Source organism: Oryza sativa, chromosome 6 (genome assembly GCF_034140825.1).
Source record: "Oryza sativa Japonica Group chromosome 6, ASM3414082v1".
NCBI lineage: Eukaryota > Viridiplantae > Streptophyta > Magnoliopsida > Poales > Poaceae > Oryza > Oryza sativa.
Window position 1 is genome coordinate 16,530,390 of NC_089040.1, and position 111,909 is coordinate 16,642,298.

At 42.3% G+C, this 111,909-nt stretch overlaps 8 protein-coding genes, 1 long non-coding RNA gene, 1 other non-coding gene and 2 pseudogenes across 14 annotated transcripts; 6 read left to right on the forward strand and 6 right to left on the reverse strand.

Annotated features, from left to right (window-relative positions):
- The first annotated feature begins 5,006 nt into the window (after positions 1-5,006).
- Positions 5,007-5,113, forward strand: LOC112939471 (small nucleolar RNA R71). The gene has a single exon (XR_003243183.1). It is a non-coding gene; the product is annotated as a small nucleolar RNA R71 (small nucleolar RNA).
- An 8,029-nt stretch (positions 5,114-13,142) lies between these two features.
- LOC112939303 (uncharacterized) lies at positions 13,143-20,990 on the forward strand. The gene is made up of 5 exons (XM_066311725.1): positions 13,143-13,151; positions 14,381-14,691; positions 14,954-15,156; positions 15,462-15,542; positions 20,538-20,990. The coding sequence occupies exons 1-5, from the start codon at positions 13,143-13,145 to the stop codon at positions 20,846-20,848; spliced, it is 915 nt and encodes a 304-aa protein (XP_066167822.1). The 3' UTR covers positions 20,849-20,990.
- A 14,689-nt stretch (positions 20,991-35,679) lies between these two features.
- LOC4341018 (peptide methionine sulfoxide reductase B1, chloroplastic-like) lies at positions 35,680-38,531 on the reverse strand. The gene is made up of 5 exons (NM_001423988.1): positions 38,154-38,531; positions 37,151-37,259; positions 36,998-37,063; positions 36,659-36,856; positions 35,680-35,951 (listed from the first exon to the last, which is right to left on the reverse strand). The coding sequence occupies exons 1-5, from the start codon at positions 38,392-38,394 to the stop codon at positions 35,921-35,923; spliced, it is 645 nt and encodes a 214-aa protein (NP_001410917.1). The 5' UTR covers positions 38,395-38,531; the 3' UTR covers positions 35,680-35,920.
- Positions 38,532-41,889: 3,358 nt separating this feature from the next.
- LOC4341019 (phenylcoumaran benzylic ether reductase Pyrc5) lies at positions 41,890-44,584 on the forward strand. Its single transcript, XM_015785644.3, has 5 exons — positions 41,890-42,199; positions 43,044-43,178; positions 43,567-43,804; positions 43,955-44,158; positions 44,248-44,584. The coding sequence occupies exons 1-5, from the start codon at positions 42,005-42,007 to the stop codon at positions 44,412-44,414; spliced, it is 939 nt and encodes a 312-aa protein (XP_015641130.1). The 5' UTR covers positions 41,890-42,004; the 3' UTR covers positions 44,415-44,584.
- A 6,298-nt stretch (positions 44,585-50,882) lies between these two features.
- Positions 50,883-54,737, forward strand: LOC4341020 (pentatricopeptide repeat-containing protein At2g03880, mitochondrial). Of its 2 annotated transcripts, none has more exons than XM_015785603.3 (2): positions 50,883-53,484; positions 54,509-54,737. In XM_015785603.3, the coding sequence occupies exon 1, from the start codon at positions 51,071-51,073 to the stop codon at positions 52,997-52,999; it is 1,929 nt and encodes a 642-aa protein (XP_015641089.1). In that variant the 5' UTR covers positions 50,883-51,070; the 3' UTR covers positions 53,000-53,484; positions 54,509-54,737. The 2 variants fall into 2 exon arrangements, with proteins under 2 accessions (XP_015641089.1, XP_066167490.1); XM_066311393.1 differs by lacking the exon at positions 54,509-54,737 and adding an exon at positions 53,635-53,866.
- An 812-nt stretch (positions 54,738-55,549) lies between these two features.
- Positions 55,550-61,954, forward strand: LOC4341021 (toMV susceptible protein tm-1(GCR26)). The gene is made up of 9 exons (XM_015788774.3): positions 55,550-55,746; positions 57,520-58,170; positions 58,283-58,489; positions 59,001-59,216; positions 59,295-59,517; positions 60,354-60,601; positions 60,687-60,865; positions 61,105-61,358; positions 61,539-61,954. Exons 1-9 carry the CDS (start codon positions 55,645-55,647, stop codon positions 61,688-61,690), a joined length of 2,232 nt encoding a protein of 743 aa, XP_015644260.1. The 5' UTR covers positions 55,550-55,644; the 3' UTR covers positions 61,691-61,954.
- A 6,895-nt stretch (positions 61,955-68,849) lies between these two features.
- Positions 68,850-70,741, reverse strand: LOC112939292 (uncharacterized). Its single transcript, XR_003242886.2, has 2 exons — positions 70,636-70,741; positions 68,850-70,560 (listed from the first exon to the last, which is right to left on the reverse strand). It is a non-coding gene; the product is annotated as an uncharacterized lncRNA (long non-coding RNA).
- Positions 70,742-72,259: 1,518 nt separating this feature from the next.
- On the reverse strand, positions 72,260-76,399 carry LOC9271791 (uncharacterized; annotated as a pseudogene).
- Positions 76,400-78,289: 1,890 nt separating this feature from the next.
- LOC4341022 (uncharacterized) lies at positions 78,290-82,832 on the reverse strand. Of its 3 annotated transcripts, none has more exons than XM_015788709.3 (5): positions 82,429-82,832; positions 80,479-80,506; positions 80,337-80,395; positions 80,230-80,257; positions 78,290-79,538 (listed from the first exon to the last, which is right to left on the reverse strand). In XM_015788709.3, exons 1-5 carry the CDS (start codon positions 82,807-82,809, stop codon positions 78,505-78,507), a joined length of 1,530 nt encoding a protein of 509 aa, XP_015644195.2. In that variant the 5' UTR covers positions 82,810-82,832; the 3' UTR covers positions 78,290-78,504. The 3 variants fall into 3 exon arrangements, with proteins under 3 accessions (XP_015644195.2, XP_015644194.2, XP_066167491.1); XM_015788708.3 differs by having other exon boundaries at positions 78,290-79,541; XM_066311394.1 differs by having other exon boundaries at positions 80,194-80,257.
- Positions 82,833-86,497: 3,665 nt separating this feature from the next.
- Positions 86,498-92,682, reverse strand: LOC136356999 (uncharacterized; annotated as a pseudogene).
- Positions 92,683-94,047: 1,365 nt separating this feature from the next.
- LOC4341023 (peroxidase 5) lies at positions 94,048-95,633 on the forward strand. The gene is made up of 2 exons (XM_015787224.3): positions 94,048-94,419; positions 94,531-95,633. Exons 1-2 carry the CDS (start codon positions 94,144-94,146, stop codon positions 95,434-95,436), a joined length of 1,182 nt encoding a protein of 393 aa, XP_015642710.1. The 5' UTR covers positions 94,048-94,143; the 3' UTR covers positions 95,437-95,633.
- A 2,940-nt stretch (positions 95,634-98,573) lies between these two features.
- LOC4341024 (protein POOR HOMOLOGOUS SYNAPSIS 1) lies at positions 98,574-103,048 on the reverse strand. Of its 2 annotated transcripts, XM_015786828.3 has the most exons (10): positions 102,684-103,048; positions 100,902-101,018; positions 100,727-100,792; positions 100,074-100,177; positions 99,737-99,993; positions 99,585-99,634; positions 99,477-99,504; positions 99,319-99,392; positions 99,189-99,216; positions 98,574-98,934 (listed from the first exon to the last, which is right to left on the reverse strand). In XM_015786828.3, exons 1-10 carry the CDS (start codon positions 102,963-102,965, stop codon positions 98,876-98,878), a joined length of 1,065 nt encoding a protein of 354 aa, XP_015642314.1. In that variant the 5' UTR covers positions 102,966-103,048; the 3' UTR covers positions 98,574-98,875. The 2 variants fall into 2 exon arrangements, with proteins under 2 accessions (XP_015642314.1, XP_066168020.1); XM_066311923.1 differs by lacking the exon at positions 99,477-99,504 and having other exon boundaries at positions 99,319-99,404; positions 99,579-99,634.
- Between the last annotated feature and the right edge of the window lie 8,861 nt (positions 103,049-111,909).

Here is a 111,909-nt window from a genome sequence, read left to right on the forward strand (position 1 = left end):
TCTAAGTGTATCAGCATGATTTCATCACCAAATGTTGCCTTGTTGATTCCTACTCTAAGGTTTTGATATGTGGAGCTCAGTAGGGATCAAACATGGCATACTTGCATTCACATTTATCACTAAGTCAAAAACTTAGACTAAAGCAGATAACTAAACATACTCAAGATCAAGATCGTGCATAATGTGTGTGTGGTATATAGTGGAAACGGTATATGAGGAAAAATAAAAATAAACAAAATGCTTCTCCTTTGTGCTTTACTTTCTTCTCCCAGAAATCCTTCTTTTATTAATTAGGAGAGGGCATGGCTACATTTTTTTTCAACATCATGTCATGCTTGATGGAGCATAACTTTATTATTTATTTTTTTTTATAACCATGCATTTCCCTCCTCTCTTTTTTTTCAAAAGGATTTTTCTTTTTAGGAGAAGAAAGCACATGGAAGCATGGAGAATTTATTTTGGTGGAAATATGGAATGGAACAAAATATTGCTTAGCTCCCAGTGTAGGAGTTTAGCATGTGCATATATGTGGGTGTATGATCTTGATCATAGAGCATGAGAAGTATCTACACAAGTCACAAGAGTTTGACAAAGTTCAATGGAATGGCAAGCAACCAAAATGTATATGGTGTAATCATGATAGCACATTTTTGGCTCTGGTAGGAATTTATATCAAATGAGGAACTTTCAATTTATCATTTTAAAAAACAAAACATCCGGAGTTCAAGTCAAACTAGTATCAGGATCATAGCTACTCATATTTACTATCTCATATCTCGCAACAACCTAGACTTAGATCAGCAAGTGTAGCCCATTTACCTCAGGTTCCCAGATAATTGTTGGCTACTTATATTCAATCTTTGAGAGAGTACTTACCAAGAACCCATATATCAGAGATATAAAACAGAGCAACTATTCATCATTTCAACAAAGAGAACTAGCTTGTCTTACCTAGCATGACTCAAACCTATCCTATCTTTTTGGTATTTTCTATTTTGCAAATTTTTATTTTGTTTTCAAGTTTTATAAGATGCAATTGGAAAGCAAATATGCAATTGGAAAGGAAAATATGCAATGTGATACAAGTTACCTCAGTGGGGGGAGCGATGTCTCCCCCCAAGCTTGGCTTTCGCTCAGGGTCCTTGATAAGGATTGAACCCCTGAAAGCGAAAGTACGCCTGAAGGTCATCATGCTGTTGCTGCATCATGTTGTTGATGTTGGTGAACTGAGCATCAGCAGATTGTTGCCATTCTTGCGTTTGAGCTATGTGTTCCGTGAGGTTGTATTGGATCTCCCCCGTCTGCACATCAAGGGTGTCCATTCTCCTAGTGATTTCACCCAAGTCCTAACGAGAGGAACTCGAGCGCCATTCACTTGGAGATGGAGGCACACCACTTGATCTGGAAGGTTGATTGTCTCCCCAGTGGATGTCATGAGGCGCATGCCACCGGTCCTCACTGGCGCTTGCCCAAGTTGAGAGTCCATGCTATAGCGTAGAGCTTGGGTCCATCCGGGTGCATCCCCAGTTGGTGCCCAACCTGCCTCATAAATCTACATGGGTATCGAGGATGATGAACTTCCTTGTTCGTTCCTTGTCATGTTGCGCGTCTCCATGTATGTTCCACCTGCACGAGATTCTTCTATGGTTTGCAGGAGAATGGTTAGTTCATGGCAGTTGTACAAATGATACCCTGCATTTGGCAACGGGATTTCATTTGTACAACCGGGGAAAAAGTATATCAAAGATCCATATGCTACATGTTTCAAAATATGCCCTTGCACTAGATAGGCCTCATCAATACGCGGACGAGTGGCTGAGATAAAAACAATTTGGTCGCTAACAACCCCTAGCCCTTTTGCTATCCGAGTAATCATAGAAGTGCACTCAACAGGAGTAGAGAACTTTATACTTTCTAACCATTGCCTTATCATACATTTCGCAGGAGAAATTTTGATCTTTCTAACCATGGCAAACATGATAATTAATTCATCTCCCCTAATGGGTCTCAGATCACTTCTAGGAAACAAAGTCATAGCAATCCATTTGTGCATGAGCCTAAGTGTAGGATTATGGATATCATTTGTTCTAGGTTTCTTGCAAATTGGAGCACCAAAAATATCTTCCCAAAACCTATTTTTCTCGAACCCAGAAATTCCTTTCTGGAGATCGATTTTACAGGAATCGTGAAAACCAAGAAGTGTACTCAAGCCTTTCCATGTGAGCGTGAACTCCTTACGGAAAAAGCGAAAAAAAATATCATCTTCTATTTCTTTCAAAGTGCATAGAAATTGCAAAGTAAGCAAACGAGAACCGGGTTCATCTACCACAGCAAATCTCTACCAACCAATAGCTTTCCAAATAGAACGAAATTCAACATCCATACCTATCTTTTTCAGCAACTCCGGTGAGTATTCTCGCGTGTGAGCATACTCCCGGTCGCTTCGCATGTAGTAGGCTTGTCTCTCCCGATCACTGACAAGGTCGAGGTCAGTGTCACTCAGGAGTTGTCGCGGAGCGTCGGCGTCTTCCATCGAAACATCCGCTGATGAACGAGTGCTAGACTCGCCATGATGACTTGATGGAGAGCCTGACCCCTTGAACAGACGAGACAGTCGCCTCCTCATACTGCACAATGGAGCAAGAACAGGCTAACTCGGCGGGGGTTAGAAATGACAAGAGTTTCACCCATCGGTTAGTTTCACCAAAGCAGCTTGTATATATGCAACTAAATGATTTGAACTTGAGGAAAACTATCAAAGCATGAATGAACTTGAGAGCAAACTTTGGAGAGGGAATGAAAATGTGTTGAAATGGGATGGAATTCCCTCTCTCGGCCGGCTGGCTTCTATAGGGTACCCACAACGGTCAGAAATGACATGTGGGACCCACTAGCCGTTACCCTGCCAAAAATGGAAGGAAACCGTTGCCTGGCCGGTTCGGCCGAACCCCTGGTAGGCCCAACCGACCCCACTTTCGTTGAAAATTTTATTTTGGTTTCCTCCGAAAAATTCATTTGAAGAATTTCCTCCAAATTCAAAAACCCTAAATGCAATTTTGAAATTCAAATATGTGGTGATGCAAAAATTCAAATGTTGAAAACAAATATGCGGATACATACCAATTTACCTGTTGGCGAAGGTCGCGTCATTTAAAGTCCAATGTGCAAGACCATACCTCCTTTCGATTTAGCTCACGGATTTTCCACCCATCTCCGGAGGTGATGGAGCGGGCGTCTTTGGCTTTTCCCTCCACACCTTATTTGATTTTGGTGCGGTAGACGGCTTCTTCTGAGCCGGTTGCTCTAACTTCTTGGCCGGTATAGGTGATTTTACCGGCATCCTCCAATAACGGTTCCTGTTCATTGTTGTTTCCTTTTCCAGGAAGTTCTGCATGAACTTTACCAGGCTATCCGTCTTGGGTGGCTCCAATTCGACCACTTGAATATTCTGCGGGTTCGGTCCGTACTTGATTCTGACCATGGAGCATTGTTCCGTCCTTGGTTGAAACTCAAACTCTTCCTCCTTCCCGTTGATATGGAAACGGATACTCCCCGTTCCCACGTCAATGTTGGCTCCTGCGGTGCTAAGGAATGGACGCCCCAAGATGAGCGGCGTCTTCTTCCCCGTGTCCATGTCCAGCACCACAAAATCAACCGGGATGAAGAAATCCTGTATTTTGTCTGGCAAATCCTCCGTTATCCCTGCCGGGTAACGGACGGACTGACGAGTCAGCCAGTTGGAGGCATATCGGTGTTGGTGCCAACACCGTGAAGTTGAGCTTGTCAAAGATGTCTTTGGGCATGACGCTGACGCTGGCTCCAAGGTCGCACAAGGCCTGGTCGATTTGTTGTGCCCCGATCGAGCAGGTGATCGTGGGACACCCCGGATCTTTCTTCTTCTCCGGGAGCTTGTGGAGTATGATGTTGCTGCAATGTTCCGTCAGCTTGGCCACCTCCGTTGTTGGGAGTGGTCTCTTGTTGTTGAGTATGTCCTTGAGATAACGGGCATATGTTGGCACTTGCATAGCGTCCAACAACGGCACGTTGATGTGGATCTTTTGGATAACTTCAACAAAACGAGCGAACTGCTCGTCCACTGACGGTTTCCTACTCCGCTGAGGGAATGGCAGCAATCGTGTGTCGCAGTACTCCTACGGCACGGTCTTCTCTGGCTGAATCTCCTTGTTAGCCGAGTCAGTAGATGACTTTTCTTTTGACATCCCATTAGTTCCTGCAGGGTTAGGATACTACGGATCACGAGTGGACTTACCTCCCCTCGTTGTGATCGCCTTAACATTTTCAATGGAGGAGTCGGGTTGCCCCGGAATCCTCCTAGATTCATTTGCAGGGACTAAAGATGCCAACTGAGCTAACTGGGTTTCTATCATCTTATTAAAGCTCAGCTGGTTTTGAAATGCGGAAGCAAAGCCATCTAGATTCACATTTATGTTTTCTAAGATCTTATCATTGGCAGCAAGCTTTTTGCTTAGCGCATCAGTGGTTTTAGCTTGCGCAAAATCAAGATTCTAGGTTGGTTAGAGGAGTTATCGTTATTATTTCCTCCTTGATCATACGGGCGTGGTTGGTTCCACTCCTGACCTCCTTGTGGACGATACCAGTTGTTCTTGCCCATGTACATCACCTCCTCACAGGTTTCCGGGCATTCATTCCCAGAATGACCCGTGCCGCCGCAGACCTCACACGTGACGTGAGATTCCAAGGCCTTAACGGTGCCTTGTGGCCGTTTCTCGTGGTCGTCCAAGCGTTTCATGAGGAGATCCAGCTTGGCAGCAAGTAACTCCGTCTCCTTGACGGTGTGCATGCCTCGCTAACGAGTCTGGAGTCGTTCCTCGCTCCAACCCATATTGGAGACCATCTTCTCTATGAGTTGAACGGCTCCTTGAACCGTTTTAGAGAAGAACGCTCCTCTAGTTGCCGTGTCCAAGTGATCGCGGGACATCGGGGTGAGCCCATTGTAAAAGTTGTGCAGGATCAGCCAGTCGTCCATCCCATGATGAGGACAGGCGGCCACGTACTCCTGTAGTCGTTCCCATGCTTTAGGAATGGACTCATCCCTTGTCTGCTGGAAACTAGAAATTCGTCCACGAAGGGCATTGGTTCTGCCCATCGGGAAGAACTTTGAGAGGAATGCCGTAGAGCATTTATCCCAATTGTTGATAGCAGTACGGTTGGCATAGAACCACTACTTCGCTCTCCCGAGGAGGGAGAACGGAAACAGCCACAGCCTGACGGCGTCGGGACTGACACCCTTGATGGTGTATGTGCTACATATCTCCAGGAATTGCTGCAGATGAGCGTTGGCATCCTCATTAGGCTTGCCACAGAACGGGCTGTTGATCCTGAGGCTTTACAAGACAAGGGCTGTTGATCCTGATCCTAGGCGTCAGAGGGTGAACTATTTGAAGAATCTGCCCAAGTGTGGAAAGGATAGAATGATGAGTCCTGACACAATGCCTGCTGACTCTCAGGATGACAGATTCAGGACCTTGGTACAGGTTGATTGGTATAATTCTGTGATCATGGGAAGATCTCATCCAGTGGTAGAGATGAAGTGGCTAGACTGGCAGTACATGTTCTCGAAGAACAACTTAGTTTTCAATGAGGTGCGCAAGGTGTGTGAGTGCAAGCACGTGGCAGATCTGTTGGCCTTGCAGTATTCCTAGAATGAGGAAGTGATTGGTCAGCTCTACTCCACCGCTTTCTTTGGCACCACCAAGAAGGGCCATGATTTTGTGAAGTGGACCATTCAGGTGCAGCAGTATAGGGTCTCTATGGCACAGTTTGCTACAGCTTTGGGGTTAGATGATGATGACCTGAATCGTCCACATATCTTTGTAGAGGATGCTTTGTCACCGACCAGCACTACTTTCTTCTATGAGAAGGATGCTCCCAAGGATTGTTTGGGGACTACTCGTGGGTTGCGTCCATACTATAGAGTGTTGTATTCTATCTTCAGGTGGCCTTTGCTCCCCAAAGTGGGAGATGCTACAGCCCTTCCAGGTAGGCATGCGCTCCTCCTCAGTCGTATGCGCTACAACAAGCCAGATTTCAGCATCATGAAGCTTATCTGGAGTGAGATCTATGAGACAGTGTGTGAGCCAAAGAGGGGCTGCATCTATGCTCCTTATATCATGAAGATGATTAAGGCAAAGACTGGGATTTGTTATTTCAAGGACAACCAACACAAGCCTTTCCGTCCTCATGCTCCCACTACTTCAGCTACTCCTTCTACCAGGGCAACTCGTGCTTCTACCTCAGCTGCTCCTTCTTCCTCTGCTGCACCACAGTGTTCTGAGTCTTCTTCTCCCATAAAGAAGGCTCTCCGGGCTATCTTTTGTATGTGTGCTAAGACCGCTAAGAAGGTGAAGAAGATAGAGAGGCGTCAGAAGGAAGATTGGATTGCAGTAGGCAAGGATGTCTCTGATATTTTTGATGATGAGGAGTTTGTTGATCCTTTTGCTGCTTATGAGACTGCTCGAGACATTGCTAGTGGTGAGGGTCCCTCTGGCATTTCTCATTCCTTCAATGAGGAGTCCTCCCACTCCGAGGAGAGCAGTGATGATGAGGAGTCTGATGCACCTACTGAGAATGTACCTACAGATCCAGATGAGGCAGTGGACGCCGCCGGGCAAGACATCGACTCTCCTCACTCCGGCGACACCGAGATCATTCCTTCTGATGGCGATGATGATGAGGCTTGATCCTCTTCTTCCCTTGTGATTTTGTCTCTTTTTGGTGCCTTTATGCCAAAGGGGGAGAAAATTGCAATCGAAGGGGGTCAAAATTTTGTTTTCGCTGCTTGCTGCCTGCTCTGTCTATTTATCCGGAAGTTTCGGATCCTCTTATCCGGAAGTTCCGAACTTGGCAGCTCCCTCGCTATATATTCCTGTTAGCTTGTCCAGAAGTTCCGGGTATTTTATCCGGAGGTTCCAGACCTGGCAGTCCTTTGGCCTCTACTCGTTTGGACTTATGGACATGTAGTAATTCTCTAATTGTATGGATGTAATGACTGTTAGATGCTCTTAGCTGCTCTTTATATATGCTGCACTTCATTTATGCTATGAATGTCTTATTTGTTGATTGTGATGTGACGTTGATTTTATCCTTTTGAATGCTCACCATGTCGTATCTTTTGCATATTATATCTATTCTTACTGCTTATTTGCATCCCACGAATGAGTAGAGATGAAGGAAACTCTCTTCGTTTTCTCCCTTATATATATGCATATGAGCATCACTCATATCTTCTATATGCATACATTAAGGGGGAGTTTCATTCACCTCTAACCATTCAAAACAAAATTTATTTCAATCTTTTGTAAGCTTTAACCATGTTGTCATCAATCACCAAAAAGGGGGAGATTGAAAGTGCATTAATCCCCCTAGTGGGTTTTGGTGATTAATGACAAATGTGGTTAAGGGACTAATGAGTTTATTGAGCTACTTTCAGGTGCATTAGTCCAAGGCGTGGAAGATGGATGCTTGGAGACCCCCCCCCCCAAAAGTATAGAATCAAAGCGGACCGGAACTCGAGAAGTGCATTGGATAGTTTATTTAATTGCAATTGAGTTTTAGGAAAAACCGTACTATTAAGAGGGGTTCCAGGTGGTGCTCTGAGATATGTCAAGTGCTCTTAGTGTGAACCAAGTGTCAAAGTTTCCCTATGAGTTATTTTTGCAAATACTCCATCTGTCCAAAAATGCAAGTCCAGAACTTCCTATCTTCCAGGTCCGGAAGTTCCGGTCTGATGAAAGAAATTTTCCTAAGTGTTATCCGGAAGTTCCTGTCTTCCAGGTCCGGAACTTCCTGTCTAGTTTCCAGTTCAAAATTGTGAGTAACGGCTAGATGACGTCACCTAGCCGTTATACATATACAGCTCGTTTCCAGCTCGTTCTTTGGCCATTCCACTTTCACTTTTCAAACCTAGAACTGTTGCTAGCCTCTCCCAAGTGTTTCTTGCCTTCTCCACTCAATCTAAAGCCTAATTCTTGTGAGAAAGAGAGATTAAGAGGGAGAGAAGAAGATTTGGAGAGGTGTGAAGACTAGGATCTTGGGTGAGCACTTGGAATATCTCATGGGCTGTCATCTCGGTGCTTGTTACTCTTGGAGATGATCTCCTAGACGGTTAGGTGTCGCCCGCAAGAATCCATTGCATATTGTGGATGTCCCGGGTAAGTTTGTGAAGGATCTCCTCTCCTCCGAAAGGGAACGAGATAAGTTAATGAAGTTCTTGTGCTGAGATTCTAGAGGTTTTCCAAGAAGAGCAACCTACACTTGTGGTGGATTTCTAGAAGTAGGTTGAGTTGGATCTTGGTGGTCACTCAATTCTAGAAATTTGCCTAGGAGTGTTTAGGGTTGAAGGCTGTGGATTTCCTCTGAGGTTTTTGCACAAGTGAGGCAAGGGGTTAATCGAGACCCAGCTCTTTGGAACTCCTCAATGGAGAGTAGGATCGCAAGATCCGAACTTCGGAAAAAAATCGCTCTTGTCTCTTTCTGTGATGTTTCTTTGATCTATCCTCTGCTTAGAATACCTGCGCACCATCTTGTGAAGATTGGCTTAGTCTCCTGTTTCGAAATTTCAATTTCTTCTTTCATCTGTTATCCGAAAGTTCCTGTCCTAAGAACACCGGAAGTTCCAGGCCTGGCAGGCCGGAAGTTCCGGAGTTCCTTACCAGGAAGTTCCAGGTCTGTTTGAATTTTACCGCTGCGATTTGTCTTTAAGTTTTTAGGGACAGCCTATTCACCCCACCCCCCCCTCTAGGCTTAATCAGCGCGTTCACTTAGCACTTGTTTCACCAAAGTACTTACATCACATGCATATGTGGAAGGTGATGTAGCAGTCATGGTTTGTCTCCCGTCCAACTTTATCTCATGTCCATAAGAAATGTAACCTGCCATTGTTAGTAGAAAACAGAGAACAACAGAATAGTATTATCCCTATTAACTACAGAACATGGATTGTAGTGGAGGCTAGCAAGTGGAAACACCTTACCAAGATCTTACAAGTGTCTTACCAGCAATGCTAAAGACGGTACAACCGGTGGCTGGTTCATGTCACCTTGAAGGACGTGATGTGGTGATTGCAAGGATCAAAGTGGTGCGAACCAGAAGTATATATGTGGAGCTTGGGAGACACAATATATAGTAGCATAGGAACACAATTGTGCTAATCAGAAAATTCAGAGTTGAATAATAGTTCAAAGTACTAGTCAATGCGCTGGCCTAGCCTAGACTCAATTCTAGCTCAAGCAAGCACCCGACAACACTAAGGACTAGATATAAATCAATGCACAACTTTGCACTCTCAAAACATACTCAAAAGATGATTGATTTTTTTTGTGCGGTTTTTTTAAGCATCTTTCTGCATTTTTTTTATATTTTTAGGCGCGGCTTTTTTTCTTTGCACCTTTCTGGCTTTTTTTTCAGCAGGAACCTTTCAATGACCTCAACGAGGGACTCAAATGTAAATAAAAATATTATAGGGAGTCAAATGCAAAGTGCAAAACTAAAATTGGATCACCTCAAAAATGGAATGCTCACATCATGTAGGTTCCGTTTTTACAAAAATATCTCAAATCTACAACCACCAAAATACCTAACAATGTGGTGACCGAGGAGAAGGCTGTTGGGATTTCTTAGCGACACTACTGGAAATATAATTCCCAGCAATAGCACTAGAAATAACCCTGGTATATTATGGTCACAGATGTGATCCGCAAGTGCACAGATATACCATTGTAGCATTTCACCTGGGAGTATTCCAAGGTATCGTATTTATTTTATCCCAAGGGAAGATATGATAAGAGAGTACTATGCTAATAGTTTATATATTACTTATATACATCAAGGTCTATGCAGGGGTAAGTTAAGCTTAAGGGTAGAGTGACACACAGCTAAGGATTTAGCTAATTCCTACATCTCCTAATCATGGCTAAGTGGAAAAGTATAGAAATATTCTATTCATGTACTTCTAGTATACAAGTACCTAGTCTATCCTAATTAGTATACTCTACTGTGGCATAACCCCTTTAACAATGCAGCACAGCTGAGCTGAGACTCGGTTGTGCCCTCCCGATGCATCGGAAAGTTACCCCGGGTTGCCGAGTTTTTTACGACAACCTGTCATAACCATCCAATCGAAGAAGGATACGGAGGAGTATCCAACCCTCGGAAATTGTATGTAGGAATATAAACTGTGGGGAAGACTCCCGTACTGAGCTGTCACCATCAGTGGCCCGCTGCTCTTCCGGCGAATATACTCCCAAATAATGATAAGTCTTAGCCTAAACCCCATGCTTAAGCTACTACTTATTACTCTGCTGTCATGCCTAGAATTTCTGGGCGTGACATCTGCAGCCTTGCAATTGGTGCAGAGCATCTATGTCCCAGAACCATAGCCCTCAGCTTAGCCTAGGCTGACGTATGGCCCGGTAAACAGACATTATACCAGCATCAATGCAAATCCCAGAAGGTTTAACCAACGAGATTATACTAAATATAAATAAGACTAAGCATAGCACTCATATTCTATAATTGGATAAAGTACTAAACTTGTATAAAAAGAAGAACATTATATTACTGAAAAGGAAGTCTTACAAAAGAGAAAAGGAAAAGCTAAGAACTATACCGAACTCTCCGAAGCTTCCGCGGACTCCGAACTATTCTATTCCTATTCCACTAGCACTATACTAATTCTAACTTCGGAGAAATGGAGCTTCAATCCTTGCTTGTGTGTGTTGTGAAGTGAGCATGAGAGCTCCTTAAATAGGCAGGTATGACAGTTGTAGAGCATGGAAAGTGTTGGAAATGCCCTGCAACCGCCATCAGGAGTTCATTCGGAGCGTCCACGCCAAACCCTAGCCTGAACGGCTGTGATCTGGCCCAAACGGCCCAATTCTTGGCAGGCCGACTCCTCATTTGCTCCTCATTCCAAAACATGGAATTTTGGGCTTAATTGATCATGTCTTTTCTGAGTTCTTAGCGCATCTATCCATAAGTCTGATCCTCGACAGCATCTGATTGATCGTTCATCTATTTTCTGTCGATTCTCCTCCATTTATATGTGCTTCTCCTGTATACATGTTAGTAGCATAGTATATAGTGGAAGTAGATATTTTATTTGGAATTTATGCATTGTAAGCATAGCCAGTCTTCATTAATTGGGTAATATTGACAGTCGAAACAGGTCGATAACGACCGTCAACAAAGGCACGGAAGAAACCCATGAGGTAGAGGTGGGGGTCAGCCGTGACAAGGAGCTGGAGTCGGACTACTGTGGAAGATTGGAAAATATGTGGAGATTTTATTCCGTTTGACGACACAGATCAGATAACCCCCTGTAGAAAACAAACTGATATGCCAATATGTTTCTCTCCTCAACGTGCACACAAAAAGCACGACACAGAATAGACATGGCAACAGACAGCAACACAGAAACCCTAGTAATCTAGCAACTCCAAAACCGCTCAAAGAAAACTCCAAACCACAAAAACGGAAACCTGATGATGAGTAGATTCGATTTTTCAAGGTCCCGACAACAACCGACGAGATGCAAAACTGGACCCAAACTGATGGACGTGACTAACCCAAAGCGATGTACAAATGCAGTACTCACAACTAAAAATTAAATCTAAAACTAAACCAGCACTCAACACGAAGATGCAATCTAAAATTCAACAACGCAAAAACTAATAGAACAATGCAATGGATCAAATTGTCTTGGTAAAGAATAAATATTTTTGCATAGCAATTTTTTGGTTAAGGGAAGATAAATTATCTAACGGCAATCTGGCGCTTTGATACCGACTGATGAGGATGTTAGGTCTCGATCTTCCGATTGTTACTGATAAACAGTCGATTTGGGCAGAGTCGCGACACACTCGATCCGGCTTCTGAACAAACACGCTACTGAGCCCCGTAATCGCAGAACCACGTCTCCTCTGGTTATCAACCGTACCGAAACTCAGTTGACCTCGCCGAGAAGGTTAATCCCTGCATGCGAATCGAAAAACACAAGAAAGAACAAGATATATTGCAACCAAATTGCACATGAATGATTAAGCACTCGAATTTGGGGTTCCACAAACCGATCTAGCGGCGAAACTGTTATTGATAGATTAATTTAAGCAAAACCCAACTCTAAACGATGACGGCTACTGAATATATATGATTAGGGAAGTCCTAGGGTTGCCCTAGGGCGCACACCCCCTTGGGCTAAGCCCACGACACAATTACAAGGCCCAAAACCCAAATCAGATTCGGACTGGATGAGATACGTGGCTTGTTTTGCAGATTCCTGGCAGCTCGGTAGGAATTTTGACGTGCGACGAAAACCATCTGAAAGTAGACTACATAATCTTTCCAATAAGTACTTATGGGCCCCAAAATTCCTTCTATATCAGCGGCTAGGTCCGTTTGAAGTTGGTGCTGTCAGGAGGCCTGAATCCGAATCCAAAACATATAGAACTTCATCTCATCTCTTGTCTTCTATGGACTTGGTGAGGTAGAAGTAGACTTGGAGAAGGTAATGGTTTGGTCCCCAATCAACTTTTTTCATCATCCATGCATTCGTTACGCTCGGTCTCTTTTCCTTTGCCCAAGCAAGTACCTCTGCAAAAAAAAAACTCACGAAACTCATTGTGTAGCAAAGTTTGTTCAAATATATAACATGTAAATCTAATATAGAACATATGCACCTTTGGTTGATTAATACATAAGGTAGTCATGGTTATATCCGAGCTAGTTGTGTCTTCATTACGTTGGTTCCAAAGAGGAGACAAATGAATAGTGTTGACAAAAATTAGCGACACGAGAGCGAGTGGTTACCCTCTTTCTAATGTCACCAAGTATGTTGTCGACGGGATGATCTCTTTGGACGGTGTGATGTATCCTTGGATGGTGCACTGGGAGGACCTAACCCTGATTAAGATGCTCTACAGTGCCCTCGGCATCAATCCCATTCACTTGTGCCGTAGGCACGCCTTGACTATCATCAGTCCGGAACTTCCGGGCTGATGGTTTCGAAACTTCTTGGCATGGAGAGGCCCGGATGTTCCGGTCCTCAGTCCCCGGAACTTCCGGGTCTGCTGACAGTGGACTTGATGTAGGGCTATTGGGTGTCGATGACGGAGGTTGATCCCTATCTTCTTGGTCATCCTGTGTCTCGACTGGTCGTATATCTCCAATAGCCTTAGTACCAATTGCTTTGCTAGGATCCGCATCATCTACAACATGTACAACAACATGCTCTCGTTGGGAGCCATTAGATTCATCAAATGTCACATACGTAGTAACTTCAACAATACTGGAGGTTTTGTTGAAGACACGATAGGCATGTGTATTTGATTCATAGCCAAGTAAGAATCTCTTATCCACCTTAGGTGAGAACTTAGATGAACGAGGCCTCTTACTCAAGATGAAGCACTTACTCCCAAAAACACGAAAATATGAACATTTGGCTTCTTACCACTCAAGAGCTCATATGAAGTTTTGTCACATCCTGATTTTCATCTTAGGATTTATAAATTATTTAAGAAATTATTATTAGAATTTATATTAAATGTTCATTAATTTACAACTGAAGTTAAATGTGGGAAATCAAATTTCCTAAATATAAAGCATGGTTGGATTTAATTTTTATTAAATTCTCCATGATTAATTATACTCTCTGAAATTTTTTCGGATTTTTCGGAGCTCAATTCTTAATTTTAATCATACAAAGAACATTTCAGTAATTATTCACATATTAAATTAATCATTAAATGGTCTTCTTATAATTTTATTAAATACTTATAGTGTTCAAGTACTTTCAGGATTTTTCTTGAAATTATTTGAGCAATATAAGTATTTTTAACAATTCAAGGATCATTTCAGTGATTAATTTAATTGGAAAAGTAATTAAAATCCCCTTTTCATTTTCGGGCTGAAACTGGAAAAGTCTATCCGTCATCCTCAGCCCGTCCTTCCTCTTTGCCTGTCTCTGCTTCCTGTCTCCTTCTTTCTCGAAGAAGTCTATTACTTATCCCTCTCTTCTTTTCTTTTCAGACCAGTGAAAAGTCTACTTTTCCTCCCTGTCGCTGTTGTTCATCTTCAACCTCAGGACAGCCGAACTGAGACCGAGTTGGCTCGGTTTTTCTCCTCCGAATCCGGCCTTATCTCTCGTGTATTCCGAAAATTAGTTGAGGGGATTTGTTTCCCTTATCCTCCTCTATCTCTTCCCCCAAAAATCCAGTTTTATCCCTTTGAATTCGACGCGAATTTGGATTCGTTTGCGAGTTTATCTCTCCACCAAACCCTAGGTTTTCCCGGCGCGATTCCTTGCGTTCCAAGCCCGATCTCTCTCTCCCATGGCTATAAATAGAGTCCCCTCCCTCTCCTCTTTCGTTTGCCACCCTCGCCCGAGCTCGCCGTCGGCCGTAGCGCCCTAGCCGCGTCTGCTCTAGCGCCGCCGTCGCCGCCGAGTTTCCAGCCGCGCCACGCCGCCTTTGCAGCCGCCTTCTCCAGTCGCTGTCGCCACCATCAGGTTCACGAGGAGGAGCCGCACACCGTCCACCACTCGGCCGAAGCCGAAGCCCGCTGGAGCGCCGCCGACGCCGTCAAGCCGAGCTCACCACCGCCTCGATCTCGTTGCCGGCCGTTTTTCATTGTCGTCCTTCGTCGTGCCGCCCCTCAGTGAGTTTCCCACGTCGTGTTCTTTCTTCTGGTGCCTTCGGTTTGGCCGCCTAAACCCTCCATCGCCGGCAGTGGTGTGGTCCAGTACCATGCCCGGTAGTGATGTCGTCATGACATCATTAATCCTTTTTTGTTTAAGGCTAAAATCAGATTTATCTTGTAAAATTCATAACTAATTTATTTGAAGTTGGAATTAAGTGGTTCAAGTCTCTAAATTCATCTAAAATCATGATTTACATGTTTGTTTACATTTATGTACTAGCCGCGCCACGCCGCCTTTGCAGCCGCCTTCTCCAGTCGCTGTCGCCACCATCGGGTTCACGAGGAGGAGCCGCACACCGTCCACCACTCGGCCGAAGCCGAAGCCCGCTGGAGCGCCGCCGACGCCGTCAAGCCGAGCTCACCACCGCCTCGATCTCGTTGCCGGCCGTTTTTCATCGTCGTCCTTCGTCGTGCCGCCCCTCAGTGAGTTTCCCACGTCGTGTTCTTTCTTCTGGTGCCCTCGGTTTGGCCGCCTAAACCCTCCATCGCCGGCAGTGGTGTGGTCCAGTACCATGCCCGGTAGTGATGTCGTCATGACATCATTAATCCTTTTTTGTTTAAGGCTAAAATCAGATTTATCTTGTAAAATTCATAACTAATTCATTTGAAGTTGGAATTAAGTGGTTCAAGTCTCTAAATTCATCTAAAATCATGATTTACATGTTTGTTTACATTTATGTACTATTTATTTGGTTTTTATTAGTCTTTTTCTTCATTTTGCGTGTTAGCTTGTCGTTTTCGTCGTTGCGAAGGTTCGCGAGTGCGTCGGAAGAGATTCAGAAGACTAATTGAAGACCGATTATTGCAAGGCAAGTCACACAGATCCCAAACACAATCCTTTAAGCATGTTGATCCTATATTTAAATTATCTATTTATTTCAACTGTGCATTTATTTTCGAATGTCACCGGGTGGTGTGAACCTATTCCTTTGTTATGGCCAATTTGCATTGAATACCCTATTCCACGATACCTTGGGTAATGAATTGATTAGCTTAAACCTTATATATTGGTTTGGTTCAGCTAAATGCTATATATATAATTGCTTAGCCATGAACATTAGATCGTTAATGGGATGACTCATACTACATTATTATTTATGATTATATTTAATGGTAGCTCACGATAGTCAATCGTGATTGGTTAATTAATTATTTGCCAATTAAAATTTGACAATGGTGGGTTGTGAGCACATGGTTTTGAAGGTCGTGCTCATGACAATTAAGGACCGGTTCGCGGGCTACTGTTGTGAGACATTAACCGTACCAACCACAAGCCAGCGTGGGCAACGGCTTTACCTTTTGTATAGCATGGTTCATTACGGGGTGCCAGACTAAGAAGTGGCGAGAAGTCCGTGGGGGTCAATGGGGAGTCCATGCCTCTGGTTATATTTATAGAGGGGTTGATTATGATCCAAGAATGGTGCACTGTGGTGAGTTGTGTTGTGTAGAGGGTATTGTCACAGCCTCTATTCGGGTACTTTCCAGCATCGCGACGCATGGTAGACATGATGTTGAGGCTGTGTCTTGTGGGTATAGTGGTACACATCTGGCTAGAGTAAAACTATTCGAATAGCCGTACCCGCGGTCATGGGCGGGTTGAGCAATGTTTTTCGTGATTAGTCTCACACCTCTCACAATAATTATTGATGCTATAACTGGTAATAATTTGCTTAGCTCCTGGTTTGGAATTAGATCTGTACAACCGGGTATGGTTGTTCAGAATGGTTGGGCCTGAGCAGCATGGGCGTGTTGTTCAGTGTTGATTAAAATTAATGATTAAATTACTCTATTGTTTTACTACTCTTAAATGTTTGCTAAATGCTGCTTTTGCAAATGAGCCTATATTATGCCATCCTTTGGTATCCTTGTGCACTTGCATATTTGCTGTGTAGCTTGCGGAGTATTCCATGTACTCACCTTGCAATAATCAATCAACCTCAGTTAAAGAAAAATGATCCAGAAGGAGAAGACGTTTGGCTTATACCTCAGTTAAGCTGCCTGTGGGAGTGGAGCTAAAGCCATCGCTAGATCGTTTTTTCGCTGTTGTTTTCTTTTCTTTTGTAAGTATGTAACATTATTATTAAAATGGATTTATATATTAAATTGTTTGTTTGTGTACCTCGGCTGATTCCTGGACGAGGATTTTATGCACAAATAAGTTCGGAAATTACTAGTGAATTTCTGGGCGTGACAAGTTTTCTTTAGAAGCTTGTGGAGGTAGAGGCGGTTGATGGCATGGCATGCGGTGCTCACGGCCTCCGCCCAAAAGATATCTGAAGTCTTGTAGTCATCAAGCATTGTCCTTGCGGCTTCAATGAGGGTTTGGTTCTTCCTCTCAATAATGCCATTTTGAGGAGGATCATATGGCGCGGAGAACTCGTGCTTGATACCCTCTTCATCAAGAAATTCCTCCACTTGAATGTTCTTGAATTCTCCACCATTGTCGCTTTGCACCCTCTTGATTGTGAGATAATAGAGGTTTTGAGGTTGCTCTACGAAACGCTTGAAGACATCTTGTGCTTCACTCTTGTCATGGAGAAAATACACCCAAGTGAAGCAGGAAAAGTCATCAACAACGACAAAGCCATACTTATTACCTCCAATACTTATGTAGGCCACGGGTCCAAATAGATCTATATGAAGAAGCTCAAGTAGGCATGTTGTAGTCATGATGTTCTTGATTGGATGCAGACTCCCAACTTGCTTCCCAGCTTTGAATGCACTACACACACGATCTTTCTCAAATGTAACATTAGTGAGCGCGAGGATGTGTTCCCCATTTAGAAGAGTTGACAAATTCCGCACTCCAACATGGGCTAGTCTACGATGCCATAGCCAACCTATGGAGGATTTAGCAATCAAACAAGCTTCCGGATTCACTCTATCCACATTGAAATCGACAAGATAGAGATCACCCTTCAACTTTCCCTTCAATGCAACGGAAGAGTCATCTCTCCTAATCCTTGTCGGTAAACAAGTAATTGTAACCCAACTTACACAATTGTGACACGGATAATAAATTATAGCTTAATGAATTGACAAGGTGAACATTAGAGAGAGATTGATTGTTGGAGGTGGCAATTTTACCTAGACCCACCTTTCCTTTACCATCATCTCCAAAAACAATATTCTCACGAGTTCCTCCCTCCTCGTCAAGACTTGTAAACATACTCCTCTTTCCAGTCATATGATTAGTGCAACCAATGTCCACAACCCAACTCGAACCACCGGAGAAGTATGCCTACAAAAGAGAAATAAAGCTTGGGATTTAGGTACCCAAACTTGGCGAAGTTTGGGTCCTTTAATGTTAGTCACAATTGCCTTGGGCACCCACACACAAGCTCGATACTCTTCATTTTAATCACCATTAAAACAAGCGACCACTTTGCCCTCAAGATTCTTTTTTTTTTTTGAGAATTACACAGTACAACGCAGACACTCATAATGCACGCGCACTCACCCCTATGAACACACGCACGCAAACCCTACCCCTATGAGCATCTTCGAAGACTGGGCCGGCGAATTCTGGAGAGATTGACGAAGTCACCACAGGCGCCTCGATGTCGACGGGTACGTCGCCTACCACTGAAAGCACAACGCCGTTAAATCCTGGAAAATTCGCTCCCATGGGGAGTCGAACCCAGGACATCAGGTGCTACTGAGGCTCTTGTAACCACTAGGCTACAGGCCCTTTCGCGGCCCTCAAGATTCTTGATGATTACATATGATACATAGTACAGACCAGCTGGCCGGAGCTTCCTAGCTTTTTGCCCGGAACCTCCTGTCAGCCTCTTTGTCTTGCCAGAGGTCCGGAACTTCCGGTCCAAATGATCGGAACTTCCGGACCGGGACCTCTGTCCTGCCAGGAAGTTCTGGACATTTTGTCCGGAAGCTCCGAGTCTCTGACCAACAAAGGGTAGAGTCACCTCACTTGCTTGTGAAGCCTTTCCTTCTCTTACAAACATCAAGAAAATCTTCCCATTCACCACAACACGTTTGGACACAGGACTTTCATCAGAAAAACCAAGCTCATGTCCATCTTTGTTTGGATTTGTAGCGATGGTCTTGTAGAGAGCGTCTTTGGAGTGGTATGTCGAGGTCCGGAACTTTCGGTCCAAATGGTCGGAACTTCCGAACTGGGACCTCTGTCCTGCCCCACCTGTCAGCGAATAGAAGCGCGCGCGAGCGGGCGGTGGCTCGGCTGCGGGCCGACTTGGGCCGGGGAGGAGAGAGAGAGGGTTTTGGGCCGACTTTCGGCCCAAAGCCAAAAGGAGGATTTTTAAAACTTTTTTCAATTTCAATTATTCATGAAATGCAATTCCAATTATTAAAAACACTTCCTTGGCTCAAGTAAATCGAAGAAAAATCTAGGAACTATAGAATCAAGTAAAGTATTTAATAAAATTTTATATTGGAATTTATTATTTAAAATTAGATCTTCTCTTCTAGGCTTTTAAAATTAGTTCTAATAATTCCAATTAAACAACAATTTATATATTTAGGGATTTTTAGGGTGTGACACCCAACCTCCAGCCAGCGCCGCCGCCTCCCGCAACCGCCGTCCCGCTCGCTTCCGCACCTCCCGGGCCACGTCGCTCACGTCGCCGCATTCCCCCGTGTTCCCCGCGCCCACTCTCTCTCTCTCCCACCCGCGCTTGCGCTCCAGACGGCTCGAATCCTACCTCTCTCTCCTCCCCACCTAACCCCACTCCGCAGGCGAAATCGCGGCCATCCCAGCCACGATCGACCCTTGCAAACCTATATAAAGCACCCACGTTCCCTCCTCTCTGTTTTTCGCTTTGCAATCACTCGCTCCCGTGCTCTCCTCCGCTCTAGTGCCGCCGCCCACCTCTCTGCTGTCTCCGCCGCTGCTCCGGTCGCCGCTAGCCGCCGCGCCGAGCCACGCCGTCGTGTTCGCCGTCGAGCGGGCCACCTCGTCCACCCCTCCTCCGTCAGATTCCGCCGCCGGAACCCACTCCGCACCGTGCACCGGTGAGCACCACCATGGCCGCCATCTTCGGCCGGTGTTCCCGCCCTCGGTGATCTCTTTTCCCCTCTAACTTCTCCCATTGTGTTCCTTAGGTCGTCCCGGACCCCGTCCGCCGCTCGTCGACTCCCCTCCGTCGATCCTCGTCGCCGTTCACCGTCGGCTCCCCCCTGGCCGGTCGGACCTCTTCGGTGAGGACACACCCCCTCCTTCTTCCCCCCTCTCTTTTCCTCCGGTAGAGTCGCCGCCTAGTCGTCGCATCGCGCCGCCGTCGCTCACCGTGCGCCGCCGCTCACCGTCGGTCGCCGCTGTTTGCCGCCGCCGCCCCGCGGTAGCGCCGCCGTGCGCCATGGCGTCGGGCCGGCTTGAGCCGCCCGTGCGCGCCGGCCACACGCTCCCGCCACCGTCCAATCTACCCTCGGGTAGATCGGGGCCGCCCGCTTGGCCGCCCGCGTGGCCGCCTTGTCGGCGCCATGTCAGCGCCTTGTGGTGCGCCGCCTCCTCCCCGGTCCGTGGACCCGGTCCACCGCAGACCGCCACCCCGAGTCTATGACATGTGGGGCTCGTATGTCGGCGCCGCCCCCCTCTCTCTCTAGGATTTTATTTATTGCATAATAAATCACTTAAGGCTTTTCTGTTTATAGTAAAATAACAGTGAATCTTCTAAAATTCAAAGAAAATTCATCCGAGCTCCGTTTAAGCCCATTCAAATCTTAGTAAATCAAGAAAAATGCATAGAATCCATTAAGAATGGTTTCGTTCTCTGTTTCAGTAGTCTTATAGTCTGTTTGTATTGTTTGCTTTGTATGTCGCTTAGATTCCGGCTCTCTCGACGCTCTGGTGTACTTTGAAATAGTCGCCGAGGTTCCTCCAGCAGCAGAGCAAGGCAAGTCATGCTTGTCACTTGAACATGTTGATTCTATATTGCAAATGCTCTATTGTTTTCCCTTAAATACTGCATTGTTTTATAATGTTACCATGGGGTGGTTACAGACTGTTTCAGCCATCCTATTTGTACCATGCTCCTTTGTTAGCTTGGGATATAACACGACTAGATTTTGGACTAGGGATTGCTTAGACATGCTTAGTTCAACTAGCACACAATGGGGGAATCACATTAATGCATAGACTTCAGGTTCTAGTGGTGATGTTGGATTAGTGCCACCGTCTTGGTGTTGGTCAATTAAAATATATTAAATGATGGGCTGTGGGTGCATGGTTTTGATGGTCGCGCCCATGGCACTTAAGGACCGGTTCGCGGGATGCCTTGGAAGAACTTATCGTACTTACCACAAGCCAACGTGGGCAATGGCTGGGCTTGTAGTGTAGCTTTCCTCTAGCTGACGCATCCAGGCAAGGGTGGGCGTGATGGAGTTTGGATGGGCCCTGCGACGGCCTATGCGGCTTCCGGATTCACCTAGGCACGAGAGGGGACTGCCCGCTGCCTTGCAAGGAGTAGGGGTGAAACCTGAGGTGTGGTGTGCTTGGTTAGAGGGGGGTTATGCGAAGGGTCCTGTCACGGCCTCTCTCCCGTATGTCGTGGTGGCATGTCGGCGCACGGAAATGTGTCATGGGGCTATGTCTTGTGGGTACAGTTGTACACCTCTGATCAGAGTAAAACTATTCGAATAGCCGTGCCCGCGGTTATGGGCGGTCAACCAGATTCACCGTGATTAGTCTCACCCTAGCTTAGTTGAATGGAATTGATTAGTTCAAGTGGATGGTTGGGCCTGTTGCAACGTGGTGTAGCGTTCAACAGTGGATGGTTAATATTGATTAATTACTTATTACTACAACTGTTTTACTGCTTTCAACTACTGTTTATAAATGCTCGCTTTATGCAAATGAACCGCTCTAGCTATCCTTTGGTTATATCCTGCATCATACCCCCTGTTCCGGTATGACTTGCTGAGTACAGTGGGTAGTACTCAGTCTTGCTCTATTTTCCCCAAAACCCCAGAGTTTGAGTATGCATCAGATGGTGGCTTTTGCGAGGAGTAGGCTTCGTCCGTGCCGTCGAGGATGCCTGTGGAGTGGTGTTCCCGTTGCAGTCCAAGTCAATGCTTAGCTTCAGTTATCTTTTTTTTTCCGCTGCATTTATGTAAGACTTTTATAATGTTTGTAAGACATGGATTTGTATGTCAACTTTGTCGTTTGTGTACCCCGGCCGGTCCTGGACGGGGGTTTTAATGCACATTCTGCTTGGAATTCTATTCGGGAATTTCTGGGCGTGACACAAGATCATCTCCTAGGGAGCGATTTGGTCATTCACCAAGACGGCTGGGATCGCCTACCTATAATCATCCTCAAGCCATGTCATGGGGATCTTATCCAATGCCGCCATCGGGTTATCTTTTTCCTTACTACATGCCGTGGGGGGCAGCACCGCCAATGTTCAATCATATGCCTCCAATGCAATTTAATCAAGGATGGGGAGGACCAAGGAGGCCAACACGTGAGTGTTTGTCTTCACCAAACAATGGCCGGTTTTATGCTAAAAATCGGGTCAATGAAGGAAGGAGGGAAGGAAAGCGCATCAAGGTGGAGACTAGGACTTCGGAGGTGATTACTATCAAAGTGGGGTCTCATGATGAGCCAATACCCTCTAGAGATGAAGTTGGAGAGTCTTCAAGCAACAAATCCGAAGCCAGGACTAGCTCGTCGCAGTCGGCCGGTCTGACCAACCCTCCTGGCCGGTCTGACCGCGGCCCTACGGCCGGTCTGACCAGGCCAACAGGCCGGTCTGACCACCGGTCTCAGGCCGGTCGGACCGGGGCCTCCGTCCGGTCTGACCGTTGGTCTCCGTCCAGTCTAACCGGGCTCCAGTGCCGGTTTGATAGTTGATTTGCAAAGGGTAGCTCGGGGGCTTCGTCGTCTTCAAATAAAATCAACAGGGGACATTATTTACCTCCTGGAATAGAGCCAAAACAAAGATGGATGCCTAAGGATTAGACGGCTACCCAAAAGAGGAGGTTGCAATGTCTGCGGGCCCAAGAATTAAAAGAGAAAGGGGCTGAAGAACGGAGAGATAGGAGATTCAATGAGTTGCGACCGCCACCTACAAAGATGTGGAGGCGTAAGTCCATAGAAGTTGAAGAATCGGTTGTTGTGCAAAGGGAAAAGGAAGAACAATCGGTTGCTAAAGATGAAACATCTCCAAAAGAAGACATGGATATCAACATGGTATGTATGTTGCCTATGGAGCTTTGTGCTATGGATGAAGCCGAGGTTGCTCAACTTTCATTAGGTCCTAAAGATGCGGTTTTTGAAAAGCCCGATCAATCAAACCGTCATATGAAGCCTCTTTATCTCAAAGGTCATATTGATGGGAAGCCAGTCTCTAGGATGTTGGTGGATGGAGGTGCCACCGTGAATTTGATGTCATACTCGTTGTTCAAGAACTTGGGGCGTGGAGATGATGAGTTGAAGAAGACTAACATGATTCTTAATGGCTTCAATGGTGAACCAACGGAAGCGAAGGGTATCTTTTCGGTGGAGCTTACCATGGGAAACAAGACGTTGCCAACCGCTTTCTTCATCGTCAATGTGCAAGGTAATTATAATGTTATTTTGGGTCGTTGTTGGATCCATGCCAATTGTTGTGTGCCTTCTACCTTGCATCAATGTTTAATTCAATGGGACGGCAATGATATTGAAATTGTTTAAGCGGATACATCGGCCGAGGTTGCAATGGCCGATGCAACATTTGAGTGGCGTCATGGGAATATTCAGTGCTTATCGGGGATGGATCTTTCTAGTTATGATTTCATTAGTATTTCCAATGGAAAATTTGTACCTATCTCTGTAAAGCCGGCTAGCTTAGCACGGCTAGGCCATATCACTTTGTACAATGAGTAAAGAAGCTAATTTGGAGTGGTCGCAAAAGAGGGTGCAAGAATATCGGTCTACAAAGAACGATATTGGTGAAACTATTGAAGATTTTGATGAAGTAGAAAAGCTTGGTCAAGGGTTGTCACGCCCGGAAATTCACTAGTAATTTCCGAACTAATTTGTGCATTAAATCCTCGTCCAGGAATCAGCCGAGGTACACAAACTGACAATTTAATATACATATTCATCAATATAATAACGTTACATACTTACAAAAGAAAAGGAAACTGCAGCGGAATTACGGTCTAGCGAAGCACCGGCTCCACTCCCACAGGCAGCTCAACTGGGGTATAAGCCAAACGTCTTCTCCTTCGCAACTTGTCTTCAACTGAGGTTTGATTGATTATTGCAAGGTGAGCATATGATATATTCAGCAAGCCACACAGCAAATATACAAGTGCACAAGGATATCAAAGAATGGTATAATATAGGGCTCATTTGCAAAAGCAGCATTTAGCAAACAATTGAGGATTGTAAAACTGTAAAGCAATTAATCATCAATATTAATCAACACTGAACAGCACACCCATGCTGCACAGGCCCAACCATCCTGAATAACCATACCCAGCTGCACAGATCTATCTCCAAACTAGAAATATACCATTCCAAACCAGGAGCTAAATTAATTACCATCAATTACCACATTATTATTAATGAGTAGTGTGGGACTAATCACGAAAGACATTGTTCGACCCGCCTATGACCGCGGGCACGGCTATTCGAATAGTTTTACTCTGGCCAAAGGTGTACCACTGTACCCACAAGACACAACCCACCAGCATGTTACCGTGCCCGGCCAGACATGTCACCATGTTGAGTGATTGTGACAAGACCCCTCGCATGACTCAACCCAAAGCAGTGCACCGTTCCTGGATCGTAGTCACCCCCTCAAAAACCAAAGGCATGGACTCCCCAGCGACCCCCGTGGGCTTATCTCCGCCACTTCTCAGTCTGGTGCTCCGCAATGAGCCTTGTTATGCAAACTGTCCAGCCGTTGCCCATTCTGGCTTGTGGTTGGCACGGTTAATGTTTCACAACCGAAACTCGTGAACCAGTCCTTAATTGTCATGAGCACTACCATCAAAACCATGTGCTCACAACCCACCATTATCAAGTTTTAGTTGGCACATTAATTAATAAACCAATCACGATTGACCATCGTGAGCTATCATTAAATATCCATAATTAAGTAATAGTGAAACATTAGTTATCCCAATTGTGTGCTAATGTTTCTAAGCATGGCTAAGCAATTATGTCTAACCTCTAGCTGAACCAATATATAAAGCTCAACTAGTCAAATTATAATAACCCAAGGTATCAAGGAATAGAGTAATCAATGCAAACTGGCTCTAACAAAGGAATAAGTTCACACCACCCGGTGACATTCGAAAATAAATGCACAATTGAAATAAATAGAGAATTTAAATATAGGATCAACATGTTCAAAGGAATTGTGTTTGGGATCTGTGTGACTTGCCTTGTAATAACGGGTCTTCAATTAATCTTCTTAAACACTTCCAGCACACTCGCGAACCTTCGAAACGACGGAAACGACAAGCTAACACGCAAAACGAGGAAAAAGACTAATAAAAACCAAATAAACAGTACATAAAAGTAAACAAACATGTAGATCATGATTTTAGATGAATTTAGAGACTTAAACGGCCTCATTCCGATTTCATATGAATTAATTATGATTTTTACAAGATGTAATTCCAATTAAACCTATTAAAGAAAAGACTATTCCAAATTAATTAAACCAATTACAGATGATTTATAACTGAGATAAAAGATTAAAGCAACCTCCGAAAAAGATTAGATCATATTTGGTAGATGATATATATTAAAAAGGAATAATATGCCATTGAAAAGAGGAGGGGATTTATATCGATTTTGGGCGGCTGAGATTAATCTCGACTGAGTCGACCAAGATCGGATGGCTTGAATTGATCTGGCAAGCGAGCCTTACAAGATACCAACTCAACGAGTCAATTCGAAACCAGCGAACGAAACCGGCGGCTCTGAACGGCTCTAAACTAAAGGACGACTCCACACGGACGAACGAACGAAGCACGGGGAACACCTCGTTCGAACGAACGAGCGAACGACTCAACAAAGGTTGCGGCTAAACCGGTGGGCTAAACACGATTCACGGTAAAGCCCCGGTACGGCAAACGATAGGCCGGTAGGAACCTAGGGTTGCACCTACGGCTAGACAACTCGACTACTGAGCAACGGGCTAAAGCGGCGGCTAGGTTTAAGTGGCACACAGCTGCGACACGGCGGCACTAAGGCGACTTGGCTCGGCTAGGTGGCGGCTCGGCGGAGGCACGCGGCTAGGGTTAGGATGACGGCACAGCGATGACTACTCGACGACAAAAACGAGAGATTAAAAACTAAACCGAGGGAACACGGATAGAAGTTTCACCGAACCAAAGCGATCGGAGAGGAAGGGTCGACGATGACGGTCCGGCGGCAACACACAAAGACGACGACGATGCTAGACAAACAACGGATTAGATTGAATTTGATCTAGGGTTTAGGTAGACGTGGCAATGATAAGACATCCAAGCGAGATCACCGGATAACGGACAGGGGAACGACGATCACCGGCGAACTACGGAGCGACGATAAAAGGGAGGATACCGGGAGAAAGAGCGCAAGGCGACGGTCCTTACCAACACTTATGCAACGACAGACCGCGACGGAAGATGGCCAGCGACAAGCTTCGAAAGGCGACGAGGTACTGTCCACGGCGGCGACGACTTTCCGGCGATGAGTGGCAACAACGGAAGGGTGGCTGGGCTTCACTTCGCAGCTGCGAACCCAATGGAGTCAACGGCGACCGAAAGCGGCGGCTAAGGCGGGTGCTTGCTGCGGCTGGAGGCACAGCGACGACGGCGGCGCTCCGGTTCACGATGACGGGCTACCTTCGGTGGGATTTGGCGCAAAAGAACCAATGGCCGGGGTAGAGCTCGACTTTGCGGAGCCGAGGGAGGCGACGGCGCAGGTCGGGGACGACCGAGGAGACGGCGCGACGTGGCTGGAGCGGCGGCCGGCATAGGAGAGAGAAAGCGAGCTCGGGGAGGGGCGGCTAGGGCACTTCGAAGGACGGGACTTGAGGGGATAGGTAGAGGACGACGAGGGGGTCCTTTATATAGGCACGCGAGCTCGGGTCCGGGCCCAAATCGACGGGAAAAAACTCGGGAAAGTCTAGGGTTCTCGCCGGAGTAAGGAAAGATTGAACCGCGAAATTGGAAAGGATTTCCATAGAAACTTTTGGGGATTTCTTGGGAAAATTGTAGAGGAGATTGAGAGGATTCCATTCTCGCAACTAATTTGGAAAGAGGAGCAACGAGGAGGTTGGATTTGGGAAGGAGATCGGCGCGGCTGCACAGGCTCGGCTCTGTCTCGAGGTGTCTGGAGGAGGAAGATGATACTGTAGCGACAGGAAATTAGACTTTTGGCTGGGCTATTACACAACCCGACAGAAGGAGAGAGAAGGGGAGGGAATGGGCTGAATTCGGCCCAATACTAGGAAGGATGATTTTATTGCTTTTCCAAATAAATTAACCAATGAGATGATCTTTCAATTGTTAAAAATACTTCCAATGCTCAAATAATTCCAATAAAAATATTGAACATACTTGGACACTCAAAGTATTTAATATAATAATATCCAAATAATTTAATGATTAATTTATTATTTAAATAATTACTGAAATGTTCTTTGTATTATTAAAATTAATAATTGAGCTCTGAAAAATTCGAGAACATTCCAGAGAGTATAATTAATCATGGAGAATTTAATAAAAATTAAATCCAACCATGCTTTAAATTTAGGAAATTTTATTTCCCACATTTAACTTCACTTGTAAATTAATGAACATTTAATATAAATTCTATTAATAATTTATTAAATAATTTATAAATCCTAAAATGAAAATCAGGCTGTGACAAGGGTTTACATCGGCCGATCCATTGGAGGAAGTAGACATAGGTGATGGAACTAAGCCAAAGGCAACTTTTGTAAACAAAAATATTAAAGCCGATTATAAGATTAAAATAATCGAGCTACTTAAGGAGTATGTTGATTGCTTTGCATGGGAGTATCATGAGATGTCGGGTCTTAGCCGTGATCTTGTTGAGCATTGGCTTCCAATCAAACCGGGTTTTAGGCCTTATAAACAACCACCTCGTCGTTTCAATCCTTTGTTATATGACCGGGTCAAGGAGGAAATTGATCGGTTATTGAAAGCGGGGTTTATTAGGCCATATCATTATACGGAGTGGATATCTAGTATAGTCCCAGTGGAGAAGAAGGGGAGTGGTAAGATTAGAGTTTGCATAGATTTTAGAGATTTAAATAAAGCTACTTCAAAAGTTGAATATCCTATGCCTATAGCCGACATGATGATTAATGATGCCTCGAGTCATAAGGTGATTAGCTTCTTGGATGGTGTTAACAGTGAAATTTGGTAAGCCCGGAGTAGTCATCGGCTTAGAGTCAGCATCGGCTTCGAAGTCCTGAGATTAGCCGATGAGAGTTGTCAAATCGTCAGTTGTCGGATTCTTGCTATATTCGGTTAAGGAAATTGATCTACTAAAGGAAGCTTATCCAAAAGAGACCGAGTTCAAAGAGAATGCGGCATGGCAAGTTATCTATTAATTAGGAATAGTTTGTTAGTTTCCTTTTATCTTTAGGAAAGTGTGTTATCTTTTCCTTTTATCTTTAGGAAGGTTTCTTTCTTGTCCGACAAGGACTTGTATCAACCCATGGGTATAATTATGTACACCCGGGGTCTATGTAATCTATCTTCACGATCAATACAATTCGGCGCATCGCCACCTTTTACCTTTTCTACTTTATTTTTATCGTCCGGCGGGACTTGGCACCTGACGCGGGGCTGCATCGGTGTTTGATCTCCGGCTAAGGGGTAAGTCCAATGTTCCGCCGGCCCGGGCAATTGTATCGTTTACGTCGGAGTCGTTCAAGGCTACATCAGTACATTCGACCTCTTGGATTGCTCTGGTTTGGATGATATATTTGCCTACCTATTTATCATATGTCTCTATTAATCTAGTCTTAGCATATCAATTTAGCTCTATCGGCTGCTTCTCGTTTTAGGGTTTCTGCCGGTATCGGCTAAATCGTGTTGCTAGATTAGATTAGCTTAGACATCTACCACCCTGAAAACTCAATCAACAGCTTGATTGTCTAGATATTATGTTTCTTTTCATACTTAGTGCTGCATCAGTTAAGTTTGATCTACTAAGTCGTGCTTAGAACCATAATCTCTAGCCTGCTTCTTGATTGCCAATAAGGGTTTCATCGGGGTTTCAGTCGGTGAGTTATCTGGACGTTGCATCGGCTCATAAGGATTGCATATACATATAAGTTGGATTTAGCCGATGACAACAAAGGTTTCACTGTTTAATCTAATATTGTGGATTTCATGACATCGGACCTCCAGCCAATGTGTGCTGTAACCTTCGGATAGATGCTTAATTATCATATCATTAGCCGATTGGTTTATACTGGATTATATTGTTATTTTATTACATCATCATCAGCCAATTGCCTTTATATCATCATCTACATTGGACATATAGCCGATTGCTTAAACCATATTGCTATCGGCTGGTATCGGCATCGGCTATTATCGGCTATCGGCTGGAACTAGTCCATCGGCTTGTCAGCCGATCGACTGTTTAATCTACTATTTGCATATCTTGTCAGTTGCAGGATCAAACTGATTGGCACGCCTACATCTCATCAAGATTTGGACCTGCACAGGAGCTAAGCAGATCTCCCAGGCCGATGTGTTCAATTTTTTCGTCAACAGATGGTAATGCCGGCTACAATCAAATCTTTATGGCAGAGGAGGATATGTACAAGACGGCTTTTAGGTGCCCAGGATTTGTTTGTTTATTTGAGTGGGTGGTTATGACTTTCGGATTGAAGAACGCCGGTGCAACATATCAAAGGGCAATGAATTTGATCTTCCATGATTTGCTAGGTATTATCTTAGAAATCTATATTGATAATATTGTTGTCAAATCGGATGACATAGAGGGACATATAGCCAATTTGAGGTTAGCTTTTGAGAGGATGCGTCCGTATGTATTGAAGATGAACCCACTCAAGTGTGCTTTTGGTGTATCGGCGGCGAAGTTTTTAGGATTCATAGTGCATGAGAGAGGAGTTGAGATTGATCCTAAGAAGATAGAAAAGATTCGTGATTTCAAAGCACCGACATGCAAGAAAGAAGTTCAAAAGTTGCTAGGTAAGGTGAATTATTTGAGCAGATTTATATCTAACCTAGTGGGTAAAATCGATGCTTTTGTCCCTATAATTCGTTTGAAAAGAGAAGCCGATTTTACTTGGGGGGCAAAACAACAAGAGGCGTTTGAAGGATTGAAGAAGTATTTATCTACTCCACCCTTGATGCGAGCGCCTAAAGCCGGAATGCCGTTTCGGTTATATATTGCCGCCGAAGACAAAGTCATTGGTGCCGTTTTGACGCAAGAGAAAGATGGCAAGGAATATATCATTACATATTTGAGCCGCCATCTTTCGGATGCCGAAACGAGGTATGTCTTTATAGAGAGACTTTGTTTATGTCTATACTATCCTTGTACCAAATTGCGGCATTATTTGTTATCTAGTGCATGCATAGTTGCTTGTCAAGCCGATGTTATTAAACACATTGTTGCAAAGGCCAATTTTAAGTGGGAGAATTGGCAAGTAGGCATATGCTTTGATTGAATATGATTTGGCTTATGAACCATTGAAATCTATGAAAGGCCAAATTGTAGTTGATTTTATAGTAGACCATCATGTAGATATTGCTTATGAGGAAGAGGTTTGCTTGATTGAAGTTATACCATGGAAGATTTATTTTGATGGTTCTTCTTGTAAAGAAGGTCAAGGTATAGGTGTAGTTTTGTTTTCATCTAGTGGCATGTGTTATGAGGCATCGGTTCGTTTGGAATATTATTGTACAAATAATCAAGCCGAATACAATGCTTTATTATTCGGCTTACAAGTGATGGAGATGATTGGAGCTAAACACGTGGAAGCATTTGGTGATTCGGAATTGGTGGTGCAACAAGTTATCGGAGCTTACAAATGTTTGGACGGGTCACTAAATACGTATCTTGATCAATGCTTGAATATTATTGCTAATTTTGATAATTTTGCTATTAGACAAATGACTTAGCACAACAAGCATCTGGCTATAATGTTAAGAGGGGAGTATTTCTGATATTAGAACAGCCAGTGCTTGATTTTAAACCTTTGAGTGAAATTAGCAAAATCGTAGACCAGGGGTGGTCGGACCGACGTTGCACGGCCAGTCTGACCGGTGACTAGGGGCGGTCTGACTGGCCGTATACCGTCGGTCTGACCGGCCACCCCGAGCGGTCTGACTGGCCTTGCATGGCCGGTCTGACCGGTTTTGGGCAGAGAGCTGGGGGGCACGTTATAATTGATTCAAAGGCCAAATTAATTGTAAATTCGGACATTTGTGTCCAGGAGACAGAAGAAGATTGGAGAATTCCTTTGATTAGATATTTGAAAGATCCTACGCTTAAGGTTGATTGAAAGATTCGGCGGCAAGCGTTCAAATGTACATTGCTTGATGGGGATTTATATCGCCGAAACATAGATGAAGTGTTATTGAAGTGCTTAGATGATGATCAATCTAAAGTTGCTATGGGAAAGGTACATGAAGGAATTTGTGGAACTCATCAATCGGCCCATAAGATGAATTGGTTGCTTAGGAGAGAAGGGTTCTATTGGCCGAGGATGATCGAAGATTGTTTCAAATATTATAGAAGATGTGAAGCTTGTCAACGGCTTGGCAATGTTCAATTGGCGCCTGCCGCCATACTGAATCCTATCATCAAACCATGGCCGTTCCGAGGTTGGGCTTTGAATTTCATTGGTCAAATTTATCCTTCGTCATCAAAGGGGCATAGGTTCATGCTAGTTGCTACGGATTACTTCACCAAGTGGGCCGAAGCCGTGCCGCTCAAGAATATGACTCATACGGAGGTAATTGACTTTATTTTGAAGCATATTGTCCATAGATTCGGTATCCCGCAAACATTGACTACGAATCAAGGAGCTTCTTTTATGTCTAAGGAAGTGAAGAGTTTTGTTGAATCTTATGGTATTAAATTGTTGAGTTCTTCTCCTTACAACGCTCAGGCTAATGGACAAGCAGAGTCGAGTAATAAGACGTTGTTGAAGCTAGTCAAAAAGAAGATTGAGGAACACCCAAAGAAGTGGCATGAAGTGCTTTCTGAAGCATTGTGGGCGCATAGGATATCCAAACATGGTGCCACTAAAGTCACTCTCCTTTTGAGTTGGTGTATGGTTAAGAAGACATTTTGCCGGTTGAGGTAAATCTTGGCTCTCTTCGGTTTATCAAGCAAGATGATTTGTCAAGCGAAGATTACAAGACCTTTATAGGAGACAATCTTGATGAAGTCATCGACAAGCGTTTGAAGGCTTTGGAAGAGATAAAGAAAGACAAGAAGAGGGTGGCCAAAGCATACAACAAAAGGGTGAAAGCAAAGTTGTTTCAAGTGGGAGACTTGGTGTGGAAGACAATTTTGCCTTTGGGTACTCGATCCAGGGAGTTCGGTAAGCGGTCTCCTAGTTGGGAGGGTCCTTATCGAGTATGCGGCATTGTTTGAGGAAACGCATATTTTTTGGAGACACTTCAAGGAGAGTGTTTTCAGCAAGCAATTAACGGGAAATACTTGAAGAAATACTTCCCGAGCATTTGGCAAGATACTTAAGAAGTTCTATGGCCGGTAATTGGATTATCGCCCAAAGACCAAAACATGTACTATGCTTTTATATTCACGTTGTTCATCAAAAAGGCAGGGGGCATGTGCTTACACCCAAATTTGGCACCTAGGATTAAAATAGGGAAATTGCCAAAATTTGGACGATCTACCGATTTTCCTCTGAGAGGGCCAGTCTGACCACCGTGTGTTGGCCGGTCAAACCGCTGCCGGTGGGCCAGTCAGACCGCCGGCATGTGGCCGGTCTGACCGGCAGAGTCCGAGTCAGACTCCGTATTCGTCGGGTCTCGGGTTTCCTTGCTCGGGAAGGTATGTTTCGTGTTTCCATCTGTTTCTAGCTCGAGTTGGACATGGAGGAGGGCCTGTAGAGGGCAAAACCAACCCCTATATAAGGGACAAGGCCGGTTCAATTGTAAACAAACAATCAACTATCAATCAATCGAATCGTTATTTTGCTTTTGTTTCTAGTTCTAGTTTAGTTTGTCCATCTTTGTCGATTTGCGCCGTAAATCGTCCGCCGCCACTGCGAGAGTGCGACACCTCTTTGTAGGTTTGTCCTGAAAACCTTCCGTTTTGCTCACGAGACGGGTATTTATCCATAGTTCTATCTATATCGGCTCCGCTAGCTGGTTTAGTTTATCAAAACCCATCTTGATTTAGCTTTGGCTAGATTGAGGTGGTTGGAGACTCTAAGATCACCGCAAGGCGTTTAGGTGCTGCGATCGTGCTTGTCAACTTGTTACAAAAAGTTGCCAACATGTTGGTTTAACCTTATCTAGGTCTTAAGTGGAAAATTTTAGGATTTCTAAATAGGAAAAAAGATTCAAAAGTTTTAGATGCAAATTTTGTTGTCCAATATTTTGGGTATGTTACAAACCTATCCCCCTTAAAACAAATGTAATCCCCGAGAATTGGTTTAGGTTGTGGTTGGAAAGGACGGCCGCAGTGTATGTCAGCTCACTAAAGGCACCATTCTACTCGTGAGGTCCTTGCCGTTGGTCCCCCGGTAGGTTTGTCTTTGGTGGAGATGGTTTGGGAGCCAATCCGCACCCAGATGATGGAAAGCTACCTAAGGTTTCGTGGCTATGTTACTTTCTGATAACATGATATGATTTATTGATTTATAAGTCTTTTCAAACATACCAGATATAGTATATCTAACAAACAAATTCTACCTAATGTTGCTACTAGCTGATCTTCCCACAGTCCCTCCTTCTCCTAAAGGAATGGGAGATGGTGATACCCCTTTTAAGTTGTATTATTTAACTTACTGCAATAAAACAACAGAAAGCCCTTGCTTGGTCGAGGGCGGAGCGGTTTCTACTTGGTAGTGTCATGTACAGTCCGTGAAACATGCAATTGATGGAAAAGTAGCACTAAAGCAGCGAAGTAATTGATTGTTAGGTTTCACATCTTCTCTAACATTTAAAGAGTGCTCAATCACCTCTCTAGGAATACCAGGCATATCAGATGGTTTTCACCCATCTTTGTCAACTTGATATTGCGAACCACTGGGTCTAGTACCGGGGGTACCGCCCCGGGTGGACCACTCGGTCAGGATGATCCGAGTGGTCGAACATGATTGATACATCAGACCACCATTGATATTGGGTACTTCGAGCTGAACTGCATTGATTTCTCTGTCGATTAGCTTCTGCTTCCTCTTGGACTCGTAGGCGAGTGAATTGCGAGAGTGTAGATGGTAAGCCCTGACTCGGTTTCAGTCTTACCGTCATACTTCTCAATCCCAGTGGGTTTGAAACCACTCGGCCAATTCACTCGATGCATGTATCTGGTGAAGGCTACAACTCCCTCATCACCGCTGTCGGGAGAGTGTCGGGGTCAATAGCGGTTGACATTGTTTTCTCTCTCGTGGTAGTGCTGATTGAGAGTGTTCCTTAGGTTGCTAGGAGCTAGTGCCCTGAAGTGCTCTGATAGTCGGAATCAGCCCTGCGATCCCTGTTGTAATAAGGGGCTGGTTGTGGTGACCAGTCGGCGTGTCGGCCGACTGGTCTTGACGCCACGTATGTTCATGGCATTGATGAGAGTTGGCCCTACTACTCTCAGGCTCTCGGTAATTTGTAGGTCGTAATGGCGGTAGGCGGCTGCCGATAGGGGTCTGTGTTGTAGATTCGTTGCCTTGCCAACTGCTTCCGGAGCTGCGTGGGATGGAGGCCGCGACCATGGTCTTCACCTTGTTCAAGATTGGCGCGACGTTGACTGGAGCGGCATCTAAGACAATCAAGGTAACAACCATGACGGCATTCTGTTGAGGTGTAAGGAACACATTGGTGTCGTCAATGCGTGTTTGACCTATAACCTGGCAAACTCTTTGCCCGGCGGCGGCCAACTCCCGCAGTCTACAATCTTCTTCCTCCTTGCGCTTGCGCTCTTCCTCTTCTCTCAACGCTCTAATCTGACCCTTTCCACCTCAGCAATTCTCTAGGCCATCTGTGTGTCGGTCTCGACATTGGCCATGAAAACGTTGAAGAAGACAGGGGTGTATAGCCATCGTTAAACTCGGAGCTGTCTACAGTCTCTATGCTGGCGTCGTCGATCTTGTCAGAAGAGCTGAAGTAGTCAACGATCTCAGTAGACGAGCAAGATCCAAGTGGCTGGAGCAGGACACCGACCTCCCTGTAGCCTGATCTGATTTGAGCCGAGACTAGATTAGATCGGGAACTACAGGGGGAAACAGATCTAGATCCAAATGTCACTTCGAGAAGGGGTAGAAGTCGCAAGGTGATTGTATGCCGGCGTCCTATCGAGGAGGCCACGCGAAGGAGTTTTTGTTGAAGATTCCCCCGAGCGATTTGAAGCCATCTCGAAGAAAGAAACTTTGGAGTAGATCTCGGCTGCGTTTGGGAGTCCAAATGGAGCCGAGTGGTTTTTCCGTCCCGACTGGTTCGAATCCGAGTCAAGGAGAAAAATGTTGCCGAAGTCGTCCATGATGAACTTGAGGCTACCGAAGCGAAACACCTGCCCAGGAGAGAAGACGAAGTCATCGATACCCGAAGGAGAATCCATCGCACTTGTCAGCGAGAAAACTTGATGCAGCCCCTACCTAGCGCGCCAACTGTCAAAACTAGAATTCGGCAATACGAAAAGTGGGTTGCGCAAAGTATCTAAGGTGGATGGGTGATGAGACAAGGGTTTATATAGGTTCAGGCCTTCTCGATAAGAAGTAATGCCCTACTCCTGTTTGGGGATTGTATCCGTTGGTTGTTGTATTGATCTGACGATCTTAGTTCCTTATATAGACGGAGGAGACAGGTTTATAAGATAGAGATTTAAGTTAATATGGTTTAAATCTCCTACAACTACTTTACAATCTTACCGAACTAGGACTACACGTCATTTCCTTGATACACAAGTAAACATAATACCCAAGTCTTAATTCTTTACATATTCTATATACATAATCTATCCCTTATAACTAGTCGGATAGTGTAGCCGTGTAGGTACATGGTAACCATAATCTTCACAGGTCTACTGGGTCTTCTTCAGCTTGAGAGATGCGCTGCAAGTAAGAAGGATAAAACAGTGAGCAAACAATCTCATCGACTAAAGACGGTTCCTTCTTTTGTGTGTGTCGTGGTGTTGTTGGTTATATGCACTTTGTGCAGAAGCTGAATGCTTTCTTTTGCCTAGTGAAATTACCATTATCTAGGAAATATAAATTAAAAGGCGGTTCTATTTCACTGGATGCTACTAAATTTTATAAACTAATTCATGGCAACCATGCCCTAGTAAAATATTTCATCTGTTGTAAAAGAAAATGTGATTCTCTTTCAAGCAGTGGTATACGTAAGGACAGTTTTTTTTTTCCTTTTTGAAGATTTGGTCAGAGTGCATTCAGTTGTAATTGGCACCTATACACGTGTGGGCCTTTGGATCCACTGTTGGCAAGCTGCAACTCTGCAGTCATGTATCAACCAAAAGAACATGTATAGAAAGGTCCTTCGGTGCAATGCAACACATATGAGACAGATATTAGCTATGGTACTACTATGTATATATGCACGGAAGTTTACTTAGAAACTAATCTGGGACTTACCGGAGTTGAACAATGGGAAAAATGTTAGTGGGAAAATTAAGCAAACAGTTAATTTCGTAGATACCCCTCAAAAAAAATAATTTCGTAGATATGGGAGACAATGTTTCTGTTCAGATTTCAAATGAGGCCTATGAACAATTGATAACAAGTGAAGAAAATCTCACATATACCTATTGATACAGTATCTTTTCCCTGTTGGTCGTGGCCCATCATCAAACACGTGCCCCAGATGAGCGTCACAGACAGCACACAGCACCTCAGTCCGAGGCATGAATATGATGGACATATCAAGCTTGCACTTTACATTATCTCCAATGGGTTGATAATATGACGGCCACCCAGTACCACTATCAAATTTGGTCGATGACCTAAGACCACCAGAAAGCAGTAATGCAGAATAATGAGCAGACTATAATACTATTGTTTTGGTGCAAATCGAAACTACTATCTCTAGCTTATATGAAAGAACAATCTTCTGCTCTGACATGACAATCAGGAGGAGTGCTTACTCAAAAAGAGGGGTGTCACAGCAGACACAATGGTAGATGCCCGGGGTTTTGGTGTTCCAGTATTCCCTGATTACATAACAAAAAACACAAGACCAAAATGACATGGTGTGCAACTACACATTATACTTGGATTAGAGTGTAAAGCAATCGTACCCAGTAAATGCTCTTTCTGTGCCCTTCTGCCGAGTAATGTAATACTGATCTTTTGTCAGGCGCTTCCTCCACTCCTCATCAGTCAGAGATGTACTGTAGTTCGGTTTACCTGCCTCAGAAGAAATGAATATTTGGCTATTAGTGAGAATTGAAACAATTGTTGGAACCTGGCTACATACAGATCTGGAGTACTTCAGAGTTAAGAGCGTATGATAAAAAAATATCTTCAAGCCAGGCGGCATTCTAAGCATTTGCTCCATAAGAAAGCAGAACATCAATGCATTATTCTCTTAAAGATTTGCTCCACATTGTGAACCCTGAAGATCAATTGTTCTAACAAACTATAAAAGAAGGAGCTGCTGGCATAGACAAAATCGATACTAGTCAGCTCAGTGACTCACTGCATACAAATGCTTGTAAGGCTCTACCAGGATATAGCAAGAATGCACAATTCTCTTAAGATTACCTTAGATTTGTAACTGATGTGTGTTTATACTATATGTTCTGTACTCTGAACTAAAACACAGAATTCTTTTCTTTCTTTCTTTCTTTTTTTTTTTTTGTCTTTGAGGTACACAGTCCGAAATTCACACCTATAAAGAATGTCCGCACTATTGACTGGTGAATACACTTGTGAGTAACATATAACTGTTTGAATGAAAATAGCTAAAACCACTCAGGATCTATGTAGCTAACTTATAAAAATGTCTTAGTTGCAAACTTGAGCGGGCAATAGGGGCTTCACTCCCGAATTACGGTCTAGTAATTTTCTAAAATGTTCTTAAATGCGGAAAGAATTAGACATAGAAACGGCCTACAGCAGATCTTTTAAGATCAATCAAACTCCCTCCTTGTTTGCATCGAATGCACATACAAACTAATCACCATTAATTCAATTTCTATTTCCACTCGCGAATAATTCCCTTGCATCCAAAGGAAGCAGGCAACAACGGGCTCCCACTAGGTAGGTAAAGAAGTTAGAAGGTGAAGCACCACACGGCACCTTGGGCTTGGGCTTGGGCTTGACCCTGCGGCGACGGAGACGACGACGACGACGACGAAGACGATGAAGCGGCACCCATGGCACGAACGGAGGCTCGCCTGTAGCTAGCACGGCTCCACGCCACACCACAGCAAGGCGCCAAGGGCAGGGCGGCGGCTGGGAGGCAGGAGGGGCGCGCCCGTGGACGTGCTCTGAAACTGGAGGAGGCAGCGGTAGCAGCCGCGTATTGCCGCATGGCCATTTTCTTCGGCTCGAGAGGAGTCGCGTCGTTTGGCGGACGGACCGACCAGCCGGGCGGATTTGCCTCTGCGAGACAGAGGGATTCCGTGGCTGGCGATGCCGAGACGTGGGTGAACTGGATCGGCACACGCAGAAGCTGCAGCAGGCACGAGCGTTCCAGTCTGCACTTCACTGGACCAGTCCGTTTCAATTGCCAAACAGGGGTCGCAACTCGCACGCCCACGCCGCCACGATCCATCATCCGGCCACCCGGGCTATGGATTGTGTGGCGTATCAAAATTTCTGTCACCAAATTCCTGCGTGAGCTAGATGCAAATAGAACTCTACGATCAAGCATTTATGTCAAAATTTGTATGGATTAACAGTTTTAGCTCAAAACATACGATCAAGCATTTCTGCAAATGTGTGTGTACTTTGTTCATAGAGTGAATTGCACCAGCGGTCCTTAAACTCATAAGCAGATTTCACCTAGGTCTACGAACTTACAAATCGCATATCAAGATCCTTTAACTTGGTTTATTGTATCATTCCGGTCCAAAACTTCATTTGACCGTGGTCTTGCCCACGTGGCATGCCACGGTGGACCATCGGTGGTCACATACAAGTGTAGAGACCAACCAATAGGTGGGGCCCACTAAAAAATCCCTTTTCTTTTTTCTCCTCCTTCCTGTTGCTGACGATGATGAGATCCTAGGGCCGCCTCTCCCCTCCTCTCCACCAACAACCCCCTATCCACCGGTGAGCTAGTGAGTTGGCTGTCGCTAACTCGACCTGCGCCCACGCAGGGTGAGAGAGGAAGCAGCCGCCCGGTGGAGGAGAAATGCTGGAAGATGGGGAATTATTTTTCTCATCTACTCCACTGACGGCAACGACGACGGAGAGGAGGGGAAGAAAGAGGATCCCCGGCCGCTTGAGGAGCCTCCTCGGTGGCCGCCATTGTTGACGGTCGTCGTAAACAAATTTCGACTGTCAATATAACTAAAATAATAGAGAATTAGCTTATACTTGCAATACATATTTGTTTTCAAATAATATAGTTCCACTTGTACAAGGAGAATAACATGTTGAAGGAATTTATCAAATAAAATAAAGAGAAAGTGGAGAGAACCTCACTCCTAAGCAAGCAAATGGATAAGGAGGGCCCACATGACAGGTGTAACCGCCGAAAACCGCCTAATCTGCCACAACCGTCATTGGGACCCACATGTCAACCACCCTGCCAAACTTGGGGGCCTATTGGGCTAGCTCAGGTTCGGCCAAACCCTAGCAATTGCGGCTCCAGCTGGCCTTACACGTGGGCGTCTAGGATCACATGCTGATGACGGTTACGAGGGTAAAATCGACATTTCGCATGCCAGTAACCGTCATACCGACCCTATAAAAAGAGGAGCTCACTTTACTTCACAACACACTCAAGCAAGCTTAAATTCCTCTTCATACGTTAGTATTAGTATTTTAGTGCTAAGTGGAGTAGAATATAATAGTATTCGGAGTCCTCGGAGTCTTCGGAAGAGTTTTGGTATGGCTCAAGCAACTTTTGTATTCTCTTCTATAATACTTTCGATATTAATGAAATACTCTTCTATATATATCTTTGGTTCTTACTTTATATCTGTGGCGTACCAATTGTGTGGGTAGCCTACTAGAGAGGTGCAATGGTGCGGGTTTAATGTCTAATTTATCAATTGCTCTATGTCATGTGCACGGGTGTAGAGTAGTATTTAGTAATGTAAGCATCGTGCTTAGATTATTAAATATCATTAATTGGGCATATATCCTACGGGACAGTAGAGATGGGCCGTTGATAGTGACAGCTCAGTACGGATATTCCTTCACGTTAGTATATAATCCTAAGACAAATTATTGGGGAGGATACTCCTCCGTATTTAGCCCCAGTTGGACGGCCATGACGGGTTATCGTAAGGAACTCGGCAACCCGAGGTGGTCTCTCGAAGTACCAGGAGGGCACTGTTAGGGGGTATTGGCCACACGATTGTATACTAGCAGATGTAAACTAGGATTTGAGTGGATACTAGAAGTATAGGAATTGAATGCTTTCTCTTTCTTCTTTCACTTAGTTAGAATTACTTTATTATGAGGATTTGATCAGCTTCGTGTCACTCTACCCCTAACTTAACCCCTGCCTAGACTTTGACAATTACAAGTAATATATGTATAAAGTGCATTAGCAAAGTTCACTCTTATTATCTTCCCTTGGGATTAAAAATATGTTACCTTGGAATACTTCTGGGCGAAATGCTACAATGGTATATCCGTGCACTTGCAGATTACTTCTGTAATCATAAATATACCAGGACTATTTCTGGTGTCATTGCTGGGAATGAATATTTCTAGTAATGTCGTTAAGAAATACCAACAGTGTGGCTGTACCGGGATAGTGTAGGTGGCGACCGGAAGGCCGCTGCTACGCCGCAAGTGATCGCCGGTGACCCCTTCAGGATCAAGCTGGCGTTCTTACTGCTACGACTACTTCCCCTACGCCAATGATCGCTGGAGCAGTTCGAGGGACTTCACTAGGGATGGCAATCGAGCGCGACAGGCACAGGTAGTGCCTACCCATACCCGTGCCCGTGAGATTATTTGTACCCATGAGTATGCCCATTACTACATTACGGGTAAGGATTGTTGCCCATGCCCATCGCCCGTGGGCGTGCCCGTTTACCCGCCACAACAAAAGCAGTGGAACAAAAAGTCTACAAGCTTCTAAGTTCGAATCGAACTTAAAACATCAAATATTCTCTGCCTTGGTGTAGTGTCTCTCCTCTGGTGGCGATAGAGGAACGGGGAGAGAAATAAAAGGGAAACCGTAGAAAACAAAGAACGTGGCTTATGTATCCTAGTGGATTTTGCTCCTAGCCTACATGTAAGTTAGATTTCGCGGGTAAACGAGCAAAGCGGGCATGGGTAGTGATTACCCATACCCATGCCCATTTACCCATCGGGCATAGCTTTTGACCCAATAAGAAACCCATGGGTATAAAATGGAGAACAAACCCAACCCTAATAGGGTTTTTATCCACGGGTAAACGGGCAAATGGGCACAATTGCCATCCCTAGACTGTGCCCTCTATTTCCACTCCGGCTGACGGCATTGCAGGGGGTACAAGGAAAAGCGCATCAATGGCTTCAAACAACGGTTAGTAACCCTAAGAATTCCGTATAAGGGTGATCATATTTAGACTTAGCACTCATGTTAGTAGATTGCAAAATTTACATTTAGGAGTACACATTTCTGGTTGTATAGTTAAGGGACCTAAAAAAATCTCGCTAATAAGTGAGGACCTCCGGTGAACTTATTTCCACGCAATATACTAGGAAGCGGGCCAGGCTGTTCCGGCAGGCCCAGCCGCCCAGGCGTGCCGATGCCTCCGGGGTCCGGGCCACCGTAAGCGGGTACGTGTCCACTGTCCAGATTCATCCACACCTGACCCAGGCACGCAGACAAGTCTAGGTTCGCCGTCGTCCTCTTCTTCCCGACGCTTCATATAGTTGCCTCGTCGGCGTGCACGATCCCCCGCCGATCAAGCTAGCCGGCCAGCCAGCGAAGCAGCTCCGGTGCTACTTCTTGCCTATACCTCGCAACTTCTCTCATGGCGGCGGCGGGGAAGGAGCCGAGCAGGGTTCTGGTCATCGGCGGCACGGGCTACATCGGCCGGTACATCGTCGCCGCCAGCGCCCGGGAGGACCACCTCACCTCCGTCCTCGTCCGTGACCCGGCGCCGGCGGACCCTGCCAAGGCTGCCGTCCTCCAGGGCTTCCGGGACTCCGGAGCCACCCTCGTCAAGGTCAGCTGCCGCCGCTCCTTCCTCGTTCTTTCTTTTCCCCATTTCGTTTCCTGTTCATATGATGAATTCTGCATTGTATTATCCATGGTGAGGAAGTAGTAATGGGACAAGTGATTTGGTTTCTTCTATCTGTCAACGAGGATTGATTTTTTAATAGATTTGTGAAAGGGAAGGAATGGGAGTTCCAAAAGTCATCCAACAACCTTTTCAACCTGTTCATTTCAGTAAATAAGATAAGAAAACCAGTGTGGTGATACGTGGATTAGTAGAATACTATCTCCATTTTTAATAGATAACGCCATTAACTAATGTCCATTTAAAAAGATTACGTAATACAAAAATTTTAAATAAGACGCATGGTGAAACATGTCCAAAAGTTAATGACGTCAACTATTAAAAAACAGGGGGAATAGTAAAATGTTCAGAACCAAGTAGAGGTTATGGGGTTTAAATCATTGCTTTGAAACATGACTCAAAGTAACACTTTTAAAAAGAAACTGCTTGGACTTTCAAGATTTCGTCAGTGTTCAAGCCACAAACTAATTGTCTCAGATGCAGACAGATGTTCAAGTTAAAGCTTGAATTCTGGTTTTAACTGGGTTGTCTCACTGCGTAGTGTGTTATGATGTACTAATGTGCAAAAAAGATCTTCTGAAAGCTCGTGGTCTAGTACAGGTAAAATGTCATAGAGCTGATTGTTTATATGCCCTTCTTGATAGTAAGTGCAGTTGTCAGATTAAACAGCAATGATATATCTCAGGTTCCACAATGATTAGTTTATGCCTCATGGTATGATTTGATTTGATGCTGACATATAAAAGTTATTCCTTTGCTGGATAATTAGGGAGATCTTTATGGCCATCAAAGTTTGGTGGCAGCCATCAAATCTGCTGATGTGGTTATCTCGGCTGTGGGTTACGCGCAACTAGCAGATCAAACCCGTATTATTTCTGCTATTAAAGAAGCAGGGAATGTGAAGGTGACCACCTAAACTTACATTACAAACATTTCATGGCTGTTATACTTCAAATTTCTGTATGCATTGAAGAGTATGTCGTTCATCTATCATGACTTGTGATGTTGCTTTGTGCATTAAGATAGCCTTCATGGATGATTTTGAATATTAAGTTGTGATATCACTAGCCTTGTTTGGTACAAATAACCCTGATTCTAATTAATAGAGGTTAATATCTGTTTTCTCTTCCCACACAATAAAGCTCTCACATGCAAACAATTTAATGCTGGATGTATTTTTTTATATTTTCTCGAAACTGTGGTGAGCTTGCTCATTTGAAGAATCCTTGAAAGGTGGCTTAACTATCTAGTTTCCATCATTCCTTTTGATTAATGTGGATAGTATTGTGCAGAGATTCTTCCCTTCAGAGTATGGTAATGATGTGGACCATGTACATGCAGTTGAGCCTGTGAAATCAGTGTATGCTACAAAAGCTCGTATAAGGCGTGTAATTGAGGCTGAGGGGATCCCATACACATATGTCTCCTCGAACTTCTTTGCTGGTCGTTTCTTGCCAAGTCTGGCACAGGCCTGGATCAAGGGCCTTCCAACCGACAAGGTTATCATCCTTGGTGATGGAAATGTAAAAGGTAAAACTGATCATGTGTGCTTATTATGCTTACCGTGTGTTGTTTTACTGCAGAAGATCTCTCTTTTTTCAACGAGATATAAATTGAACAAGAAAAAAATACGGACACATTGCAATGCATATATTATTTTTTTTATTTTGTCAAAAACAGGAGTCTTTGCCACAGAGGAGGATGTGGGTACCTACACTATTAAAGCTGTCGATGATCCAAGAACCCTGAACAAGATCTTGTATCTCAGGCCATCAAGCAACATTTTGTCTCACAACGAGCTCGTCTCACTCTGGGAGAAGAAGGTTGGCAAGACATTTGATAGGGTGTACATCCCAGAAGATGAAGTCCTGAAGAAGATTCAAGGTGAGAATCAGCCATGTTCTCTCAAGTGCAATACTTATGTTCAGTAGATGCTTATCCCTATTTTTTCCTGACATTTGACTTTAATTCAGAATCCCCAGCACCGTTGAATGTCGTACTGTCAATCAACCATTCTGTCTGGGTGAAGGGGGATCACACCAACTTTGAGATCGAGCCTTCATTTGGAGTTGAAGCTACTGAACTTTACCCCGATGTGAAGTACACCACTGTGGATGAATACCTGAACAGGTTCCTTTGAAATCTGTACAAATCCTACAAGGCTCGAATATATAAAATATGGAATAGATATTAGACAGTGAAAGTTGTGTTTTTCAATAAGCAAAATTTAATTTTGTACAAAACGCTCTAGAGTGTAACTTATTGAGAACAGTGATGCTGGTGCTGTCTTTGCTGCCACCGCCAGATTCATTGCCGTAGGTGGTTCTTTCAAATATACTCCCTCCGTCCCAAAAAAAAACCCAATCCTGGGTTTGAATCTGGACATACACTATGTCCAGATTCAAACCCAGGATTGGGTTTTTTATGGGACGGAGGGAGTATGCAAGAAGGTGGTTCTTTCAAAGCTCAGCTGAGGGAATATATGCAAGAAGATGGTTCTTTCAAAGCTCAGTTGAGGGGACCTCTCAGTTCTGGAGAGGGCTCCACGAAGTGAAAAATTTAGTGTAATATATGTGTTGTGAGAGGAATGTGAACAATGGGGAGGCACAATTCTAGGAATATGTGTGGATGGGAGAGTTGCTTCTTTCGGTAGGCTTGTTCATGAATTTCTGTAGTCCAATCAATATTTTCTTTTTAGAAAAAGGTATTTGAAGTAAGAATGTCTTATTTGAAGCATGCTATACTAACTAACTAATTAATGGCATGTGGCCTTATTGCTGATGGTCATGTACTCATACGTGTTAGCTGCTTCAGAGAAAGATCCAGAAATGAAGTGAAACCACAATGATTTGGCACACAACTTTTTTGAATCAGATGTAGATGTTCAAAATTGAGAGTGTACTGATGCCTCAATCATGTTGATAGGTACCCTAAAAAATACTGTTAATAGTTTGATACACTGGAAAGCGAGTATAATTGAGGTTACCGTATTTGTAATTTGTGATATATTGGCATATGCATCTGGTGAGAAACAAAGAGAAAATATGTATGCCTCAAGCTAGAACACGATAAAGTACCAGAAGACAATCACCTTATTAGAAGAGAGATGTCCTTGCACTTAGTAAAATTCATCGAGTGTTGTTATGTAGTGGGTAGTATTCCGATGTACCAATAAATCTTCAGAGCCATCTATATATACAGCAAACCGATTAACATTGTGCGTGCTCTCGCGATAGCCTAAACGAGTGACCCCTCCTTTAATCAACTAGATGGATACCCCGCACGTTACTGCGGGAGGATTGTGTGATAATATAGTAGATATGAGTTCTAAAATTTTCTCTTTTTTTTTACCTTTATACAACTGTTGGTATTTCTTAACGATATTACTAGAAATATAATTCCTAGCAATGGTGCAGAAATATTTCTGGTATATTATGGTTACAGAGTTCATCCGCAAGCGCACGGATATACCATTCTAGCATTTCACTTTAGAGTATTTCAAGGGTATCGTATTTGTTTAATCCCGTGGTAAGATTATAATAGAGAGAACCGTACTAATAATTTATATATTACTTGTAACAACCAAAAGTCTAAGCATGGGTTAATATAATTTAGAGGGTAGAGTGGTACTAAGTAGAAGCATTTATACTCTTATTCACAATTATCTAAGCTAACTGGAAAGAATATAGAAAGATCTTATTCCTATACTTCATATTATACATACATATTATACATACATCCTAGTTATATCCTTACTTATCTAATACCATCTTTCCGATGCTCTCCTGGTGCTTCGAGAAGCCATCCCTGATTGCTGAGTTCCTTACGACAATCCGTCATGACCATCCAACCGGAGCTAAATACAGAGGAGTACCCTCCCCAGGAAATTAACTTAGGACTATATACACGCGCGGAGGAATACCCGTATTGAGCTGTCACCATCAGCGGCCCACTTCGCTTCCACAGCATATAATCCTAAATGATGATATCCAGTAATTTAAACACTACGCTTAAATTACCAAATACTACTATAATATCATCGTCATGACATAGAGTCATCGTATACACGATCATTATACCCACACCATTGCATCTCCCAGATAAGCTAGCATTATAATAAATATAACTTGCATATATAATAAAGTTGGTATTCATATACTCGGAAAGTAGTACAATACCAAAGTAGTATAAAGAAGAATATTCTAAATAAAGTACAAGTCTTACATCCATAAGTCTGATTCTCGACATCGTCCGATTGATTGATCGTCTATTTTGATGTCGATTCTCCTCCATTCTAGGTTCATTCTTTGCAAGAGGTTAGTAATCCTAAAGCTAGTGGAATATTTATTATTAAACGTAAATATGCATTGCAAGCATAACTAGTTCTCCTTTATTTTGGTAGTATTGATGGTCAAAACTAATCGCTAATGACCGTCAACAACAACCGTCCTAAAATTTTCTTTCTTACCTACTATACAATTATTTTTTTCATGTGTTTATCTATTCTTATACTTTTATCAATTATCTTGAGGTTATAAATGATTACGTTGTATGGTGTGCCTTTTGGGGGAAGAGACGCAATTTACACCCTTGATGAATCATCCAAAGGCTAAAAACAATTAAGGTGATGTGGCTTCATGAGAGAAGAGAGAATTAGCATTAACTACACTTGGTGGGGATGAACTTTATAGATATATAGGATCAGTGCACATACGACCACAAGCTCCTTTCTAAAAAGGTCACCGCGCAACAAGAAAATGGACATTTGGCCACATTCAAAAAGTGGTTTCGCTAGAATGCCATTCCGAAAACGTGTTTCGCTAAAATGACAATATGAAGCGCGCAATCACAGCCACTTTGCCATTTTCTCCATTTTCATCATTTTCAATTCCATTTTCACTGGAATTCGGCTTGGAGGGAGCGGGGGAGGCGGAGGTGGTGGGAGATTGGGGCGGCGGTGACGACTTCGTCGGTGGTAGTGCTGGTGAGGAAGGCCGCCGCGGAGAGCCACCACGGTCTTGGGCAGCCGCATCCGCCGCCGGACGGCGCCGTCCTCTGCCGACCACTTCTCCGACAACGGGCACAGGCGACGGCGCGACCTCTGGTGCCCGCTGCCACCACCTTCCCCGATGATGACGAGCTTCGGCTAAGTTGATAAGGGGCAATTTTGTCTCATCACCTAGTAGAGGAGAGAAAATCTTTTTGAAAATGAATAAAATGATAAAAATGGCAAAGTGGCGGTAGACGCACGCTCCATATTGGCATTTTATCGAATCGCGTTTTTGAGATGATATTATAGTGAAACCACGTTTTAAACATGGCCAAATGTCCATTTTCTGCCGCGCAACCCTCCCCAGTCCCCGCACACGCCTTCTCGTGAGAATGAACCGTGTGTTGTGTGTGCTTTTCCTACTGGGCCGATATGAAGCCCATAAACACCACGAGAGGAAAAAAACATATGGGGAGCTAGGGTTCCACCTCGATCCAAAATCCAATGGACAAAATAATATTCATAAAAAAAGAAGTACAAACAAGAGTCAAAAGCAAATAAATAAGCTCCATCCTGAGACCTAAAAATGCCTCCTAGTTTCAAGCTTATGTACATTCCATCACAAATTTCATCTCCTTTTCTGATACTAAAAAAAATGGTGGGAAAAAGGCAAGTTATATAGGGAGAAAGTTATTTCTAAATTATGTAAAAGTTACTCCCTAGAAATATATAAGTTACTTTTCAAACTAGTTTAACTGACTTCCAAAAGCCCTGAAAAGACTGCATCTTCTAACATGAAAAAAAAAGGTTATGTTACTCGTTTTGCATCTCTTCATGTTTATTTGTTTATACTGGCAAATACTCCCTCTGTCTCATAACGTAAGACTTTATAGTATTCCATATCTATATAGATGTTAATGAATCTAGACACATATGTATGTCCAAATTCATTAACATCTATATGAATGTGGGCAATACTGGAAAGTTTTACGTTATGAAACGGAGGAAATACATATCTACGGTAGGGATAATAGTTACTTCCTAGAATCATATAAGTTACTTTTGAATAACACATATTTAGCATCATAATATCTTGCTTATTACCTATATAGAGTATTAGAAAAGAAAATCTGAGATAAGTTTACTCAATGAAAACCATCCATATCTGTCGACGAGTGATACTAGTAGACCGGATGATTAGGGTATTGGGATACATTGGAACGAGGATCTAGGTAACACGACATCAAGCAAGTAGAAGACAAGGATTATACTGGTTCAGACCCCTTATCAGGTAATAGCCCTACTCTAGGGGATTGATGATGGAAAACTACAGATTACAATGGAAGTAGACGAAATCGATGATACCGATAAGATCGTAGTCGAGGTATTCGACGAGATCTCCTGGCAACTTGGCTTCGCGTACTCTGGCTTCGTAAACTATGGTGGGTGTGTTGGCGATGAGATTCGATGCCTTGCACCCCTCCTTGGGGGTCCCTTTTATACCGTGGATTATCTTGATCTCCAAGTAAGACTCGGAGACATTGGATCTTATACGATATAACAGAAACTCTATCCTCTCCGAGCAGGACTTTGGAAATTGCTTGGCTCGTAGAGATATTTTCCATAATCTGTAACAAATTCCTACGGCGTACACGGGAACAATCGATGTACGTGAAGGTATGCCATATCCGTATATTTTATAACTCATAGGATATAAGGTATGCCTTATCCGTAACTATGACAATATCTTTAACATATTGACATCAAATCATGCACACAAAGCGCAAAAAAAAATGCATCGTGAGACTCCGATCCTTTTATTCCTAAAATATAAAGGATTTTGGAAGAATATGATATATTTGTAAACTAGATAGTGTGTCACATCCCTCCAAAATCTTTTATACTCTCTCCATTAAAAAATATAAGGGATTTTGGGTAGATGTGGAATGAGTTGGAACATACTTCATGTCTAGATTTATTGTATTAGAATTTGTCACATCCATCCAAAATTTCTTATATAATTGGACGGAGGGAGTACTTTCCATCAAAATCTTCATTTATTTATTTTATAGGATCATACTCCCTCCGTTTCATATTATAAGTCATTTGATTTTTTTTCTAGTCGAACTTTATTCCGTTGACCGATTTTATAGAAAAAGTTAACAATATCAAAAATATAAAATTAGTTTTATTAAATTTAACAGTAAATATAGTTTGATAATATGTTTATTTTATGTTGGAAAAAGTATTATATTTTTCTATAAACTAGAAAAATCGCCCGTGCGTTGCAACGGGTAAAGATGTTTTTTCAATGATATACTAAGAGCTGAGTAAAAAACTGAAAATATTGGGATCACTATACATTATAATTGAAAAAGGTAATGAAAATTTTAATATTGGGATCGCTATATATTACAATTAAACAAGTTAATGAATATCTTTTCTGGGTTTTGGCCGAAAGCCTTCCTTCCTTTTAGCCCTAGGCAAGTCCGCTACCTCCCTCCGTTTGGCCTACTTACCTCCATTTGGTCTGCTTCCTTCGACCCATCAAATCCCTCCCTCCATTTGGCCTGCTTCATTTGACTCATCAAATCCGGCCGAATCTTTCTCGATCACCCAAAATTGGTTGATGATTTTTTATCCACTCGATCTCCTATTTCCCTTTTTGTCCCAAAATCAGAGCGTAAAACTGGCGATAATTAAAAACGATAAGGGAAAATCGCCGTCATTATCGACAACTGTTAGATTAAATCTGACCAAATAAAATAAAGCTGGGAAAATCATGGAGAAAATGATAAATGAGGAGTGGGAATCGATTTTTTTTTGCAATCAAATTAGAGTAGAAAACACACGATTGATATGGCGTCGGTGCAGCGCCAGGGTTCAACTCGGGAGACGTGCACAGAATAAATTGGATTAAAAAACTGAGTGAGAAAAACCAAAAGGGAGAAAATAACCGGTGACAAAAAAGTTGACGAAAAAACCAAAAGGTCCGGGAGGGGCGGTGAACAGATCGGATGTAAAAAACGGAAAAAAAATAATAGCACGTGCGGGAAAAAAAAACTCTTTCGCGTGAAAGAAAAAGTCAGAAAAATACCGGTGAAAAAAAACCAAACGGAATTTTTTTTACTGGCGAGATTTTTTTTTTCCTTTTTTTCAATGGAGTCGGACGATTTTTTTTTTTCAATTTTTACTGACGCGCGGCAGAAGCTTTTTTATCGCTTCTGAGTCGGACATTTTCTTTTCCTTTTTTTACCTTTTTAGTCGCACTATTTTTTCCTTTTTTTGCTCGGCCTTTTTTTTCCTTTTTTTTTTACTCGGACCTTCTATTTTACCGGCTATGGAATTTTCTCGTACTTTTTAAGTAGAGATAGAAATTAAGACCGTAACATAAAATTAAAACCATATTTGATATACCAAAGTACCGGAAAAACATTTTTAATTTTTATAATAGTAGAGATTTAAGTTAAACTTAAAAAAATTGACTAATAAAATACTTCATCCGTTTTATAATATAACACTTTTTAGTGTTGTCCATATTCACTTAGATGCTAATGAATTGTATACATATAGATTCATTAATATTTATATAGATGTGACAGTGCTAGAAAGTCTTTCGTCGTGAAAGGTGTGGGGCCAGTGTCCTGACACGAGTGCCCTGGGCCTGCAGCTCCTCCGTCTCAGGCGACGTCGGAGGCAGAGCTCCAGTCCTCGATCGTCTGCTCGCTGCTCCGGCGGGAGGACGAAGAGGAGCGGCGGGGTTGGGGGTGCTCCCGCCTGCCCGCCCGCCGGCCAGCCAGTACCCTATGGCAGCAGCTTCCCTACTATGCCATGTTATTGCTAGATCCGCCCCTGCTGGCCGGAGCCGCCGCTGCCTCCTCCACTCCGACCCCCACACCGCGCACCCCCTCCTCGTCGCCTTCTCCCGCCTCTGCGCCCACGGCCCGCTCCGCGACGCGCTCGCGCTGCTCCCGGACCTCGCCGCGGCCGGGCTCACAGCGGACCCCGTCGCCGTCTCCCGCCTCATCAAGCTCTGCGTCCGCCACGGCACACCCAGCGATGGCCGCCTCATCCACCGCCACGTTTTCGGCGGCGGCGATGTGGCGGCGCCCTCCTGCAGCAGCCTCTTTGTCTCCAACTCCCTCGTCTCCTTGTACGCCAAGTTCGGCCTGCTCGACGACGCACTCAGGCTGTTCGACGGAATGCCGCACAAGAATGTCGTGTCCTGGACGACCGTCGTCGCTGCGCTGGCCAATGCCCGCGGGAGGAAGGAGGACGCGCTGCGGCTTTTTGTGGCCATGCTCAGGGACGGAGTGGCTCCCAACATGTACACTTTCTCGTCCATTCTGGGTGCTTGCAGCACGCCCAGGGTGCTCGCGGCGATGCACGGGAGCATCGTTAAGGTTGGGTTGGATTCGGATGTGTTTGTGCGGAGCTCCTTGATTGATGCGTATATGAAGTTTGGAGATTTGGACGGTGGGCGTCGTGTCTTTGACGAGATGGTAACACGTGATTTGATCGTGTGGAATTCGATCATTGCAGGATTCGCGCAGAGCGGGGATGGTGTCGGGGCGATAGAGCTTTTTATGAGGATGAAGGAGGCTGGGTTCTTGTCCAACCAGGGAACCTTGACCAGTGTTCTCCGGGCATGCACTGGTTTGGTCACACTTGAGGTGGGGAGGCAGGTTCATGCTCATGTTCTCAAGTATGACAAGGACCTGATTTTGCATAATGCACTTCTTGACATGTATTGCAAGTGCGGTAGCCTGCAGGATGCAGATGCCTTGTTTGGCAGGATGCCTCAGAGGGACGTGATCTCTTGGAGTACCATGATCTCTGGTTTGGCACAGAATGGGAGAAGCATTGAGGCATTGAAGGTTTTTGACATGATGAAATCTGAAGGGCCTAGACCAAACCACATAACTATGGTTGGAGTTCTCTTTGCATGCAGCCACGCCGGTCTAGTGGAAGATGGTTGGTACTACTTTAGTTCAATGGAGAAACTCTTCGGTATTCAACCTGAGAGAGAACACTGCAACTGCATGGTCGATCTACTTGGTCGGGCAGGGAAGCTTGATGATGCTGTGAAGTTCATCCATGAGATGAACTTTCAGCCGGACTCAGTTATATGGAGGACTCTTCTTGGGGCTTGCAGGATGCACAAAAACGCCGATCTTGCAGCATATGCAGCAAAAGAGATCCTTAGACTGGAGCCTGACGACCAAGGTGCCCGCATATTATTGTCAAACACGTATGCTGATTTGCGACAATGGGCAGATGCTGAGAAGTCGTGGAAGATGATGAGAGACAGAGGGGTAAAGAAAGATCCTGGGCGAAGCTGGATCGAGCTGGGTAAGCAGGTCCATGTTTTCATTGCTGGTGACTTGTCTCACCCATGTTCAGAGAGTATAATTCAAGAGCTGAGCCGACTTTTCAGCAGGGTCACAAACCTCGGTTATACCCCCCAGACAGAGTTTGTGTTGCAGGATCTGGCAACTGAGCAGAAGGAAGATCTATTGAAATATCATAGTGAGAAGCTGGCAATAGCATTTGGAACGATGAACGCGATGGAAGGGAAGCCCATAAGGATCATGAAGAACCTCAGGATCTGTGGTGACTGTCATGCATTTGCGAAGCTCGTCTCCAAGAGCGAAGGCAAGGTGATCATCATCAGGGACCCTGTTCGTTTCCACCATTTCCAGGATGGAGTTTGCTCCTGCAATGATTACTGGTAGGGATGACCGGCACTGTCCCCCATTCGCAAGGTGCAACGAAGGTTAGCAGTGAGTAGTGACCACATCAAAGGTCTGATTTGAAAATGTCTCCAAAAATGTCCTGTCCGTGTGCTATTGGCTGGATGCACATACATGTCAGCATACAGCACTGGACAACATGTACGGTTGTACATGTTACTCCTATCACATCAACTCCATATGTTCTCCTACAGCTGATCCTGAGCCACATCTAGATTTCAGTGGAAGTCTGAAAGAGGAGCGTGAGAAAGAAAGAGCTAAGCTAGTCGAAAGGAGGAAAAAGAACAAGGACGGAATGCAAAAAAAGGGAGAGGAGAAAGAGAAAGGCAGGAATAGAAACCGCAGCCATAGAAAAGAGAAGGCCTGCTGGCCAGCCTTCTTCCCCCCTCTTCCAGCTCATCCAAGCCAGCAGTTGTCAATCATTTTCCCCCCGACTTGGAATCTCTGCAAAACACATGCACCTATAGGCAAGTCAAAAGACATTTCATTATCTACTGTATGTATGTTCTTGGAAAGAAAGTTTGCTTTGGATATACATGCTAATAATATCTTGATGCTTAGCAAACAATAATATTTGGTACTCCATTTTTTCATTCTTGCCATATGTTTGTATTCAGCCAAGTTAGGTCAATATGCTTGAATTCTGGGTGGAGATTATTGTGGGTAAAAAAAAAATGTCAAATGCATGTGATGTATGGGTATCTCCACAGTTAGCCTAGGGGGCTCATATAATTTGACAATGAGTATGGTTTCCAGGAATAGCTCATGTTGTCAAATTGATTCAAAGTACCTATCCTAATATCCTATATGCATAAAGCCTCTTGACATGTTGGTTAATTATTTTCCTAATCTAGGGGAGAGCATTATGATGTAATGTAAACTCTATAAGGTAAAGCAACTCAGAGCATCAATTATCTTGGAGTTGACGGGACACCAGCAGTTTTTGGTGAAGTTGACAACCAATATGCCATGATGGTTATTTATCTGAACCAGCTGAAGGGCTACAGAGTCCACCCCAGTAGCAGAAAATGTGCCCTTTGTCCAAAGATGATAGGACTCCTGTTAGGGATCTTTCAAGTAGAATTGCTGGGATGTGTTAGATTGAACAAATAACAGTTGATAGCGTAAAAGAACAAAAATAAAGAAGTTTGCCTGTGGCCTAGGGGATTCAAATACTTTAGTCCATGTTTAATCTCTTCCCTCTTCCCATCAGGCTTGAATGCTTGATCCTCTGAGAACCACAACACAAATGTCTCCGTGCCATCCTATTTAGCTTTGCATATGCTTCTTAACATCCCAAGATCTACGATAGATGAGAGAACCACCATCAAGCATACCATTTCAGTACAGCAAAGCCCTGGAATTATATTACCAAGTTGTCAAGTTAAATACGCTATGTGTTCCTGCCATTTTTTTTTTACTTCTTTGAAGTTAGTGTTCATTTTATGTTTTTGTATTTCTACCATAATTCATCTGAATTCTCTTTGACAGGTTCAAGGGAAGTGGCTGTAAGGTCATACATGGTGCGTATAATGATCCATGTGTACCCTGCTATGTAGTTGTTATGACTTCTGAGATGTGCTTGGGTATCGGACATGGTTAATGGCTTGTTTCAAGTTTCATATAATTTCAAGTTTCAAGTTATGATAAAACAGTGATAAGATCATTGCCAGTTAAGACTGAAATAATGTGCTGAAAGTTTGTCTAATTTTTGTGAAAACTGAATCCCGAGGGCTCTTCTTCCTCTGCTATTGATTTTGAAGGTTATTGTAACCATCTGTTGATGAACAACGACATCATGAAGTTAACAGAGTATCAGTCTCCTAACAAAACCAGTAAAATGAGTTCTGTTATTTGCCTTTTCTTTCTAACGCAGAGCCTGTTTATGAGCCAACTTCATAAATTACTAGGCTTTCCTGGATGATCGGCCTGTTACGAATTTGTGTTGCGCAGCATGATTCTATCACTTGGTAGTTCTTTCCTTCGTGAAGGTGTCTACTTGACTTGTTGGAGTCTGCTTCTGTGGATTTAGATAACTTTCACCCGCATCCAGATTCCATTTCTTCCTGTTATGATAGCATGCATATCACATGTACTCCCTTGTCCCTCCTCATAAAGTCTGTTGTTCTAGCAAGTCAAAAGCGAATTAAACAAGAGATTCAAAAAATCAGAGCAACAAGAAGAACAGAGTATTATTGATTCGGTTACTGAAACGAGGGGGAAAAAAAGTTGAACTGACACTATAGATAAACAAACAAGATTCTCTCTACAAACAAAATAATAATGTGATCTACAGAATCCTCCCCCAACGAGGCGATCAGGATCCCTCTGATCCAGTGAATAGTGAATTCCATTCCATGTGATGCGACGTGGTAACGCGGGGAAAACCGCGCTACGAAATCCAGCAAGCGGTCCACAGTGCGACTGTGCGAGCCCGCGAGTCCCCTTCATTCCAAATCAAACGATGCAACTGCAACGGAGACAGATTTATCTATTAATAACTGAAGTCTCAATCTCAACTCTCCTCTCTCTGTCTTTCTCTCTACCCACCCGCTACCAATCCCCTTCGCTCCGCTCCACTCCTCCGGATCTCCGCCCCGCCCCTTCCATCTCCGGCGCCGGCGAGAATGGAGCTGCTCTGCATCGGGACGGCGGACACCAAGCTGGACGAGCTGCTCTTCCTCGCCGCCCGCCTCCGCTCCACCCTCGCCGCCACCTCCTCCGCGCAGGTGGGCTGGCGCTGCTCTCTCGCCCTTCTGCTCTGCTACTCAATTTGGTTCCCGCGCGAGATGTAGACTCCTAGGGAAATAGGGGAATAGGGAGTAGGAGCTCTATATCGGTCCCCTCACTTTGTTAATGAATCTCTATTAGGGGGGAATGAGTTAGTGCTGGATGTTACGGGATGTGATCGTCTAGGATTTGCGGCTTATACAGTGATTGGGGAGAATTATCATGGTAATTAGCATGTTCATAGGTTATGCAATCATTATATATTACTTTTGTGCTTAGTATTGAGAAATGATAATGCCTCCTCACTAGTCTTGAAAAGATGTTTATTATTGTAGAATTATGCGTTATTTAAGGGTGTTTAGTTTTGGGATTTTTACTCATAATAATTTAATCAATCCATAGTGTTGTATTAATTGTTTTTCATTTCTCTATATCCTTGCTTAGTCGGTTAAGCGTTATCTACACTTACAATGTACCATCCCTTTTGGACCAACCAGAAAACCATGTACCGTCCCATGCACAATACCGAACATAACTCATCATGTACCATCTTATAGAACTTCTAAGGAATGTGATTGTTCAACATTGTTGTAAGAACACATTTCTGAAAAACTTCCAGCTATGATATACACAAAGCAAAGTTTCAGAAGTAAGAAAAGCTGGTGAGGAATTTTAAGAAACAATTTTTTTGCCACTGAAAAACAGCAGGTTGATAGAAAAAAAATTACAAAGTATCTTACAAATCGGGACTAAACATTATTTGGATATATGAATTAGCAAAATGCCACAATTCATTTAATGGAGGCTGTAGTGTTTTTTTTTTTTTTGAAATAGATGGCAGGAGCTCTGCTTATTCATTAAAGAGGAGTAGAATCAACAACATTACACAAATAACACTTATCCTGGGCTGCAGACTTAGTTGAAAACCGCAAAGATACCCTTAACACACTATCACTTCTCTCACAACGCACACTGCCCCAACCATGCCATGCCACGCGACAGCTGTACTAGCCCAAGGAAATGTGCATGCTTGTGATAGTGAGTGCCTGCTTATAGATCAAAGTGGTGACTTTGAGGGTGAATGGCTATGGTGACTCTTAGACTGGTGGTGGCAGCATCAGCATGGCCTCCATAGCAATGTGGGACTGCCATGCCCTGCTTGAGCATATTGTTTGCCATCACCATGGCCTTCTCAAGCATAACCCTCATCTCAATTGGCAGCAATGGCTCTATTAAATGGAGGATCTTGGGTATCTTGGCAGCGAGATCATGGATGATTAATTGCTCTGATACCGAATACTATGATTACTAGATTCATGAAAGGTACTCTTCGCTGGGATGATAGCTAGGCGACGTTGGGGAAGAATTAGTTCCTTTGTTGCTTTTTCCTGGATAATGAGAGGTGGCCACCATAATGCCATATATAGTGAGCCTCTTGATTATTTTATATAATAGATAAGGATTATAACATAAGGTAGCTAATTCTTATAAAATGGAAATTAGAGATAATAGAGCCAATCCTTTCTTTGTGCCATATGCCTGGCCTTGTCTTGCACATGCTGTACGGATAACCATTGTTGTGTTACATATCGGAATGGAAAATTGTCTGCACATGTGGCATTTTTGTGCACAGTTTAAATTGCTTGGCTACTTGCAGAATTTTTTCAATTCAACAATTTTCTTATGAAAAGTTACATGCTCCTTGGATATACTGTAGATTTCTTATTTTCCTTTGATATAGTGGTGCATCATATGGTGTAATGACATAACAGGTTCAAGTAAGCCTTGTGGATGTCTCCACAACTAAGAAGGTGACATCACAAGATTTTAAGGGCACCACATTTATCTCAAGAGATGCAGTTCTTTCGTGTCATTTAGGTGTCGATCAACATGAACTTCCTAGTGACAGAGGTGAAGCAATCACACTCATGTCAGAGGCTCTCCAGAGCTTTCTAAAAAGAAGATATGAAAGTGGTACTCTGCTAGGTGCTGTTGGATTAGGAGGCAGTGGAGGAACTGCCCTAATTGCTCCTGCTCTAAGATCCCTGCCACTCGGAGTGCCTAAGCTTATTGTATCTACTGTTGCTAGTGGCCAAACGGCACCATATGTTGGAACATCGGACTTGGTGTTGTTTCCTTCAGTTGTTGACATATGTGGCATAAACAGTGTCAGCCGTGTTATATTATCTAATGCTGCTGCAGCTGTTGCTGGAATGGTGCACGGAATATTAATGGAATCCAATGAATCTGATGAAACTGCCACAAAACCAACTATTGGTATTACAATGTTTGGTGTGACAACAACATGTGTAAATATGGTCAAAGAAAGACTGAGCAAAGAAGGTTATGAGACACTTGTATTCCATGCCACAGGTGTAGGAGGAAAAGCGATGGAAGAACTAGTTAAGGGAGGTTTCATACAGGTACCACTTTCTGGTAAATTGTGATGATAACTCATAATCTCAGTTATCAACTCCTTATGTAACTGGTAGTTGCAGAGTTTTTTCTTTCTCACATTTATTTGGTTGCATATAGGGTGTATTAGATATAACGACAACAGAAGTTGCAGACCACATTGTTGGCGGTGTTATGGCATGTGATGATACAAGGTTTGATGCAATTATCGACAACAAAATCCCTCTTGTTCTCAGTGTTGGAGCCTTGGATATGGTCAACTTTGGAGCTCGAGATACGATACCTCCTGATTTCACAGGAAGAAAGATACATGTGCATAATGAGCAGGTTAAGTATAACAACACTTTCCAATGGTTTTTATTCATTTTTGACCAAAATATGCTTGCATGATTATTGCTGAACTTGTTTCTTCAGGTGTATTTTCCCTTGTAATGCACTATGAAGGTATAATCACATTAGATGGTTATGTCAACTCAGTGCTACAACATTGGAGAATTATCAGTAAATATGTTATTAAATTTTTAGATAAACATTATACATAATTTACTACATATAATGCTATTAAGGTTTCAGGATGATTTATTGTTGTACAGAATTTGTATGGGGGTATTTTTTTTGTTGCAAGGATATGAAAATTTCCATCTCCTTATTCTGTATGCTGGGTGCATTTTTTTAAAATGTATCATTGCAGGGCATTTGCACAAGCGTTGTGTTGTCTAAAATGACTCTTTAGAAGTCCAATTTCAAGAAATATTCTCTTATCTCCTGTACCATTGTTTGCGAGTGCTACATACATTTCCTCTTTGTTACAATCAGTAACAACTCTCTTATCTTACAGGTTTCACTGATGCGAACTACAGTAGAAGAGAACAAAAAAATTGCTGAGTTTATAGCTGATAAAATAAACAAATCTTCATCGAAGGTTATTGTTTGCCTGCCACAAAAGGGCATCTCTGCAATAGATGCACCTAAAATGCCATTTTACGATCTGGAGGCTACATCTACGCTGCTGGATGAATTATGTAGCCGTATAGAGAAAACTGACAACAGAGAGGTTTCCTCATATTTCATAAATTATTGCCTTTTATTTTTATCTCTTCAAGTGAACTAAGCTGTTTTAGATTATTGACAGGTCAAGATGCTTCCATATCATATAAATGATCCGGAATTTGCTAATGTTTTGGTGGACGCATTCTTGAGTATGGATGTAAAGGCATCTAATACAATAAGTCCAGAAAACAGCATGGTCCAAACTAATCAAGATGTAAATACAAAAGAATATTGTTCAACACAGAGAACTTCAGATAGTTCTATCATATGGAGATCTCCAGTAGATTTTCCTGATGCAAGACCAGGTTAGTTCTTATTTGATCTGCATATCATGAGCTAAAAACATTTTTATGCTCACAAAGGAAACTGTAGAGGTTATCAAATATCTACATATTCTGATTCCATCTACATGTTCGTCGTTTTTATCATAGAAATTGCTGCATGAGGTTATTGAAGTTATCTGATGCTCACTTTGGTATTTTCTGTTCAGCGTTACTGAAACATCTAGTCGGTTGTGAGAGAATGGTTATCTATTAATTTATTTATGTTTCTTATAGAATCTGCAGCCAACATCATGGTGCTTTCCTCTTTTGTTTTATTTACTTGATTTCCATTTTTGTTTTGACTGTTGTGCTGTGGTTATCCAATACTCCTACATATTTTCTGTTACTCATGAAATATAGCGGAGGTGGGTTTTTTTTTGTGTGTGTGTGTGGGGGGGGGGGGGGGGGGGGACTGAGTTGGTTTTCTGTTCTTGATTGCTTCCCAAATTAATTGCCAAGCCCTTTAAACAGGAGAGTTCATAACAAACAATCTCATAACCAATCTGTAGTGAAATCAGAAGATTAGAAGCTAAGGGAGGAGTTTTTAATGTTTTGTGTTCCAAATAAATTGCCAAGTCCTTTAAATACATAAATAATCTAATAAGTGGCTTGCCTTGCAATGAAATTGGCTGAGGCCAACCATAGCAGAAAATATTATCAGTTTATGCATGAGCGGAATAATTCAATCATTAATGTTTTAAAATTATTATCTCAAAATTGGCTGCATGTTCCAAGGCATGCTTCATTCATTATATTTTACTCCTGGTATTTCTTGCTACAATGACATGCAATGATGGTTTGCTCTTATATTCTTACAGAAACTTTGCAAAAGACAAAGTCAGTATTACATAAACTAAAGCAACAAATTGTTGAGGGTACTCCTGTCATTGGAGCTGGTGCTGGCACTGGCATATCAGCCAAGTTTGAAGAAGCTGGTGGAGTTGATCTTATAGTTCTGTACAACTCCGGGCGGTTTCGCATGGCTGGGAGGGGTTCATTGGCAGGACTATTGCCATTTGCAGATGCAAACGCTATTGTACTTGAGATGGCCAATGAAGTGTTGCCTGTAAGTCATCAGATACCTTCGGCACTGTGCCTGTCAATTGATTTTTTTACTATTAGTAGATGTTAATGACATACTGTTTATTTAGGTGGTTAAAGGAGTTCCGGTTCTTGCTGGGGTTTGCGCTACTGATCCATTCCGTAGAATGGAGTACTTCCTTAAACAACTAGAAGCTATTGGATTTTGTGGTGTCCAAAATTTCCCCACTGTTGGTCTTTTTGATGGCAATTTTCGACAGAACTTGGAAGAAACTGGAATGGGCTACAGGTGTGATTAATCATGTTTGGATTAGTAAAATATATTATCATCCTGGCTTGAAGTTCTGATATAATTCATTGTTTAGTTAATTTTCTAGGAAAGATCCAAATTAGCTGCCCATGAGATCATTAATCCTTGTTCTTTAGCATACACAGCAATTTTCTCAATGGCTTAGCACTGAATTTTCCCTCCCACATCTGGGGAGAATTTGCGTTGGATTGTGTTTAACCTTTTTCATCATATGACAGCTTGGAAGTGGAGATGATCTCAAGAGCTCACAGCATGGGTTTTTTGACGACTCCATATGCTTTCAATCCTGAAGAAGCTGCTGCCATGGCCAAGGCTGGAGCTCATATAATAGTGGCACATATGGGTCTAACAACAGCTGGGTCTATTGGGGCAAAGACTGCTGTCACTTTAGATGACAGTGTCAAACGTGTTCAAGCCATTGCTGATGCAGCACTTGGGATTAATCCTGACATTATTGTTCTGTGTCATGGAGGTACACTTTCTATTTTTGATAAGTCGATGGTCACTTCTCTTTTGCAATATAGGATTGGTCTCATTCTAGTACTTGAATATGGATATACCCCTATCCACATTCGTAGTATCCCCACACTAGGTTGTTATATTTTATGACGGAGGTAGTAGCTATCAACTTATCATTGGATATTTTCATCAGGTCCCATATCAGGGCCGCAGGAGGCAGAGTTTATCCTAAAGCGCACTAACAGGGTCCATGGATTCTATGGTGCATCAAGCATGGAGCGGCTACCAGTTGAGCAAGCTATCACAAACACCATGAGGGAGTATAAACGGATTTCCATAAAATAAGAATGATAGTTCAGACTTCAAATATGTCCTTTGCTCTACATGGTACTGATCTTCATACTGATTCAAAGAACAATAATGGAAGAGGAAGCCAGGTGTTTGTGCATTGTTGTACCATATGCGGCACATGTACTCGTGTATTTCAGTCGGAATAAAGAATGATAAGCGAATGATTTCGTGCTTACTTAATAACTATCCATACTAAGACGATAAGTTACTGTAACCATGACAAAATCTGTGATAAAGACCGAAATTTTACGGACCAAATGGAAGTTCGGACTTAGACGATAAGCGAATCTGTGATTTAGATTTTGGCCAAAATTTAATAGGCTCGACTTTTTGACGTGATCTTGTCTTCTTGCGGCCCCATCATTTGGCTTCTTCCCTAATAAATGAATAAAAATAAATTTGTAGGTAAAATTCTTATATATGTGTCCTTGATGAATTAAAAGTCAATGCTGAAAAAAAAACTACGTTGAAAATATCTCAAAATCAATCTTAAAATTAATTTTAAAAATTTAAATTTTGGTTTTTTTTAGGGCTGATTAGGCCATCGGATGGGAGCCTTAGTTTTAGCATTTGAGTTAGATGTGGGTGGGCACTGAAGTAGGAGTAGGCAGCAAACATTTGGGGAACTGCTATTCTGCACCGAGCTGATGAGGCACGAACATCGGAAGCTAGGCCGACGGCCCGTAGGTCGGCCTCGGAGTCCACACGGTCCCTTCCGACTGCGATGGGTAGCGCTGCAGTGGCTACTGATGGTGGCCCGTGCGAGGAGGAGCCTGCCCAGGTCGCCCTCACCCGAAAAAGGAGCGGGTTAGGGCCTTAGGGGGGACGAACAAGGTCGACGTCTTGGGTTTCTCCTGCGGCAACCGCACTGTCCTTGTCGATCGCCCCTCCTTGCATACCCTAGTGACATTCCACCGCATCCACACCTGCTTCGACGCGTCAGTACCATCGCACTTGATACCTCCATGCGCTTGCGGTGCCCAACACACATTGTTCGGCTGTGGGTGGCGTGGATAGGCCAAGCCGCCGTCCTCCTCATCGCCCACCGCCGACCTTATCCTCACTGCTCGCCACCCTGGTGAGATAGGAACTGAGGGGAGAGAGATAGGTGAGGATAGATAAGGGTCACTAACACGTGAGACTCACGCTAACTCAACGTTGTTAACTATAGTCAACTAACCACGTCGGATAAAACCAGCCGCTATACTACCCAAGGATCTAATTCGGTTTTGTGAGTTGAGATGGGCTATACCTGGTATTGCGGTTCAGGAACGAATTTCAAACTCCACAGCAAATTGAGGTAGCTAAAGTGACCTTATTCCTTAGGGTTAATTGGATCCATACCACTGCAACTTTGCGAAATTAAAAAAAAATGCCACTGATTCACTGTGTTTCTTCGAATGGATCGATGGGTTGCTTCATTGGACCAAAGCAAGCACATATAGGTAGAAAACAGTAAACGGGCTATTGAGCCCATACCCAACCCAATAAGGAGAAGCAGATCTGCAGATGTGCACGCTCGCGAGGCTGGTGAGAGAGATGTCGACAAGTGTGACGTCCACAGTCAGAAATTTGAGTGAAATAAAAAAAAAATCAGTTGAGTGACACATTGATCCCCAGTCTACATGTACCTGCTGAAATCAATGTTGTAGCTTGTCACTAGAACATTTTGGTACCGAAATTTAGTACATGGATTTTTTACATGAAAATTCGATACATGTTACATTTCCGTCATTCCGTGGCTAGAATAAAAATGCACTCTCTCCGTCCACAAATATATGAACATCTATTTAGATGTATGGAAGAGTTTGTCTGATGTTCGGTCAATGATCTATGCGTGCTGCGTATATATACTATTTATATCTTTAAAGTTATAATCCACAACATTCTAAAACTTAACAAGTAAAGATGCACATCATCATCCATTAGTAATTATTATATCTTAATCCTCATTCAAACATACTATGTCATCTATATTTTATTATATTCTAAATCTTAAAAATACGAGCATGTTAAATCATCATTGCATATAATTCCAATAATATTTTAACATATATCTTCATCATTTTCTACAATATCCTATATACTTCATCCCCACTTAGTTAATGTTTTCTATCTCTCATTAAATCACATCACCTCAATTGTTTCTAGCCGTTAGTTGATTAATATATAGTTCAAATTATTTCCCTCATTTTTTTTCTCATGAAGTCACATCACCTTACTTTTTTACTTTTGGATTATCAATCTATATACTATTTAAATTATCACAAACCACATCAACTTAAGTGGTTTATAGTTTTTTTCTCCAATGATCATTAAAAAAATACAACTTTTATAATCTTAATGTTAGCTACATAACAAGATTTCACCGAAGTATCAAGAACAACGCAAGAACATGAGAAGTTCCACCAATCCGACAGGATTGGGGTCGCCGTCGCCTTCGCCACCTTAATCATTGATATTGAATATTCAAAGTTTACAGTATACCTCAACGCACTTCTCTCTCTCTCACGCAATACCAGTCTGACCTAGAACGGTGCTCATTCGGCCCATTCCGGCCCATACATCATGGGATTAGCAACCTGGTTCGAGCAGGCTAGCCCGTTCCTCCAGACGAGGCTTCTGCTTTACTTTGTAGTTCATCCGGCACTGTCAGGTTGCTGATAACTGTTGATATTGCTTAATGTCATCACTAGAAACATAATTCCCAGCAATAAAGCCGAAATATTCTCGTTACATCTCACGGTCACAGATATAATCCACAAGCGCACGGATATACCATTGTAGCATTTCACTCGGACGTATGCCAAGGTGTCGTATTTATAAAATCCCAAGGGAAGATATGATAAGAGAGTACTATACTAATAATTTACATCACTTGTATAGATCAAAATCTATGCAGGGGTTAACAATATTCAAGGGTAGAATAAGTTGACACACATAAGGAATTAACCACAATACTCTCATTAAAATATAATCTAGATTAAGTGGAGAAAAAAAATAAGAAAAGAATCATTTTTTGTACTTCTAATATATAGTCATTTTAATATACACTTGCTAGTATACAATCATGCAGCCAATACCCATTAACTACACCCTCTGGTGTATCGCGAGACCACCCCTGGTTGTCGAGTTCCTTACGACAACCCGTCATGACCATCCAACCGGTAATGAATACGGAGGAGTACCCACACCAAGAAATTGTCTTAGTATTATATACGCAAGTGGAGGAATACCCATACTGAGCTGTCACCATCAGCGGCCCACCTTTACAAACCCGCGGCATATAACATCATTTAATGGTACCTAATAATCTAAGCACCGCGCTTACATTACTAAATACTACTCCACATCGCTGCAGCTGACATAGAGCAATCATGGTAATGAACATTAAACCCACACCATTGCATATCTCTGGTAAGCTAGCTACATAATTATATCGAGACAAGTACAAACTAAAGTCGGCCCTCGAATAATTATATAAATGAAGTAAAGGACCGAAACTAAATAAAGAAGAATATTTCATTAATGAATTAAGTCTTAAAAAAGAAGAAAAAGCTACTAGAGCCATACCCGAAATATCCTGAAGACTTAAAAAACTAAAGAAAATATTCTATTCCTACTCCACTAGTGCTAGAACAATATAAGTAAACTAGAGTGCACTTTGGAATGGAGGGAGTGAGGTCCTTAAATATGTTGCCAATGACGGTTATGGCGGTTGGAAATGTCAAAAATGCCCCACAACCGTCATTGGGGAGTGATCAGGAGCGTCTACGTGAAAGGCCAGGATGAGAGACCGCAGAGAGGGTTTGGCCGAACCAACCTGGGTTGGCCCTTCTGGCCTGTTGCTTCCTCCTGTGCATCCTCTCACGACTTCTTAGCCAGTGGTTGGGCCCTTTTACAGTGGTTTAATTGAGTTTATAGGCCCATCCAACCATAAGTCTGCCACTTGACGGACGTTGAGTGATTGTTCGGTTATTTTCCATCGATTCTCCTCCATTTATGCGAAGATCTCTATATTCAAATAAAATTCCAAGTACAAGTGGAGATAGATTATTTCTAATAAAATATGCATTGCAAGTATTGCTAGTTCTCCTTTATTTTGGATATATTGACTGTCGAAATTGGTCTATAACGACCTTCAACAACAGCCCCCACTCCTTGAGCTTTGGCTTGCCCCCAAGCCAAATGCATTTGGAAAACATTGACGCAAATCCACATCATCCTCCCATGTCTCCTGCCCAGCAATGTCTCTGGACCAAAGTACAAAACTTGATTAACTAGAGATGTACCTTTCCTGACTTGACGGGTATCCAAGATAGCCATTGGAATTTTCAGATGAGGTGAGATGGAAGCTGAGGCTGTATTGCTTGGTTGAATCCAGTGATATATTTGAGTTGAGAAACATGAATACTGGATGTATGGCACTGTCAGCTAGAAGTTGCAAGCGATAAGCTGCCTTGCTCACCTTAGCCACAATCTGGAATGGCCCAAAATAACAAAAAGACAACTTGTGATTAATGAACATAGGGCTGCAACTTCAAATAAACCCAATCACCTTCAACAAATTCTCTTAAACTTCCCTTCTTGTCAGCATAGGCCTTCATCTGCTGTTGAGCTCTATTGAGGTGCTGGTGCAGTAAGCTAACCATAAGTTTTCTCTCCTTTAACCACTCATCAAGATTAGGGATGGAACAAGCATCATCTCTGATGCCAAAGTGGCTGAGTGGGTAACCATACAAACACTTCAAAAGGAGTCTTCAGTAAGGCAGAAAGATAAGAAGTGTTAAACCAAAACTCAGCCAAATACAACCAAGAACCCCACTTGGCAGGCATGGTTTGAACAAAACATCGCAGATAGATTTCTAGACACTGATTTACTCTTTCAGTTTGACCTAGAAAACAATTGGTCCCTGAGTTGGCTTGTAAAATTTTATCCCTATTAGATATGATGCAAGCAGGAAGGCCATGTAACTTATAAACATTGCACATGAAAGAGTTGGCAACATCACCAGTAGAGAATGGATGAGATAGAGGAATAATAAAATGGGAATACATGGAAAAAGTTATCAACCACCACCAAAATGCAATTGAACTTGCCATATTTGGGTAACCTTCAATAAAATCCATAGTATTCCCTTGCCATGCACTATCAGGAACATGCAGGTGTTGTAACAAGCCAGGATACTTGAGTCTATCAGGTTTGGCCTGCAAACAGATGGAGCAAGCTTTGAGGATAGAGTGTATAGTTTGTTTCATTTTTGGGCCAAACAAACAAAGCCTTGATTCTGCTATAAGTAACATGTATGCCAGAATGACCTCCCATTGGACTGCTATGCAAAGCATGAATTACTTTGAGTTGTAAGTCAGTGTTGTTTCCCAACCAAACTCTTCCTTTATACTTAAGAACACCATTGCACGAGGTAAAATTGGGTCTAGAATCAGGTTTGATGATCAATTTAGACAAGAGCTTTTTAGAGAAACCATCATATTGATAGCCATCACAGACTTCCTAGAGCCAAACAGGAGTATAGCTTGAGATCAGGTTAAACTCTCCCGAATCCACATTATGCTTCCTGGACAAAGCATCAGCAGCAACATTACTGAGGCCCTTCCTGTAACAGATTTTGAACTGAAGACCCAACAACTTAGTGAAAGCTTTATGCTGCCAAGGGATATGCAGCCTCTGCTCATTCAGGAGCATTAAACTGTGGTGGTCAATGATAATGATAAATTCCCCATGGGGGGAGTAGGATCTCCACTGATCAACTGCTAACAGAATAGCTAAATACTCCTTTTCATATGAAAACAATCCTCTGGTTTTAATACCCAAAGCTTTGCTGACATAAGCAATAGGGCGACCTTCCTAAGAAAGAACATCTCCTATCCCACCATCACTGGCATTAGTCTCAATAGTGAATTATTTAGACATATCAGGTAAGGCTAACACAGATGTTTTGACTAAAGCTTGTTTGAGGGTAACAAAAGCTTGATTAGCTTCATATCTACGCACAAAAGGCACATTCTTCCTCAACAATTGAGTTAATGGTTTGCTAATCAATCCAAAAATTTTAACAAACTTCCTGTAGTACCCAGCTAACCCAAGAAAACCCTTTAACTTCTTGATTGTCATGGGAATCTGCCAATTAACCACTTCTTCCACCTTAGAAGGATTGGTAGTAACCCCTTGAGCACTAATGATGTGGCCCAGATAAGATAGTTTGTTTTGGGCAAAAGAACATTTACTGAGCTTCACCTTCATCGATGCAACGTCAATAATGTCAACACTTGGTGAAGATGGTTGAGATGGGATTGAAAATCAGAGCTATAAATGAGAATATCATCAAAATACACAAGAGCAAACTTTCTAAGAACTGGGACAAGAGTGTCATTGATGGCACTTTGAAAAATAGCAGGAGCTCCAGTCAAACCAAATGACATAACTCTATATTCATAATGACTAGAGTATGTTTGGAAAGCAGTTTTATGTTCTTCCTCTTCTACCAAACAAATCTGGTGATATCCTGCCCTCAAATCAAGCTCGGAAAAGAATTTAGCTCCTGATAATTCATCCAAGAGCTAATCGAATACTGGCATTGGAAAATTTTCCCCTTTACAGTAATAGCATTCAATTGTTTGTTATCTATACCAATGTGTTTAGTGCAATCCTTCTTTTTAACTAAGAGAGTTATAGAAGAATAGGCACTATTACTAGGCTGAATAACCCCAAAATTGAGCATGTCCTTGACTTGCTTTTTTATTTCATCTTATTGAGCAAGATTGTGTCTATAGGGTCCGAGGTAAATAGGTGGAGCTCTATGCAAAAGTGGGATTCTATGATCACAAGCCCTCTTGGGAGGTAACCCTTTGGGTTCCTCAAATACTTGAGAAAACTCTTCTAAAATTTGCAAAATCTTTGGATTAGTAGTGAGTTCCTGATCATTGAGGACCTCCTGAAGTTGCAGGATATGCATGACTAAACCTTGTTTAAGCATACTTTTCAATTGCTCACCAGAACTAGCCACACATTGATCAACCTGTACCTGAATGCCCTGCACTTTGATCGGTTTGTTAGCTTTAGTGAACTCCATACATTTTTTAGACCAATCAATATTCATAGTACCCAATGTCATCAGCCAATCCGTGCCAAGAATAACATCATAAGTCCCTATGGGAAGCAATTTGAACTTAGTGTTATAACCCTAAACTTTGAACTTAGTGTTATAACCCTAAACTTGAACCCACATGTACAATTTGGAATAGATTGAGAACAAGTCAAGATCCCACCATCAACAATTTTGACTGATAAGATTTTCTGCAGATTTGTGACTCAAGACATATTTGGGGCCATGGAAGAAAAGAAAAAATGTGAACTGCATGAGTCAACTAACATCAGTACCTCAATGCACTGAACCCATCCCCTCAATTGATAACCATCCCCTCAGTCGAAAAGATGTAGCAGACTCTGTACCACTCACAGCCCGTTGGGAAATTGCTATAAGTCCATATTGCTCCAATAAGCAGCGTTTGCATAGGCTTCTTCTAGTTCAGGATGCAGAACATCAAGGAGTTCTTGCACCACATGGAGTTGCACAGAAGGAGCATATTTGTGATCTCATCTCCACCTTTCACCACAAGTAAATCACAATCCCTTGGCTCTCTTGTAAGGTTTCAGAGCAGCCCACCTATCCTCTCTGGCTTTAGTGAATTCAGATGTCTTCCTATCTTCAAACACACCACTGGGAATTCCTTTAAGGGTGGGACGCTGATGTGGCCTGTCTATTGTTATGTCTTATCAACACAGGGACATCATACTTCTTAAGACTAACAGGTTTGGAACCTTCCAAGATTTCTTCCTGCAAAAATGCTAAAGAGAAAACTGCATCTAGATCCTGGGGTTTTTGCATCAAAAAAGCAGATCTGATATCATCCCTTAACCCTTCAACAAATTTAGTGACAAAATAATTGAGAGGTAGAGCACTACTGTAAGCCAACAGTTGGTGCATAACACTATAAAACTTCTCAACATACTCAGACATAGAAGATTCTTGAGACATATGAAACTACTGCCGAATAAGAACTTCCTGTCTATCCTTAGTGAATCTGAGACAAACTTGTTCAGCAAATTCTGACCAACTGACGCCTACCAACTTAGATCATACCCATTGAAGCCAGAACGCTACATTACTAGTGAAATTAAGACCAGCTACCCGCACCCAATTCCGAGGATGAACACCATACACCTCAAAATATTCTTCATAATTACTCTTCCAGAGTTGTCGGCTGTCACCATCAAACTGAGGACAAAGCATAGGTGGAACACTGCCTCACAAACTAGTTAATCCAACCGAATTCACCAAATTTGCAGGAGTGTGATGCAAGCCATGAGACTCAGGGGAAAAATGGGTGGGAAACAGAGGACCAGATTTCTGACATAAAGAGTCGAGATCTGGAGAAGTGTCATGTGAGGATTTCTGAACCACAGTTTGCAGCTTCTCCACTTTCTCCTGTAACTCCACCACCGAATCCTGAAGAAGATCAGCATGCTTCTCGACTTCCGGAAGCCAAGATTCAACCACCAGCTTGAGAGTTCCTTCTGCCCTGCTCTGCTCTTCAGTTTGTTCCCTCTTATTCTCACTTGCCTCATGTTTCTTCTCTGCTTCCTCCATCTTCCGTAGGAGCAGATCCAACTTGCCATCTTGGTCCATGATCTTAGCTGCTTGCTTAGTCACGTAGTGAGGCTTCTCGTAGAGTGTTGTGGTGGAAGATGCGCTCGAGATCTTGCGAACCTAGTCGAGGGAGCCAAAGCTCTTGTGGAATCCGTTGCCGAGACAACGATTCCCACCTCTTCCAGGAGGTTTTTACTGCAAAATCACAAGAGCAAGAGTGAGAAAGGGGGAGAATTTTCAGTGAGGCTCTGATACCAGATTGTTAGCTACCTAACGAGATTTCACCGAAGTATATAGAACAGATCAAGAACATAAGAAATTTCACCAATCCGATAGGATTGGGGCTGCCGCCGCCTTCGCCACCTTAATCATTGATACTGAATATTCAGCGTTTACAGTATATAACTACCTCAACACACTTCTCTCTCTCTCTCTCTCATGCAATACAAATCTGACCTGGAATGGTGCTCATTTGGCCCATTCCGGCCCATACATCCTGGGATTAGCAACCCAGTTTCGAGCAGGCTGGCCCGCTCCTCTAGACGACTCTTCTCCTTTGCTCTGTAGTTCATCTGGCATTGTCAGGTTGCTGATACTTACGTCATTTACTATTATCATACTAAACTCCTGCACCAACACACGGGTTTAATACACTATTATACATCACTTGCCCTGCAAGTGTGTTGTGCTAGCTAATTGTTCATGAATATATGCGAACAAGGTCAAGTAGTTTGTTACCAACATTTGGATCTCAAGCTGCCGTTTTCTTTATATATTCATCACTCATAAAAGTAGATGACTGAGATGTGATGCCAATGATCTTAAAATTTTGATAAATATAATACTCCCTCCGTTTTCAAATATATATGCTCTGTTTTTAAATGATTATTTGTCTTATTTAAAAATTTAGTACAAATATAAAAAATATAAATCACATTTAGAATACTTTAAATGATAAGAACAAATCATAACAAAACAAATGAAAATTACATACTTCCCCCATTTTCATATTATTTGGTACTCTTTTGTTGAACTTAGACTTTGAAGCCGACCTTTTGACTTATATGGGTTATTAGCCGGTGAAAGTTTGTTGTGAAGTCCTACCTCCATGTTAATAAAAAAATCACTCCAACCTTGACTTGACAATATAATAATGACTTATGGTTTTAAAAAAGCCAAACGAAAATGCCGAGTGTTTGTTTAGGCGGCTTAGGCTTTTTGGCTTATAAAGGTGGCTTAAAAGCTTTAACAAAAGAGGGCCTTAGTCGTTTTAGACATAATCTTAAAGATCAAGAAGTCATTGAACAAAGTTTCTATTTTCTACTATGCCCTTGTTAAACTCCAGCAACAATTGCTCTCTGTTGGTTCATGCATCTTATAACGATTGCTCTCTGTTGGTTCATGCATCTTACAACGATTGCTCTCTGTTGGTTTATGCATCTTACTCCGTATGAGAGTTTGTAGGGCCTGAATTTGATTCCCACTAGGATGCACGTATTATTTATTGTCCTAGCAACTATTCATGTTAGCATGCAGCTAGCGCATCCATAGGTCATACGAAAATTAAACCAGCCAATTTTACTTTTCTATTCACAGGTTTTGTAGCCGAAAAAAGTTTGTGCTTATGCGCGCGCTTTGCCGCTAGGAAATTAAATAAAAAAAATCGTTAGTGCTTATGCACGCGTTTTTCCACTAATTTGCTGTGCAATTTGTATACAAAGCGTTGATTTGAGAACAATAACACCATTTAATACGCAAGAGCAATATCTGTTCCATATCTGACAAAAGAAAGGTTCCAACGAAGTTTCCCATCCATAGCTGATTGAGCTAAAACGACTAATAATATCAACATGAAGGAAGTAACTTTTATAAATAAAAAAAAAATCAAATATCATATCTAAAAGTAAAAAAGCATCATATGTATATTTAAAAGTGGAGGTAGTACATTGGTAGGTTAAATTTGTACTTCCATAGGAAAACCTCCACGTTTAGTTCCCAAAAAGTTTTTCTCAAAAACATCACATCGAATCTTTAAACACATGCATGGAACATTAAATGTAGATTAAAAGAAAAACTAATTGCACAGTTAGAGAGGAAATCGCGAGACGAATCTTTTGTGTCTAATTAGTCCATGATTAGCCATAAGTGCTACAGTAATCCACATGTGCTAATGGCGGATTAATTAGACTCAAAAAATTCGTCTCGCGGTTTCCAGGCGAGTTATAAAATTAGTTTCTTCATTCGTGTCCGAAAACCCCTTCCGACATCCGGTCAAACATCCGATGTAATACCCAAAACTTTTCTTTTCGCGACCTAAACAGGCCCAGCTTCCTCAAAGTCAAAACGATCACCAGGTACTGGGTTTCTGACACCTCCGAATCAAGAAGCCTCAGCATTCACTGTCGTCAGAGCTTGACTCACCATCACTGTCGTCAGGCAGCTCCCCCGCGCGGAGAAGAATGCACGGGCGGATGGGAGAGGCCAGAACCCTCCGCCGGCGGCTAGCCGGATAGCACTCCTGCTCATCAGAAACCGGCAAACGGTGTGTGCTCGCGCCTTCCGAGGGAGATCCAGTTGGCATTGCGCTCCACGGCTTCATCCCTGCACCGGCATACCACGGCGTTGCACGGCCTGCGTTGTACCTGCAGCGATCCGGGTTGCCACCACGATGTCCGTGTGCCAGCAGATAGCTGACACACCCAGGGACCCGACCGCGCTTGGCTCTGCCATGACCATTGCAGAACGGCGGCAGCATGATGGTATCAATGTTGTCTGAGAACCAAAGAGGCGACCTGTTTGTTCCACAGCAATGCTGGAGGTCCAACTCATTTGTCCTTTGATCTCCAGGTTGGCGAGGGTCACAGCAGCTTCCTCCATCAACACCAAACTGTGCATTTTCGCAGGCAGATGATCGCCCGCCTAGATGTAAAAAAGAAACAGATGCACGAGCATCAGATTCTGACAACTATGAGAGGATTCAAAGGCTGCCAGTGAAAGTAAAAGTATCAGGTAGGTAAAATTCTCCACCGCACAAGCTGTGGATAAACCCATGCAACATTACTATACACTGTTTTTATTGAGCCTGTTTGCAGCAGCTGCTACAGCTTCTAAAGCAGCTAGCTAGCAGTGGCTACAGCACCAAACGGCTAGGACGCATTCTAGATTGACAGCCGAACGGCTGGGCTGTTCAGATCAGCCCTAACAGCTGGAAAAACAGACTACCAAACAGTCTCATTATCATAGACAAGTAAACGTCTTTCTGTGGCACACAGAAGTTTCTGCTATCTGCAGCAACATGTCACCACCCAGTTCATCAATGACTTGTCAAGATTCAGTGTGCAAGTAATATTAAAAATATAGGGTCAATTAAATATATGGCACTGGTTTTCAAGAGAGTGTGTTAACAATGTAGACAATAAGAAAATGTTTCTCTTGTGGGTTAATGAGGGATACTAAAATTTGCCTTTTTACTCCCAGAGAAGAGGAAGATAACTGAGTTACATATCATGAAAGCTTCCATCGGCCATATAACTCTACCAGAAAAATATATGTTATACACATGAAATTGTTCAGTGACTTCATGAGAAACCAAATCAGAAGATTCTTCATGAGGTACCTTTATAGATGGCATAATACCTCTTTTTATGGTAATATCAATCTCTTTACCAGCGCCTTCAACTTTATCAGCAGTCATTTCTTTAGCAGCAACAACTGTGTCAAACATTCTTGATAGGTCATGAATAGAATTTAAAAGAGACAAGACAAATAAGCAGAACATGGTGTTTTCTTTACCATCTTGAAGAACACCTGATGTATAGACCTGCAACGAATGCAAATATAGAGGTTAAGCAGAAATCATTTGCAAAATTTATATAGTACAGATAACCACGTCATTACCTCTTCAGAGCACTGACAGATCTAGTCACACACTCACTGATCATTCTTAAGAACATGGGTAATCTTGCTATATTAACATTCTTGAATGAAATGAGTTTCTCTCTTTTTTGAGGGGAAACTTGTAAGTCTTTATTCACTCAACACAGATTGGAAACATGCTTTTTGTGCATAAATAGTATATGCAAATAATAAAATAACAAACTTTGATAAAAATATCAATTGATGTATCCAACATTTTCCATTAGAGTATAACTATATACATGGTAATTAAATAGCAAGCACTTCAATATGCAGATAAATGTGACCAAAAGGAAGACAGTTTCCCAATTAACATGAAAATAATAAGGAAGAACGGTAATCCTGACATAGAATTAACTCCAGAGACCAACATTACAAGATTACAGTGAAGGGCTACACAGGGTTATAACTTAAAAGGACTGCTTAATATATTTGAAAGATAGAAATTGCACCTTCACACAATTCAAGAATGACTCTGCATCACAAGGCTGTGGGAAACGTACAGCAAACTTCTCAATCTGTGGACAAAATAAGAGTAACAAATATTTTTTGGCATCGGAACTTTGTTCGTGAAGGTAATCAAATGGATAGAAATAACACATAAGAACAACTGCTACCTATTAGGAAGACTTGTGATCATATTATAAACACTGAAAAACTGAGCATGAAGAGGAAACTGGACATGTTCGAATAAGGTAAAGGTGCTGGCCTGAACTCATGACCTCTACCATTACACGATCAGAGCACACGCCATTTCCCACATTGCAATAGTGAAATCATGACACTCAACAAATTGGTGAGTAGAATCAACTTTGACCACGAAGAACTTGCCTGTTTCGACTTATCACAGAAGCTGATCAACACCAACCTGCTCCCTCTGATTGAGCACTGTGTCACGCATGCAATTTGCGGCCATGAGAAGTTGAGAATGTTAACATAGTGCTCCTCCTATACCATGAGCAATGACATGTATAACTAAATGGAAAAAAAAACAACAATTTACTATAACAGCACTACAGCATATTCTGAAACATTGTTACTTGTGTGAAACAAAATTAGAAAGTTGTACTGTGCAATATATCATTATATCATCATCATACAGTCATGACTCATGACATAACTTCCAAATACCATGGCCTAACCTTAACTTATCACATCTAAGTGACAAAAAGATCACATAAAAATAAAAATAGCACAGAGGATCAACGAAATGAAATATAAAAATAGCACAAGATCGAGTATGCATCGATGAAATTAATCAGCTAACATAGCACATTTTTCAACTTAAATTTCCAGGTTGATTCCTCTTGTACACATGTACAGTCAGATATAATAACAAATATGTACTACTCTGCACAGAGCTAAAAAATGACTCAAGCTATAAACTTTTGGGAGCCAACCAAACAGCCCTCAAATGCTCCATCTCGTGCAGGAAGAACAAGATAAACAGTTGGAGAACCTACGATGAAAAAAGATGTTCATTTTACGATGGTCGAGCAGCCGTGCAGCACAACCACCAGAATCAACTATCCTAGCGATTCTTGAACCAAATCAAAGTCAGCTCACGCGCATTGCCGCATTTCCGTTAACCTAAACGGCTAAACCCCAATATAGTCACGCATAGCCCAGATTCCTCCCCAACAAACGTCCCCTTTGCTTTGATTTCAAATCAGGCAATGCAACCAAAGCACAGTGGCACACAACGTGGTGTGGCCACAGCAGAAGCGGAAAGAAGAGGGAGCCAGGGGGGCGCTCTCGGTACGGACGTAGACGACGTCGCCGATGGAGACGGTGAGGACGGGGCCCACGTAGGGGCGGCCGGGGCTCGACACGCGGAGCACCGCGGGGGACGCGGCGGTGAGCCACGCTCCCCCGCGGTGGCGGAGCTGCTTTGCCGCGGGTGATGCGGCGGAGGCCGGGGGGAGCCGGCGGGCCAGCTTGGCGCGGCGCCGGGATGTAGCGCGCGAACTCCACCTCCCACCTCCGCGGCGCGGCGGCCCGGAGAAGCACCCCGCGTTCGCGTTGGTTGCCTGCGTTCACCATGGCGACGAGCCGACGACGATGATGGGAAAGAAGGAACAAAGGGGTTTTGCCGATTTGGGCAGGAAGGGGTTTTGTTGGGGAATTTTGGTGTGGAATAGTGGAGTGGATGTAGTAGTGGCTGCGTCCCACAGTACTACTTTATTGTTTCTTAAGTAAATTTCTTAGTGTACAACTTAAGAAATGAGCATACTACTTAACAAGTGGGTATAACTTAGTACAAGAACTTAATAAATAAGCATATGGGTACAAATAATTAAAAGGTGGGTATGGTTTTAGCACATAACTTGATTGAGAAGTGGTGTAAAAACTTAATTATTTTGAGCATTTTTGGCTATATGTCATCATTTTTTTTAATGTACTCAGTTGTTAATATACTTATGTAGATTTGTACAAGCATACTTTTTTTTTCATTCTAGTAATTAAAAGTCAAACAAATTTTACTGTGTAGAAATTTTAAGTTGGTATTTGAGATGGTGAAAATAATATCTAAATCAATGGTGCAAATTGAGTAATATATTCTTACAAATTACATCAAACATTGTAAGATAATATCTACGGGATTGCTATGTGATGACATATTAACATTGTGAAAAAACTTACATAGCACTCATTAACCAAAATAGCATATCTAGTTAAGTTATTGCACCAAAATACTAAATACCCACTTTCCATGTTATTGTACTTAAACGTCTCATTCTCAAGTTCGTGTACTACATCGTACCCACCTATCAACTTGTTATACTGTGGGTATAATTTACACTTCTTAAAAAGTTATAAAAATGAGGAGCACTCATACAAAGATAGGACTGCGAATGCTCACCATATTTTTTTATGAATGCTCCCAATAAAAAATATATTGTCATATTAAATTTTAAATAAAAATTTTATTTTATTACATTTGTTTTATTTTTAAGATTTATGTCAAAATTTTCCGCACTAATTATTTAGTCTCATTTTCTACCTAAAATGCATATATTGTGCACTCAAACAAAATTTACAATAGTTTTCAAGGTCATATTTAAACCTAAATCATCAAGCACATTAAAAGATATTTGCCACCAACTTAATTGGTGAAATGAAGGAAAATGTGACGGCAGGGGCATGGAAGGGATCAAGTTAAAAATTCATGAGTATAGAAGGGATCAGGTAAATTTGAGTGGTATAAAAGAGATTGCGTGAGTTTTCAAGGGTATACAGAAAATTTACTCTTCAGATTTAGATGATCTCTCTTTTGGTAGATGATCTCTCTTTTGGTATCTCGTCACCTTGTCTGCCCTGGGCTGGGCTGGTCACTTCATCATCACAATCTCTATCGCCTCCTAAAAGGCAATCCTTTAGACTTCGTCTCTGAGCGAAGATTTATCTCCTCGGCACATCATGGACCTTTGTGCGTTTTTTAACCTCAATATTTTCATCTTACTAGCATCACGTGAATACGGATGAATGGTTTATAGCGTTCAATATATTTTAACCCCAATGGTTTTATTGGTGGTCAATTTTTACGTAGAAGCACTAGTTCTTTTGTGTGTGTGTTTTTATATAGAGATGTGTTCGGCACTCCCTTTTCCCAACACTCCTCTCTCGTTTTCCGCACGCACGCTTTTCAAACTAATAAACGGTGCGTTTTTAGCAAAAAAAATTCTATACGAAAGTTGCTTAAAAAAATAAATTAATCTATTTTTTTAAAAAAATATAGCTAATACTTAATTAATCACGCACTAACGAACCACTCCGTTTTCCGTGCGCACTTATAGTGCTGGGAACGAGGGGCGCCGAACACAGCCACCAAAGTGTAGCAGAGATAGACACGATCTTTGATGAACCTTAAACCGCCAGCATAGAAAGGACTGATAATTCCCAAACAAACTTCTCATTACAAAAGTGGGGGAAAAGAAGGAAAAAGAAAAGGTGCATAAGAATAAACGATTCCTCGAGCAGACTGAAATCATAGAAAAGACATCAAAGAGGACAGAACCACATACATAGGTACTATGCAGATTTAAATTTGTTGATAATCCTTGCAGATAACACAATGCACAGTTCTACTCAAGTCAACTGACAGTGAAAGCATGTTAATATAAAAAGTGGATCTCCTATGATCCTTATCTTCACTTCAGTTCACAGCTAATCCCCCTAGTTAACAAGTCTATGCGAAACCACTCTTATGCATCAACAAGGTATCTACAGTCCAAATAATGCATGGCTCCTCGCCGCCACATCACCCTCAGTTGAAGCAGTTAACCCAGAAGACGGCGAGGATTTCATAGAGTGGATCGGCTGTTGTTGGTGACCCGCATTGGAAGCATGCTTAATCATCACACTCTCTGCTGATTTGGGGTCACTGGAGAGACCAGATGGACCAACCGCGGTCTTGGTCTTCTTGGCCCGGCGCTTGGGCGGTGGCGCTGGCAGCATTTCATGGGAAGAATTGCTGCCGCTCATCAAGCTCTTTCTGTGCAAAGAGCAGAAATCCATGCCCCATTTTGCACTCGTGGCACATCCTTGAAACTTGCAGCGCCTGCCGCCACCATGTTTGATGCAGTAATCACTCCGCCCTTGTGCACTCTTACCACATCCTTCAAACTTGCAGCGTCTTCCCCCACCATGTCCAATGCAAAAGTCTGTGTTCCCTTGGGCACCCTTCACACAACCATCAAACCTGCACCTCCTTCCACCACCATGCCTTACACAGCGGTCAGTGAGGCCTTGACTGCTGCCACATGCTGCATTGGGGCATCCAGTGACAGCGCAGCGCTTGCCTCCGCCATGAGCAATGCATAAAGGTGTGCCCCCATGTGCACCCTTTGTACAACCTTGAACCATGCAGCCCTTTGAACCGCCGCGGTGAATCTTACAGTACATTGCATTTCCCTGGGCTCGCTTGCTGCAACCCTGGTACTTGCACATCACAACATCACCATCAGGATTATAGATTCCTGCACTACCCAGATCATTCCCAGCATTTTGGGTTACTCTGAACCCACTCTCTCCTTCGTACTTGATTGAAATTTCTGATTTGGAGCAAGCTACTGTACTGGAACCAGGTTCACCAAGCGGGCGACCTCCACCATGGGACATACATAATACTGAGCCATCTGGTACAATATGAGGGCAGCCAAGCATTTGGCATCGTTGCCCTATACTGTGACTTTTACAGAGCAATGTCTGGCCTTCAACAACATTGTTACACCCAAGTCTCTGGCATCGTTGTCCAACTGCTTAATAAGAACAAAAAAACAAAAACCCAAGAAAGATGTATGCATTAGACAAATATTGAAACATATTCAAATTTATCCAAGAACTAAAGCTTCTCCACACTTATTTCTCAGTCAACTACATTATGGTTAATAGGTAAACTCCAGAAAGGCATTTAAATGGGAAAAATCATTGTTACACTATGTTCCCAACAGACTGTTTACCATGTCTACTTCTACATTCAGCAATGCCACCAGCCGTTGGGTATCAACTACTGTTCATCATGGTCAAATAGACTTTATCTGTACTCCTTTAAAAGAAGGCAATGGAAGTAGTAGCAGTTCATTTGTCATCCAAACAACTATGCACAACATTGATTTACGAAATACTTCTTGAAGTTCTTCAATATTATACAATATCCCTAAAATATATTCTTCTTTGTTATGTTGTCCTACTAAGGCATATGGTGACCAAACAGTCACATTTATATGTAGCATGAAAGCTAATTTTACAAATACAGTATAGCAAAAACTGTCAAGCACTCTGTAACAAAAGCATGAAAGGCGTAACAGAAAGAACTTATTCATAAATTTCAAACAATATTACCATATCTACTATTCATTTTTACCCATAATAAACATCCAGGCTTTAGCCAGTCTTTAAAGAAGTGCATACATGGTACGGAAAGGTAGGTTCCAAAAAAAAACATACCAACAGAACGACCATCAGATGCACACATCTGTAGACAAAAGGATAAAGGAAGTGTCAGAAAAAGCTTGCTAGACTAGACAGCAGAAAACTGGGAGAGGATAGCTTACATTTAACTGAATCATATTGCCACGCTCCCCAAAAATGTGGTGTTTATCAGCATCCATGCCTAGAAAAAGTACATGGTCAGGTCTACCATATAGATCAGCTTATAATATAAGAAAGTTGTGAAAATGGTTGTGCAGAATATACCATGTTGAAAAGAATCCATGAAATACACCTGCATGGAGCATTTAACAAATTAAATTAACAAAAAAGGTAATCTTAAGAATTAATTAAATTATTTGTAGACTATTCAAATAATACCCTTTGCTGAGAAAGGATCAATATGTCCAATCATTAATATTTGTTGCCATAAATACTAAAATACTAAATACCGTAAGGATACAGATTGAAAGAACATTAGTCAAAACTCAAAAACATAAACTTCGGTTTGCATGCCACAAGTAAATAACATTTTCCTCTAACCTTTAAGGCTATGACTTGCTGGGCTGTAAAATCAGAAAAAAGGGGGGGAGCAGACATTCCCGTCATATCATCTGAAACAGGAGGTTACACTCCACTTATTCCTCACTATAATCAAACACAGATGTCTGTATTTTAAGCTCCAATGTAGTCATCAAATGTTGGCAGCTCATTAAATCTAGAGAAAGAGTCCGATATAACCCTCTATGACAGTTCTGGAGACAGTTTCACCAACGTGGCAATCTACATGGAGGATGACATGGTGCCAGTCCTGTTCCTTATCTATATTACTCTCTCTTACAGTGCAGCTCCACCTATCATTTCTTTCACTTACCCACTCCTCTCATTTTATCCTTAACCCCATCGTTCTTACCCTCAGCAATCCCCCGTTCTACATCATCTACCTGTCACGTGAATCGGTTGCTGTAGTAAGATAGGTGTGGTGGCAGCAGCTTGAGCTCAATCTGCGGCCAGGGCTGGATGAGCTGAGTTCTAGCACAGGCAGCCAAGCTCCGATGACCCAATCTCAGGCGGCAGCTGGATGAGATCAACAACAGATTGTAGGAGCTCGAGATGAAATGGTAGCAACCGAGGTTCAGCTTCCCGATCTCCAGCGGCAGTGTACGAGACTAGCTTGAGCTATAGTGGCGATTCTCTTGTTGCCATAGTGGCACTGTTTGCTAGGGTTACAGATCATAAGAATCGATTTTTACAAGTTTGGTGACATAGAAAGAACCCAAGTGAGGTCACTGCTACTCTCTAATACTCCCTCCATTCACAATTGATCATCATATTAGGTATGCGCAGCAATACCAAGGGAGAAATAAATCACACAACAGCAGCGTGGATCAAGGAGACTGCCGCAGTGCCGGTTCGGCTTCCGCGTGTGGTGCATGGAGCTAGACCAACCAGAATCACGGAGGGATTTAACTAATACGGCAATAATCACTCTTCATTAAATCTATGCATGCATGCTAAGCAGTAAATCTCAGGAGACTCTCTCGCAATTTAATCCATACACGCATGCAGCAATAAAAAAAAAAGGAAATCTGCTGGCTCAAGACGTTAGGCGACGATCAAATATGGATATTTCTGTTTTGGTAATATGACAATCAATTGTGAACGGAGGGAGTACCACCCAAAGTTACAAATGTTTAGGAATACACCATTGCCGTCAACTTTAAGGTCCTGGACATTAACTTTCTGCTATTCAAGGCAACATTTAACAAGAAGCCGAATTCATGTCTAACGTAGTAACATTACTAAAATAAAATTGTTCTAGCACAATCAGACCTGCAAATCCTCTAAACGTGCACAGTGATCTAGTTCCCTATCTATCTTCTCCACGAGCTAGCTATTCAGGGCCAAAACGTACGGATTCATGCTCAAGATTAATGATTCTTTTTACTTTACATTCGTGCTGCAGGTATGTATGTAATCTAGTACTAATCTTGAACACATGTATATCACAGTGGAGACTAATGAAACAAATCTCTGCTGCATGACATGACCACACCAAATTACACAGACCGTGTAATTCAACACGGTGAACAGCTCAAGTTTCAGATCCACGGAAATGTAGAGCTAAAAGCACACATTAAGAAGGCAATTTGATTAACTATAATCATGTACCACAGGAAGGAGGAGAATTAAAAGGGGGGAAAGGCGTTCGCTGACCTTGGCACTCCGGTTGCACTCCGACCGATGCTCGATGAGGTACCTGCGGAGGCGGTAGGCAGCACCGGCTTTCGTCCTGCTCCCCTCCTGGTGGCGCGTCGATCGACGGCGGTAGAGGGGAGGGGATTGGGGGGGAGAGAAACCCACTGTTGGGGAGGGTTGGAGCGGCGGTGGCGGCGGGGGAGAAGAGCCGCCGGCGCTAGGGTTAGAGGTGGCCTGGGTAGGAGGGCGAATCGGGCGCGTGGGTGGTGCGGATCGATCGATCGATCGATCGCACGAGGCGGCGGGGAGGGGATGGGAGGGGATCGGAGGGGGGAAGGGGAGGATGGATGAACTTGGCAAGTTTGGACTTTGGTAGAGAAGAAAGGTTCTGTGCAGCATGTATTTTAGTACAACTAGGGTTTATTTTAGTACAACTAGCTAGGGTGCTCACTATCACTGGATTGCCAGTGGCTGGCAGCATTGCTAATTTGTTGGGTGGGCATAGTATTTAGGAAAAATAAATCTGTATCTATGTCGTACATCATCCGTTTAAAAGTATCTCTAGAAAGTTTATTCTTTTTTACGGAGGAAGTAGATCATTCTCAGAGCATATAGGGCTTATCGGATTCATGGTGCGTGTCATACTTATATATATATAATTAATAAAATATACATGTAAGTGAGAAATAAAATATAATTAATTTTAAAGTGAGTGAGAGATCGAAGAAAAATTATACATGTATTCAATAATTATTTTCTTTAATGGCAGTGTGACAAGTAGTTGTTATTTGTATGATTTTTTTTTGCATGCTATGTAATAAAATAATCCATCGCTTTTCATTTTGTGTTATTGTCTCTTTCCCTAGTTGGTTGTCATTATGGACAAGAAAATGGGAAGTAGGCAATGACGTCTGGTAGCCCCGAAGCAATGCCAAAGCCATCGTTCCAGGTCCGTGGTGCGAGGCATTGCCATTGCCAAAATCTACTCGCGAACACTATTGTCGTCGTCAGATCCACCCGCGAATGCCACTGCCATCGGATGCATCTACGAGCGATGCCACTGCCATCGTTGTGGATCCATCATGCAAGACACCGCGGCATACTCTTCCTGTGATGCAAGTGTCGCTACCATTGTCAGATCCACCCTTAAGTGTCACTATTGTCGGTGCTCCGCCAGCTGCCAGGACCACGACTTCGAGGTCAATTTGGCCTGTGGAGGAGTTGATCTGAGTGCCAAGGAGCTCGATTTGGGCAAATAAAAATTGATACAACTGAAAAAATGATGGTAGACGACACCACAGAGGAAGGGACGAGGAGCGATGGCAAGGAGAGAGTGACAACAGTAGAAAAGGAAGCGATTCGAGGAAGACTGGAAGAGGAAATGGGAAAAGGGATGAACGCTTGGGCTTCTGCGATTTTTTTTTTGCTAGTGAGGCCCATTATAAAGTGAGAGAATCCCTTATATACCACTAGAATTTGACCAGTTCCCTTATATGCCACTTAAAATTGGCTTCTCCCTTATATGCCACTAGTTTAAGTTTTTCCACCTTTTTATGCCACTCCCATCACAATAGTGTTAGTTGACCTTTAGTCAAAGGTTAGTTTTTTTCGTAAATGACCAATATGCCCTCTCAACTAAAAAATGTGTAAACTTCAAAAAATCATAACTAATTTATTTTAAATCCTTTTTGAGTGAACAAAATTTTGTCAGAACCAGTGAAAAATGCTCTTTATATTAAAAATATTGTTAGAAAACTGCATGTTTCATGCTTACATTGAAAATTTATTTGTGATGGTAATGGCTAAAATTGCATGTGATGCAGAAAAAAATCAATTTTCATATGTTGTATCCAATAGCTATATTAGTACTAAAATGCCTATTATTGGTTGTATACTAATTCTTAAGGGAAAATGCATCTTTGTACAATGAAGTTAACGGTCAACTGACGGTGGACTGACGGCAATGGCATAAAAGGGAGGAGAAACTTGAACCGGTGGCATAAAAGGGAGAAGCCAATTTAAAGTGGCATATAAGGGAGCCGGTTAATTTAGAGTGGCATATAAGGGATTCTCTCTTATAAAGTCCATCTAGGCCTTAAGCATTGTGGTAATAGAAACAGCTAAAGTTTACTCACACACATGCCCTACCTATAAAAGACCACTTCATCTATATACATTGCCAATGCCCTTAGGGTTTTAGATAGTCTACAATTCGTCGTCTTCCATATGTAGACTTGGGTCTATTTTCTAATATGGTGTTTTTTTTTCAAACTCTTTCTCAATCGTTACTTCATCTGTGACTATGTGAGGTTCTCGATAAAGATCTAGAATGGCTTGTCTCCTGGGTTGTTGAACATCTTCACCTAGACTGTTAGACTCCAATTTTATTGTTCGACTCAAGCTTTTTTCTGCTCACTTTCACTTCAACAAAGATTAATCATCAACAACACGTGACTTCTCTTATGGACTCAATCGATCTGTCTGCATTCAGCCAAGCATTTGCTCCTTCACCATTGCGTCGGTCCTTCAGCACCATGCCTCTCCTTATTCTTCTCCAATGCATGGTCCTTTGTTTAATCAAGTCTTGCCAACCCTTCACCCCATTTTACCATCTTTAGTCACATGTTTCCCTATATCACAATGAAACTTGGTTAAATTCCATCTTCATCTTCAGTGCCATCATTGGACCAATCTCCTACTTATTCCTTCAATAAGTGCATTAGTCCCTTAATTGTTTGTCATCAATTAGCTAAAACTCATTAGGGGCCTAGATGCTCTTTCAGTTATCACTGACACCTCGTCTTTCAGGTAGGTTGCTTCTTGATGAGGAAGTAGGATCCCGATCTTCCGATAGGTATTGATAAGTCGATTATGGAGACTTGAAGTTGATGATCCAAAGGCTCAGATCATGACAACCGAACCCTCGAAATCACTACACCACTCATCCATTGGTTATTAATCAAGCCGAAACATGATTGACCTTGTCGATAAGGCTATCTCCTGCAAGTGAATCGAGAACACAAGCAAGAGAGTAGAAGAAGCAATCTGAATATATTATTAATATATGATGAAGCTCACAAATTGATGTTCCACAAACTGAACTAAGCGGTGAAACTACAACAACAGAATCTAAGCAAAACCCAACTCTAAACAATGACGACTATTAAATAAATAGGATTAGGGACGTACTAGGGTTAGCCCTAGGATACACACCCCCTATTTAACTTAACCTATGACACAATTATAAAGCCCAAGGCCTAAATCAAACTCGGACTAGATGAGGTACATGACTTGTGTTGCATATTCCCAACAACTTGATATGAATTTTGATGTGAGACCAAAACCATCTGAAATTAAACTCTATAATTTTCCCCACAAGTACTCATGGGCCCTGAGAGTCCTTTGGGATCAATAGCTAAGCCCATTTGAAGTTAATACAATCAGAAGGCCTGAATCCAAATCCAAAACATGTAAAACTGCATCTTTTGCCTTTTATGGACCAAAAGTGACGTGGTGATTTGGGACTAGACTTGGAGAAGATCTTGGTTTGGTCCCCAATCAATTTCTTTGATCATCCAAGCACTTCGTGAGCATGTTCTCCTTTCCTTCACCCATGCAAGTATTTATGGAAACAAGAAGATACAAAACTCATGGTGTAGTAATGTTTGTTTTTTTATGGAAAACAACATGAGAGGTTCCTACTGCGATCGTTTGTTAAAACATATAATAAGTAAACCTAATATAGAACATATGCACTTTTTACTTGTTAATATGTAACATAAGTATGGTTATATTTGAAACAGTGATGTCCTCATCACCTCTAGTCATTTCTAGATGACTTTGGAGTAGTTAGACTTATATCTTTACTGCAAACACCTGATTGTTCGGTCATGAGTAGGCCAAATACAAAGTTGCTAAGTTTGGATTCCTGTGGCTAGCTATAGATCAACTTTACCCTAATGAAATATGAGTCAAGTTATCATGTCGTTAACTAGTTGCTCAACCATAAAACTTGTTAGGGGTACGCCAGTAGCAATCACAAAGTAAAACTAGTCAATTTCTTTTTTTTTGCGGGGAAAAAAGTGTATTACTCATTCAAAACGTCCTCACAGACTAGCTGTGAAATGAAATTACAACTTCCTTCCGGCCAAAGCCCAGAAATTGAATCGGCCCTAGCCCTATTAGCTAAAAGGTGGCTAACACCGTTTTGGCTACGATGGATCTTGGTAACCAACACTTCCCTACGCTCTGATAACAGGCGTTTAATCTCCTGGACTAAATTAGCTAATTCAGACAGATCCCTATTCCCTTCCTTCAGAAGATTGACTAGCGAAACACAATCTGTTTCAATCAAGATAGGGCGCATAGTCCACTGTAGGGCCAAAATCAATCCCTCCATGCAAGCTCGGATTTCTGCCTCCAGGGCATTCTTGTAGCTATCCAGGGACTTACATGCTGCAAAAACTATACTATCACTGTTGTCCCGTAGAATCATAACGATACCTCCCTTCCCACAATCAGCATCAAATGAGCCATCTACATTGAGTTTCATCCAGCCCAGCCTCGGCTTCTCCCAGTGCAAATGGGTCGATGCAGCAGGAGGACCATCTGGTCCTCTTCTTCTAAGCGCACTTATAACAGATCTGCTAACAACAGTTTTACCTTTTTCCAGATCAGCGTGGGGGCATTCCCTGATTTGGAATAGAGTAGCAATATAACTTTCCAGGAATCTTTTGGAGACTTCCAGCGGAGGAGGCGGCTTATTATGTGTGATTTCATTACGCACATACCAGTTTCGCCAGAGAGTTAATAAAAACATCTCATGTTCTTCGGTTGGTAGATATTCCAAACAATCAAACAGCCAGTAATTGCCGAATTGGAAATTCACCAAATCAAGCGACAAGTTACCTGATTGTACCATATCCGACAACAAGGCACTGGCTCGGGGACATTTGCAGAGAGCGTGCACAGAATTCTCCACCTCTCGGTTGCAGATGATACAGATATCAGAGTTTACCAACTTCCTTTTCCTTTTGTTGTCCATGGTAGCTAAACAATTGGAGGCCACTTTCCAGGCAAAGATTTTAATCTTCTGTGGGAGCTTACACTTCCAAATTAAATCCCAGGATTTGCGGGAATGCAAAGCAGAGGAACTTGAGGATCCTTCAGTATTTGCCAGCCTACAGGCAAGATTATAAGCACTCCGGACTGAGAACCGCCCAGACTTGTCAGGGTGCCAAGCTAGAAAGTCTTCTTCTTGGCGGGGAGAAAGACAAATCGATAAGATTAACTCAGTGTCTATGTTCAGGAAGCACCTCCTGATCTGTGCAACATCCTAGGTACCATCTTGCCCTATTAAATCAGAGACCCATTTCAGTCTGCAATTTCCTCTGATCGTCACTGGTCTTCTCGAGTGATCCCGAGGAATCCAAGGGTCTCTCCACATGCGTATAGACTGACCATTACCGACCCTCCAAATTATCCCCTTCTTCAGTAACTCCAACCCATAGATGATAGCCCGCCAGGTCGGGAGACATTGGAACTAGAAGTAGTATCAATCAGGGATCCATTGGGAAAATATTTAGCCTTCAACACCCTTGCACACAGACTATCAGGGAACTCTAACACACGCCACGCCTGACAAGCGAGAAGAGCTTGATTAAACAATCTGTAATCCCTGAAGCCTAGCCCACCACAACACTTTGGTTTTGTCAGGCACTCCCACGCTCTCCAGTGAGTCTTTCTTCTACCATTCTCCGAGCCCCACCAAAAATTCCTGGTGAGCTTTGTTAGGTCGTCACACATAGAATCCGGGAGCTTAAATAAGCCCATTACATAGACCGGAATGGCCTGGATTACAGCCTTAACCAGAACTTCCTTCCCACCCGAAGAGAGAAAATTTTCACCCCATTGGATCAGCCGCTTCCAGATTTTACTCTGTAGGCTCTGAAATCTCCCCTTGTTCATTCTACCTTCTGGGGTGGGAAAACCAAGATATTTATCTTCAAAGTTGCTCTTTTCTATCTAGAGAATCTGTTTTATTACCTCAGTGATCTCGAGGGAGGAAGCATCATCGCACAAAATTGAGCATTTAGCCGGGTTGATCAACTGGCCCGTTCCCTGCACATAAGTGTTTAAAACATCTTTCACCGTTGCTGCCTGTGCCTGATTTGCTTTGAAGAATAGAAGGGTGTCATCGGCAAACAGAAGGTGTGATATGCCCGGCGCATTGCGACAGATACTAAGGGGGGGTCAGAGAACCTTGTTGGACCTTCTCCTTCAGCAAAAGAGATAACCCATCCGCCACGAACAGGAAAGAAAAGGCGACAGGGGGTCTCCCTATCTTAATCCTCGAGAGGGAGCAAATGATCGTAGAAGAGTTCCATTGAATTTAACAGAATATCTCACCGTGGTTACGCAAGTCATTATCCAGTTAACCTAGCGGTGAGCGAAACCCACCCGATTCATTGCCATCTCAAGGAAACGCCAATCCACCTTGTCATAAGCTTTGGACAGATCGAGTTTATAAGCACACGCTGCCTTGTTAGCTTTCCTGTTTTTCTGAATATAGTGAAAACACTCAAAGGCTAGGAGTGCGTTATCTGTTATCATTCGCCCTCGGACAAAAGCGCTCTGTTCCTCTGATACCAATTCATCGAGCATCGGTCTGAGCCTGTTAACCAGGCACTTGGAGACAACTTTGTAAAGAACATTGCACAAGCTAATTGGCCGAAAGTCCTTCAATTCCATAGGTTGCTCAATTTTTGGAATTAGAACTATAGCCGTATTATTGACTCCTTCTGGCATACATCTAGTCTGAAAGAACTTACTAACTGCACTGATGATGTCCTCTTTAATGATCCCCCAATTTCGTTGATAAAAGCGGGCAGGGAAACCGTCAGGGCCCGGAGCTTTCAATGGTCCAATCTGGAACAAAGCCTGAGCGATCTCTTCATCCTTGAAGTCTGCACAGAGCAGGTCATTCATTTTAGCCGTTACCTTAGCTTGGAATAATCTGCTGACAGATTCAGGGTTCAAGGTCGGGTCTGCAGCAAACATCTCCTGGAAATAATCAGTTGCCATTGATTCCATTGCTATTGCCGTACGGTGCACAGTACCCTGCAAATCTTTTAGTTTTGTGATTCTATTCTTTTTTGCTCTCCATACCGCCCTACTATTAAAAAAATTTGGTATTCTTATCTCCTTCCTTGAGCCAATTCACTCTGGACCGCTGAAGCCAAAGCATTTCCTCTTTGTATAACAGTTCATTCATTTGGTTAGTGGCAAAACGAATTTGGGAATTATCAGCATCTGAAGCAATCAAGTCCCCCAGCTTCTTCCTTGCCTTTTCAAGTTCTCTACCTACATTTTTCACTTTTGTTTTGCTCCAGGAACGCAAAGCCGCCATGACTTTTGCGAGAGACCGATTTATGTCCCCCAAGTCTGATTTCTCGCTCGAACTGGACCAAGAATCTTTAATCACCTGTGCTGAGTCAATCTCTCTTTCCCATAGGATCTCGTAGTGCAGACATTTCTGTCTAGGCTGGTTGTTTTCCACTGAAACAAGCTTGAGAAGCACAGAGCAATGGTCAGAACAAGGTGAGACAAGATGGACAATTTGAGCGGAGGGAAAGATGTCTCTCCAACCATTATTGGCAACAGCACGATCCAATCTAACCTTTACATTGTTCCATCCATCTCTCCTATTGTCATAAGTATGAGGCACACCTTGAAAACCAAGGTCGTGCAACTCACAATCCTGAAGAACATCCCGAAAGGCTTGCATTTGAGACTCATTCCTCTGGGTTCTTGAAAAGTGCTCGAATTGCCACATAGTCTCATTAAAATCTCCCATAACCAGCCATGGAAGGTTTGAGGTTTGGCTGATATTTCTAAGCGCAGTCCATATCTGATGGGGATTTTCAACCCGAGGTTCACCATGCACAAAAGTAACATGCCACAAGGGATCATCCGGAGACAAGCGCACATACACATCAATGAAATTCTTTCAAAACTCTGACATCGACGGAAACATATTCATGCCAAAACAACGCTAAACCACCACTCATCCCATCACTACTGACACCCACAAAACCTTTAAAACCCAATCTTCTACGCACACGACACACTTTTTCCACCTTTTGCCTAGTTTCACACAGGAAGAGCAAACGGGCATCGGCCTCCTTAACTAAGGAGCACATATCACGAACTATCGCGGTGTTGCCCATACCACGACAGTTCCAGGCTAAACAATTCATTGCTCCTGGCGAGACCCAGCCATAGGTCTTGCCAGTTTACCAGTAGCCCGGGGACTGGTTGCTTCCATATCCACCGCTGTGTTCTCAGCCTTCTCATCCTTTTTGAAACGCTTTGAGGCTCAAGCAGGAACCCCTGTCTTCCCCTGCCCCGATCCTTCCTGAGATTCACTCTGATCAAACTCCAACAGAGCCTGTTGCACTTTGCCCATTATCTTCAGTTGAGCATTATCAGACCCTTTCCTCTTGATTGGGCTGATAGTAGCCTCATTGGACACGTCCTCAGTAGACTCCTGTTGAGTGCCCAGGTTCCTAATGGCCGGGATCATCTCGAATGATGGAAGTGATGCTGACTCATCCCCAGCTGAAAACTTATTTGTTTGGTTCTTACGGGACAAAGTACTGTCAGACATATGCAGCGAGCCAGCCTTTTCAGCAAGTTGAGCGTCAACTAACTCATCCCCTTCCTCTTCTCTCGAATCAAAACCATCGTAGGCATCGATTCTGTTTGGTGGGTCAGTGTAGAAGCGGTCTCCCTGTTTATTCCCCGCTGAAGAAGAGCTAGCACTACCTGCGCCTCTGAACACAAGCTTCCTCTGAACCCCAGCACTCTGATTTGCCTTAACCTTGCTGATTTTCCTTTCGAAAGCTTTAAGAGGAGAGCAGCGTAGATCAGCAGAGCACATGAGTGGTTCAGCCTCATTGGCTAATCTTTTCTCGCACTCTTTATCTGAGTGACCAATGAAACCACAAAAGAAGCAGAAGTGCGGCACCCTCTCATAACGAAGATTGAACCTTCTGATTTCCTCAGCACCTTTGATCTTGATTTTGATTGCAATCTGTCTTTTCAGGGGACGATTAACCGGGAGATCAACACGAATGCGGAAGAAATCATGCTTGTTGCTGCCATTTTGCTGCACATCCACTTCCCTGACCTTGCCGAGTTTACTCCCATACAGCTCACCTCTAGCTTTGTTCATCATTACTAAGGGCAGATCATATATCCTTACCCAAATTGGCACTGACTCCAAGGGGACCATCGATGGACTCAAAAGGCCATTGAAATCTGCTACAATCAGAGCATCTCCTCTGTGAATCCACGGGCCGCCTTGTAGAACAAACTTATGGTCTCCCTCAGCATTAAAGGTGACGATGAAAAGATTGTCCTTTAGAGATTTGTAACTCATCTCCGCTCTGAGTCGCCAAGCTCTACCCATGTCCTCAAATAAGGCCACCTGGTTGGGGAATTTGAGCGAATAGAATCTCGCTAGGATAGTCCATTTCCTGCACACTTGACTTCCTCCTCGTCAAGTTCCACTTCAATTGCATCTTCTTCTTCCTCCAAAACTACACCCTCCATATGTGCTTCAGAACCCAAGTTGACGCCCGAACTAGATTGCACTACCACATCCACCGCTTGATCATCTGCCGGGGGTGCCGCCACCAGATCTTGCCCAGCTTTCACCAGAGCCCTGGAATCCTCTACCTCTTTGTTCCCCAGATCCAATACGGCGTCATCCTTCAGCTTCGGGCAGGTAACCATCGCATTGATGGTCCCTTTGTCGCCCCCACTGAGAGATTTTGCCATGAGATGGATATTGAGAGAACACTGCCCAAAACCTAGATCAAAACCTGACAGGAGAATCTCCAGAGTTTGCAAAGGATGTATCGTTGTGGAAACCACAGGTGTGTTTTTATAGGAGGAGGAGACAGAGTCCAGATCGGATTCATACACATACGTCTTTCCAAAGGACAAAACTGAGACGAAGTTACGTAGATGATCAAACCTGCCAGAACCGATTGTCTCATGAACATTCCAGAACTTGATAGCCAACAGAGAAATACCTAAGAACGTGGACCGCTTCCATAGTGGGACAGGTCTCTTCCCACCAGATGAGAGAGGATTCCCAAACTGCTGAAGACCACCAGAGATATTTCCATGATCTCCAGAGATGCGAACAGCAGAATCAAACGTCACAGAACCAAACTTTGTTGGTGGAACAGAGACGAACTCCATCCAAAGAACCCTCCCAAAGGAGAAGATGGCCGCCACGCCCCAGTCGCCTGGGCGCCGCCAAAACCCTGGCATCTGTAAATTACGGAGCCAATTTCGGAATCACCATGAAAGTAGAAAAAAAAACTAGTCAATTTCATCCTCTAGGCGTGTACGTATTTGCTTCATTGCTTTACACTACATAGATCGACTCTTCACTGCTTTCGATTTTATGAATACACAAGTCGAATGCATATACATGCGCACACATACCACACTCATGTATATACACACGCATGTAGATGTGTCCTAGCTAGCACACATCTAAAGAGATTAGAGGCATAGGCTCACATATAAGGATGTGTGGGGTACATCCGTACATGCTTATCATTGAACACACCCACATCTACATGTATTGCCTCATGTGGTTAAACCTAAGAAAATTTGAGCATCCATGCGAACCATAATATTTAAATTTGGGTGAGCAGTCTAACTAATAATTGAGCTATTGCTCGTAGTCTTCAATCGTATATCTTGCTAGCTTGGTTTTGGGTAGGCTCAAATTAGGCCTGATCAAATTAACGGGGCTAGGCAAAAAATAGCTCTGAGACAAAAATACAAGCCTGAGCTGACCTGAGCATTCTCGTTTGGTGGCTTTTTGGGCTTTCGTGCTTCAAAATGTAGTCCTGACCCTGACCCAGTACACCATTGAGTTGGGCCGGGCTCAGTTTGAGCAGCCCTAGCTCAAATGTGCCAACGGGGTTCCAAGGAGAACTTGGAGACGTTTATGAGCTGTGGCAGCAACAGCCAGGCAGGCAGGCAAATTAAAGCATACCTTTATCATACTTATTGCACATATTTAAGCCTAAAAGCTACTATAGCTTTTGCAATGTGATTATACATGCGAGTACATTAATAATCCTATCATTGCATTGAATACTATCATCCATGGAGAGTTGCATTCATATCCTGTACCTTTGTTTATCTAATACTACCACCCACGGCTACCTTCGGAACCTATAAGGAAAGGCATGTGAGACATTAAAGAGGTGTTTATGTTGGTTATCTCACTTTGCCATGTCACACTTTAGTTATGCCACATGTGTTTATTTTGTTGTCGCACCTATATCATCACATGCCACACTTTTATACTCTTATTAGGATCCATATGTCACATTCTTAAATTTGTAGCTAACCATATTACACATGTGGCCAATTATTTCCGAGCCACAGTTATGCTATCACCTATCATGTCATAACTTATCTAAGCTTAGTTATGATAACGTTAGACATCAATCAAAAATCTAGTTTCTCCTTGGAAAGTGGGCGGGCTGGCATTGCATTGCCTAATGTTGGCGGACCCCCGCATGCAGTGCAAGTGAAGCGGCTAAAGAATGTGAGGCTACATTTCGTCTCGCCAACGACTTGCCCCGCATAGCTAGGCAGCTAGCTACCGCGCGCATTTAATTTAAGTTGATATCGAGCATGCATGGGTACGGTACGCGCCGGTCGGACTCCGGTGGTGATCGATCAATGGCGAGGCTCTCAACAGCTGCGTGGCCGTTCCTGGCCGCAGTGGCGGCGGCGCTGCTGTGCTCCGTCGACGCGGTGATCGTCGAAGGCCTCCAGGTTGGGTTCTACAACCAGACGTGCCCGTCGGCGGAGGAGGCCGTCCGTGACGTCGTCACCTCGGAGATCGGCTTGGACCGCACCATCGCCGCCGGCATCATCCGCATCTTCTTCCACGACTGCTTCGTCACGGTATAACACTAACAGTACACATGTGTGTTGTCCGTACGTACGTGTGATCAATCACCTTAATATTGGTATTACGTTGAAGAATCGATCGATCGTTGATGGATGGATATATAGGGATGCGACGCGTCCATCCTCCTCGACGAGACGCCGTCCGGCGACGTCCCGGAGAAGGAATCGTCGGCGAACGGCTTCACCCTCCACGGGCTGAGGACGCTGGACGTGGCCAAGTCCACCGTGGAGTCCATGTGCCCGCGCACCGTGTCGTGCGCGGACATCCTCGCGTTCGCGGCGCGCGACGCCGCCGTGGCCGCGGGGATCCCCTTCTACGAAGTGGCGGCGGGGCGGATGGACGGCCTGCGCTCCAACATGGACGACCTGCCGGGGAACATGCCGACGCCCAGCCACCAAGTCCCGCGGATGTCGGAGCTCTTCGTCAAGCGCGGCCTGTCGCAGGAGGACCTCGTCGTGCTCTCCGGCGCGCACTCCATCGGCGGCGCCCACTGCTTCATGTTCTCCAACCGCATCTACGGCTTCTCCCAGGGCGCCGACATCGACCCGGCGCTGGAGCCGGCGTTCGCCGAGAAGCTCCGGAAGGTGTGCCCGCCGCGGAAGGACGGCGACGACCCGGAGCAGTCGCCCAAGGTCAGCTTCGACGGCCGCACGTCGGAGAAGCTCGACAACGTCTACTACTCCGAGCTGCTGGCCAGCCGCGGCCTCATGACCTCCGACGACGCGCTCATCAAGGACCCCGAGACCAAGACCACCGTCGATCTCTTCGCCGGAGACAACGCCGTGTGGCAGGAGAAGTTCGCCGCCGCGATGCAGAAGCTCGGCGCCGTCGACGTGCTCGTCGGCGAGGGCAAGGGCCAGATAAGGAAGCAATGCCGGCTGGTCAACAAGCCGTCCAAGCAGTCCAAGCCCACGTCGACGCGGCAGTCCATGCCGGCGTTGCGGCCAAAGCGCAAGAAGCCTCGCTTGGGCTTGGGCAATTTCATCCCTGGCTTCCACGGCTTCTTCTGACAGAGGTGAATGAAATTAATTAAGAAAAACAAGTACTACTCCACTTCCCTCCCATAGGCTCGCTCCTATGGTTTTTCTTTTTCTTTCTTCTTTTTTTTTTTTGAGAGAGGAGCTTTTGCTCCTACGGTTACTACTACACTCTGCTGCAACTATATGTTAAATTTCTTTTCTTAAAAAAAACATGTTGAATTGCCTAACTCTCTGCTTGTAAGATATCTACATTCATTCATATCGTTGGTTTCATAGCTATAATGGTGTATCAATGTTTGTAGTATGGGTTATATTTCTCTCTTTACCTAAGAAGAACTGGTGGTTTTTTTTTCCTTTTCACTTCACGTGTCGCAGGTTGCAACAAAACATAGCGTGAAGCTGTATTTACGTTTTAGTTTTGCAAATCTTCGCTGGCTGCCTATGCTTTAATTCCTAGTATTCTCCTAGGTCATGTGACAGCCAAACGTACCAGAAAAATCATCGCAAATATCTATCTATCTATTACTCCCTCCGTTTTTTAATAGATGACACCGTTGATTTTTTCTCACATGTTTGACCATTCGTCTTATTTAAAAATTTTATGCAAATCTATAAGATATAAATCACACTTAAAGTACTACGAGTAATAAAACAACTCATACAAAATAAATTATAATTACGTAAATTTTTTAAATAAGACGAATGGTCAAATATGTGAGAAAAAGTCAAAGGCGTCATCTATTAAAAAACGGAGGTAGTATATATTAAAAGTCTATTAAACTTCCTATAAACGCTCCCAAACCGCCAAGCGGCACCCTATAAATACTCACAAGTCGTCAAGTGGCACCTAATAAATAAGAAAAATCTAACCATCTATTTTTACATTTATTTTTACTTAAATTGATGGACCCATTATTTTAAATGGTTATATCTATTTTGTAAAAAGAAAAAAACACCCGAAGCCAACATCCGAACCAACGTACATACTAATGAACGTACGTATATACTACACGTACATCCCATCTGTTCATTCCTTATTTTCTATTTTAAGAAGACTAAAATCAAAATTACTTTTACAGGCAAAAAAAATCACAAATAGACCAACAACTAGGCCTAGCAGCTCTCCCTCTGTCACTTTAAAAATCCTATGAATGCTTCTAAATCGCTGCGTGGTGCTATTAAATTAGAGAAATTACTAGAACTTTTTTTTTAAAAAAACACAAAGCAACTGCCCATCAGTTTATACTTAAATTGATGCATTTAGGTTGTTATATTTTTTTAATAAAAAAATCCCAAACCTCTCTCCCTCCCTCCCTCCCTCCCCACCCCCGTGCGGTGTTAAAATTTATTAAACATTTTATAAACACATCTAAGCTACTATATGACATTCTTAAATTAAATAAAATCTTAAAAATTTTAGAAAAAGATTATTATATACTAAGAGTCCATTAAACATCATATAAATACTTCTAAGCCTCCAAGTAACACCTTACTGACGCTCTCAGACCGCCAAGTGACACTCTAATCCGACCGTCGATTTTTATTTAAATCGTTGGATCTATTATTTTATTTTTGAAAGTTAGATCCTTTTTTTTAAAAAAACACACACATCTAAAACCTCCCCATCACGTACGTACCAACGAGCTATCTTCATGAGAAATTAAAATAAATATTATTTTTACATTGAAATACCACAAAATAGATCTCTACTCGCTAGGTCTATCAACTCTCGCTCTGTCATTCTAAACATCCTACAAATGCTTTTAAGCTTCTATGTGGTGCTATTAAATTAAAGAAAATACTAGAGAATCTTAATAAGAAAAAACTCTTAGCTGCTATATGACATTCTTAAATTATAGAAAAATCATAGAAATTTTGGGAAACAACATCCAACCATCGGATTTGACATAAATTGATGGACACATTATTTTCAATCGATCGACTCATTATTTTAGGATATTAGATCTATTTTTTTTTCAAAGAAGAACACCCAAACCCCTTTCCCTCCTCCTTTGCAGCATCCGGTGTTGAAAATCCACTACACATCTTATAAACGCTCTTAAGATGTTACATCATTCTCTTAAATCAGAGAAAATCCTAAGAATTCTGATAAGAAAACAAAACATCCAACCATCGGTTTCGACATAAACATCTGACACATTATTTTAGGTTGTTAGATTAATCATTTAGAAAAATATTCCAAACCTCCTTCACTCCTGCCAGTGTACAGCCCGTGTACAGCAAGCACCATTCTTTTCTCTCTTTTTTTATCTCCTAAACAATTAAAATTAAAATTATCTTTATAGGCAAAAAAAAACATAAATGGACCTCCATCTATTACTTATATCACGTCAGGCATCTAACGACTTTCTACCAACTTAATTAATTTCTCTTAACATGCATATAAGGGCTACGTGCCTATATAAATTGACCTTGATACTTTGTTGTTGGATTTAAAACCCATTCTTAATAGAAAAGTTCAAATATATTTATGAGGACTGTTAGAATGAAAAGTATAAAATTTTAAAATACAATCAAATAAAAAAAATGATATTATTGGATTTTTTTTTGGTTGTAAGATATCCTTCTGGCGAGTTAAAATACTCTAAATTTTCTAATAGCAACAAGCTCCATTTTTTTCCAGATAAGGAACCACCTCCATTGTTTCGACACAATAATTTCTTATTAATTCAAAACTGCATGATCTCAAGTAATTTTATTTTAAAATTTACATGTTGCAAGAGTAATTATAAAAAAATGCCAGCGTTCGAAGAACACAAAATAAGTTTAATTTTAGTTTAGAATATAATAAAAATATTTCAATAAAAACCCCGCACATAAATATCCATAATAAAATTTTACTCACATTATATAAGAAGGTGCCTGCGCATGTACGCAGGCTACCTTTCTAGTTGAAGAAAAGCTTGACAACAAGTTGCAATTAGCTGAAAAATCTTGACGAGAGGCATGGTGACCAAGCAGTCACAATGCAGCTATGCTAACCGATGCATCAGCATCAGGCTATGATGCAAGATCTGACGGCGAGGAAGAACAGAGGAATACGCACAAGATCCGCAATCCATCGCATATTGTGTGTACAATCTAGGACAACCCACACGCACAGCGGCAAAAACAACAGAAACACATGAAAATAACACATCTGGATATGGGGTAGCATGCTCTCAACAATTCAGATAACATGTATATAAAACAGAGGACCTGTTCTAAACAGAGGTTGGAAACGCTGATTAACAAGTACTACGCGAACTCTAAAGTTTCACACAAGATAGTCCTCAGATGTACTACGCAATATGTTAGAGACAAGATAAACTTCTCATCTTGATGGAAGCTTTACTGGACAAAATTCTGTAGGAGCAAAAGCTGCAAGGGATAGTAAGTGAACTACGACTTCAATGCATATAAGATCATAGGCAAATAAAGGCCTTCCCACCACAGAGGATGTTACTATCTACAGTGACAAGTCGCCACCCAGTTCATCAATAACTCTCTCGAGCTTGAACAACATATCTAAGAAAAGCAAAAAGACCAGATCAGTAGAAGTGTGTGGAATTCGATTAGAAAGTTTCTAAATTAGCATTTAGCAAAATGGAATGCTGAGAAAAATGAATTAGTTTCACGAGTTATGAAGGAATAGAAGAGCCTGACAAATGTATCTAAGACTAGCAAAAGCGCTATAGAAGCATGTGAAAGGCAGATTAGTGAGTTTCCAGAGTAATGTAGCAAAAGGAAGTGTTGAGAAAACCGAGGAATATAAAGCATACCATGGAAGGCGCCATCAGATATATATGTCTGCGGCGGAACAATAATATATATTAGAAAATATAGATTTGCTTATCAAATTTACAAGAAAACAAAACAGTCAAGCCAGACAATTATCGATTGGATAGATACCTTTATCCTTGTCATAATATCACTTGTTTCTCTATTAACATCAATTTCGTTAGCAGAAGTTGTGGAAATTGCAACTGCACAAAATACTGATTGGTCAGGGAAAGAGGACAGACTTTTCCAGATAAATAAGTGGGAAATGAGATTGAGACTGTGTGTACCATTATGGGAAGTATCTAACATAGACACCTGCAAAATTTACCAATATAAGCATCATTTCTTCCAATAATAACATTTTGCAGGATATTCATAAATATAGTCACAAATACCTCTTGTGGTGCATGGTCCGTTGCAGTTACTGGATATGGTTCCTCAGCATCTGGTTTAATATGTGTAAAAAATGTTGCCACAAATGAACAAGTAGAAATAAACAAAAAATACTGCAATTGCAATGAATGTCACCAAACAGAAAGTTGCTAACCTTTCTCAGTTTTACATGAAAATTGTGTCAGCATATCAGTGAAACTGGGGGGGAAACCAGAGAAGACGGTATCAATGTTGGTAGCAAGGAGAGGTTGAAGAAGAGGCTCTTCTGGTGCCTCATGGTGGCGTAATGATGGTGTCTCAGGCTGGCTTAATGCTGGTGCCTCTGTTCTGTGGATAGGCTCATCTGGTTCTGCATGGTAGCCTAATGCTGGTGTCTCTGTTCTGTGGACAGGCTGATCTGGCTCCTCAAAGCTTGAAGAGTCGGGTGTTACTTAATACTCATAACAGAAATATATTCCACAACTAAAACTTGATACAGTTCCACTATTTACCTTTGGTGAATTCCACTAGAAGCAATATATTCAGATGCTGATGAATCTTCACAAAGATAGTCACTTCCAGATGGTCTGATATCCATGGTTTCAGTTGAGCATTCCTTTGTAAACAAACCATATAGAAATGCATTTAGTGCTTCATTAACATTAAACAGAGCATAAGTCAAGAAAATCTCAAAATTAGTAAATAGAATAAACAGAAAATACCATTACTGTAGTATCATGAATTCTATAGCTAGCAGTACTGAAATTTCAATTGTATGAATAGTAACTTTCACCACTGTGATTTCATATCAGTAAACTAGGGTCTAGGGAGCTAACAAATTTAAGAGAATCTTGAAGAGAACTGGAATGTCAAAACTCAGAAGCATCACAAATGGTTTTATCTAACCACTATAATATCCAGTAGTCATGTTCACACATTGAACAGAAAATTACAATCAACATTGATGAAGATTACAGGTTACAAGATGGAAGTATATAGTTTAAAAATGGGTAGCGAGTGGTGGTGGACTGGTGGTAAACACTTGAGCAAAACACTATTAGGAATGATGAGTTAAGAGAATAGGCAAGAGAGGTCCATGGAATATTCATACAACATAACTATGAAGAGGTACACATTGTTGGATGACAGATATAGGAAATTGCACCTTAACACAATTTAAAAATGATTCTGCATCACTGAGATGTGGGAAACGTAAAGCAAACTTCTGGATCTGTAGAGAAATAAAGTGCATAAATATTTTGGCCATTAAAAATGTGATTATAAAGGTTGTACAGGTTATAATAAATGCAGTAAATATTTGATGGTTCAAGAAAACTTGCCTGTTTGGACTTATCACAAAAGCTCACAAACACCACTCTGCTCCCACTTATTGGGCATTGTGTCACACATGTAACCTGAGGCCACGAAAAATTGAGAATGGACACAAAATGCTCCTCCTGTGCCACAAGCAAGAAAAATAATGCCAGGTTATGAAAAGGGAGTATATAGAGAAACAACAAAAAGTGTGCAAAAGTCATTCTGCAATGTCACAAGGTTTGCAAGGATAGTTGTGGCAAGATAAACCAATTTACTGCCCAGGAGTCGTTTAGGTGGATAACCTTTCCCAAATACTTGGTTTGACCATACATTAAAATGGACCACTCTACCAATCCGTTTTCTTGTTTTTGACAGGAAGTATCCTATAATTCTGCAACTTCTCAACATAACACAGTGTATTAATCGTGTACAGCTTGTAATGAATACACATTTAGATGAACAATGGAAGAGTGTAGAAATGCCAAGGCCTAATCTAAACGTCCCATCCAAATTACAAAACAATCAGTACAATTACAATCATTTGCTTTCAGTTTTCATGGTAGTAAAAAGAAATTAAAATCAAATAAAAAAGAATGAACCAGCACAGTCCATTTTGTATCTTCTAGTGAAAGGAAATCGCATTGTTGATTCCTGTAATAATACATTAAGGGCACACAAAGAAATAAGTATCCACTTTGAATTGCCCAAAGACTAAGTAGCATATGCCTTCCCTGAAGTATATTTCATACTTCTTAATAACTAGAGATAGATAATTCACAGAATACACGATCTAGGGCCTGTTTAGATAGGAAGTATTGGATTCGATTTCCAAGACTAATTCCTCAAGATTATAAAAAGAATGAAATTTCAAATCTGATCAACACCAGATATAATCACAATGAAGTTACAAAACTAGTTAAACAGAGTAGAATGATCCAAAGTTTTATGTTTCAAAACCAAGGGCAGGAGCTTGGAATAGTCCAAACTACATTAGTTGGAGCTTGAATGCCAAGGAAAAACCAAGATATGCAGTAATAATTAAGGAAACCATATGAGCACAAATCACTACCTCCCGCAGATCTAAATCTTGCACGGCTAACATTTGCCACGTGACACATGCCAAAAGCATCCATTACTTCATTTGTGAAGAAAAATACACATAGCATGCGTAGACCAAAATAATATGATAACATGCAATTTGTCGCACTGATTGTTTCATGAAAGCATTCATGGATCCCCAAAACAAGTGGCGGAGGGAGGGGGGAAGCAAGCAGGGCATGGCCTCCCTCCCCACATGATTTGATACCTCCTATGTTAAACCAGCTCCCTCATATCAAATAAATTTTAGGATTTCCGGCTCCGACACCCACAATAGAACACAATACACGCTAATTAAGCCACTCCACCAAAAATAACCAGTTCAACCAAGCAAATGTCACTGAACTAACGCATCAAAGATTAAGAACACTACTGACACAGCATCAAATCACACGACCTCATAGAAACAACCACATGCTTTGATGCTTTGAGAAACAACGATCGTTGGAAGGCCAAACCTAAGAACCAAATAGATGCTACGCACCGTCCAAAACCAACGTCCTCACGAGGTTCTTGGAGGCCAGAGAAAACATACCATTGCCGCATTCAAAACATAACCCACAATTCGCAGATGCATTTCCCCATATGCCTCGATAAGCAGGCTCACAAACCTAAACGGCTAAGTGCCTAAGTGGATGGATGAATCATAGCACACAACAGCAAGCGTGAGAGTAAATACGAGGTAGCGGGGCGGGATCGGTACGGACGAAGACGACGTCGCCGATGGAGACGGTGAGGACGGGGACCGCGAAGGACTGGCTGGGGCAGGAAATGGAGAGCGCGGCGGGGGAGGCGGCCGGGAGCCAGGTGCCGTGGTGGCGGAGCTTGCCGCGGGCGACGAGGCGGAGGCCGGGCGGCGGCGGCTTGGACGGATCCCGCCGCGGCGTCCTGAAGAAGCGCGCGAACTCCACCGCCCACTTCTGCCTCCGCCGCTGCGGCGTCGGTCGCGCCGGGAGAAGCGCCCCGCTGCGGACGTCGGCGTCCGCCATGGCGACGACGAGGATGATTGGGAGGGTTCAGGGCGTTGGGGTTTTGATGCGCACTTTTGGTGTGGAGCTGTTGAGTGGATGTAACAATTACCTGCTAAACTCAGATGAGTACAACTCTGTAAAAAAAAAAAGACATACGCTAGCTATAAACATGTGTGTCCATAGTTAGGATTGAATTTTTTTTTTTTAAAGATGAAGGGGTAGTAATTAGACCTCCTTCAATGTTCACACTGTTCCCCTGATGAGGCATCCATAATGTACTCCAAACAGCAATAGTTTAACCCTGACGAGTAAAAGGAGTATCTATTTAAGTCATGTACAACGAGGCTTATTTACGGATTTTCTCCGTTAGTGTGTAAGTAAATTTGGTAACATGAAAAAAAAAGTGGATGTGTGTTTCATGTGAAAACTTTCTATATGAAAGTTGTTCTAAAATATTAGATTAATCCATCTTTCAAGTTTGTATTAATTAAAACTCAATTAATCACACGTTATTACCACCTCGTTTTGCGTGAACCACTTAATCTTTATCTTCAACTTTATCTTCAGAAGATTCAAACACCACCTTAGGCTACATTCTATTTTTCAAACTTCAACTTCAACTTCATCGTTTTCTGTTAGCACGCTTTTCAAACTGTTAAATCGTTTTCTGTTAGCACGCTTTTCAAACTGTTAAATGATGCCTTTTTTTTGCAAAAGTTTTCTTTGTAGAAGTTATTTAAAAAATTCAAATAAATCCATTTTTTTAGTTTATATTTATTAATACTTATTAATCATGTGGTAATCTGATTTCTCGTTTTGCGTGCGTCAAAAACCTCTCTCAAAACACGAGTTGACTCTTACCTTTTTTAAAAGAAATTTTGTTGCATGGAGTGGAGAAATGGAAAGAAAATTAACTAAATATATTAGGTGAATTGATAGTTAAGACATATTGTTGTCTTAACTATTGTAGGAGGATAGTCTATGTTTGAACTAAGAGCTCATGTCAGACTCTATCTTTGTACAGCCTACGCCTAGATACCTCAAGAGCACACTATAAAAGGGAGTGCAATATATAGATATCTTGTGTATTATCTAATTAGAAAAACAAATGGCATGTTCCTCTCTTTTCTGCTACTCTTTTCTCTCTCCCCTAAAGATCGGTTGCTATCCATCATACGTTTTTTTAATATATGACTATGTTGACTTTTGACGTGATATTTGACTATTCGTCTTATTAAAAAATTATATAAATGTCATTTATTCTGTCGTGACTTATTTTTATCATCGAATAAAGTTACACTTTTACATATTTACACTAAATTTTGAATAAAACGAATAGTCAAACATTATGTGAATAGTACCTACTACTCCGTCCCAAAAAAAACAAATTCCTAGCTACGAACCTGGACATACATTTGTCCAGGTTCGTAGGTAGGATTGGACTTTTTTTTGGGACGGATGGGGTACAATGGATAGGACCGGTACTAGCATGCTCTCCCCCTCTCTCTGTCTCTCTCTCTCGTCTTATGTCCCCTCTAAAACCCAAATTATGGATGCTCTAAGCATTGCTGAACCAGTAAATAATTAATTCGCACCAAGCAATAGCACTAAACTGGTAGTAAGATGAAAAAACATTGACTTTTTTCTATGTATTGATCCTCACTCCTCTCTCTTCATGCTATTGGATAATGCAAAACTTTATATTATCATAGGACCCATCTTATAGTTAGTTAGACATTGTGGAACTTTTAACAATAGTTGCCTACTTTTATTGGATCCCACCCTATCTACCGGTTGGCAAAGATATATTGGTGATACCCTTACTCGTCATTCACAGTGTGATGACGTGGCGAGTGTTTCACCCACTCCATGTCGACGGTACAGTGCCACGTTGGACAAATTCGTGCTTCTGTTGTGCCACTTGTATCGTCTAGAGCACACGGGTGCCTCGTCAGAGCAAGAGGACTCGTGGGCGAAAGCACGCTCGTGTACATCCAGTTAATATGTAGAGGCCGGGTTTATAATCCATTGTCTAGAAAAAGAAAAGAGATTTTTCTGCCTCAAAGCTTTGCTGCAAACCTATGCACAGTCCACGGATCTATAAATTAATTTTCAGAAAGCATGTATGATACCAATCATTATGGATGAAAAGAAGATGCTGATCTTGGCTGAAACTAGTGGGGGGCAACAAAGCCAAGAGTAATGGAATTTACCCCTCTTATAGATAGAAGGTTGCCTATCATCCATAACATATTTTCTATCTTAGGGAATGAAAACTAAGCAATATGTTTTATCTGGTTCGGAAAGAAACAAATATACAATTCAGAGCTGATAATTCCAATACAAATACGAATAACTCTCCTGATATGAATACGAATATTGAAAGATCTAGTCCCCTAACCTTGTGTTATGTGAAGTTTTGGTGATTAATGACAACATATTTTGAATCTAACCATTGCTATGAGTTTGAATAATAGGTTATGTCCTGGCATCAAGCAAGAAGATTGATGGCTTACATGTTGAGGATCAATGATAAGATTTTGGCCTAACAGATAGAGATGATGCCTCACATATTATGAATTAACGAGATGCTTGATGAGATCTATGGACTTGTTGAAGGACATACACCATGGTTGAACATTGATAGAAATGAAGATGATGTGAGAAGCTAGAAGATGGACTTTATCGATGGATGAGATTACCTATGAAATTGAAGAAATTGAAGACGCGGGGTATGAATTGATTACCTATGGCAAGAAGGTAAAGCGCAAGCAACGCTCAACTATGACGGACCATGCGGTGGTGAAGGGCAAGCAAGGGGCTTGGCACCGATGAACCAAAGCCACGGATTATTGACATCAATCATTTGAGAAATGGAAGATGAAATGCCGAAGATCAAGAAGATGTGATTTGTTAGTAATTAAGAAGAGCATTGATCAAGAGAAAGATATAACTAATTTAGGAATAATGTGCTTATTGAGTTATAGGAGGATAGTCCCGGTGATGAAATGACTTTGACGTAGGTACCAAATAAACAAAGAAAATGGTGTCAAGGTATTCCTATTGGTATAGCTTTTCCTTTTTACATTTAAGTTTAGGATGACGTACTATTAAGAGGGGATATAATTGGTCGAATACTAGTGCTCAAAATGATTTATGTTTGTGTGAGTTGAAAAACCTAAGCCAAAATTCCAACTCCGGGTTGTTTCACATGTCACAACACTTACATCGGGTTTCTTTGCAAGTTTTTCAACTTATTTTGAAGGTTTTGGACCATCTTTTATGCTGGATTTGATATCCCATGAAACAAGCTTTCAGTAGAGTCCAAGATTATCGTAATTGGATTCCGAAGTAAAAATGTTTTGCCTTTTTACTTAAGCAACATCAGACTACCCGATTTGGAATAAAACTATCTGATGTATCAGAATATCCGATTTTTTACAGAACTTCACTCTCTGTCTTGATTTGAAAAATCCTCTCAAGTGAGTTTTTGTAAGTGTAAATCAGAGTATCTGATTATGGGTCAGATAATCCGATGACACAGAGACACCGAAATTTCATGGAACCTGAGTCTCCGTTTGAGGACAAAGTTTTTGCTTCTAAAGTATCGGACTGTCTGATTCCACATCAGATAGTCTGACGCCTCAGAAAATCCAAAATTTCATGGAACTTCGTTCTCTGTCTCTCATCGCCTTGGAGGTATCATGTATCGGATAGTTCAACGTAGGTAAAGATTCCCTTCCAGCAGTCAAATTTTGGGGGATCTATATAAACCCCCCACCAACCCTTTTATAGGGTTAGCCCTTTCATTCAAATCTTTGTGGCTTGTGGATTTGAGCTTTATGCTAAGTGCTTTGGATTTTTATAGGAGCATCTGTTTATATTGGATTCTATGGCTTAGTAGAAACGATATGGTTTTTAACAAGACTCCAACTAAATCTTATAGTGCAAGATATGCTTCAGTTCTAGGGCTAACTTCAAATGTGTCAAGAGGACAGAGAGGTCATTTGCCCTCTAGAGTCATACGTCATGTAGATTTTCACTACATTTGAATGGAGATTTAGTAATAGGCTTGAACTTTAAATAAGTTGCTCATTTACTTTGATTGGTGTTGTTGTATCGTCTTTTCATCTCCTTTATTTTATTATGTTATGCTTGGATTTCGAATCAAAACTGAGATAGATAGATAGATAGATAAAGAGAGAGAGAGAGAGAGGATGAATTGGTGTTTGAATTTATATAAACATTAGACTTGCAAAATAAGTTATTTCTTCCGCTCTCCGCACAAGCAACGCAAAAAATCTATGATGAATATGACAAGAAGATATCACTCCAGATGATGATAACAATGTGTGGAACTACCTATAGGAAAATAACATTTACCAATCGAAGAAGGTATATGCTCATTCCTCTTTGCACATTATCAACCAGTTGTCCCTTTGCAACTAATTTGGAAGAGCAAATGTAGCATGAAGTTGGAGGTTTGCATATGATTGCTTCTAACAGTTTGACTAAACACAAGGAATATGCTACAACAAATAATGTTTACAAGACAATCAGGGCCAGGTTGTGTCATTTGCAATGAGTCAGACTTCGAGGATTTCATACATCTGTTGTTCTTTGTATGTGCCTTTGTGAGGAGCACTAGCAACTTATCAGAATTAATTGGTTAAGCCTGTTTAGATCCCCTGGAAAGTTTTTTCACCCTATCACATCGAATGTTTGGACACATGCATGAAGTATTAAGGCCCTGTTTAGTTCCCCCACAAAAATTTTACACCTTATCACATCGAACGTTTGAACACCTGCATGAAATATTAAATATAGGCTAAAAAATAACTAATTGCACAGATTGCGACTAATTTGCGAGACGAATCTTTTGAGCTAAGAGCAGGTACAATAGTCCTATTCAGGAGGCTCCAAAAAGTTTTATATCATTAAATTCATGCATAAATGAGAGAGAATTGAAAAGAGAGAATGAAACGGGCGACTAATCTATCGCCCGGCGGTAGCACAGTTGCACAGGTGATTCCGTGATAAATAAAAAACTAGCTTTGTGGGGCCACACCGAACCCTATCAATCCCGTGTGACTTTTTTCCTTGTATCGGCTCTCACCTCTCTTGCTCTAGATCGCTTCTTTCCGCACAAATCGCCTACTCCTCCACCTGAGCCCCACCACCATTCATCGGAGTCAATTTCCACAGCCATCAGAAACCGCGTATGCCACGGAAGCTCCGCCACCGTTGCCGGATTAAAGCCCACGCACCTTATGATCCTGTTCCTCTCATGCTCAGCCATCAGATCGAAGCCAGATCGATGCTCTCCTTATGAAGAACGTGTTGTTGCCATGCGAGATCTCCTACCGCCTTGTGGCTGTTTCCGTTGATTGAAGCAAACAAGTAGCTAGGAGAACCACGAGAAGTGGTTCTGAGTTTTGTTGTGTCAGTGGATTTGGGGATCTTTTTTCTCTGTTCCTTTTCCCTTCTGCTCTCGATATATGCATGTTGTTTATTTACACAAAGTAGATGGATTTTTTTAGGAGTGATGTAGTTGTGATAAGATTTGGATCTTCCCATCAACATTTCACTAGCAGTAATTATGTAAAGCCTAATCAATTCTTTTACTAGTTCTTGTTGATATCACAAGTTCACAACATACAGATGGCTACACAGGTATAGTTTAGTTTTGATCGTACACATTTATGTGGACATGCATAACTAATTATGATTAATGAGGTGCAGTCTACATAAAAGCTAATCTATTGTACTAGTTGTCTTTAGCATTAGCTACAAAATAATATAAAGGTAAGTGGAGCCAGCTGTTGGCTACATTATTGATCTTGCTCTAATTGCTCTATGATTTGACAATGTGGTGCTACAGTAAATATTTGCTAATGGCGGATTAATTAGGCTTAATAAAGTTATCTTGCAGTGTAGAGGCGGAATCTGTAATTTGTTTTGTTATTAGACTACGTTTAATACTTCAAATGTGTGTCCGTATATCCGATGTGTGACACGGCAAAAATTTTCACCACTGGATCTAAACACAGCCTAACTATGATGGAATTTATGAATATGTTCACACATGCCAAGTCCCAATTTTCACAACCTTTTTCGTTGAAGTGGTTGTAAAAGCAACAATGGAATATTTGGATGCGCAGGAAATAGTTAGCCAAGGTTCTTGGTGTGGAAATAAAAAGTTTAAGTTCAATTTTGGCTCTCCATATGCACTAGCCAGTAAAGTCGCTTGTTCGCACGACTATGCCTTCCTACCTATTAAATGTAATATGATGATTATAATTATATTGTAAATAAGCTATTAAAGAATAAATCTTAACTATTGAAAGGTAAAACTCAAAATGAAACGAGGATGAGCCACATCATTCGATAAATATTAGCCGTTGGATTCACTACAAAACAAAAGAGGATAAATGAATCTTGACCGTTGGATTAGATGGACAGTGAAAATAATAATTTAAGAGGTTTCCGGAGATGAAACTACTAGAAGGAAAGAAAGAAAGGAAGGGCAAAGCTAAAGAATAACCATATGAAGGTATAATGTTATACATATAATTTATTTACGATTTGCATCTATTGTAAAAACTATTTTGCTAATAAACCCTCATCAAAATGTATATTCATTTGATTAATTTTGTTTCTAACAATTAATTTTAATATATTTGAGAAAAAAATTACTATAAGGACATGCACAGTTATGGTCGCCCATATAATTTTAATGATTTTCACACGAATTTAAATGAAATCAAACACATTCCTTAAAAACCTACAAAATATTTATGCATAAGGTATAAAAAGCACGTGCCAAAAAAAAAGTAAGGGGGTCATGCAGCCACAAAGACCTACAAGACAATAACTTATAAAATCTGTAACAAATATTAAGCTATTTAGTGTATTATCATAATATTAGTTAGCCTGACCTATGTTTTTTTACGAGCAACGAGAAACCCATAAATAAAAAAGATTACCACTCCCACATACCACATAATAGAAGGCCTAGAGTCGCGCGATTGAGCGACATCATAGGCTAGTTTTGTAGGAAGTTCAGTTACATCTTTTATTTATAATAAACAATATTTTCATGATCATAAATAATTAACATACCTAGCATGTAAAATTTATCGTAAATATTTATATTAGCATATGTTCTCAACTTTGTATATATTATTAGCAGGTATTATATTTTATTATCAATCCAGGTAATTTTTGAACAATTATTTTAAAGCATTAATTTCTGAACCTTTGAAGAACCTTGTTCTGTACTGTTGAAAGGGAGCACACCACGCTTGGAAAAAACATTAGTTTTTTTTTTCTAATATTCTTTTTCGAGCTTAACTCCAGATGCTCTCCCTTTTCTGATCAAAGTTAAATTACTATGTTTTTATTACTCCCATGTTTTCTTCCAATCCTTCCATAGGAAATGTCATGAATCTCCTCCTGCCCTCTATATTTCTACAGAAAATCTACTGTACGGTGTTTCGTCGGTACGGGATAAATTAAATGAGTGGATAACGTTTCGATCTTATCCCTTCTCTTTCTACTCCCTCCGCCCCATAATATAAGGGATTTTGAGTTTTTACTTGCAACGTTTGACTACTCGTCTTATTCATTTTTTTAAAAATTATTATTTATTTTATTTGTGACTTACTTTGTTATCCACAGTACTTTAAGCGCAACTTTTCGTTTTTTATATTTGCAAAAAAAATTTGAATAAGATGAGTGGTCAAACGTTGCAAGGAAAAACTCAAAATCCCTTATATTATGGGACGGGAGTATTCTCTATCCAAGCTTTCATCATCCTCTTCCTCCACCTCTCCTCCTTCGTCCTTCTTTTTTCCCCTTCTCGTCCTCTCAGCTACAGAGAGCTATGTGTAGGCATGACGACGGTGGAGCAAGCCACGAAAAATGGATGTAGAGGCCTAAACCCTCCTCACTGCTGGATCTGGCCCAGGTGCATGTTGGCTACAAGGGTGGCGGCCGGCACCACTCATGTGGCCTCCTCCTTCGCCTCATGCTTTTGAGGTATGGTGGCACCCACTGGATCTAGCTCTCATGGCCAAAAAGGGCAACCAAGAAGAGGGGAGGCCGTCGGGAAGGTTGCTGGCCGGCATGGGGTCCTTAGCCTCCTTCTAGGCATGTTGTTGATGATGATGAAGGGGCGCGACCAATGAAGCTTGTGGATCTAGAGCTTTCATTTGGCAGCGACATGATGACGACTTGGTGAGCCATCATGTTCCTCGCTGGAGTGTGTGAAGGTATGCCGTGCAATGCATCATCTGCAGTCGATACCCATAGGTATCATGTCTGGTACCTTTGGTATAATGGCTAATACTTAGGTATCATGGCTGATACCCATGTATCAGACCCGGTACCTGCGGGTATCATGGCTGGTACCCACGGGTGCCAAGTTTAGTACATGCGGTATCATGGCTGGTACTCACGGATATGAGACCTGATACCTTAGGTACTAGGGTCGATGCCTACAAAGTATCAAGTAGCAACGTTTCCTCTCATTTTCTTCCTTTCCCTCGGTTCGATCCCTTGCTGCTACTGTTGTGACCAGTGTTGGTACCTACATTGTTGTAGGCGCTAGCTCCAGACGTGGGGGCGCCAAACATGTGGAGTAGGAGCAGGATGGCTCTAAATTTATAGGAAGAAAGCAAATACGTGGGATGACGTCAGCCTTCTTAAAGTGTCCCGTTTGGACGGAATCCCGTTCTCTACCAGCCCTCAATCTTCCTTTCTCCTAGCATGCATGGCAACATATCAAAATTATAAATAAATTTCAAAATTTTCCATGGTAGTTCCCATTCAGTTTTAAACCCAATATTATATCATTATATAGGTGCTTCTAACCTATATCAATTGATTAAAAATTTGAAGGAAAAAAATCGAGACATTCGGTATAATGCTACTCCATCTCATCCTGCAAACATTCAGTACA

Excerpts from the sequence above, each read along its gene's own strand:
- LOC112939303 (XM_066311725.1), top strand. Across the intron at positions 14,692-14,953 it reads CTTCGTCGTGCCGCCCCTCA|CCGCGCCACGCCGCCTTTGC; the intron begins GTGAGTTTCCCA and ends TTTATGTACTAG. Across the intron at positions 15,157-15,461 it reads CTTCGTCGTGCCGCCCCTCA|CTTGTCGTTTTCGTCGTTGC; the intron begins GTGAGTTTCCCA and ends TTTGCGTGTTAG.
- LOC4341018 (NM_001423988.1), bottom strand. The coding sequence starts at position 38,394 with ATGGCCATGCGGCAATACGCGGCTGCTACCGCTGCCTCCTCCAGTTTC. Across the intron at positions 37,064-37,150 it reads ACAGAAAGAGCATTTACTGG|GGAATACTGGAACACCAAAA; the intron begins GTACGATTGCTT and ends TTATGTAATCAG. Across the intron at positions 36,857-36,997 it reads TGTGACACCCCTCTTTTTGA|GTCATCGACCAAATTTGATA; the intron begins GTAAGCACTCCT and ends TGGTGGTCTTAG.
- LOC4341019 (XM_015785644.3), top strand. The coding sequence starts at position 42,005 with ATGGCGGCGGCGGGGAAGGAGCCGAGCAGGGTTCTGGTCATCGGCGGC. Across the intron at positions 43,179-43,566 it reads AAGAAGCAGGGAATGTGAAG|AGATTCTTCCCTTCAGAGTA; the intron begins GTGACCACCTAA and ends AGTATTGTGCAG. Across the intron at positions 43,805-43,954 it reads TGGTGATGGAAATGTAAAAG|GAGTCTTTGCCACAGAGGAG; the intron begins GTAAAACTGATC and ends TGTCAAAAACAG.
- LOC4341020 (XM_015785603.3), top strand. The coding sequence starts at position 51,071 with ATGGCAGCAGCTTCCCTACTATGCCATGTTATTGCTAGATCCGCCCCT.
- LOC4341021 (XM_015788774.3), top strand. The coding sequence starts at position 55,645 with ATGGAGCTGCTCTGCATCGGGACGGCGGACACCAAGCTGGACGAGCTG. Across the intron at positions 55,747-57,519 it reads CCGCCACCTCCTCCGCGCAG|GTTCAAGTAAGCCTTGTGGA; the intron begins GTGGGCTGGCGC and ends ATGACATAACAG. Across the intron at positions 58,490-59,000 it reads TACATGTGCATAATGAGCAG|GTTTCACTGATGCGAACTAC; the intron begins GTTAAGTATAAC and ends CTTATCTTACAG.
- LOC4341022 (XM_066311394.1), bottom strand. The coding sequence starts at position 82,809 with ATGCTGCACAGAACCTTTCTTCTCTACCAAAGTCCAAACTTGCCAAGT. Across the intron at positions 80,396-80,478 it reads CATGGATTCTTTTCAACATG|GCATGGATGCTGATAAACAC; the intron begins GTATATTCTGCA and ends TACTTTTTCTAG. Across the intron at positions 79,539-80,193 it reads AACCTACCTTTCCGTACCAT|TTGGACAACGATGCCAGAGA; the intron begins GTATGCACTTCT and ends CTTATTAAGCAG.
- LOC4341023 (XM_015787224.3), top strand. The coding sequence starts at position 94,144 with ATGCATGGGTACGGTACGCGCCGGTCGGACTCCGGTGGTGATCGATCA. Across the intron at positions 94,420-94,530 it reads TCCACGACTGCTTCGTCACG|GGATGCGACGCGTCCATCCT; the intron begins GTATAACACTAA and ends ATGGATATATAG.
- LOC4341024 (XM_015786828.3), bottom strand. The coding sequence starts at position 102,965 with ATGGCGGACGCCGACGTCCGCAGCGGGGCGCTTCTCCCGGCGCGACCG. Across the intron at positions 100,793-100,901 it reads TTTGTGATAAGTCCAAACAG|ATCCAGAAGTTTGCTTTACG; the intron begins GCAAGTTTTCTT and ends ATTTCTCTACAG. Across the intron at positions 100,178-100,726 it reads CATTTTTAAATTGTGTTAAG|GAATGCTCAACTGAAACCAT; the intron begins GTGCAATTTCCT and ends TTGTTTACAAAG.